At 42.5% G+C, this 144,179-nt stretch overlaps 2 protein-coding genes across 4 annotated transcripts; both read left to right on the forward strand.

Annotated features, from left to right (window-relative positions):
• Window positions 1-7,577: 7,577 nt before the first annotated feature.
• On the forward strand, window positions 7,578-30,012 carry LOC117504130 (probable G-protein coupled receptor 141). 2 transcript variants are annotated; one of them, XM_034163622.1, is made up of 2 exons: window positions 7,578-7,817; window positions 28,863-30,012. In XM_034163622.1, exon 2 carries the CDS (start codon window positions 28,872-28,874, stop codon window positions 29,802-29,804), a length of 933 nt encoding a protein of 310 aa, XP_034019513.1. In that variant the 5' UTR covers window positions 7,578-7,817; window positions 28,863-28,871; the 3' UTR covers window positions 29,805-30,012. The 2 variants fall into 2 exon arrangements, with proteins under 2 accessions (XP_034019513.1, XP_034019443.1); XM_034163552.1 differs by having other exon boundaries at window positions 7,578-7,746.
• A 5,780-nt stretch (window positions 30,013-35,792) lies between these two features.
• hnf4g (hepatocyte nuclear factor 4, gamma) lies at window positions 35,793-99,140 on the forward strand. Of its 2 annotated transcripts, none has more exons than XM_034163806.1 (11): window positions 35,793-35,901; window positions 71,977-72,142; window positions 75,824-75,918; window positions 79,656-79,762; window positions 79,882-80,031; window positions 85,899-85,986; window positions 86,261-86,413; window positions 94,153-94,202; window positions 95,225-95,411; window positions 98,649-98,768; window positions 98,962-99,140. In XM_034163806.1, the coding sequence occupies exons 1-11, from the start codon at window positions 35,871-35,873 to the stop codon at window positions 99,081-99,083; spliced, it is 1,269 nt and encodes a 422-aa protein (XP_034019697.1). In that variant the 5' UTR covers window positions 35,793-35,870; the 3' UTR covers window positions 99,084-99,140. The 2 variants fall into 2 exon arrangements, with proteins under 2 accessions (XP_034019697.1, XP_034019627.1); XM_034163736.1 differs by lacking the exon at window positions 35,793-35,901 and adding an exon at window positions 60,128-60,488.
• The last annotated feature ends 45,039 nt before the right edge of the window (window positions 99,141-144,179 follow it).

Here is a 144,179-nt window from a genome sequence, read left to right on the forward strand (position 1 = left end):
AAAGTCATTCTTTGTAGATTATATGTTATGGTGTGCAGAAGAACACAACATGTAGACAGAGTAACCGCACAGACGCAGCAGATGAAATTAAGTAATCATTTACTAAAGAGAAGTACAAAAAAAGAAAAAAACCGGGAGCATTCCACCACTTCAGGTCCAGGGGAGGGGAGTCAAAGGAAACACAAATGGATGGGAGGACAAAGAAGGAGCGAGTAACACGAGAATAATCCAGCAAAGAAAGAAGAACAGTGACAAACAAGCAACGGACGAGAGTCGACAGGCAAAGTGTTAAAGGAGAACTGCAACAGCACCAAAGTGAGTAAAAAAAACAGTCCACAAATGAAAGGGCTCAGGGCTGATGCAGAGCCTGTACACTCTGCACGCCACCATGTACGAGTAAATATACATACGTATGTCTAAACCATGTTTCGACAACAGAACCCGTCAAACATTAGGACACACTTCCCCATAAAATTTAATGGGTAAGTGTGTCCTAACGTTTGACAGGTTCTGTATGACTTCATCATATGACATCTGTGTCAAATCATTCATTATACCAATCAACCATAAATATGGTGCTGATTGATATTTACTTTAGATCATCCAGCTAGACTTCTTGGTTTCTTTTATATATATATATATATATATATATATATATATATATATATATATATATATAATGGTTTTCTGGGGCAGCTTTAAAAAAAACCTTTTGGCAAAACTACTCCAGAATCTAATAACCTCTACATATCTATATAACTAATATTACCACTAAATTTGATCCATCTGGACTTACTGGTTGTAAAGTTGTACCAAAAAAAAAAAAAAAACTCCAAACCATGTTTTCCTTGACCTTTGACCAAACTACTAAACTACTCCAAAATCGAATCTACTATATATCTAAGACTAAGTAATATTCTCACCCAGTTTGAAGGAAACCCGTATAGCTGTTTATGATTTGTCTTGTCCAGACACATGCCAGAGAAATCAACTCGCCGCTTCGCTGTTGTGCAGAATAATAACTACTTATGACCAGTGAATAGAAATTAAAGCAAAACTCAAAAAAAAAAAAAGTTTCAGAAGTAAAGGAAAACAGACTAAAACCATCAACAACATTCATCAGGAGATGACACATATCCCCCTGGTCCCCACAAATCAGTAATACAAAATGTCGGGGATCATCCAAGTACACGCTTAGGCTAAATATGAATGAAATTGGTCAACTGGTTCTTGAGATATTGCGCTAACAAAGGTGGCAATGTCAACATCTTGAATATCTCGCTGTGACCTTGAAATTGACCCCAAGGTCACCGTAATCGATTGGTGTCAGGGATCACCCAAGTACACGCTTAGGCTAAATATAAATGAAATTGGTCAAATGTTCTTGAGATATCGCGCTAACAATGGTGGCAATGACAACATCTTGAATATCTCGCTGTGACCTTGAAATTGACCCCAAGGTCACCGTAATCAACTGGTTTTGGGGATCACCTTTGGACACCCTCTTGTAAAAAAAAGGTTCAAGGGAGAGGAGTTGGAGGAAACACAAAGTGACATGATGACAATGAACTGCAAAAAGTGAGACAAATGGACAGTGAGACTGAAGCAAGCAATGTGAGAATAATCGGGCAAAGATAAAAGATTATTTTATTACAAGAAAACATATCCAGGTTTGAGTCTCCCTTCTGTCCTCTGGCTGAATGCAGTGAAAATTTTATGTCTTTAAATGTGTCTTTTCCACATGTTAAAATACCCAAAATACAGAGAGACTTTTCAATATGGTTCTTTCGGTTTCCCCCTTTTTGCTCAGGGTCGACACAGTTGATCCAACATGGATCTGCATTGTTGATTTGGCACAAGTTTTGTGCCAGAGGTCCTTCCTGATGCAACTCCACATTACATGGAGAATGGGCAGGGGTGGCCTTGAACCGGGAACCTTATATTCTGACAGCAACTACTTTAACCACTGACGCTGAATCAATCAATCAATTTTTTTATATAGCGCCAAATCACAACAAACAGTTGCCCCAAGGCGCTTTATATTGTAAGGCAAGGCCATACAATAATTATGTAAAACCCCAACGGTCAAAACGACCCCCTGTGAGCAAGCACTTGGCTACAGTGGGAAGGAAAAACTCCCTTTTAACAGGAAGAAACCTCCAGCAGAACCAGGCTCAGGGAGGGGCAGTCTTCTGCTGGGACTGGTTGGGGCTGAGGGAGAGAACCAGGAAAAAGACATGCTGTGGAGGGGAGCAGAGATCGATCACTAATGATTAAATGCAGAGTGGTGCATACAGAGCAAAAAGAGAAAGAAACAGTGCATCATGGGAACCCCCCAGCAGTCTACGTCTATAGCAGCATAACTAAGGGATGGTTCAGGGTCACCTGATCCAGCCCTAACTATAAGCTTTAGCAAAAAGGAAAGTTTTAAGCCTAATCTTAAAAGTAGAGAGGGTGTCTGTCTCCCTGATCTGAATTGGGAGCTGGTTCCACAGGAGAGGAGCCTGAAAGCTGAAGGCTCTGCCTCCCATTCTACTCTTACAAACCCTAGGAACTACAAGTAAGCCTGCAGTCTGAGAGCGAAGCGCTCTATTGGGGTGATATGGTACTACGAGGTCCCTAAGATAAGATGGGACCTGATTATTCAAAACCTTATAAGTAAGAAGAAGAATTTTAAATTCTATTCTAGAATTAACAGGAAGGCAATGAAGAGAGGCCAATATGGGTGAGATATGCTCTCTCCTTCTAGTCCCCGTCAGTACTCTAGCTGCAGCATTTTGAATTAACTGAAGGCTTTTTAGGGAACTTTTAGGACAACCTGATAATAATGAATTACAATAGTCCAGCCTAGAGGAAATAAATGCATGAATTAGTTTTTCAGCATCACTCTGAGACAAGACCTTTCTGATTTTAGAGATATTGCGTAAATGCAAAAAAGCAGTCCTACATATTTGTTTAATATGCGCTTTGAATGACATATCCTGATCAAAAATGACTCCAAGATTTCTCACAGTATTACTAGAGGTCAGGGTAATGCCATCCACAGTAAGGATCTGGTTAGACACCATGTTTCTAAGATTTGTGGGGCCAAGTACAATAACTTCAGTTTTATCTGAGTTTAAAAGCAGGAAATTAGAGGTCATCCATGTCTTTATGTCTGTAAGACAATCCTGCAGTTTAGCTAATTGGTGTGTGTCCTCTGGCTTCATGGATAGATAAAGCTGGGTATCATCTGCGTAACAATGAAAATTTAAGCAATACCGTCTAATAATACTGCCTAAGGGAAGCATGTATAAAGTGAATAAAATTGGTCCTAGCACAGAACCTTGTGGAACTCCATAATTAACTTTAGTCTGTGAAGAAGATTCCCCATTTACATGAACAAATTGTAATCTATTAGACAAATATGATTCAAACCACCACAGCGCAGTGCCTTTAATACCTATGGCATGCTCTAATCTCTGTAATAAAATTTTATGGTCAACAGTATCAAAAGCAGCACTGAGGTCTAACAGAACAAGCACAGAGATGAGTCCACTGTCCGAGGCCATAAGAAGATCATTTGTAACCTTCACTAATGCTGTTTCTGTACTATGATGAATTCTAAAACCTGACTGAAACTCTTCAAATAGACTATTCCTCTGCAGATGATCAGTTAGCTGTTTTACAACTACCCTTTCAAGAATTTTTGAGAGAAAAGGAAGGTTGGAGATTGGCTTATAATTAGCTAAGATAGCTGGGTCAAGTGATGGCTTTTTAAGTAATGGTTTAATTACTGCCACCTTAAAAGCCTGTGGTACATAGCCAACTTGGATTGGTTTGGATGAAGTAACTAATGAAAATAACTCAGACAGAACAATTGGAGAGAAAGAGTCTAACCAAATACAGGCATCACTGAAAGCAGCCAAAGATAACGATACGTCTTTGGGATGGTTATGAGTAATTTTTTCTCTAATAGTTAAAATTTTGTTAGCAAAGAAAGTCATGAAGTCATTACTAGTTAAAGTTAATGGAATACTCAGCTCAATAGAGCTCTGACTCTTTGTCAGCCTGGCTACAGTGCTGAAAAGAAACCTGGGGTTGTTCTTATTTTCTTCAATTAGTGATGAGTAGAAAGATGTCCTAGCTTTACGGAGGGCTTTTTTATAGAGCAACAGACTCTTTTTCCAGGCTAAGTGAAGATCTTCTAAATTAGTGAGACGCCATTTCCTCTCCAACTTACGGGTTATCTGCTTTAAGCTACGAGTTTGTGAGTTATACCACGGAGTCAGGCACTTCTGATTTAAAGCTCTCTTTTTTAGAGGAGCTACAGCATCCAAAGTTGTCTTCAATGAGGATGTAAAACTATTGACGAGATACTCTATCTCACTTACAGAGTTTAGGTAGCTACTCTGCACTGTGTTGGTATATGGCATTAGAGAACATAAAGAAGGAATCATATCCTTAAACCTAGTTACAGCGCTTTCTGAAAGACTTCTAGTGTAATGAAACTTATTCCCCACTGCTGGGTAGTCCATCAGAGTAAATGTAAATGTTATTAAGAAATGATCAGACAGAAGGGAGTTTTCAGGGAATACTGTTAAGTCTTCTATTTCCATACCATAAGTCAGAACAAGATCTAAGATATGATTAAAGTGGTGGGTGGACTCATTTACTTTTTGAGCAAAGCCAATAGAGTCTAATAATAGATTAAATGCAGTGTTGAGGCTGTCATTCTCAGCATCTGTGTGGATGTTAAAATCGCCCACTATAATTATCTTATCTGACCTAAGCACTAAGTCAGACAAAAGGTCTGAAAATTCACAGAGAAACTCACAGTAACAACCAGGTGGACGACAGATAATAACAAATAAAACTGGTTTTTGGGACTTCCAATTTGGATGGACAAGACTAAGAGTCAAGCTTTCAAATGAATTAAAGCTCTGTCTGGGTTTTTGATTAATTAATAAGCTGGAATGGAAGATTGCTGCTAATCCTCCGCTCCGGCCCGTGCTACGAGCATTCTGACAGTTAGTGTGACTCGGGGGTGTTGACTCATTTAAACTAACATATTCATCCTGCTGTAACCAGGTTTCTGTTAGGCAGAATAAATCAATATGTTGATCAATTATTATATCATTTACCAACAGGGACTTAGAAGAGAGAGACCTAATGTTTAATAGACCACATTTAACTGTTTTAGTCTGTGGTGCAGTTGAAGGTGCTATATTATTTTTTCTTTTGAATTTTTATGCTTAAATAGATTTTTGCTGGTTATTGGTAGTCTGGGAGCAGGCACCGTCTCTACGGGGATGGGGTAATGAGGGGATGGCAGGGGGAGAGAAGCTGCAGAGAGGTGTGTAAGACTACAACTCTGCTTCCTGGTCCCAACCCTGGATAGTCACGGTTTGGAGGATTTAAGAAAATTGGCCAGATTTCTAGAAATGAGAGCTGCTCCATCCAAAGTGGGATGGATGCCGTCTCTCCTAACAAGACCAGGTTTTCCCCAGAAGCTTTGCCAATTATCTATGAAGCCCACCTCATTTTTTGGACACCACTCAGACAGCCAGCAATTCAAGGAGAACATGCGGCTAAACATGTCACTCCCGGTCCGATTGGGGAGGGGCCCAGAGAAAACAACAGAGTCCGACATTGTTTTTGCAAAGTTACACACCGATTTAATGTTAATTTTAGTGACCTCCGATTGGCGTAACCGGGTGTCATTACTGCCGACGTGAATTACAATCTTACCAAATTTACGCTTAGCCTTAGCCAGCAGTTTCAAATTTCCTTCAATGTCGCCTGCTCTGGCCCCCGGAAGACAATTGACTATGGTTGCTGGTGTCGCTAACTTCACATTTCTCAAAACAGAGTCGCCAATAACCAGAGTTTGATCCTCAGCGGGTGTGTCGCCGAGTGGGGAAAAATGGTTAGAGATGTGAACGGGTTGGCGGTGTACACAGGGCTTCTGTTTAGAACTACGCTTCCTCCTCACAGTCACCCAGTCAGCCTGCTTTCCCGGCTGCTCGGGATCTGCCAGAGGGAAACTAACGGCGGCTAAGCTACCTTGGTCCGCACCGACTACAGGGGCCTGGCTAGCTGTAGAATTTTCCACGGTGCGGAGCCGAGTCTCCAATTCGCCCAGCCTGGCCTCCAAAGCTACGAATAAGCTACACTTATTACAAGTACCGTTACTGCTAAAGGAGGCAGAGGAATAACTAAACATTTCACACCCAGCGCAGAAAAGTGCAGGAGAGACAGGAGAAGCCGCCATGCTAAATCGGCTAAGAGCTAGTAGCTACGCTAAGCTAGCGGATTCCTAAAAACACGCAAAGTGAATAATGTGTAAATAATTTAGAGGTGATTCAGCAGAAGGAGTGCTTTAGTTAAGGCACGTAAAGATTACACTGGGAAACAAATCGTAATCTAGATAACTAGATCAATCTAACTGCGCAGATTAAACAGCTAACAGATACAGAAAAACACCGCTGTGCTCCGGAACAGGAAGTGATACAATACCGCAGTGAGAGCCAACCACCAGTAGAGGCAAGCAAAGGTGTAAAGATAACAAAATTAATTTTTCCAAATTCTAATGTAGTTTGCTCACAGCTCAGAACATCTCATTTGTGAAATGTTTTTTAATGTTGCCAGGAAATACTGTTTGTTACTTTGTACATCATAAGCACAACCATAAATTCAATCAAATGTGTGTGTGTGTGTGTGTGTGTGTGTGTGTGTGTGTGTGTGTGTGTGTGTGTGTGTGTGTGTGTGTGTGTGTGTGTGTGGTGTGTGTGTGTGTGTGTGTGTGTGTGTGTGTGTGTGTATATATATATATATATAGTAGAATTATAACACTTTTTGGCATCTTTGAGTCCACACGATTTGCAATCGGTATTCATGTTACAATTCCCACACAGTATGAGAATTTATATTTTTTGTCTAGATTCAACAATGAATTAATTTAAAATCATCTACAAAATTTTAATATTTCTATTTTAAAATTGTTCAAAAGCATCTCCAAATTCTCAGCACAGAAGAAACAAACATCTGCAAACACAAATATCTTGGTGAGTTGCATACAACAACTGCGCTCCTAACACTGGCCTTTATGTAACACCACATGTAATTTCCTGCACACTTGTACGTGTGTGTTTTTTCTATTTCTTATGTTTCCAGTTATCAGTGCAGCTTTGGTTAAAAAAAAACAAAACTTTGTAAGATTTCTCGCTTAAAAAGATAAAGTATTTTGGGTAACAGTCAATAGGAACATTGCAACATAGATTTACAACTGCAATCAAGCACCCAACACCTTTGTTCATTACCTTTTTTTTTCTTTCAGCTTGGCCCAGTTGGTCCACGTCACCACACTGGATTCAGCAGAGATCCACATGATGATTTGACACAAGGTTTAGGTCGGACCCACTCCCTGATGTAACTGTAGTTCTACATGGAAAAACAGCACCTGGGATTTGTGAGTGATTTTTTTTTTTATTCAATGTATCAACATTTCATTAAGGAATTCATTCTCTAGATTTTTAAAATATGTAATAGGTGAGGAGTTTCACAGTTTGGCTGCAGGCTGCAGATGTGTGGGGTCAGGAGGAGGAAGCAGTCAGCTCTGTGGTTTGACGTGCAGTACCTCCTTTTTCTCACACAATGCAAACGAGATGGCAGATGTGCGTAACGGACATTGCTCAATTTCTTTAACTTGAGAGAACTAACTGTGTTATTTCAAATGCTCACAAAACCCTGAGGCTTGGCGGCCAGGTAAATATTTACATCACTGCCTAAATTCTGCACACGAAGACTTGAAAGACAGTTTTTCCTTTGACTTTAAGGTATGTATGTCCTCTGTTTGGTTCTTTGCTTCTGATTTTTGCATTTACTGATGCATTTTTGGCTGCAGTATGTTTCTTTGTTATAATGATTACATGTCAGCAGAAGCAGTACAATTTTTCACTTGGTAAGAAAGATGCATCAAACTGTTTTATTTCTACACTGTTAAGTCATTTTAAACAAGAACAGGAAGGACACATAACTTGGCCAAGTGAAAGAGGAGGTCAGTCTGAATGATGAATGTTTCCTTACCAAAGTTTTGTGACATCATGAGGTGAGAATTCCTAAGAACAGTATAAGAGAGAGCAGAAATGACTCAGAATTTAAAGAAAATGAACATATCTGTCCATTAAAATCTGCTGGTGCCATGAATGAATGAATGAGTTGCATCAAGAAGGTCAGCTGGCCTAAATATGCAGCTCACAAATCTGATTTCTCTACTAGATAGTTAGATTCCATCTCTCTTTTTTTTTTTTTTTTACCATGGGTTAGATGGGAGGAGAAATGATGTAGTGGTTATCCTCCAGGGGTGATGATGAATGTCATCAGTACATATGCCATGCAATTTGGTGGTGAGAGGCAGAAAAAAATGATTTCTGTGGTGAGGTAGATGGGAGGAGAAATGGTACAGCAGTTATAATCAAAGATTGATGATGAATGTCATCAGTGCATATGCCATTCAGTTGGTGGTGAGAGAGAAGATTTCTGTGGTGAGGTAGATGAGGTGGTGGTGAGTGTCAAATCAAATATGCAGCTCACAAATCTGATTTCTATATCAAATATAGGTGTGGCAGGAGCATCTGAGGTTGGTTCCAACATTTCCAACCATTGCAGTGATGGATGTGTCCCAATTCAGAGGCTGCAACTTTCTCAGGACTGTGTCCCTTGAAACTTTTAAGGCCTTCAGACACAGAGGAGATGGTCTATCCCATGAAGCATTGTGGTATTATTTTATTAGCTTTCCCACCCTATTCCCGTCACCTAGCAACCTTGACAGCTGCAGGCAACAAGCTAATGTAGTGAGTGTAACTCATAGTTTAGTAATCATTTTTCAGTACTTTTTATACTTTACTTACAGACATTACTTATTTATAATTGTACATTTGCAAGTTGCCTGTGGGGATCCACGGGCACTTAAATTGGGTTAGGGTTTATAAAACAGGTAACTGACATTTTTCAAGGGTGATAATACATTATGCAAAGTTTCTATAATGATTTCAAGTGAAAGTGTAGGAAATTAAAATGGAATTTTTTTAATGAATAATTGTATTTATTATTTGCCACATTTAGTTGATGTCATGTTTTACATATGTCCTTTGTTCAGAGTTTGTCTGGTTACCAGTGACTGATTAATGGTGATATCAATGTCCATTGTTCACTGTTGTTACCCAATATCCCTAATTTCTCCAAAAATATTAGTCCCATCAACTTTCCATTTTGGCAACATACATCCTTGACCCAAAATACATAAACATACCAAACGTCTAATGTTAACTGTCCCCAGTTTCTCAGTTTCCCCAGTGATTGAAGTCATTCACATGCACACAAGCATACATGTACACAAAGGCCACTTGGCTTTTAATATAGATATGAAGATCAAAAGTGTCTTTTTGAGTGTGTGTGTGTTTTTTTTTAAATTTGATTAAAAAAAAATGGTTTTGCCCTGAATGAATGAATGAATGAACTCAGCCCACAGTTAGACAACAAAAAACTCATAACAAAGCAACTTTACAACAAAACAACTTTACAAAGATCCCGTGTGGCCATCATGATTCGGGATGAAATATAGAAGCTAGCATTAAACAGTCTCCATTAGTGTTCAATAAATGCTAGGCTGCAGTTGATCCAATTCAAGGTTTTACATAGGTTACACAACTCAAAAGCAAAGCTACACAAATTTTTTCCTCAAGCCTCCCCCCTTTGTAACAGATGTAAGACAGCATATTGTACCCTAGTGCAGCAATTCTGGCTATGCCCATTGCTTCAAGAATTCTGGAACTCTATTTTTAAATGGTACTCTTGTGCACTGAAAATGACTATCCACCCGGACCCAGAAACAGCTCTTCTTGGATATTCCAACACACTAGAAAACCTTGATAAAAACTTGCACACAGTAATACCTTACAGAATGGTTAATGCAAAGAGATGCATCTTACGATTGTGGAAATTAGACTCTCCACCTCAGTTTCATGCCTGGCTCATGGAATTTATGAGTATATTACATATTGAAAAGCTGATATATGAGTTGTCTGATGATGTCCAGAAATTTTACGATGTGTGGCGACCCATAATAGAATATATGAAACCATAGTTGACCCCTTAATATTGCACATTCACTTAAAATAAGGCTTATGTGGACATTGAAACACGGCTGCAATCTTTGTAACCTCACATCCCTTTTTTTTTCTCTCTTTCTTTCTTTCTTTTTCTGTGTTCTGTTTTTTGTTGATATTGTTCCAACTCCATTCACCCCTTAAATTTAAAACAAAATATTTTCACATATTTGTTACTTTTGTTTACAAGGCCATTCGCCAAAATGTTTGTAAGTCAAACAAGCTGTATTTGGAACGGCATTCTTTGTTATATTATAATACGCCTTGTAATCACAAAAAAGCCAATAAATATACTTAAAAAAAGATCCCGTGTGGCCAAAAGGGTGAGGGCAGAAGCAAAGCTTATAAATGTCCACCCCTTATACTAAAAATAAGAATTATATACACACATTTATACAAGCATGCAACTATAAACACAATTTTCAGACTACTACCAGACAAACACTGTCACACAACACACAATCGCAGAAGCAATAACAAAAACAATAAACCCAAGTCTTCAACTATAACAAGAAATTTTATAATTCTTGTAATGCCTCCTAAAGCCCACCAAAGTACCAAGTACTTTAATGTTGTCAGGACAGTTGTTCCAGGTGTTAACCCCTTTAACAGAGACACAATGACTCTTTTCAGTAGTTCGGATCTTCAATTTCTCAAAAAACAAAATTCCCATACCTCAATGCAGTAGGTCATATATGCAACGAACAATGAATGATATAAAAATGATATCAAATAGTAAATGAGTGTTGGGAAATTAAATCTCACGCTTTATGCAAAATTGCAATGGCTTTTGACATTTTAGATTTAACGAAATGAATATGCGTTTCCAGCACAGTTAATCATCAATAACAACACAAAGAAATTTTGTATCAGTTACAGTTTCAATTTCAATATCATTTAATGATAAATTTCTGCAGGAATTCCTGGACTTATTTCCAAATATGATACACTTTGTTTTACCATAGTGCAGGGATAATTTGTTTGAATCAAACCACTGTTTAAACTTCTGTAGCTCCATCTCCATCATGCCCAAGGTCTGTCCCAAGTGATCCCCACTACAAAACGCCGTTGTATCATCTGCAAACAAAATACAACTGATGGACTTGGAAACCGAAAATATGTCATTAATATATAGAAGAAACAACAACGGCCCCAGAACTGAACCCTGGGGAACCCCAGAAGTGATTTTCATGAACTCAGAATCTGTCTCACCAATATGTACACACTAATACCTATTGTTTAAATAACTAACCTTCCAATCACGTGCCAATCCCCTGATACCATACCTCTATAATTTGCCCAATAGCACAGTATGATCTATGGTATCAAATGCTCTCTGTAAATCAAAAAGACACCTACAGTATATTGCTTATTTTCAATTGCATTTGTAACCTGCTCAACAAAATCAATCACAGCCAGATGAAGTAGTGTGATTTTTTTCTGAAACCATATTGCTCTTCACTAAGTATGTGATGTTTATTTATGAAATCATTTAACCTCTTTAAAAATATATTTTCCAAAATTTTAGAAAATTGTGGCATGAGTAAGATTGGCCTGTAATTTGAAAAGACATGCTTATCACCAGTATTAAACAGCAGTTTCACTTTAGCTAATTTCATTCTGGAAGGAAATTTCAAGTCATTAGTCACAAGTTATAAATAAATATACATGAAAGGTTTAATACAATCAGCAATGTTTTTAATCAAAAACATATCAAAGTTAGTGCTGTCAGTTGATTTTTCCCTTGAGTTTACGAACAATGTCAATTACAGTGAGGAAAAGTATTTGAACACCCTGCGATTTTGCAAGTTCTCCCACTTAGAAATCTTGGAGGGGTCTAAAATTTTCATCTTAGGTGCACGTCCACTGTGAGAGACATAATCTAAAACAAAAATCCAGAAATCACAATGTATGATTTTTTTAAATAATTTATTTGTATGTTACTGCTGCAAATAAGTATTTGAACACCTGTGAAAATCAATGTTAATATTTGATACAGTAGACTTTGTTTGCAATTACAGAGGTCAAATGTTTCCTGTAGTTTTTCACCAGGTTTGCACACACTGCAGCAGGGATTTTGGTCCACTCCTCCATACAGATCTTCTCCAAATCTTTGGTTTGGAGTTTCAGCTCCCTCCAAAGATTTTCTATTGAGTTCAGGTCTGGAGACTGGCCAGGCTGCTCCAGGACCTTGAAATACTTCTTAAGGAGCCCCTCCTTAGTTGCCCTGGCTGTGTGTTTGGGGTCATTGTCATGCTGGAAGACATGACCCATCTTCAATGCTCTTACTGAGGGAAGGAGGTTGTTTGCCAAAATCTCGCAATACATGACCCCATCCATCCTCCCTGCAATAGGGTGCAGTCATTCTGTCCACTTTGCAGAAGAGCACCCCCAGAGTATGATGTTTCCACCCCCATGCTTCACAATTGGGATAGTTTTCTTGGGGTTGTTCTCATCCTCTAAACATGGTAAGTGGAGTTGATTCCAAAAAGCTCTATTCTGGTCTCATCTGACCACATGACCTTCTCCCATGCCTCCTCTGGATCATCCAGATGGTCACTGGTGAGCTTCAAACAGGCCTGGACATGTGCTGGCTTGAGCAGGGGGACCTTGCTGCCCTGCAGGATTTTAAACCATGACAGCATCATGTGTTACTAATGTAATCTTTGTGACTGTGGTCCCAGCTCTCTTCAGGTCATTGACCAGGTCCTCCTGTGTAGTTCTGAGCTTTCTCAGAATCATCCATACCCCACAAAGTGAGATCATGCATGGAATCCCAGACCGAGGGAGATTGACAGTCATCTTGTGTTTCTTCCACTTTCTAATAAATAATCATAACAGTTGTTGTCTTCTACCAAGCTGCTTGCCTGTTGTCCTGTAGTCCATCCTAGCCTTGTGCAGGTCTACAGTTTTGTCCCTGGTGTCCTTAGACAGCTCTTTGGTCTTGGCTATGGTGGACAGGTTGGAATGTGATTGATTGCGTGTGTGAAGAGGTGTCTTTTATACAGGTAACAAGTTCAAACAGGTGCAATTAAAACAGGTAAAGAGTGCAGAATAAGAGGGCTTCTTAAAGAAAAATTAACAGGTCTGTGTGAGCCAGAATTCTTGCTGGTTGGTAGGTGTTCAAATACTTATTTGCAGCAGTAACATACAAATAAATTTGTTGTGTGGGCCGCTGAAGAGGAGGTACTGCTGGCCCACCACCACCAGATGGCACCCTGCTTGGAGTGCGGGCTTCAAGCACGAGAGGGCGCCAGAGCCACTGGGAGTGACAGCTGTCGCTCTTCATCAGCACCAGCTGTCACTCATTCAACCCATCACCATCACCATAAAGGCCGGGCTGCAACTCCACCTCCTCGCCGAGAAATCATCTACCATACAGGTAATTCTCTGCTGAATCTAAACCGAACAATAGTCTGATCTCTTTTGCAGCCGTTTTCCTGTGACGGATTCCTTGTCTGCTGTGTTGGCGTTTGGTGTGGACTGCGACGGCTTCGCCTCCCACCCCACCCAGATAAGTGGTTGTCTCAGGAGCTGTCCAAGTGTGTTATCGGAGGTGGAGGTTCTCCCTCCTAACTGAACACAGACTGTGGGATTACTGAGTGTGCGTACTCACACTCATCAAACTGTTTCTGTTCTCTGCCAGCAGTACCGGGTCTGACTGCTGAAGACAGTGGCCACCTGGGGCGCAGGGCTTGGCGGCTCCGGTGTTCTTCAGATCCGTTGGTGGTGGAAGCTGTGTGGGTTCCGGCTCTTCTATCACCAGACGTCTTCTATCTTCGAGCCTGCCACACGCCACCTTGTGTATGATTGACATTCCGCAATATTGTTATTGTCTGTACTTCGTTGTGTGCTTCACAACATTAAATTGTTAGTTTTTGGCTTATCCATTGTCCGTTCATTAACGCCCCCTGTTGTGGGTCCGTGTCACGACACCTTCCCAACAAAATTATTTTAAAAAATCATACATTGCGATTTCCGGATTTTTTTTTAAGATTATGTCTCTCACAGTGGACATGCACCTAAGATGAAAATTTCAGACCCTTCCAACGATTTCTAAGTGGGAGAACTTGCAAAATCGCAGGGTGTTCAAATACTTATTTTCCTCACTGTATTTCATATTCATCAGTTTCTTTAATGACCTTTGACTCCTGAATTTTATAATTGTCTCATTGTAATCCAAAGAGCACACTCCAGAAGATACAACTGAATCAGCTAAACTTTTACCCACATTTACAAAATAATCATTAAATTGATCTGCTATAGCTTTATTTTCCTTAACATCCATACCAGTACTTGTGTAGAAAAGGGCAGGATGTTTTATTTTTTCTCCAATAAATTACTATAATACAGCCTTTTACAAGATCGCATGATGTTGGTTAACTTGTTTTTATACGTCTTGTATTTACTCTCAGCCTCAATTGTTTAAAAAATTTTTTACTTTTTTTTTTGCTTTTACAAAATTTTTGACTGTTTATATGCATTCAGCAGTCCCTTAGCGATCCAAGGTTTGTCAGTATTTTGCTTGTGACCAGCATTTAATACAATGGGCAAGTTTTATCATACAACTTGCAGATAATGGAAATAAATGATTCATATGACTGGTCAATGTCTTCAATATAGATGCCATGCGAGCCTTGGTGTGATAATGCTGTTCTAAGATTGGCCATAGATTCCTCAGGTATTTTTCTTTTGAAATTTGGAGTGTCAATATGATCAACTTTATCAACTAGAGAATTGTAAGCAACAAAAACCAGCAAGTGATCACTGATGTCACTAATAAGTAATCCACCCATTAAATTCAACAAAAACATTTGTCAATATGTTGTCAATAAGCATTGATATATTTGTCGTAATCCTGGTTATCGCTGGATATAATCCCATACAGAACAACGAATCTAAAAATTCCACTATTTGTGTATGGCCATATGGCTTTAGAAGATCTATGTTAAAATCTCCACAAACAAATAAAAGCTCATTGTTTTTATTGAGTTGTACAACCCCAATTCCAATGAAATTGGGACGTTGTGTAAAATGTAAATAAATACAGAATACAATGATTTGCAAATCCTCTTAAACCTATATTCAGTTGAATACACCACAAAGACAAAATATTTAATGTTCAAACTGATAGACTGACAATGGTTTTCTGAAGTGTAAACTTTTTTGTTTTTGTGCAAATATTTCCTCATTTTGAAATGCATGTCTGCAAAAACATTTAAAAAAAAGCTGGGACAGAGGACAGTCTAGTACCTGCACTCGTTTACTACAAAGCCATGCTGTTGTAACACGTGCAGAATGTGGCTTGACATTGTCTTGCTGAAATAAGCAGGGACATCCCTGAAAAAGACGCTTGCATGGCAGCATGTGTTGCTCCAAAATCTGGTTGGACCTTTCAGTATTGTTGGTGCCATCACAGATGTGTAAGTTGTCCATGCCATGGGCACTAACACACCCCCATACCATCACAGATGCTGGCTTTTGAACGTTGGGCTGGTAACAATCTGGATGGTCTTTTTCCTCTTTTGTCCGGAGGACAGGACATCCATGATTTCCAAAAACAATTTGAAATGTGGACTCATCAGACCACAGCGCAGTCTGTCCATTTCAAATGAGCTCAGGCCCAGAGAAGGCGGCGGTGTTTCTGGATGTTGTTGATGTTTGGCTTTCACTTTGCATGGTAGAGTTTTAACTTGCACTTGTAGATGTAGCGACAAACTGTGTTAACTGACAATGGTTTTCTGAAGTGTTCCTGATCCCACGCGATGAGATCCTTTACACAATGATGAAGGTTTTTAATGCACTGCCGCCTGAGGGGTCGAAGGTCACGGGCATTCAATGTTGGTTTTCGGCCTTGCCGCTTACGTGCAGAAAGTTCTCCAGATTCTCTAAATCTTCTGATTATATTATGGACAATAGATGATGGAATCCCTAAATTTCTTGCAACTGAACGTTGAGAAATGTTCTTAAACTGTTGGACTATTTTTTTTCATGCAGTTGTTCGCAAAGTGGTGATCCTTGTTGGGGAAGTGTAATGACACGGACCCACAACAGGAGGCGCAAATGAACGGTCAATAGATAGTCCAATAAATACAATTTATTGTGGCAAATGTGCACAACAGGTCGAATACTGCTTTTAGACAGTCAATTACAAAATACAACAGGTGACGTGTGGGCAGGCCCGAGGGTAGGAGACGCCTATCCAGAGAAGAGCCAGGGCCCACAAGGTTCCGCCGCCAACGAAGACCTGCAGTACACCGAAGCCACCAAGTCCCGAGTCCCCAGGTGGCCTCTACTTCAGCTGTCAGATCCGGTACTGCTGGCGGGAACAAAAACAGGTTAATGGTGGGTGTGTGGACACCCAGTAAGCAGTCAGCAACTCACAATGTTTATCCACTTGGAGGGAACACCTCCACCTCCAACTCTGGAACCAGATAACGGCAGAGCCTGAACTACTACTTAACGTAAGTGGAATGAGGAGTGAAGTTCGTCACTCCCCCACCGTCCACAAACCCAGCTCCAGCTGTAAGTAGAGTTCCAGGTACTCCTGCAAAAAGTTCAGAACAAACAAGGTATGTGCGTTCGGCACAGAAACAACGGCTGAGAGAATTACCTGAGTGGTAAACTGATATCTCGGCAGAGATGTGGTGTCTCCTCCAGGCTTTTATGGTGCAGTGATGATGATTACTGACAGCTGGTAGTCCTGGCTCCTGGGTGGTGACTGCGCCCTCTGGTGCCTGAAACCCGACTACAGGCAGGGCGCCCTCTGGCGTTGGCCAGCAGTACCTCCTCTTCGGGCGGCCCACATAACAGGACCCCCCCCCCCTCAACGGGCGCCTCCTGGCGCCCGACCTGGCTTGTCGGGGTGTCGCTGGTAGAACTCGGCCAGGAGGGCCGGGTCCAGGATGAAGCTCCTCTTCACCCAGGAGCGTTCTTCAGGTCCATAACCCTCCCAGTCCACCAGATATTGGAGACCCCGACCCCTCCGGCGAACATCCAGGAGCCTGTGGACAGTCCACGCAGGCTCGCCGTCGATGATGAGGGCAGGAGGCGGCGCAGGTCCAGAGGTGCAAAGGTCCGAGGTGTGGTATGGTTTGATCTTGGAGACATGAAAAACAGGATGGATCCGCAGTGAAGCCGGGAGTTTCAGCTTCACTGCGGCTGGACTGATGATTTTGGTGATCCGAAATGGTCCGATATATCTGTCCATCAGCTTTTGCGACTCCGTGTTGAGAGGAATGTTCTTTGTTGACAGCCAGACCTCCTGCCCGGGCTGATATTCCGGAGCCGGGTCATGTCGGCGGACTGAATGGCTCTTCGCACTCGTCCGGGCTTTCAGCAGGGCAGAGCGGGCTGTACGCCACACCCGACGGCCCCTCCTGAGGTGGGCCTGGACCGAGGGAACCCCGACCTCTCCCTCCACAGCCGGAAACAATGGGGGCTGGTACCCCAAACACGCTTCAAATGGGGAGAGGCCGGTTGCTGATGAAACTTGACTGTTATGAGCGTACTCGATCCAGGCCAGATGTTGACTCCAGGCCGTCAGGTGCGCGGAGGTCATACACCGCAGGGCCTGTTCCAGCTCTTGATTAGCCTGCTCTGCTTGTCCGTTGGTCTGTGGGTGGTACCCGGACGAAAGGCTCACGGTGGCCCCCAGTTCCCTGCAGAAACTCCTCCAGACCTGGGAGGAGAACTGAGGACCACGATCCGAGACGATGTTCGTAGGGATACCATGCAGACGTATGACGTGGTGGACCAGGAGGTCTGCAGTCTCCTGGGCCGACGGGAGCTTCGGGAGGGCCACAAAGTGGGCCGCCTTGGAGAACCGGTCCATTATCGTCAGGATGGTTGTCATACCCTGGGACGCAGGGAGACCCGTGACGAAGTCCAGGCTGATATGGGACCTGGGGCGATGAGGCACAGGCAGCGGCTGGAGGAGTCCCTTCTCCGGTTGGTGGACTGCCTTGCCCCTGGCACAGGTGGTACAGGCCCGGACATACTCCTGGACATCGGCTTCCAAAGACGCCCACCAGAACCGCTGCCGGACAACTGCCACGGTCCTCCGCACCCCTGGATGGCAGGTGAGCCTGGAACCATGGCAGAAGTCCAAAACTGCAGTCCTAGCGTCTGGTGGGACGTACAAACGGTTAGGTGGTCCACCGCCGGGGTCCGGGTGACGCGTCAGGGCCTCCCTGACAATGTTCTCCACGTCCCACGTCAGTGCGGCGACGATAGTGTACTCCAGGATGATGTTTTCTGGTGGATCCGACAGCTCCGCTCTGACTTCCTCTTCATGCACCCGGGACAGTGCGTCCGACCGCTGGTTCTTAGTCCCGGGGCGATAGGTGATCCTAAAGTCAAAACGGCCATAAAAAAGAGACCAACGGGCTTGTCTGGGGTTCAGACACTTAGCGGTCCGGATATACTCCAGGTTCCGATGGTCGGTGAAGACCATGAATGGAACCACAGCTCCCTCCAACAAGTGTCTCCACTCCTCCAGGGCCTCCTTCACCGCCAGGAGCTCCCGATTGCCGATGTCATAATTCCGCTCTGCTGGGGTCAACCTGCGGGAGAAATAGGCACAGGGGTGGTGTACCTTATCGGACTCCCCGCTCTGGGACAGCACAGCTCCTGTCCCTGAGTCAGAGGCATCTACTTCCACAACAAACTGGCGGTTAGGATCAGGCTGCACCAGAACTGGCGCAGTAGAGAACTGGCGCAGTAGAGAACTGGCGTTTCAACTCCCTAAACGCGGCTTCGCACCGATCCGACCAGGTGAAGGGAACTTTTGGGGAGGTCAGGGCTGTAAGGGGACCAACAACATGATTATAGCCCTTGATAAACCTCCGATAGAAATTAGCGAAGCCGAGGAACTGTTGCAGCTTCCTACGGCTTGCCGGTTGGGGCCAATCTCTCACCGCCGCTACCTTGGCCGGATCAGGGGCGACGGAGTTGGAGGAGATTATGAACCCCAGGAAGGACAAAGAAGTACGGTGGAACTCGCACTTCTCGCCCTTCACAAACAGCCGGTTCTCCAATAAGCGCTGCAGGACCTGATGTACATGCCTAACATGGGTCTCAGGATCCGGGGAGAAGATGAGGATATCGTCTAGGTATACGAAGATGAACCGATGCAGGAAGTCCCGCAAGACGTCATTTACTAATGCTTGGAACGTCGCGGGGGCGTTAGTGAGGCCGAACGGCATGACCAGGTACTCAAAGTGACCTAAGGGGGTGTTAAATGCCGTCTTCCATTCGTCTCCCTGCCGGATCCGAACCAGGTGATACGCATTCCTAAGATCCAATTTAGTGAATATTTTGGCTCCATGCAGGGGCGTGAACACTGAATTCAACAGCGGCAACAGGTATCGGTTGCGAACCGTGATCTCGTTCAGCCCTCTGTAATCAATGCATGGACGGAGTCCGCCGTCTTTCTTGCCCACAAAAAAGAAACCTGCACCCATCGGGGAGGTGGAGTTCCGGATCAACCCGGCAGCTAATGAGTCCCGGATGTAGGTCTCCATTGATTCTCGCTCGGGGCGTGAGAGGTTGTACAGTTTACTGGACGGATACTCAGCACCCGGGATTAAATCAATGGCACAATCGTACGGTCGATGCGGGGGTAGAGTGAGTGCCAGATCTTTGCTGAAAACGTCAGCAAGATCATGGTACTCAACAGGCACCGTCGTTAGATTGGGGGGGACTCGAACCTCCTCTTTAGCAGTCACACCGGGTGGAACCGAGGATCGTAAACACTCCCGGTGGCAAGTTTCGCTCCATTGAGCCACAACCCCAGACGGCCAATTGATCCGAGGATTTTGTTTACTAATCCATGGATAGCCCAAAATTACTCTGGAGGTAGAAGGTGTCACAAAAAACACAATCTCCTCCCTGTGATTCCCAGACACAATCAGTGTTAAGGGCTGTGTCTGGTGTGTGATTAGTGGAAGAAGGGTGCCATCTAGTGCCCGTACCCTCACTGGTGAAGGAAGAGCCACTAGAGGGAGCCGTACTTCTGTAGCCCATCTGCTATCAAGCAGATTCCCTTCCAACCCCGTGTCAATCAGTGCTGGGGCTTGAAGGGTTAAATCCCCACAGAGGATCACAACTGGGATTCGTGCGGATTCCCCCCCCCCCCCCCCCCGGCAGATCCCGAGCAGCCGGGAAAGCAGGCTGACTGGGTGACTGTGAGGAGGAAGCGTAGCCCTAAACAGAAGCCCCGTGTACACCGCCAACCCGTTCACATCTCTAACCGTTTTTCCCCACTCGACGACACACCTGCCGAGGATCAAACTCTGGTTATTGGCGACTCTGTTTTGAGAAATGTGAAGTTAGCGACACCAGCAACCATAGTCAATTGTCTTCCGGGGGCCAGAGCAGGCGACATTGAAGGAAATTTGAAACTGCTGGCTAAGGCTAAGCGTAAATTTGGTAAGATTGTAATTCACGTCGGCAGTAATGACACCCGGTTACGCCAATCGGAGGTCACTAAAATTAACATTAAATCGGTGTGTAACTTTGCAAAAACAATGTCGGACTCTGTAGTTTTCTCTGGGCCCCTCCCCAATCGGACCGGGAGTGACATGTTTAGCCGCATGTTCTCCTTGAATTGCTGGCTGTCTGAGTGGTGTCCAAAAAATGAGGTGGGCTTCATAGATAATTGGCAAAGCTTCTGGGGAAAACCTGGTCTTGTTAGGAGAGACGGCATCCATCCCACTTTGGATGGAGCAGCTCTCATTTCTAGAAATCTGGCCAATTTTCTTAAATCCTCCAAACCGTGACTATCCAGGGTTGGGACCAGGAAGCAGAGTTGTAGTCTTACACACCTCTCTGCAGCTTCTCTCCCCCTGCCATCCCCTCATTACCCCATCCCCGTAGAGACGGTGCCTGCTCCCAGACTACCAATAACCAGCAAAAATCTATTTAAGCATAAAAATTCAAAAAGAAAAAAATAATATAGCACCTTCAACTGCACCACAGACTAAAACAGTTAAATGTGGTCTATTAAACATTAGGTCTCTCTCTTCTAAGTCCCTGTTGGTAAATGATATAATAATTGATCAACATATTGATTTATTCTGCCTAACAGAAACCTGGTTACAGCAGGATGAATATGTTAGTTTAAATGAGTCAACACCCCCGAGTCACACTAACTGTCAGAATGCTCGTAGCACGGGCCGGGGCGGAGGATTAGCAGCAATCTTCCATTCCAGCTTATTAATTAATCAAAAACCCAGACAGAGCTTTAATTCATTTGAAAGCTTGTCTCTTAGTCTTGTCCATCCAAATTGGAAGTCCCAAAAACCAGTTTTATTTGTTATTATCTATCGTCCACCTGGTCGTTACTGTGAGTTTCTCTGTGAATTTTCAGACCTTTGTCTGACTTAGTGCTTAGCTCAGATAAGATAATTATAGTGGGCGATTTTAACATCCACACAGATGCTGAGAATGACAGCCTCAACACTGCATTTAATCTATTATTAGACTCTATTGGCTTTGCTCAAAAAGTAAATGAGTCCACCCACCACTTTAATCATATCTTAGATCTTGTTCTGACTTATGGTATGGAAATAGAAGACTTAACAGTATTCCCTGAAAACTCCCTTCTGTCTGATCATTTCTTAATAACATTTACATTTACTCTGATGGACTACCCAGCAGTAGGGAATAAGTTTCATTACACTAGAAGTCTTTCAGAAAGCGCTGTAACTAGGTTTAAGGATATGATTCCTTCTTTATGTTCTCTAATGCCATATAACAACACAGTGCAGAGTAGCTACCTAAACTCTGTAAGGGAGATAGAGTATCTCGTCAATAGTTTTACATCCTCATTGAAGACAACTTTGGATGCTGTAGCTCCTCTGAAAAAGAGAGCTTTAAATCAGAAGTGTCTGACTCCGTGGTATAACTCACAAACTCGTAGCTTAAAGCAGATAACCCGTAAGTTGGAGAGGAAATGGCGTCTCACTAATTTAGAAGATCTTCACTTAGCCTGGAAAAAGAGTCTGTTGCTCTATAAAAAAGCCCTCCGTAAAGCTAGGACATCTTTCTACTCATCACTAATTGAAGAAAATAAGAACAACCCCAGGCTTCTTTTCAGCACTGTAGCCAGGCTGACAAAGAGTCAGAGCTCTATTGAGCTGAGTATTCCATTAACTTTAACTAGTAATGACTTCATGACTTTCTTTGCTAACAAAATTTTAACTATTAGAGAAAAAATTACTCATAACCATCCCAAAGACGTATTGTTATCTTTGGCTGCTTTCAGTGATGCCGGTATTTGGTTAGACTCTTTCTCTCCGATTGTTCTGTCTGAGTTATTTTCATTAGTTACTTCATCCAAACCATCAACATGTTTATTAGACCCCATTCCTACCAGGCTGCTCAAGGAAGCCCTACCATTATTTAATGCTTCGATCTTAAATATGATCAATCTATCTTTGTTAGTTGGCTATGTACCACAGGCTTTTAAGGTGGCAGTAATTAAACCATTACTTAAAAAGCCATCACTTGACCCAGCTATCTTAGCTAATTATAGGCCAATCTCCAACCTTCCTTTTCTCTCAAAAATTTTTGAAAGGGTAGTTGTAAAACAGCTAACTGATCATCTGCAGAGGAATGGTCTATTTGAAGAGTTTCAGTCAGGTTTTAGAATTCATCATAGTACAGAAACAGCATTAGTGAAGGTTACAAATGATCTTCTTATGGCCTCGGACAGTGGACTCATCTCTGTGCTTGTTCTGTTAGACCTCAGTGCTGCTTTTGATACTGTTGACCATAAAATTTTATTACAGAGATTAGAGCATGCCATAGGTATTAAAGGCACTGCGCTGCGGTGGTTTGAATCATATTTGTCTAATAGATTACAATTTGTTCATGTAAATGGGGAATCTTCTTCACAGACTAAAGTTAATTATGGAGTTCCACAAGGTTCTGTGCTAGGACCAATTTTATTCACTTTATATATGCTTCCCTTAGGCAGTATTTTAGACGGTATTGCTTAAATTTTCATTGTTACGCAGATGATACCCAGCTTTATCTATCCATGAAGCCAGAGGACACACACCAATTAGCTAAACTGCAGGATTGTCTTACAGACATAAAGACATGGATGACCTCTAATTTCCTGCTTTTAAACTCAGATAAAACTGAAGTTATTGTACTTGGCCCCACAAATCTTAGAAACATGGTGTCTAACCAGATCCTTACTCTGGATGGCATTACCCTGACCTCTAGTAATACTGTGAGAAATCTTGGAGTCATTTTTGATCAGGATATGTCATTCAAAGCGCATATTAAACAAATATGTAGGACTGCTTTTTTGCATTTACGCAATATCTCTAAAATTACAAAGGTCTTGTCTCAGAGTGATGCTGAAAAACTAATTCATGCATTTATTTCCTCTAGGCTGGACTATTGTAATTCATTATTATCAGGTTGTCCTAAAAGTTCCCTAAAAAGCCTTCAGTTAATTCAAAATGCTGCAGCTAGAGTACTGACGGGGACTAGAAGGAGAGAGCATATCTCACCCATATTGGCCTCTCTTCATTGGCTTCCTGTTAATTCTAGAATAGAATTTAAAATTCTTCTTCTTACTTATAAGGTTTTGAATAATCAGGTCCCATCTTATCTTAGGGACCTCGTAGTACCATATCACCCCAATAGAGCGCTTCGCTCTCAGACTGCAGGCTTACTTGTAGTTCCTAGGGTTTGTAAGAGTAGAATGGGAGGCAGAGCCTTCAGCTTTCAGGCTCCTCTCCTGTGGAACCAGCTCCCAATTCAGATCAGGGAGACAGACACCCTCTCTACTTTTAAGATTAGGCTTAAAACTTTCCTTTTTGCTAAAGCTTATAGTTAGGGCTGGATCAGGTGACCCTGAACCATCCCTTAGTTATGCTGCTATAGACGTAGACTGCTGGGGGGTTCCCATGATGCACTGTTTCTTTCTCTTTTTGCTCTGTATGCACCACTCTGCATTTAATCATTAGTGATCGATCTCTGCTCCCCTCCACAGCATGTCTTTTTCCTGGTTCTCTCCCTCAGCCCCAACCAGTCCCAGTAGAAGACTGCCCCTCCCTGAGCCTGGTTCTGCTGGAGGTTTCTTCCTGTTAAAAGGGAGTTTTTCCTTCCCACTGTAGCCAAGTGCTTGCTCACAGGGGGTCGTTTTGACTGTTGGGGTTTTACATAATTATTGTATGGCCTTGCCTTACAATATAGAGCGCCTTGGGGCAACTGTTTGTTGTGATTTGGCGCTATATAAAAAAATTGATTGATTGATTGATTGATTTTTGTGTAGTACCCATGTGTGTGTTATGGCCCACCCTTAGCCCAGTTTCTAAGGGTGAGCGTTGGTGTTTGACCGCTTGGGGCATTGTTTCTGCAGATGCTTGTTAGAGCCGCAGAAAAAGCACTCTCCATGGGCCAGCCTCCTCTGTCTGTTGTCTAATTTTATTTTGGCCCTGCTCGTGTCCATAGCTTCGTCAGCAGGGGGAGCTGTTGTCACACGGAGCACTCGGGCTCTGGAGCGTGGGGAAGGCGGGGCTGCTTCGGAACGGGAAGGGAGAGGGGCGGCGCGTGCCCGGCCACGTCCTTCGTCTCGCTCCCGTCGACGTTCTTCCAATCGGTTGTCTAACCGTATAACCAGATCTATAAGCCCATCTAAATCCCGTGGCTCATCCTTAGCCACCAGATGCTCCTTCAGGACTGACGACAGTCCGTTTACGAAGGCGGCGCGGAGTGCAGCGGTATTCCAGCCGGACCTCGCAGCCGCTATGCGGAAGTCGACCGCATACTCAGCTGCACTCCGACGCCCCTGCCTCATTGACAGCAGCGTCGTAGAAGCAGTCTCGCCTCTGTTTGGGTGATCAAAGACTGTTCTGAACTCCCTCACAAACCCAGTATAAGAGGTAAGGAGCTGTGAATTCTGCTCCCAGAGCGCCGTAGCTCAGGCGCATGCCTCGCCTCGAAGCAAATTAATTACATAAGCCACTCTGCTGGCGTCCGACTCATACATCACGGGACGCTGTGAAAAGACGAGCGAACACTGCATTAAAAAGTCCGCGCACATCTCCACACAACCCCCATACGGCTCTGGGGGACTTATGTATGCTTCAGGGGATGGTGGGTGGGGTCGTTGAATGACCAGTGGAATGTCTATATTCGACACCGGGTCAGCAGGAGGAGGAGCTGCAGCAGTGCCCTGAGCGCGCGCTTCCACCTGCGCGGTGAGAGCCTCCATTCTACGATTGAGGATGACGTTCTGCTCGGTCATTAGATCCAACCGAGCAGTAAAGGCGGTGAGGATTTGCTGCAACTCACCAATCACGCCTCCTGCAGACGCCTGTGCACCCTGCTCTTCCATTGGCTGTTCAACTGGTGGTTGACGCCCCTCGGGATCCATGACGTTGGCCGAGATATCCTGTTGGGGAAGTGTAATGACACGGACCCACAACAGGGGGCGCAAATGAACAGTCAATAAATAGTCCAATAAATACAATTTATTGTGGCAAATGTGCACAACAGGTCGAATACTGCTTTTAGACAGTCAATTACAAAATACAACAGGTGACGTGTGGGCAGGCCCGAGGGTAGGAGACGCCTATCCAGAGAAGAGCCAGGGCCCACAAGGTTCCGCCGCCAACGAAGACCTGCAGTACACCGAAGCCACCAAGTCCCGAGTCCTCAGGTGGCCTCTACTTCAGCTGTCAGATCCGGTACTGCTGGCGGGAACAAAAACAGGTTAATGGTGGGTGTGTGGACAGCCAGTAAGCAGTCAGCAACTCACAATGTTTATCCACTTGGAGGGAACACCTCCACCTCCAACTCTGGAACCAGATAATGGCAGAGCCTGAACTACTACTTAACGTAAGTGGAATGAGGAGTGAAGTTCGTCACTCCCCCACCGTCCACAAACCCAGCTCCAGCTGTAAGTAGAGTTCCAGGTACTCCTGCAAAAAGTTCAGAACAAACAAGGTATGTGCGTTCGGCACAGAAACAACGGCTGAGAGAATTACCTGAGTGGTAAACTGATATCTCGGCAGAGATGTGGTGTCTCCTCCAGGCTTTTATGGTGCAGTGATGATGATTACTGACAGCTGGTAGTCCTGGCTCCTGGGTGGTGACTGCGCCCTCTGGTGCCTGAAACCTGACTACAGGCAGGGCGCCCTCTGGCGCTGGCCAGCAGTACCTCCTCTTCGGGCGGCCCACATAACAGATCCTCTCCCCATCTTTGCTTGTGAACGGCTGAGACCTTTGGGGATGCTCCTTTTATACCCAATCATGACACTCACCTGTTTCCAATTAGGTGTTTTTTGAGCTTTCATCAACTTTCCCAATCTTTTGTTGCCCCGTCCCAGTTTTCTGAAACATGTTGCAGGCATCCATTTCAAAATGAGCAAATATTTGCACAAAAACAATAAAGTTTATCAGTTTGAACATTAAATATCTTGTCTTTGTGGTGTATTCAATTGAATATAGGTTGAAGAGGATTTTCAAATCATTGTATTCTGTTTTTATTTACATTTTACACAACGTCCCAACTTCACTGGGATTGGAGTCGTACATTTCAGTCATTTTCTCCACAAAAAAGTTAACATTCGATCCGGGAACTCTGTAAAGACAACTTATAATGACATTTTTTAATTTTTTTGCATGATGTTGCCTTGGGGGCAACATCATGCAACTAACTTATGGGATTTTTTAGGCAGCAAAGGACACAGCTGTTGGAGGTGGGAGTGTAGAAAGACAGCATCGGATGATAATAGGGTGACTCTGGAGGTGAGGAAGATGAAGAGAGCATTTATCGATTCAAGGATGAGATGGAGCAAATTCAACTACTGCAGTAGTGGTCATGGGGAAAACTAAGAAGGTACTGCATGTGATGAGCAGCAATGAGGAAGTGCAGGTGGTCAGGATGAAAGAGGAAGATGCAAGGGAGAGGGTGAGATGGCGACAGATGGTCTGCTGAGGCAAGACCTGAAAGAAGAAAAGCTTAAATATAGTGGCAAGAAAAAGTATGTGAACTCTTGAACTATTACACATCCGAGTGTTAGAATGACATCAGTTCAGGCTTCAGGGTTGTCTGGGTGTCTTGGTGGCTTTCCTCACTTGTCTCCTTCTTGCACAGTCACTCAGTTTTTAAGAAGTGCCTCCTTCAGACAGATTTACCACACAGTATCATATTGTTTGTATTTCTTCACAACTGATGTAAATGAAGTCCAAGACATATTCACTGACGTGGAAATGTTCATGTGTCCATCCCCTGATGTGTCTGAAGAACACTGGCTGTAAAAGTAAGTGTTACCAAGGCACCCAGACAAATGCTGCTTGAAAGTTGCTGAACCCCTTGAGTTTGTACATGTTTTAAATTTATTAGGATTTCAAAAAATAAAACAAAAATTCTGGCTGTTTATATTGAAATTTCTAAAATGATGTCCTTTAAACTCACAGTGAAAAGTAATCTCTATATCATGAATAAAATAAAAATCTAAAATCCAAAATGATGGTGTGAATAAGTAAGTGTACTGTTTAATATAAACACACATACACCATCGCTTTTACATCCAGACAAGTCGTATGTCTTGTACCTTATTTACATCAGTTATGAAGAAATACAAACAGTGTGGTACTCTAAATCTGTGTGGAGCAGAAAGTTCTCAGAAACTAAGGGACTGTGCAAGAAGGAGACGAGTGAGGAAAGACACCAAGATAACCTTGGAGAAGTTATAGGCTTCTGTGGCTGCAACTGGAGAAGTTGTGCATAGTGCAATTTTTGCATTTCAACATATAACCAAACCTGGGTACTGTTATTGATGACAAACTCACTTTTGAGTCAAATTGTGAAGTGGTGTGTAAAAAAGGTCACCAGCGCTTGTTCTGTCTTAGAAAACTGGCATCCTTTCACATTGACAAATCTTTGTTAACAATGTTTTATCGTTGTTATATCGAATCTGTTTTATCTTTTTGTTTGGTGTCATGGTTTGGAAATTTGTCAGTTAAAAATAAAAACAGTCTGAATCAAATTGTAAAATGGGCGAGCAAAATCATTGGTGGAGAGACTCAGCTGTATCCAACCTCTCTGTACATGAGGCAGGTCCAGAGATTGGTTGAGGCAGTTCTAAAGGACGCCTCACATCCTCTTTTTGATCAGTTTGAACTGCTCCCTTCAGGACGGAGGTATAAAGTTCCTTTTTGTAGAACTAAGCGCTATAAGAGCACTTTTATTCCTGCTGCTATTAGTGTACTTAACAGACGACCTTGATTGTATATTTAATTAATTTATCCGCTTTTTTGCTTTGAGATGGCACACGCTCTGTGACTTTTGTTCTGGCGCCATGCTATTGGCCTGTACTTGCACTGCTTTATTGGTATTGTATTCTTATATTTTTTATATTGTATTTTTATATTTTTATTGTATTTTTATATTTTGAATTATATTTAGGGTATTTTTAATCGGTTTTTATGTGTTATGTGATTGTTATGAATGGTGTGACTCACTGCCAAAACAAATTTACCTTTTGGTACAAAGAAAGTAACCTTGAACCTTGGGGTATTTGTCTTTCTGGGAACAGTCTTAACTTTACTCAAATTCCCCAGAATTTGAAGAGCATTTCTGCTGAGGCTCCCTCATGTTTGTATACAGATGCTCAAGGGTACCTTAAAGTTACCCTTCAAATTGTGCAACCAGTTACTCACCTCTCTATGTCTCTGTTTAAGATTGCTTCCATGGCGACCCAGGGCACACCCCCCATGATGTCCAGCATCTTACCCATCACCAAAAATGCAGAGGCTCCAGATCGGTTCTCCACAGTTTTGGTCGCTGTCTACGCAGTGGTTCTGCTATGCGGTACCATCAGCCTGGCCCTGATGATCAACATCATCAGAGCCAACACCAGATCCATCACCTCCATCACTGTGCTCAACCTCATCTTTACTCACTTCCTCTTCCTGCTCACCGTGCCCTTCAGGATTTACTACTATGCCGCTCACCGCTGGGACCTGAACATCGGCTGGTGTAAAATCATCAGCAGCATGATCCACATCCACATGTACATGTCTTTTATATTCTACGTCATCATCCTGATCTCACGCCTGTTAACGTTCCACTACAAAGCCGAGCAGGTGGCAGTCTGCCGGAGGCTGCACACGCTGCTGATCAGCTCTCTGGTGTGGGTGCTGGTGCTTGTTATGGTTCCTTGGATCCTGTATTTTCACTACGGTAAACACATTGAGGAAGTCAACGCTGTGAACAACAACACCAATGGAACCACAGTTCCTCAAGTTTGCTTCAAGTTTGGAAAAAACATCACAAGCACAGCCATGGTGTTGAACTACATCATCAGCGTGATAATCGTCGTGGCGACCACCGTCCTGACAGTCCTCCAAGCCAGAGTGCTGCTGGTGGTCTACAGGAAACACGGTGACGGATGCATGTCGCAGCAGGATTTCTTAGCCCAGCTGAAGAGCCTGTGCTTCGCCCTCATCATGGTGGTCTGCTTCATTCCCTACCACATGTTCAGGCTGTATTACATAAGTCACCACGAACTGCAGGATGTCAACGAGGTCTTTCTCAGTCTGACCACTTTTACCTGTTTGGACATGCTCACTTTCCTCGGGAGGGGATCCTACTGTGTGTGCTTGAGAGGAACAGCTGCATGAAACCTCTGGTAAGACCTGTGCGATGATTGAGACAGCGCAAGACAAGGTGGAGTTTTCACACAACAGCAACAATTTCAAGAACAAGAAATCTATTCTGGAACTCTGGAATCATTTTGGTACTAAGCAATATACGAGGTCTGTGAGAAAAGAATCCGACCTTTTTATTTTATGCAAAAAATATATGGATTTGATTCATATGTTTTTACGTCAGCCAAGCTTGAACCTTCGTGCGCATGCGTGAGTTTTTCCACGCCTGTCGGTTGCGTCATTCACCTGTGGGCAGGCTTTGAGTGAGCACTGGTCCACCCCTCTCGTCGTTGTTTCATTGCGAGAAAATGGCGGAATGATTTGGGCTTTTTTTCCATCAGAATTTTTTCAGAAACTGTTAGAGACAGGCAGCTGGAAACCATTTGAAAAATTCATCTGGCTTTCGGTGAAAATTTTATGGGCTTCACAGAGAATAAGGAGTGTTACTACAGCTTTAAGGACTGCCCACAATGGTGCACCGCGCACCGCGCTCCGAGCCACCATCGAGAGGCAGAAACCACCACAGCATTTCTAAACGGATGGCTGTGTGGAGCTGGGACCGTCATGTGCAATTTCTGTGGTTATCACAAGAGCTCGACATCAGCCATTTTCCAGCAGATTTCACTTTTAACAAGAGATTTTGTCATGGAAAGCCGCACGGAGGCTTCCCGTGTCACGACCGATTCGATGATCGAGCGAGACAAAGGAACACCTCCGTTTCAGAGTGTTAAAGGACAAGTTGGGACAATCCCAGCTCTCCACAATTTCTCTTATACTCACTCGACTGGTAAGCACTGAAAGCCGAGATAGGCATGCCCCAACTTGTCCTTTAACACTCCTTTTCTCACAGACCCTGTACAGTAACTGCACTTGGTATTGTAGCGGGATGAAAGTCCCGGGTCCCAATTGAAAAGACGTTCCCACTAGCTTGGCTAACGGGGAGTTCCCCTTTGGCTGACCTGGCAGAGGAACGGTCTTTTGGTGCGAGCCGCGTGGGTTTGATCCCCCACCGTCGTCCCAGCCACTAAGGTCCTGCTGCTTCAATCTGGCGTCACGAACAGGATGTGTGTCACAGAGTATGCTAACATGCACCTGTGACTTCGGGACGAAGTCAAAAATGGTGGGGAGATGTGTAGCGGGATGAAAGTCCCGGGTCCCAATTGAAAAGATGTTCCTGCTAGCTTGGCTGACGGGGAGTTCCCCTTTGGCTGACCTGGTAGAGGAACGGTCTTTTGGTGCGAGCTGCGTGGGTTCGATCCCCCACCGTCGTCCCGGCCACGAAGGTCCTGCTGCTTCAGTATCTCTGTAAACCTCTTGATATCTCCAACCCAGATGACTGAGAACAGCCATTAACAGAACTTGTTGATAGCTTCATATCAAAGAAACTGGAAGAAGTTTAATTTTTTAAACTATTGCATAGCTCCTGAAACATTTTTGAGTCCATACTCTCTAATGGTACAGGATTAATCCTGAAAGACTGACTGCCCAGGAACCACCAGCAAAACGTTCCAAAGCATAACTGCAACAAGTGACCAGACAAGAAATTGCAAAGTGTGGACTGATGAGCCACAGGAATCATTCAAACTGCTCTGATGAACCAGGCACTTCCTAAATGTATCTCACCTGGAATTAGGTTTTCTGGTACTAGTGAGAATTGCAGGCTTAGTTCCTGCTTCTGATCCTTCACGCATGGAAAGACTTTGAGTGTTATGTAAATTAAAAGTAGTGACGCTTGGTTAAAAATAATCAACAAGGTACCAATAAAATAGCTATGCACTGCTTGGCATTTGGAAGAATAGACTTCTCATCTGTTATTCCCTCTGCGGGACAAAATATGTAATTATAACAAGTGCTTTTCTGCATTGTTTATTGTGTAAAATAAAAGTTTTCAAAAAATAATACTGATATGTCTGTGACAGGCTCATATCGGCTGATATAATCGACCAAACGATACATCGGTCGGGCTCCACTTCACACCTGCTAAACTCAAAGATTGAGCTCCTCCCATCTGGCTTGCCCCAAGAGCCCATCGGGACATTTTACAGGAAATCCTATGTTCAATGTGCCATACGGTAACTTAACAGAGAATGACGTTATCAGGGACTACATGGGTCTACAAATTTTTAGACATCTGCTTCAGAAAAGAGTACCATTTATTATGGATTTTGGCACGCTGAATTCAAATATGACAATAAAAATGGCTGATTCGCTACTATTTGTAAGATATTTAAATTTTGAATATTAGGGCACCGCAGTCTCGTTTGAACCCTGCGTGATATTGCAGGATTTGACCACTTATGGGGCCCCCGCTCCCGTTGCGAAATATATACATAGCATAACTTCACATGTAAAAATGGTGTACTGTTTTGTTTTTGGCTGCAATCACCAAAGCAGTAGCGAAAAGGTTTTTTTTTCGGTTCCCAGTGAAGAAGGGAAGATGAAGCGAGTGTTGTTGTTAACCTACACCCAACCTAACCACAGTAGCTGCGTTCTCTCGATTGCAAAACCGCCTCGACATGTTTGTGGTCCAGGTCATACAACCTCAATTCCAATGAAGTTGGGATGCTGTGTGAAATGTAAATAAAAACAGAATACAACACCACAAAGACAAGATATTTAATGTTCAAACTGATAGACTTTTTTGTTTTTGTGCAAATATTTGCTCATTTTGAAATGGATGCTTGCAACACATTTCAAAAAAGCTGGGACGGGGCAACAAAAGACTGGGAAAGTTGATGAATGCTCAAAGAACACCTGTTTCGAACATTCCACAGGTGAACAGGTTAAGTGGAAACAGGTGAGTGTCATGATTGGGCATAAAAGGAGCATCCCCAAAAGGCTTAGCTGTTCACAAGCAAAGATGGGGCGAGGATCACCACTTTGTGAACAACTGTATGAAAAAATAGTGCAACAGTTTAAGAACAATGTTTCTCAATGTTTAATTGCAAGGAATTTAGGGATTCCATCATCTACAGTCCATAATATAATCATAAGATTCAGAGAATCTGCAGAACTTTCTACACGTAAACGGCAAGGCCGAAAACCAGCATTGAATGCCCGTGACCTTCGATCCCTCAGGCGGCACTGCATTAAAAACCAACATCATTACTGCGTGGGCTCAGGAACACTTCAGAAAACCAATGTCAGTCGATCAGTTTGAACATTAAATATCTTGTCTTTGTGGTGTATTCAACTGAATATAATTTGAAGAGGATTTTGCAAATCATTGTATGCTGTTTTATTTACATTTTACACAACACCCCAACTTCATTGGAATAGGGGCCATCAACAAACCGCAACACATGTCCACTTTCCCGCCGCACTTTTTCTTTGCATTTTCACTTTGTTTGCGTGTAATTTGCCAAAAACCTCATAGAAAATGACGTGTTTTTCCTCCAGAAGTACAGAAATTACATGTGTCAAATTTTTACCCCTTTAGTGCCCGCCCTCAAACAAGACTGAGGTGCCCAATTAATTGTGTTGACGGCAGAGTTTTTATGATAAATCATAAACATAGAACTTTCATGTTTTTGTGATTATTTATATAATATTTCATCTGTTCTCTTTTTGTAACATTTAAAAGCAAAAGGATTATATATCAACACTTAGTAGCAGAGTAGTAGTATATCTTAAAAGCTCAAGCCAACCAACAATTTCAAACTTCTTTTTCATTTTCAGGTGCCCAAAAGTAGTCAGGTTTGACTATCTTTATTTCAGAAGCATTTTGCCCGTAGACCCGTGTTATTTGCTAAGGGTTTTTTTTTATATGTAAGATTTATCTCTAACATGATTTACAATAATCTGATACTGTACTGTTTATTTGCACTATTTTATGTTGTGTGTTGTATCTGCTGTATATGGTATTCTGTATACAGTAGTGTTCAGAATAATAGTAGTGCTATGTGACTAAAAAGATTAATCCAGGTTATGAGTATATTTCTTATTGTTACATGGGAAACAAGGTACCAGTCGTCAATTTTGTGGAACAAACAGGTGTGAATCAGGTGTCCCCTATTTAAGGATGAAGCCAGCACCTGTTGAACATGCTTTTCTCTTTGAAAGCCTGAGGAAAATGGGACGTTCAAGACATTGTTCAGAAGAACAGCGTAGTTTAATTAAAAAGTTGATTGGAGAGGGGAAAACTTATATGCAGGTGCAAAAAATTATAGGCTGTTCATCTACAATGATCTCCAATGCTTTAAAATAGACAAAAAAAACAGACGCGTGGAAGAAAACGGAAAACAACCATCAAAATGGATAGAAGAATAACCAGAATGGCAAAGGCTCACCCATTGATCAGCTCCAGGATGATCAAAGACAGTCTGGAGTTACCTGTAAGTGCTGTGACAGAAGACGCCTGTGTGAAGCTAATTTATTTGCAAGAATCCCCCGCAAAGTCCCTCTGTTAAAAAAAAGACGAGCAGAAGAGGTTGCAATTTGCCAAAGAACACATCAACTGGCCTAAAGAGAAATGGAGGAATATTTTGTGGACTGATGAGAGTAAAATTCTTTTTGAGCTGCAGACAGTTTGTGAGATGACCCCACAAACTCTGAATTCAAGCCACAGTTCACAGTGAAGACAGAGAAGCATGGTGGTGCAAGCATCATGATATGGGCATGTTTCTCCTACTATGGTGTATGGATCAGTTTGGATATGTCACAGTACTTGAAGAGGTCATGTTGCCTTATGCTGAAGAGGACAAGATCTTGAAATGGGTGTTTCAACAAGACAATGACCCCAAGCACACTAGTAAACCAGCAAAAACTTGGTTCCAAACCAACAAAATTAATGCCTCGCAGATGTAAAGAAATCATGACAAACTGTGGTTATACAACTAAATACTAGTTTAGTGATTCACAGGATTGCTAAAAGAGCAGTTTGAACATAATAGTTTTGAGTTTGTAGCGTCAACAGCAGATGCTAATATTATTGTGAACACCCCTTTTTCTACTTTTTTTTACTAATAGTCCAATTTCATAGCCTTAAGAGTGTGCATTTCATGAATGCTTGGTCTTGTTGGATTTGTGAGAATCTACTGAATCTACTGGTACCTTGTTTCCCATGTAACAATAAGAAATATACTCAAAACCTGGATTAATCTTTTTAGTCACATAGCACTACTATTATTCTGAACACTACTGTATGTTTTTTAATTGTGCAATATGTTATGGTCTATTATCTAGCTGGCTAGCGAGCTAAGCATTGTTAACTAGCTAGTGAACTAAATACTGCTAGCTACCTAGCTAGCTAGCAATATTTACTGCAGCACATGAATCATCACCAAATACGTATATTTTTAGTAAAAAATACATCAGGTAGAAAAATAAAGGTCTTGTTCATTGTGATGGATTATCGCTCCCACAAAGATGTGACAAATCAGCAAGTTGATTTTAAATGTGTACCGGAATGAAATGAACCTAATGGAAGAGAGGAACAGTGAATTCATTTATTTATTTAACTGCTCTGATCCAGTGTTATTGAAAAATGGTTTCCAGGAACCTTGTGTGTGATTGTTGAATTTAATGGATTGCAAATAAAATAGCTAAAATAGCTTTAGCCCACCTGTATTTAAATGTGTGCAATTCTGCCCTCTGCTGGTGTGTTGGAATGTATAGCTTTAGCTTCAGTTGTTTTTCATGACTGTGTACAAATAACATGAGACAAAATAAAAAACCCAAACATTTCACTGTATGTGTTCCCACTTATCATGAGTGTAAAAAGCTGAAGTGTTCCAAAGAGAAAAGTTGTTAGTTTTGTGAAACATTAGCTCAGAGCGCGGCGGTAGAGGCCCTGCTGGTGCACACAGCCGCTCAGCCTTTTCCTTTTGGTTTTTATGGTGCCGGGTTACTGTTTAACATCCCCACCCTGCTTTGAGTTTGTTTAGTAAATCGATCTAATGACAGGGCGATGGTGGCGCCATCCAACATGTCTCTCTCTGCACTCGAACACATTTAGAATTTTCACAGTGTCAGCGTGTTCTAAATTAATGTGGCACTGAGGCTCGTGCGGCACCGGAACACTGCGGCACACCTGGACACATGCACATCCCAGGCCCAGAGACAAACACAGGTAAGCCCGAGAGCACGCCGGGGCTCGAACTTGGAACCACACGGGCAGCTAGAATTTAAAAAAAATGTGTGTATTTGTGTTTTTCTTCTCTGAGGTATCAACTGGTTCAAAAGCAACATTAAATCATGTCTGGTTTTGTATCCAGCTGGACATGTTTGACCCACATGCATCTGTTGTGTTCAACAGACAAAACGTTGTGGCCTCTCTCTGGAGTGTTTTGTGGAAACTGATAAGATAAACTCACTTTGTCACGCACGCTGTACCGTGAAGATCAGGCGATTATAACGGCTTTCATATTTTGTACTTTTAGCTGTTAGAGCACCAGGAAAACTGGCACAAACAGTCAAACACACCAGACATTAAAACAACAAAAAAACACTTCCATCCGCAAACCTGAAAATAAAAAACCCAAAACAATATAATATAAACAATTAGGTTTTAGCCAAGCCCACAAAAATCATTTAGTTTTTGAGCTTTTTTAAAATTATTATCAACCTCCACCAATCAGGTTGTGATTCTGGCCATTTTGGTTGGTTTGCTAATCAAGAATGTTTAGATTTTGATTCAAATGATTTCCTTGAAACTTGCAAAAATGATGAATCTTATCAAGAAGTACATTAAAAAATAAACGTAAAACCCAAACAAAAATGGTCAGTTGTGGCGGGGTATAATGAAAATACTGTAAAATAAAACATTACACCACTGAGTTTGATATGTATGTGGTATTTTTTTCACATTTTTTTGGATATGTTTATAATACGTGAAATATTTGTAAAATAAACAGAAAAAAATCAGTTTTTTATTATTATTATTATTATGCAGTGTTCAGGAGGTGGAATCACTTTATTTATACAGTAAGAAGTGGCATATAGGCATATATATTTAGAGAGAGAGAGAGAGAGAGAGATTACTATTACAGTTCTCTACGTTCTCTAAGTTTCCTGAAAAAAATGTTTTCTTCATGTAGTGTTTTTGCATAACTTCTTAGCAGAGAAAATAAACTGGAGAAATGTGTTTCATGAGGGAATAAATAATTACACTAAAACTGACACATATAATGGATTCAGGTGGACCAGCGAATGTTGCCCGTTATAATTGAAATCCGTTATATGTATAAAACGGACAAAATCTGTTTTCTCTAAGTATGCTATGGAGTGGTACCTTAAAATCCTAAAGCTTGATTTATGCTGCTACAACTCCATAACTCCATGGCCATGCAATGACATCAACGTGCACATGACCCTTTTAAAGTTCTCTGTCACGTCTTTATACAATTTGCTGCAGGAACGGTGACTTTTTCTGGATTAATTTGTCCCTCAATGAGCAGTACAATTTCCCTCCATGAATCGTCAATCATTTGAGCGTCTTTTTCCGACTCCTTCTTGTAAAGTTGGTCATACGAGGTCTGTCAATAAAGTTACGGTCCTTTTTATTTTTTTCAAAAACTATATGGATTTCATTCATATGTTTTTACGTCAGACATGCTTGAACCCTCGTGCGCATGCGTGAGTTTTTCCACGCCTGTCGGTGACGTCATTCGCCTGTGAGCACTCCTTGTGGGAGGAGTCGTCCAGCCCCTCGTCGGAATTCCTTTGTCTGAGAAGTTGCTGAGAGACTGGCGCGTTGTTTGATCAAAATTTTTTCTAAACCTGTGAGACACATCGAAGTGGACACGGTTCGAAAAATTAAGCTGGTTTTCAGTGAAAATTTTAACGGCTGATGAGAGATTTTGAGGTGATACTGTTGCTTTAAGGACTTCCCACGGTGCGAGACATCGCGCAGCGCTCTCAGCCGCCGTCATCAGCCTGTTCAAGCTGAAAACCTCCACATTTCAGGCTCTATTGATCCAGGACGTCGTGAGAGAACAGAGAAGTTTCAGAAGAAGTCGGTTTCAGCATTTTATCCGGATATTCCACTGTTAAAGGAGATTTTTTTAATGAAAGACGTGCGGACGGGTCCGCGCGTCGGGACGCAGCCGCCGCGACGCTCCGCCACAGGAAAAACACCTCTGTTGAAAGCCTTAAGGACAAGTTGGAACATGTCCAGCTGTTAAACAATTTCTCATATACTCACTCCACTGAAAGCCATCAAAAGCCGCCTGGATTTTACAAATGGTTATCAACACGGAGGTGTTTTTCCTGTGCCGCCGCACCGCGTCGGCTGCGTCTCGACGCGCGGATCCGTCCACACGTCTTTCATTAAAAAAATCTCCTTTAACAGTGGAATATCCGGATAAAATGCTGAAACCGACTTCTTCTGAAACTTCTCTGTTCTCTCACGACGTCCTGGATCAATAGAGCCTGAAATGTGGAGGTTTTCAGCTTGAACAGGCTGACGACGGCGCCTGAGAGCGCTGCGCGACGTCTCGCACCGTGAAAAGTCCTTAAAGCGACAGAATCACCTCAAAATCTCTCATCAGCTGTTAAAATTTTCACTGAAAACCAGCTTAATTTTTCGAACCGTGTCCACTTTGATGTGTCTCACAGGTTTAGAAAAAATTTTGATCAAACAACGCGCCAGTCTCTCAGCAACTTCTCACACAAAGGAATTCCGATGAGGGGCTGGACGACTCCTCCCACAAGGAGTGCTCACAGGCGAATGACGTCACCGACAGGCGTGGAAAAACTCACGCATGCGCACGAGGGTTCAAGCATGTCTGACGTAAAAACATATGAATGAAATCCATATAGTTTTTGAAAAAATAAAAAGGACCGTTACTTTATTGACAGCCCTCGTATTTGCGGACTTTTGTGCCAAATGCATTTTATCCATGATCGAAATGTAATCGGCAGGCGCACTTCAAAAACTTTTAAAATATGACAGGAGAGGAAGGAGTGAAAACGTAAAAGTGACCAATCACAGCCCTGATGGTCTCAGTTGTTTAGCAGGTGCATGTCAGGCTCTGGGGAGGGTTCACAGCCACGCTGAGGGCTCTGATCTAAAGTGGTTTGGTTAATCACACCCAAGGATATGTGTGCAACAACAAGCAGCATTTGTTAATAATCACTGGCCTTGAATTAAGCCCTGCTTGCTTTAGGTGCCGGGTCTGAGCACGGTTTGAAAAAATAAACAGCCGGTGTGTTAATCAAGGAAATACAGTTGCCACTTTCCATGAATCGGCAAGTGTCAGTGCTGAACTTCATTTCATACCTCTGTTACTGGGCACGTCCAGACTGCTCTGTTCAGTATATGCAAGAGGTTTTTAATGAAAATGCACTGCAATCAGGCGGGGCGTTTTGTCCGATGTGAGAAAAAATCCATTTCACAAAATCTATATGGCGTTCATTATATGGAAACAATACAAAAGCATTGGGACATTTTCTTATGTCTGGTGAGTGTGAATATCCAGTTTATATGATGACGGTTTAGGCAAGTTTTACTGTAGTTATTCTTTGATGAATAATAATATTAATAATAATAGAATAATACATAACAATAAATATTCCAATTAGTGAGACAACAGAATTACACAGAATTCACTTCGTGAATAAATATTTTTGGGGGATATCAAATGATGCCCTTAACAAATACATCAGTCTAAATAAAAAAAAAAAATAACACCTATGGTATATATTTTAAAATCTTTTTAGTGTCACTGTTGTTTTTTCTCTCTTTTTTTGACAGTTTGGACAAACTAAGTAAAATTCATATGAAAGTGAAAAGAATTGTACAATTAAATATGCAGATATTAATGGAATTCATGATTTTCTTTTGATTTAAAGTGAAGACAGAGTTCTATCTTTTTAGAAGGTGGTTTAGAAAAAAGCCTGAGAACTGTTTGTCTCATACCTCATTTCCTGTCTGGCAGAAAATCTAGCCCTCCATATTGTGAAGTGAACTATTTAACTATAGTCCAGGTAACAGGAACTGGCGGTTTACTGGCGCACCAAGTCATCGAGGCAGCTGCTCGTCATCTACAACTAATAAAAAGTCAAATCTAAACACAGGTGACAGTGTTATGGCGGGTTCTCATACAGGCTGACCGTCCACGGGCAGCTTTATGGCCACAAAGAGCTTCTGGTTGCTAAGCAGCGAAATGTTTCTGTCACATGATGTTCCGTTTGGAAGGAGATGGTTTTTATAATTGATATTTTTATATTATTTTCACACTCAGGTGAACTGTGAAGTCAGTCGGCCTCCACGCTTTTGCAGAGCCAACATTTAGGTGCTCCAGCTGCAGGTTTCTGAGCTTAACAACTGCATACGTGTGACGGTTAATCAATCGGCCAAAGTACGTCATAAACCAAATACAGCAAATCAAGTGAAAAGTGCCTAAAATGCAGAAAAACACATTAAAGCTGCTCATCACGAAAGATCATCCTGAGGAAATGAGCCAAAAAACAGTAAAATAAAATCTGTTCTTACAAAATAAAATGAGTCCATAACAGGAAGAGTTGGTAAGATGAGCAATTCAAAAATCTTTTAAAAACCTGTTGAAAAAGTATGTGACAGGCTTGTTAAAATGCTGGTTTTCTATTTATGTTGGTTTCATCCGAAATGATTTTTGTACAATTTTTGCAAAATGTGAGACTAAACATGTTGAAAAAGGTCCATGCTGTCACCATTAAAAAAAAAAAAATTTACACTCGGCGCTTATGCTCGCGTACTCATTAAAACAGCTACTTTTTAAAAATATGTGAAAACAATTTTAAGAAATTTAAATATATTTTTGTCATTTATGCTGAAGACATAGTAAGTCCCTTCGGCTGCTCCCTTGTTTGCACTCGGGGTCGCCACAGCAAATCCAAGGTGGATCTGCATGTTGAATTGGCACAGGTTTTACGCCGGATGCCCTTCCTGACGCAATTCCACATTACATGGAGAAATGTGGCAGGGGTGCGATTTGAACCCGGAACCTTCTGCACTGAAACCAAGCGCATTAACCACACACACACACACACACACACACACACACACACACACACACACACACACACACACACACACACACACACACACACACACACACACACACACACACACACACACACACACACACACACACACACACACAGTTATGGCGTACCACTATGGCGTACAACAGTTGACACAAACCAGTTACGCGATGTGACAGTGTTAGTTGTTATTCTAATTTATTTTGAAAATTTGCTCATAAGCACTGATGTTCTACATTTCACTTATAACTTCACTAAAAACAAAGTGCATTATACCCACTTTTATTTAAAATTACAGCAAATGTGTTCTTTATATGGACATGTTCCTTGTTAAAAGGACTAATTAAAAACTGATTGACCAATTTTCATTACAACTGGTGACTAGGGTGTAATTTTGGGTAGGGACGCTAGGGTCACGTCCCTACCAATATTCAGCCCCCTACTGTGTAATCACGACCAATAAAACCGCTGTCCTCCATTATTATGGCACATAAAGGGTTAAATGTATGCCACTGCTCGAAGCCCCCCTCTTTAATGTAGATATCCTTGTCTGATTAGCAGTGATGCCAGTCTAATCTGACCACTTTTTTTAGTAACGAGTAATCTAACGCGTTAATCTTTCCAAATCAGTAATCAGATTAAAGTTACTTCTCCAAGTCACTGTGCGTTACTATTATTTTTGCATTGTGGGTCGATAGCAGCATTAAACTTGGTCCATGGGCAGGAGGTCGGGGTTCGACTGAACTGCCCACTTTAAGCGAGCTGTCAGCTTTTCATCCGCGCTTTTCTGCAACAGCTACAACTCGTCCTCACCTCTTAAAGCACAGTGACAACAGCACACCTGCACTGAGCTTTACAAAGAAATTTTTATGCTTTTTTTCTCCGAGCCGCTCCGTATCTGCTGCTAAAAACAGCTGATCCTCCACGACACGTCAACAACTAACACTATTTTCCACTCAAATGCATCTAAACTCTCTTTCTGAGGACGACATGATGTGAAAACACAATAAAACTTTCTGACCTGTAAATCTGGTCATGTTTTCTGCATAAATAAACGTTATCCATTCTTTGTGCTCAAACGCTAAAGCAGGGACGAATCCAGATGGAATGGGTGCATGGGGCAAGGATGTGCCCCCCCACAACACCCCTAGATTAAAGGTCCAGTTTTGAAGCCTTTTTTTTTACTACAACTACTAATACTACTTAAAATAATAATAATTTCGAAAAGTAAAATGTTTAGAGAGAATTTAAATGTTAGAAAAATGTTAGAATGAATTTAATAGTTACATTTATAAACAATGTAGGTTAGAAATTGCAAGTTTTACTGTTACAGTGCTGTCAACAGTTAAATATGAGGTCAAGAAAGAGGTTTTTATTTTACTTTTCATAAAACAAGTATTTATTTTCATTGAAGCCAAGAAAGGGTGACTATAAAGTGAGTTTTTGCAAAACAAGTATCATTGTCATGTTGAGTTGGCAGAGGGTTGTTGTCGGCAGCTGGGGAAAGTAACTAAAAAAGTAACTAGTAATCTAACTTAGTTACTTTTCCAATTGAGTAATCAGTAAAGTAACTAAGTTACTTTTTCAAAGAGGAATCAGTAATCAGTAATTGGACTACTTTTTCAAAGTAACTGTGGCAACACTGGTGATTAGCTACCCCTTTCTCACTAACTTTGTTGGTTATCCCACTTGTCACTCCAAACAGCACACTTCCCACAGTGGCCACGACCGCCCATCGACCCCCGTCCACCCCGCCCCTATCTCTTTCTCTTAAGCTAGACTTCGGTGATATTTGGTAATGGATGACGGCCCCACTCCCAAGAAACGAGATATTCGTTCATTCTTCACAGTCAGGAATGTAAGTGCAGGGTCTCTGTCAAGCTTTAAAAACTAAGCAAAATCCCTTTCATGAATGGAAACCCTTCTTAAAAGCATTAGGCTTCTTCTGCTCTTTAGGCACTAGGCAGGTTTTAGCATCGTGGCAGGACGCATCGTTAGAGCTAGGCTACTGCACAGTTTTTTTTCAATTTTCAATTTTATTTATATAGCGCCAAATCCCAACAAACAGTTGCCCCAAGGTGGCTTATATTGTAAGGCAAGGCCATAAAATAATTACGGAAAAACCCCCAACGGTCAAAACGACCCCCTGTGAGCAAGCACTTGGCAACAGTGGGAAGGAAAAACTCCCTTTTAACAGGAAGAAACCTCCAGCAGAATCAGGCTCAGGGAGGGGCAGTCTTCTGCTGGGACTGGTTGGGGCAGAGGGAGAGAACCAGGAAAAAGACATGCTGTGGAGGGGAGCAGAGATCAATCACTAATGATTAAATGCAGAGTGGTGCATACAGAGCAAAAAGAGAAAGAAACACTCAGTGCATCATGGGAACCCCCCAGCAGTCTAAGTCTATAGCAGCATAACTAAGGGATGGTTCAGGGTCACCTGATCCAGCCCTAACTATAAGCTTTAGCAAAAAGGAAAGTTTTAAGCCTAATCTTAAAAGTAGAGAGGGTGTCTGTTTCCCTGATCTGAATTGGGAGCTGGTTCCACAGGAGAGGAGCCTGAAAGCTGAAGGCTCTGCCTCCCATTCTACTCTTACAAACCCTAGGAACTACAAGTAAGCCTGCAGTCTGAGAACGAAGCGCTCTATTGGGGTGATATGGTACTATGAGGTCCCTAAGATAAGATGGGACCTGATTATTCAAAACCTTATAAGTAAGAAGAAGAATTTTAAATTCTATTCTAGAATTAACAGGAAGCCAATGAAGAGAGGCCAATATGGGTGAGATATGCTCTCTCCTTCTAGTCCCTGTTAGCACTCTAGCTGCAGCATTTTGAATTAACTGAAGGCGTTTCAGGGAACTTTTAGGACAACCTGATAATAATGAATTACAATAGTCCAGCCTAGAGGAAATAAATGCATGAATTAGTTTTTCAGCATCACTCTGAGACAAGACCTTTCTGATTTTAGAGATATTGCGCAAATGCAAAAAAGCAGTCCTACATATTTGTTTAATATGTGCATTGAATGACATATCCTGATCAAAAATGACTCCAAGATTTCTCACAGTATTACTAGAGGTCAGGGTAATGCCATCCAGAGTAAGGATCTGGTTAGACACCATGTTTCTAAGATTTGTGGGGCCAAGTGCAATAACTTCAGTTTTATCTGAGTTTAAAAGCAGGAAGTTAGAGGTCATCCATGTCTTTATGTCTGTAAGACAATCCTGCAGTTTAGCTAATTGGTGTGTGTCCTCTGGCTTCATGGATAGATAAAGCTGGGTATCATCTGCGTAACAATGAAAATTTAAGCAATGCCGTCTAATAATACTGCCTAAGGGAAACATGTATAAAGTGAATAAAATTGGTCCTTGCACAGAACCTTGTGGAACTCCATAATTAACCTTAGTCTGTGAAGAAGATTTCCCATTTACATGAACAAATTGTAATCTATTAGATAAATATGATTCAAACCACTGCAGTGCAGTGCCTTTAATACCTATGGCATGCTCTAATCTCTAATAAAATTTTATGGTCAACAGTATCAAAAGCAGCACTGAGGTCTAACAGAACAAGCACAGAGATGAGTCCACTGTCTGAGGCCATAAGAAGATCATTTGTAACCTTCACTAATGCTGTTTCTGTACTATGATGAATTCTAAAACCTGACTGAAACTCTTCAAATAGACCATTCCTCTGCAGATGATCAGTTAGCTGTTTTACAACTAAACTTTCAAGAATTTTTGAGAGAAAAGAAAGGTTGGAGATTGGCCTATAATTAGCTAAGATAGCTGGGTCAAGTGATGGCTTTTTAAGTAATGATTTAATTACTGCCACCTTAAAAGCCTGTGGTACATAGCCAACTAATAAAGATAGATTGATCATATTTAAGATCGAAGCATTAATTAATGGTAGGGCTTCCTTGAGCAGCCTGGTAGGAATGGGGTCTAATAGACATGTTGATGGTTTCGAGGAAGTAACTAATGAAAATAACTCAGACAGAACAATCAGAGAGAAAGAGTCTAATCAAATACCGGCATCACTGAAAGCAGCCAAAGATAACAATACGTCTTTGGGATGGTTATGAGTAATTTTTTCTCTAATAGTTAAAATTTTATTAGCAAAGAAAGTCATGAAGTCACTACTAGTTAAAGTTAAAGGAATACTCGGCTCAATAGAGCTCTGACTCTTTGTCAGCCTGGCTACAGTGCTGAAAAGAAACCTGGGGTTGTTCTTATTTTCTTCAATTAGTGATGAGTAGTAAGATGTCCTAGCTTTACGGAGGGCTTTTTTATAGAGCAACAGACTCTTTTTCCAGGCTAAGTGAAGATCTTATAAATTAGTGAGACGGCATTTCCTCTCCAACTTACGGGTTATCTGCTTTAAGCTGCGAGTTTGTGAGTTATACCACGGAGTCAGGCACTTCAGATTTAAAGCTCTCTTTTTCAGAGGAGCTACAGCATCCAAAGTTGTCTTCAATGAGGATGTAAAACTACTGACGAGATACTCTATCTCACTTACAGAGTTTAGGTAGCTACTCTGCACTGTGTTGGTATATGGCATTAGAGAACATAAAGAAGGAATCATATCCTTAAACCTAGTTACAGCGCTTTCTGAAAGACTTCTAGTGTAATGAAACTTATTCCCCACTGCTGGGTAGTCCATCAGAGTAAATGTAAATGTTATTAAGAAATGATCAGACAGAAGGGAGTTTTCAGGGAATACTGTTAAGTCTTCAATTTCCATACCATAAGTCAGAACAAGATCTAAGATATGATTAAAGTGGTGGGTGGACTCATTTACATTTTGAGCAAAGCCAATTGAGTCTAATCACAGATTAAATGCAGTGTTGAGGCTGTCATTCTCAGCATCTGTGTGGATGTTAAAATTTCCCACTATAATTATCTTATCTGAGCTAAGCACTAAGTCAGACAAAAGGTCTGAAAATTCACAGAGAAACTCACAGTAACGACCAGGTGGACGATAGATAATAACAAATAAAACTGGTTTTTGGGACTTCCAATTTGGATGGACAAGACTAAGAATCAAGCTTTCAAATGAATTAAAGCTCTGTCTGGGTTTTTGATTAACTAATAAGCTGGAATGGAAGATTGCTGCTAATCCTCCGCCTCGGCCCGTGCTACGAGCATTCTGGCAGTTAGTGTGACTCGGGGGTGTTGACTCATTTAAACTAACATATTCATCCTGCTGTAACCAGGTTTCTGTAAGGCAGAATAAATCAATATGTTGATCAATTATTATATCATTTACTAACAGGGACTTAGAAGAGAGAGACATAATGTTTAATAGACCACATTTAACTGTTTTAGTCTGTGGTGCAGTTGAAGGTGCTATATTATTTTTTCTTTTTGAATTTTTATGCTTAAATAGATTTTTACTGGTTATTGGTGGTCTGGGAGCAGGCACCATCTCTACGGGGATGGGGTAATGAGGGGATGGCAGGGGGAGAGAAGCTGCAGAGAGGTGTGTAAGACTACAACTCTGCTTCCTGGTCCCAACCCTGGATAGTCACGGTTTGGAGGATTTAAGAAAATTGACCAGATTTCTAGAAATGAGAGCTGCTCCATAAGTGGGATGGATGCCATCTCTCCTAACAAGACCAGGTTTTCCCCAGAAGCTTTGCCAATTATCTATGAAGCCCACCTCATTTTTTGAACACCACTCAGACAGCCAGCAATTCAAGGAGAACATGTGGCTAAACATGTCACTCCCGGTCCGATTGGGGAGGGGCCCAGACATTGTTTTTGCAAAGTTACACACCGATTCAATGTTAATTTTAGTGACCTCCGATTGGCGTAACCGCGTGTCATTACTGCCGACGTGAATTACAATCTTACCAAATTTACGCTTAGCCTTAGCCAGCAGTTTCAAATTTTCCTTCAATGGTCGCCTGCTCTGGCCCCCGGAAGACAATTGACTATGGTTGCTTGTGTCGCTAACTTCACATTTCTCAAAACAGAGTCGCCAATAACCAGAGTTTGATCCTCGGTGGGTGTGTCGCCGAGTGGGGAAAAACGGTTAGAAATGTAAACGGGTTGGCGGTGTACAGGGGGCTTCTGTTTAGAACTACGCTTCTTCCTCACAGTCACCCAGTCGGCCTGCTTTCCCGGCTGCTCGGGATCTGCTGGAAGGGAACTAACGGCGGCTAAGCTACCTTGGTCTGCACTGACTACAGGGGCCTGGCTAGCTGTAGAATTTTCCACGGTGCGGAGCCGAGTCTCCAATTCGCCCAGCCTGGCCTCCAAAGCTACGAATAAGCTACACTTATTACAAGTACCATTACTGCTAAAGGAGGCCGAGGAATAACTAAACATTTCACACCCAGAGCAGAAAAGTGCAGGAGAGACAGGAGAAGCCGCCATGCTAAACCGGCTAAGAGCTAATAGCTGCGCTAAACTAGCGGATTCCTAAAAACACACAAAGTGAATAATGTGTAAATAATTTAGAGGTGATTCAGCAGAGGGAGTGCTTTAGTTAAGGCACGTGAAGATTACACTGTGAAACAAATCATTATCTAGTTAACTAGATCAATCTAACTGTGCAGATTAAACAGCTAACAGATACAGCAAAACACAGCTGTGCTCCGGAACAGGAAGTGATACAATACCGCAGTGAGAGCCAACCACCAGTAGAGGCAAGCAAGAGGTGATGACATATATAAACGTCAGTTGCAGGGAACTTATTAAAAGACTGCGCGGGCGGACACAATAACAGACAAACAAATGGGAATCGATTCATTCATGAATAGGGATGGGTATCGAGAACTGGTTCCTTTCGGGTATCGTTAAGAAATGATTCGATCCACCGACATCAATAAGATTTTTGCTTAACGATTCTGTTATCGGTCCTTCAGAGTCGCCGTTATTTTGGGGGGTGTTTGTCAGGAAAATGATCATTTCTCTACATCAATTATGGACCCTGCAGCGGGTCCGTAATCAACTTTTCTGCAGCGCGGCTTTGCTTTGAACCTTGAACCAATCGAAGCAGTGGTTCGCAGATTGAAACAGTGCTTCGATTGCTTCGTTTATTCGCTTTAGCTTAATTTTCCCCCGCTAAAACCCCAAAGAACATACGTCTGTGAGTATTATTTACCTTTTTTATGTTAAACAGACCTGTTATGGTCTTCTGAAACAGATGATACTAGTAGGGTTGCCAACTCTCTGAAAAATAAATAAGGGACACCTCACCGCCAGGGCCGACCGGCCGACTGACCATTGCCTTCACCCTTCCCAGCGTCTGTGTGAAACGATTTTTAACCATTTGACTGACTTGACGAGCAGAGGTGGTGGCCAAGTGGTTAATGCGGTTGGTTTCAGTTCAGAAGGTTCCGGGTTCAAATCCCACCCCTGCCACATTTCTCCATGTGGAGTTGCGTCAGGAAGGGCATCCGGCGTAAAACTTGTGTAAACCTTGTGCCAATTCAACATGCAGACCCACCTTGGATTTGCTGTGGCGACCCCAAGTGCAAACAAGGGAGCAGCCGAAGGGACTTACCTACTGTTGACTTGACCCTGAATTTAGGTAGATGCATACATGCATTTGTTCTGATATGAACACGTGGAAAACAAATTATTATTTAGCAATTTATTTTAGTGCAAAATAAATTTTCAATCACAATTTCAATATGAGCATTCTGTCTTCTTTAAAAATAAATCTCTGTAGTGTTATTGCTTAACTTAAATTGTATAAGTAAGTCCCTTCGGCTGCTCCCTTGTTTGCACTCGGGGTCGCCACAGCAAATCCAAGGTGGATCTGCATGTTGATTTGGCACAGGTTTTATGCCGGATGCCCTTCCTGACGCAACTCCACATTACATGGAGAAATGTGGCAGGGGTGGGATTTGAACCCAGAACCTTCCGAACTAAAACCAAGCGCATTAACCACTTGGCCGCCACCCCTGCTCTTAACTTAAATTGTATAAATTAAAAAAAAAAAAAATTTAACAAAAAAAAAAACAATAGAAAATTTGCATCATCCAAAACAATGTAACAGTGCAAAACAATGTAACAGTGCACATTTACACATTTAGTGTATTAAAAAGTGCAAAAAATAAAGTCTGAAAAGTAAACAATACTGTTGTCGTGGACCTTTTCCACCCAGCCATTTTCCTTTTCTCATTCTCCCCTGTATTTTTGCATTCTTTTTTGTTTTGTTTTTTAGGAGGAGTAGTAACGACGTTACAGACATTGCTGTCCGTAGGCATATCTGCAGTGCCAGTGTCGGTGTCTGTATCGATATCAGCCATGCTGCTTTGTTATTGTCGTCCAGCGAACGTCGTCGGCTCATGACGTCGGTATCTTCTTGCGAGCAGATGTCCCTCGACCAATGAGATAAGAGTGATTCTGTATTGTCAACTTGTGTCTGTCAGCTCATTGGTGAAAAGCAGGAGAGAGGCTGGGATCAAATTTACCGTAAGTTTCCATATAAAGCGCCAGTCAATTCCATTGACATTTTACAGACTTTTTGATTCTCACAGAAATACGCGACAAACTGCGTCCCGTTTCAGGTCAATACGGAACGCACACTTTTATTTCCAAATAAGGGACGATTCCGTTTTTCAAGGGACGGTTGGCAACCCTAGATACTAGATGTATTTTATAACTTAAAAACGGAAGCGATGTTAAAAGTTAGCATTAAGCAGTTGCAGCTGTCATCACGTTCGGGTGCATTTGCTTTCAAATTGTAATATTTTTTAAATGTATTTTTGTTTATATATTATAATCTAATGATTATTATATACAACATATACTTATTATATACAGTTTTAGAGAAAGAGACAAAAAGAACCTGAATAGAAACACAACAGAAAATATAAAACCAACTAACAATGAACATACATAAATACATACATACATACATACAGAAATAAATAGTTTCCTGTGAACACCTAGTGACTCTTACGCCTCCATTTCATCCCTGTCTTATTTAAGTTTAATGACAGTTTGTTTCGGTCAAACCATATTTTCAATGTGTTAATTTCTTCAGTGATTTCCTCCAGAACTATCTGCCAAACTAGAAAACTGCTGCATCCTAGTAAGAGCAGAATACTACTGGAATGAATTTGAATAAGGAAAGTTGGGTTTTTTCTCACTAAATGGATGCTGCACTCACTGCAGTTTATTGTCTGGAATAGTCCCAGATTGTATTTCACAGCTTTTAGAATTCATTTTCGTGCAGGTGGTGTTGGGGTTAATTTTGGGTTTCATCTTTATTTGTTTTTCATCACTTTCATCCCTGAATATGTCAATCGTGAGTCACTTTTGTGCGGAATAAAGTTACTAACTGGGACTCCTGTCTTGTTGCGAGAAAGAAACGAGAATCGTCCTCCGTTCTGTTCACACAGCTCCAAACGCTGCACGGCTCTCTGCTGAGTCAAGTTAGAACGATAGAATCCAGTCTGAATTAATAACTTCAAAGCGGAACACCATTTTGTTTATTTTTATTTATGTCCAGAGATCAAGGATACAGTGACCAATTTCATATTTATTTACTTTAAGACTCAATGAAATACACAGAAAACCTGTAAAGCCTACTTTTAGTACAAAATTCACGAGGTATCGATAAGGAATTGGATCGATAAGCAGAATCAATAATGGCATCGATATCGATAAAATCTTATCAATACCCATCCCTATTCACGAACGTCACAACACTAGCAGATAGGGTCATTGTAATAGTAAGTAAGTCCCTTCGGCTGCTCCCTTGTTTGCACTCGGGGTCGCCACAGCAAATCCAAGGTGGATCTGCACGTTGAATTGGCACAGGTTTTACGCCGGATGCCCTTCCTGACGCAACTCCACATTACATGGAGAAATGTGGCAGGGGTGGGATTTGAACCCGGAAACTTCTGCACTGAAACCAAGCGCATTAACCACTTGGCCACCACCCCTGCTGAGAGTCATTGCAATACTTCGTGTTAAATATCCATCCTCAATGAATTCAATTTAAATGTATAGCTGGAGCAATGTTGGGTTAGTTGCTTTGCTCAAGGTCACTCCAGTCATGGATGGAGGTGTAAAGAGAGGTAAGGTTGGGATTTGAGCCTGCAACCCTGTGATTTAAAGACCAACTCCCTAACCATTGGATGGCTCGTTAACCTATAACATCTGCATGACATGAACTTATGATTGGTAATGCAAAAAAAAAAAAAAAAAAATCTTTGTCTTGGAGCACTTTTGTGTCCCCACCAATATCAAAATCAAAGTTACTCCCTTGACTGGTGAGGAACATGGTACTATTTTAGCTTTCCTTTTTTGGAAAGCTAAAATAGGACAGGAGGTGCATTAAAAACAGACATACTTTGTGCCCTTAAACACCCGAAGGACTGACAAAAAAAAAACAAAACAAAAAAAACCATTCTCAGGTCTCAGAGAAATGACCTGTCTCTTGCTTCAAATGGAAAGGAGATGTTGCTGTGCTTCTGTGCTGGTGCACTCCTGTTGTTGGTGTCTTTCCACCAGGAGAGGTTTAGTGCCCATTAAATGTTTACTCAGTTCATGGGTGTTTCTGTTCATCCAGGGCTTCGTTACATGTTTTGGTCTCGTTCTTGATCTCGTTCTTGGTCTCTCTCATCCCAACACTAATGTGTAACATGAAAAACAATGTTATTTATTTGTAAACAACATATTACAAACTGATTTTGCAGACTGTGACCCTTTTAACCCTTATTGAACATTTGAGAAAAGTAAACTTCAGACTACAGAGTGTTAACGAGGATATAATTAGATACGGTAATACATGTGAAATTACTCATACACAGGTTTACACACCACCACGCGCCAGACGTTTTTGGTCACTGTGACTGTAAGAGAGTGAATCGTCAGTGGACAAACCGGATGGGTCAGGAGGTCTCACTGCCTGGTTAAACTGTAATCTCTTTCTGCCTCTTTATCTCAACCTTAAAATGAACGCAGCCGTTAATACAACGTCACTGCAGATTAACAGCTCTCTGTTGTTAGGAAATCAGTGACACGCCAAATGTACGCACAATCCCTGTGTGTGTTCATGTAGTGGCAGAGGGCATCAAACCCATAATACACTGCCTTATCATTTACAACCTCCTCCAGCACAATCCACAAACTGAGTGGCTTTCAGCTCCACAGTAGGATTCAGTGCAATCAAACTCCTGGTCGACGGTGGGAGGGTTCAATGGTTTAACTGGTTTATGGCTGTAAATTAGACTTTATAACATTCCTGCACTGAATGAGAAGACATCTCACCAAGTCTTATCTTGTCCTTTTGATTTCCTTTTGCATTTTCTGCACACACATTTCTCAAGATGTCCCTGGTAGTGGCTCCAGCGTACCATATGGTGATGGAGGTGGTGAGGATGGACTCGATGATGGCAGTGTAAAACTGCACCATGATCCTTGCTGGCAGTTTGAATTACTTCAACTGCCGCAGGAAGTACATCCTCTGCTGGGCCTTCTTGACAACAGAAGTAATGGTGGACTCCCACCTGAGGTCCTGGGTTAGAGTGATTCCCAGGAAACGGAAGGTGTCCACTATGGTGATGGGGGTGTCTGCCAGGGTAATGAAGGGGAGAGGGGCTGTGTTCTTCCTAAAGTCCACAATAATCTCCACTGTCTTCTCAGTGTTCAGCACCAATTTGTTATAGCTGCACCAGGACACCAGTCGTTGGACCTCCAGCCTATAGGCGGACTCATCCCCATCAGAGATGAGTCTGATAAGGGTGGTGTCATCTGCAAACTTAATAAGCTTGACAGACTGGTGATCAGAGGTGCAGCAGTTGGTGTACAGGGAGAAAAGCAAAGGAGAGAGGGCACAGCCCTGAGGAGTACCGATACTGGTGGTCCGGGAGTCCGAGACATTCTTCCCCAGCCTCACATGCTGCTTCCTATCCTTCAGGAAGTTGGCAAGCCACCTGTAGGTAGAATGAGTCACGTTCATCTGGGAAAGCTTGTCTTGGAGAAGATCTGGGAGGATGGTATTGAAGGCAGAACTGAAGTCCACAAACATGATCCTCGTGTGGGTTCCCGGGGAGTCCAGATGCTGCCAAACGAAGTGCAAAGCCAGATTGATGGCGTCATCCACAGACCTATTGGCTCTGTAAGCAAAGTGCAAGGGGTCCAAGAGGCAGGCTGTGAGAGATCTGAGGTGGAACAGAACCAGATGCTCAAATGACTTCATGACTACAGAAGTCAATGCCTGTCTGTAGTCACTGAGTCCAGTGATCCTCGGTTTCTTGGGAACAGGAACAATGATGGAGGTTTTGAAACAGTCAGGCATGTGGCAAGCCTCCAGTAAGGAGTTGAATATGTCTGTAAACACTGGGGCAAGCTCATTAGCAATGTCTCAGAGTGGCAGGTAAGACACCATCTGGCCCAGGAGCTTTGCAAGCTTTTACGTTCCTACTGCTTTCGCACCTCATCTTCATAAATATGCAGAGCTGTGGGGGCGGGGAGAGAGGAGGGGGGCTCTGGGATGGAAGTCCTTGATATTGTAGGCTCCACTAAAGTGTAGTGGGTGAGGGGGGTGGGAGAGTGAATGTCCATGCTGGATGTGTTGCTGAGTATGTTGCTGGGACTGGAGGAGGTGTGAGGGCTGTTAAACTGGCCATCAAAACGACAATAGAACTCATTCAGTCTATTTGCAGATTTGCAGTTTGTAGGTCGTCTGTGAAGTGGGGGGTTTTAGGCTTGTAATTGGTAATCTGCCTAAAACGTTTCCACACCGAGGCTGCATCATTCTCTGAGATCTGCTGCTGGATGTTCTCTGAGTAGTGTGATCTAGCAGTGCCCACTTCCTTGCTAAACCTGTACTTGGCCTCTTTGTAGCAATCTTTGTCCTCACTTTTAAAAGCCTCCTTCTTACCTAACCACAGCCGTTTCAGTTTGGGAGTAAACCAGGGTTTGTCATTATAACTCACCCTGGTGCATGATGGTACGATGTTGTCCTCGCAGAAGTGGATATACGAGGTCACAGTGTCCGTATACTCATCCAAACTCTCACAAGCTCATGAAATAATCCCTCTCTCGCTGTCTGTCTTTAATCCTCCTCACGGATAAAACAACACCTGGTTTGTAGGAGGTGGTAAAATTAAAAAAATTTAAAGTTACAGGAAGCAGCATTGCAGTTTGCAGGTGCTGCACACACAGCCAGAGATGGCGGAAATTTTCCATCAACCTCTCAGTGAAAACAATGGACCATCTGGTTTACTGTCACATACAGCCAACATGTGAACGCAGTATAAGAAGATGGGGGTAAGAGCAATGTCATTCCTGTCTAGTCAATCATTTACTATGCACAAAATGAAAGAAGCCACCAAGACACCTATGACAATTCTAAATGATCTACTATAGTGGAGCAGATAACGTCAAATTTTCAGCAATATGAAATCCCACATGAAAATTCAAGCTAGCTGTCAAAATGACCTGAAAATTACTTTTTGCATAGAAATGCTCCTATCACAATGGATCTGTTTTACAGCAGCAAGATGGTGTCTATTTCAAGATGTTTGCAAAAGTGACCACAAAATCATTTCTTTCTCACAAAAACATTGTTTATTCAATTTCTGTGACCATGGTGTCCAATTGCAGGTTTTTAGGCATGCCGGATTTCATTTTTACCCAAGGCCATCAAATATGGCCATCGGGTATTGCGAAGACCTTGGTCCTGTCTGTCTGTCCTCAGCATAAGTCCAGTCCTATTACTGCCAGAGTCTTCAAATTCACAGGGAACATTCTTGGGACACAGACCTTGGACAAGATCATAGATGGCCACTTTGGCCTATTTTAAGAGGTTTAAAAGTGACATTCTGTTTCTTATTTTTATGCTATGAATCATGCAAATGTGTTTTTTTTTATTTTATTTTGAGGGGCGAGGGTGACAGCCAATCACAGTAGAGTGGCACCACGACATCAGTGGCTGGTCTCTCTGGCTCTATCAATCCGCTTTGTTTATGTGCAAATACACTGAGGTAAAAAAGTATTTAGTCACTCCCTGATTGTGCAAGTTCTCCTACTTAGAAAGATGAGTGAGGTCTGTAATTTTCAACATAGGTACACTTTCTTTCTTTCTTTAATATTTATTTAATTCATTTAAAAGAAAAACAGAAAAGCAGAAACAAAGCACTACAACACCAGAATGAAAAGGAGCAGAAAGAACAAGTCTTATAATTTCTGCCCCTTTTAACAATACAATCTTTCAATATCCAGCATCATAGTCAACATTATTTGCATTTCTTTAATTTGTCACATACCACTGACCCATTTCATAATTATGACCATTAATTGATTACATCTCTGACAGGTTACATTTTAAACTTAAGACACTCCAAACATTATTAACAGATTACCTTTTTTTTTTTTTTTACTTTCTTGCAGCCCACTGACTTATTTCATAGTTTCATACTTACTTAATACATCTAAATTAATACATATTTTTGAATAATTTAAGCAATCTTAATTCTTTAATTTCTTTATTAAGATTGTTCCATAATTTTACACCATTTACTGCAATACTCCTTTCCTTTACTTTGGTTCTAAATCTTGTTTTTTTAAAGACTTCTATTCCTTTCAATTTATAACTACTTACTCTTTTTTCAAACATATTTTGAATGTTTGTTGGTAAAGTATTTTTATTAACTTGGTACATTGTTTGTAATATTTTCAAATCGACTAAATCATGAAATTTAAGTACCCTATACTTAATAAACAATGGATTAGATGGATCTCTAAAACCACTGTTACTAATCACTTTTAAAGCTCTTTTCTGCAAAATAAATAAAGGTTGTATATAGGTTGTATATGTTGATCCCCAGATTTCTACACAATAAGTTAAATATGGGACAATCAATGAATTGTACAATGTTAATAAACCATAACTATTTAATGAATATTTTAGTTTATGCCAAACAGTAATGGCTTTCGCTATTTTTCCTTTTATGTAATTTATGTGTGACTTCCATGTAAGATCTTCATCAATCATGACTCCTAAAAATTTAGTTTCTTTTACCCTTTGTATATCCATTCCATCTATTTGTAATGACACATTTTTTCGCTCTATCATTAAACAATATAAAGTTTGTCTTATTAATATTTAGTGACAATCTGTTTATATCAAACCAATGTTTAACTTTTTCCAACTCTGTATTTATCACTTGTGCTACTTCCTGTATATCTGATCCAGAGTAAAACAGCGTTGTATCAGCAGCAAATAAAATGCTGCCAAGCACATTGGATACATTCACAAAATCATTGATATACAAAATAAACAGTTTGGGTCCAAGTACCGATCCTTGTGGTACTCCATAAATAATATTATATAATTCTGATTTGGTATTATTTATCTGAACAAACTGTTTTCTATTTTCTAAGTAGCTCTTTACCCACTGATGTGCAACACCTCTTATTCCATATTGTTGTAACTTGTGAAGCAATCTTGAGTGGTCTATAACATCAATATATATAATATATATACACACTCAACAAAAATATAAATGCAACACTTTGGTTTTGCTCCCATTTTATATGAGATGAACTCAAAGATCTAAAACTTTTTCCACATACACAATATCACCATTTCCCTCAAATATTGTTCACAAACCAGTCTAAATCTGTGATAGTGAGCACTTCTCCTTTGCTGAGATAATCCATCCCACCTCACAGGTGTGCCATATCAAGATGCTGATTAGACACCATGATTAGTGCACAGGTGTGCCTTAGACTGCCCACAATAAAAGGCCACTCTGAAAGGTGCAGTTTTATCACACAGCACAATGCCACAGATGTCGCAAGATTTGAGGGAGCGTGCAATTGGCATGCTGACAGCAGGAATGTCAACCAGAGCTGTTGCTCGTGTATTGAATGTTCATTTCTCTACCATAAGCCGTCTCCAAAGGCGTTTCAGAGAATTTGGCCGTACATCCAACCAGCCTCACAACCGCAGACCACGTGTAACCACACCAGCCCAGGACCTCCACATCCAGCATGTTCACTTCCAAGATCGTCTCAGACCAGCCACTCGGACAGCTGCTGAAACAATCGGTTTGCATAACCAAAGAATTTCTGCACAAACTGTCAGAAACCATCTCAGGGAAGCTCATCTGCATGCTCGTCGTCCTCATCGGGGTCTCGACCTGACTCCAGTTCGTTGTCGTAACCGACTTGAGTGGGCAAATGCTCACATTCGCTGGCTTTTGGCATGTTGGAGAGGTGTTCTCTTCACGGATGAATCCCAGTTCACACTGTTCAGGGCAGATGGCAGACAGCGTGTGTGGCGTCATGTGGGTGAGCGGTTTTCTGATGTCAATGTTGTGGATCGAGTGGCCTATGGTGGCGGTGGGGTTATGGTATGGGCAGGCGTCTGTTATGGACGAAGAACACAGGTGCATTTTATTGATGGCATTTTGAATGCACAGAGATACCGTGACGAGATCCTGAGGCCCATTGTTGTGCCATACATCCAAGAACATCACCATGTTGCAAGGATCTGTACACAATTCTTGGAAGCTGAAAATGTCCCAGTTCTTGCATGGCCGACATACTCACCGGACATGTCTCCCATTGAGCATGTGCTCTGGACCGGCGTATACGACAGTGTGTACCAGTTCCTGCCAATATCCAGCAACTTCGCACAGCCATTGAAGAGGAGTGGACCAACATTCCACAGGCCACAATTGACAACCTGATCAACTCTATGTGAAGGAGATGTGTTGCACTGCATGAGGCAAATGGTGGTCACACCAGATACTGACTGGTATCCCCCCCCAATAAAACAAAACTGCACCTTTCAGAGTGGCCTTTTATTGTGGGCAGTCTAAGGCACACCTGTGCACTAATCATGGTGTCTAATCAGCATCTTGATATGGCACACCTGTGAGGTGGGATGGATTATCTCAGCAAAGGAGAAGTGCTCACTATCACAGATTTAGACTGGTTTGTGAACAATATTTGAGGGAAATGGTGATATTGTGTATGTGGAAAAAGTTTTAGACCTTTGAGTTCATCTCATACAAAATGGGAGCAAAACCAAAAGTGTTGCGTTTATATTTTTGTTGAGTGTGTGTGTATATATATATATATATATATATATATATATATATATATACACACAGTGGGGAAAATACGTATTTGACCACCCTGCAATTTTGCAAGTTCTCCCACTTAGAAATCATGGAGGGGTCTGAAATTTTCATCTTAGGTGCATGTCCACTGTGAGAAACATAATCTAAAAAAAAAAAAAAATCTGGAAATCACAATGTATGATTTTTTTTAAATAATTTATTTGTATGTTACTGCTGCAAATAAGTATTCAAACACCTGTGAAAATCAATGTTAATATTTGGTACAGTAGCCTTTGTTTGCAATTACAGAGGTCAAACGTTTTCTGTAGTTTTTCAGCAAGTTTTCACACACTGCAGCAGGGATTTTGGTCCACTGCTCCATACAGATCTTCTCTAGATCTTTCAGGTTTGGAGTTTCAGGTTGTTTGCCAAAATCTCGCAATACATGACCCCATCCATCCTCCCTTCAATATGGTGCAGTCATCCTGTCCCCTTTGCAGAAGAGCACCCCCAGAGTATGATGTTTCCACCCCCATGCTTCACGGTTGGGATGGTTTTCTTGGGGTTGTTCTCATCCTCTAAACATGGTAAGAGGAGTTGATTCCAAAAAGCTTGATTCTGGTCTCATCTGACCACATGACCTTCTCCCATGCCTCCTCTGGATCATCCAGATGGTCACTGGTGAACTTCAAACGGGCCTGGACATGTGCTGGCTTGAGCAGGGGGACCTTGCTGCCCTGCAGGATTTTAAACCATGACAGCATCATGTGTTACTAATGTAATCTTTGTGACTGTGGTCCCAGCTCTCTTCAGGTCATTGACCAGGTCCTCCTGTGTAGTTCTGAGCTTTCTCAGAATCATCCTTACCCCACAAAGTGAGATCTTGCATGGAATCCCAGACTGAGGGAGATTGACAGTTTTGTCCCTGGTGTCCTTAGACAGCTCTTTGGTCTTGGATATGGTGGACAGGTTGGAGTGTGACTGATTGAGTGTATGAACAGGTGTCTTGTATACAGGTAACAAGTTCAAACAGGTGCAATTAATACAGGTAAAGAGTGCAGAATAAGAGGGCTTCTTAAAGAAAAATTAACAGGTCTGTGAGAGCCAGAATTCTTGCTGCAAATCCAAACAAAACGGTCACTCATGACTGAAAATGTGTCGTCTGATTCCCGGAATGACACCACTTCCCTCACACATTCAAAACTTAACAACTCTTTTTCCAGAATGTAAGAAGTCTCATCCCCTTCCACACACACACACCTTAACATCCTGACAGGCAACACAAGTGACGAAATTCATCCTTCATAGATTATATGTTATGGTGTGCAGAAGAACACAACATCTAGACAGAGTAACCGTGGGAGAACTTGCAAAACCGCAGGATATATATACAGTGAGGAAAATGAGTATTTGAACACCGTGCGGCTTTGCAAGTTCTCCCACTTAAAAATCATCGAGGGGTCTGAAATTTTCATCTTAGGTGCATGTCCACTGTGAGAGACATAATCTAAAAAACAAAACAAAAAAATCGCAATGTATGATTTTTTTAAACAATTTATTTGTATGTTACTATCTATCTATCTATCTATCTATCTATCTATATATATATATATATATATATATATATATATATATGAGATCTACTTTGCACTGGGATACCAATTAAACTACTGCTAATTCTAAAGAAGACCATGCTCATACTGTCGAGGATACTTTAACACTGAGTTATACTTCATGTTCCAACAACAATATGACACCCAGTGGCATAAATTGGCATTTGACCATGTTGACTGCAGATATTAAAAATAATAATATATTCAACATTAAACACCTCTTAACAGACCTACATGCAGTAGTTTCACGAGATGAACTCTTTCAAAACATGTGCTGCCTGAAAACTATGAATACTAAATGGAATAAACTTCACTCTAATTTGGCACATATGCTAAATAAAACGTAATAAATACCATAAATAGCAAAACGGAATTTGACATTATCATTTTAATCGATCAAATAGGTGCATTTCTATGCCTCCCAAATCATTTAATTTTATGAATAAAAGTGTTGGCATGGACTCTAGAAAACCGTGTTTATGGACGAGTTCGTGGAAGTTATCAGTGTTTGTGTCGTTATAGATTAGACTTTCAGAGGTGGGGGTGATCTTATTCCAACACAGATTAGATTAGAACAAATTGACAATCGTAAATATGTGTATCTGTAAGGACACTCCACCACTCTGGTTCAATGGTTGAAAAAAAAAAAAAAGAAATATCGCCTCCGATAAGTGTAAGAGAAACACAAGATAAGACCTGCGCAATAAGGTGAGACGCCTTTGGCAGAGCTCCGTCGCTCACCTTGTTCCTCAGCCAATCAGGATGACCTCCTGCAGCAGGGATCCCCCGCCCTGTCATGTCTAAGAATTAGCAGCAGAGATAAGGAGACAGAAGAAAAGAGAAAGAAAGGAGAAGACATAAAAGATTTTGGGGGGAAGTGGGTTTGTTCGTCCCGACTGAAACAGGAATGAAGTTTCCTCCTGTGGATCAGAGTAAATGTCTGTTAGATATGGAGGTGGCAAACTATTGTGAAGGTCTGGATCCTTTGTACAGCACGTTGGGCTTTGAGAACGCAGAGGTCATCTATGCAGGAGGAGGTAAGCATCAACGCAAATGATCTATTTACTGTTCGTTTATAGTCTACAAATCTCAGAAAAAAAACCAAAACAACTAGAGCACTGCACACGTAGACAGCAAACCTTCGCCAACACTATTTTCAAATTCCACAAAATTTTACCTTGGAAAAAATTTCCAAGGTCAAAGTCCTGTTAAAAGTGGCTTTTCATAAGCTAAATTAGATTTGATCAAATGTCAGGAGAATGAATTTAGTTCATGCAGATGAATCAAAGTTTTTTGTGGTGGTGTCAGGTTTTTTTTATTATTATTTTTCAGTTTCTGAATTCCTTTTTAGATCATTTTCACAGAACATTGGTTATCTCTGCTATGCACAATTTGTCATTGCTTTTTGGCACTTGGTTTCCGACTAACTGGAAGACAGGCATAAAATTGGATCCTTCATCCAATTTTGGCAGTGTAGGAAAATCCATAACAGAAAAATGAGAGTGATTGGGGCATGTTTGATTAAGATATAATGTAAAATATACATTAAATGGGGTTTCAATGGCCACAAAATCTGTAATCTGGATCAGATCCAGATCAAACTTTGTCAGTCAATAAATGATACCGTCCTACATAATGCTCACAAACATAAAAGAAATTTTATATTTAGACAGTTACGGATTTCTGAAAATATGTTCAATGATAAATATAGGGATTTTTCCAGTTTTACAAAAATTTTCCTGACTTTGACCTTTGACCTTGAAAATTTAATCAATCAATCAATCAATCAATTTTTTTATATAGCGCCAAATCACAACAAACAGTTGCCCCAAGGCGCTTTATATTGTAAGGCAAAAGCCATACAATAATTATGTAAAACCCCAACGGTCAAAATGACCCCCTGTGAGCAAGCACTTGGCTACAGTGGGAAGGAAAAACTCCCTTTTAACAGGAAGAAACCTCCAGCAGAACCAGGCTCAGGGAGGGGCAGTCTTCTGCTGGGACTGGTTGGGGCTGAGGGAGAGAACCAGGAAAAAGACATGCTGTGGAGGGGAGCAGAGATCGATCACTAATGATTAAATGCAGAGTGGTGCATACAGAGCAAAAAGAGAAAGAAACAGTGCATCATGGGAACCCCCCAGCAGTCTACGTCTATAGCAGCATAACTAAGGGATGGTTCAGGGTCACCCGATCCAGCCCCAACTATAAGCTTTAGCAAAAAGGAAAGTTTTAAGCCTAATCTTAAAAGTAGAGAGGGTGTCTGTCTCCCTGATCTGAATTGGGAGCTGGTTCCACAGGAGAGGAGCCTGAAAGCTGAAGGCTCTGCCTCCCATTCTACTCTTACAAACCCTAGGAACTACAAGTAAGCCTGCAGTCTGAGAGCGAAGCGCTCTATTGGGGTGATATGGTACTACGAGGTCCCTAAGATAAGATGGGACCTGATTATTCAAAACCTTATAAGTAAGAAGAAGAATTTTAAATTATATTCTAGAATTAACAGGAAGCCAATGAAGAGAGGCCAATATGGGTGAGATATGCTCTCTCCTTCTAGTCCCCGTCAGTTCTCTAGCTGCAGCATTTTGAATTAACTGAAGGCTTTTTAGGGAACTTTTAGGACAACCTGATAATAATGAATTACAATAGTCCAGCCTAGAGGAAATAAATGCATGAATTAGTTTTTCAGCATCACTCTGAGACAAGACCTTTCTGATTTTAGAGATATTGCGTAAATGCAAAAAAGCAGTCCTACATATTTGTTTAATATGCGCTTTGAATGACATATCCTGATCAAAAATGACTCCAAGATTTCTCACAGTATTACTAGAGGTCAGGGTAATGCCATCCAGAGTAAGGATCTGGTTAGACACCATGTTTCTAAGATTTGTGGGGCCAAGTACAATAACTTCAGTTTTATCTGAGTTTAAAAGCAGGAAATTAGAGGTCATCCATGTCTTTATGTCTGTAAGACAATCCTGCAGTTTAGCTAATTGGTGTGTGTCCTCTGGCTTCATGGATAGATAAAGCTGGGTATCATCTGCGTAACAATGAAAATTTAAGCAATACCGTCTAATAATACTGCCTAAGGGAAGCATGTATAAAGTGAATAAAATTGGTCCTAGCACAGAACCTTGTGAAACTCCATAATTAACTTTAGTCTGTGAAGAAGATTCCCCATGTACATGAACAAATTGTAATCTATTAGACAAATATGATTCAAACCACTGCAGCGCAGTGCCTTTAATACCTATGGCAGTTCAGTTCTTGCCTATCAGGATATGAGTCTTCAGTAAAAAATTGTCATGATGAGTTCCAGACTGACAAACAGACAAACAAACAGGGGCAAAAATGTAAAAATAGAGTCCTATCAATGAGCTCGTTAGATTCTGATGTAAAACAGGATCATCTTGTCAGTTGTGTCATTGCGCCCAGAACTGATTATCAACATAATTAACAACTATTTTTCTGTTAATGGACCGATTAATCCTTTAATATGTACAACCCCAAACATAATAATAATAATAGTAATAATAATAATAATGAGTTGCAACAGGGCCAATTTATTGTAAAGTTAAGGATTAAATCATCATTTTGACATTTATATTTTTCTTGAGACAAATTAGGATATGACCACATGAAGATTTCCAAGTCCTTTCATTGACATCAGTCATGAATAAATACATACAGTGAGGTACTGGGTGATAAATCTGTGTCAAGTTGGCATTTCTCAAAAACTGAGTGACCATGCTGGAAGGGAAGTGACAGAAGCAACCAAGACACCCAAATGAATTACAGGCTTCTAGGGATTTGAGTAGAGAAACTATGAATGGTGCAATATCTGCGTGTTGCATCTCCATCACAGCTTGGAGTGGAGGAGAGGAGGAGGACTGCAAAAACACAGCAGATCTGGACTCGGGGTATTCATGTGCCTTCTGGAAAACCTCAGGCAAACTTCAGGCTTTAGGTTCGTTTTCTTGCTCTTTTCTTATTTCCAATGTCACAGTCAAACCAAGAGCAAACTGAGATTCTTTTTCAGGACTGATGAACAACAATAACTTGTCAGTTTCCTCACTGTCAATGATTTTCCTTTATTCAAACAGAAACGTCTCAAATGTGTTAAATCTATTTCAGGGACATAATCGTCTTCATCACTGAATCTCCTCTCCACCGTTTATTGATTAACTCTCTAAGACCCACTGTTGCAGAATTACAATTTTTGTTATCCCCAAAAAACTTTTTGGGGTTTTTTTGGGGGGGGGGGGGGGGGGGGGGGGGCGTTAAACCATATTAACATACTCATTTGGTCCTATTGTTCAGCCTCAGAATGCTATTGGGCACTCAACAAAAATATAAACGCAACACTTTTGGTTTTGCTCCCATTTTGTATGAGATGAACTCAAAGATCTAAAACTTTTTCCACATACACAATATCACCATTTCCCTCAAATATTGTTCACAAACCAGTCTAAATCTGTGATAGTGAGCACTTCTCCTTTGCTGAGATAATCCATCCCACCTCACAGGTGTGCCATATCAAGATGCTGATTAGACACCATGATTAGTGCACAGGTGTGCCTTAGACTGCCCACAATAAAAGGCCACTCTGAAAGGTGCAGTTTTATCACACAGCACAATGCCACAGATGTCGCAAGATTTGAGGGAGCGTGCAATTGGCATTCTGACAGCAGGAATGTCAACCAGAGCTGTTGCTCGTGTATTGAATGTTCATTTCTCTACCATAAGCCGTCTCCAAAGGCGTTTCAGAGAATTTGGCAGTACATCCAACCAGCCTCACAACCGCAGACCACATGTAACCACACCAGCCCAGGACCTCCACATCCAGCATGTTCACCTTCAAGATCGTCTGAGACCAGGCACTCGGACAGCTGCTGAAACAATCGGTTTGCATAACCAAAGAATTTCTGCACAAACTGTCAGAAACCATCTCAGGGAAGCTCATCTGCATGCTCGTCGTCTTCATCGGGGTTTAAGGATATGATTCCTTCTTTATGTTCTCTAATGTCATATACCAACACAGAGCAGAGTAGCTACCTAAACTCTGTAAGGGAGCTAGAGTATCTCGTCAATAGTTTTACATCCTCATTGAAGACAACTTTGGATGCTGTAGCTCCTCTGAAAAAGAGAGCTTTAAATCAGAAGTGTCTGACTCCGTGGTATAACTCACAAACTCGTAGCTTAAAGCAGATAACCCGTAAGTTGGAGAGGAAATGGCGTCTCACTAATTTAGAAGATCTTCACTTAGCCTGGAAAAAGAGTTTGTTGCTCTATAAGAAAGCCCTCCGTGAAGCTAGGACATCTTTCTACTCATCACTAATTGAAGAAAATAAGAACAACCCCAGGTTCTTTTCAGCACTGTAGCCAGGCTGACAAAGAGTCAGAGCTCTATTGAGCTGAGTATTCCATTAACTTTAACTAGTGATGACTTCATGACTTTCTTTGCTAACAAAATTTTGACTATTAGAGAAAAAATTACTCATAACCATCCCAAAGATGTATCGTTATCTTTGGCTGCTTTCAGTGATGCCGGTATTTGGTTAGACTCTTTCTCTCCGATTGTTCTGTCTGAGTTATTTTCATTAGTTACTTCATCCAAACCATCACATGCTTATTAGACCCCATTCCTGCCAGGCTGCTCAAGGAAGTCCTACCATTATTTAATGCTTCAATCTTAAATATGATCAATCTATCTTTGTTAGTTGGTTATGTACCACAGGCCTTTAAGGTGGCAGTAATTAAACCATTACTTAAAAAGCCATCACTTGACCCAGCTATCTTAGCTAATTATAGGCCAATCTCCAACCTTCCTTTCTCTCAAAGATTCTTGAGAGGGTAGTTGTAAAACAGCTAACTGATCACCTGCAGAGGAATGGTCTATTTGAAGAGTTTCAGTCAGGTTTTAGAATTCATCATAGTACAGAAACAGCATTAGTGAAGGTTACAAATGATCTTCTTATGGCTTCGGACAGTGGACTTATCTCTGTGCTTGTTCTGTTGGACATCAGTGCTGCTTTTGATACTGTTGACGATAAAATTTTATTACAGAGATTAGAGCATGTCATAGGTATTAAAGGCACTGCGCTGCGGTGGTTTGAATCATATTTGTCTAATAGATTACAGTTTGTTCATGTAAATGGGGAATCTTCTTCACAGACTAAAGTTAATTGTGGAGTTCCACAAGGTTCTGTGCTAGGACCAATTTTATTCACTTTATACATGCTTCCCTTGGGCAGTATTATTAGACGGTATTGCTTAAATTTTCATTGTTACGCAGATGATACCCAGCTTTATCTATCCATGAAGCCAGAGGATACACACCAATTAGCTAAACTGCAGGATTGTCTTACAGACATAAGACATGGATGACCTCTAATTTCCTGCTTTTAAACTCAGATAAAACTGAAGTTATTGTACTTGGCCCCCACAAATCTTAGAAGCATGGTGTCTAACCAGATCGTTACTCTGGATGGCATTCCCTGATCTCTAGTAATACTGTGAGAAATCTTGGAGTTATTTTGATCAGGATATGTCATTCAAAGCGCATATTAAACAAATATGTAGGACTGCCTTTTTGCATTTACGCAATATCTCTAAAATCAGAAAGGTCTTGTCTCAGAGTGATGCTGAAAAACTAATTCATGCATTTATTTCCTCTAGGCTGGACTATTGTAATTCATTATTATCAGGTTGTCCTAAAAGTTCCCTAAAAAGCCTTCAGTTGGTTCAGAATGCTGCAGCTAGAGTACTGACAGGGACTAGCAGGAGAGAGCATATCTCATCCGTGTTGGCCTCTCTTCATTGGCTTCCTGTTAATTCTAGAATAGAATTTAAAATTCTTCTTCTTACTTATAAGGTTTTGAATAATCAGGTCCCATCCTATCTTAGGGACCTCGTAGTACCATATTACCCCATTAGAGCGCTTCGCTCTCAGACTGCGGGCTTACTTGTAGTTCCTAGGGTTTGTAAGAGTAGAATGGGAGGCAGAGCCTTCAGCTTTCAGGCTCCTCTCCTGTGGAACCAGCTCCCAATTCAGATCAGGGAGACAGATACCCTCTCTACTTTTAAGATTAGGCTTAAAACTTTCCTTTTCGCTAAGGCTTATAGTTAGGGCTGGATCGGGTGACCCTGGACCATCCCTTGGTTATGTTGCTTTAGACGTAGACTGTGGGGGGTTCCCATGATGCACTGTTTCTTTCTTTTTTTGCTCCGTATGCATCACTCTGCATTTAATCATTAGTGATCGATCTCTGCCCCCCTTCTCGGCATGTCTTTTTCCTGGCTCTTTCCCTCAGCCCCAACCAGTCTCAGCAGAAGACTGCCCCTCCCTGAGCCTGGTTCTGCTGGAGGTTTCTTCCTGTTAAAAGGGAGTTTTTCCTTCCCACTGTGGCCAAGTGCTTGCTCATAGGGGGTCGTTTTGACCGTTGGAGTTTTTCATGGTTATTGTATGGCCTTGCCTTGCAATATGGAGCGCCTTGGGGCAACTGTTTGTTGTGATTTGGCGCTATATAAGAAAAAAGTTGATTGATTGATTGATCGGGGTCTCGACCTGACTCTAGTTCGTCGTCATAACCGACTTGAGTGGGCAAATGCTCACATTCGTTGGCGTTTGGCACGTTGGAGAGGTGTTCTCTTCACGGATGAATCCCGGTTCACACTGTCCAGGGCAGATGGCAGACAGCATGTGTGGCGTCATGTGGGTGAGCGGGTTTCTGATGTCAATGTTGTGGATCGAGTGGCCCATGGTGGCGGTGGGGTTATGGTATGGGCAGGCGTCTGTTATGGACGAAGAACACAGGTGCATTTTATTGATGGCATTTTGAATGCACAGAGATACCGTGACGAGATCCTGAGGCCCATTGTTGTGCCATACATCCAAGAACATCACCTCATGTTGCAGCAGGATAATGCACGGCCCCATGTTGCAAGGATCTGTACACAATTCTTGGAAGCTGAAAATGTCCCAGTTCTTGCATGGCCGGCATACTCACCGGACATGTCACCCATTGAGCATGTTTGGGATGCTCTGGAGCGGCGTACAACAGCGTGTACCAGTTCCTGCCAATATCCAGGAACTTCGCACAGCCATTGAAGAGGAGTGGACCAACATTCCACAGGCCACAATTGACAACCTGATCAACTCTATGCGAAGGAGATGTGTTGCACTGCATGAGGCAAATGGTGGTCACACCAGATACTGACTGGTATCCCCCCCCAATAAAACAAAACTGCACCTTTCAGAGTGGCCTTTTATTGTGGACAGTCTAAGGCACACCTGTGCACTAATCATGGTGTCTAATCAGCATCTTGATATGGCACACCTGTGAGGTGGGATGGATTATCTCAGCAAAGGAGAAGTGCTCACTATCAGATTTAGACTGGTTTGTGAACAATATTTGAGGGAAATGGTGATATTGTGTATGTGGAAAAAGTTTTAGATCTTTGAGTTCATCTCATACAAAATGGGAGCAAAACCAAAAGTGTTGCGTTTATATTTTTGTTGAGTATATATAAGTCTTGCTCTAGGGTTCAGAAGTCACACAACCTCCAGATTTTTGAGACGCCATCATCCCCTCAATTCATTGGATTGGATTAATCTGTTTAAAGTAAGTAAAATGCTTTAAATATTTTTTTTGTGTGTGTGTGTTTGTTACAGTGTCTAGAACATGTCCATATGTAGTCATTGTTGAAAATGTGTCTTACATTTTATTTAGAGCTTGTTTTGTAATTGTTGCAATATCACAACGCTGGTGATTGTGATAGTCAACACAACCCAGTTTTGAGAGGAACGTCTTGAGAGGAACGTCAATATATATTTAAACTACACATGATTTACACACTCTAGCCTTATATTAGATTACATATTATTGTATTAGAAACTAGTGTGTAATGATATATTGCCATACATATATTTTTTCATTTACTTATGATTTTTAACCACCTTCAACACTCAATATTTTCCCCTTTTCACATAAAGCAGGACTTTCTAACAAAGTAATTCTGTTAGTCCACATCTGCCCCTTGTCTTGCTTCATGATAAGAATGTTCAGATCAATTCATAGTCAAAGCTGTGGGGGGTGCTTTGGGGCGTGTTTCCATTCTTCTGTAACAGGTGATGATGCTCAGGAATGTAAGGTGTTGTTGTAACCTGCACATCTATTAGTATGATAATCAGAGTTTACGATCATTCAGCTGTACACTGTTGTGTGACCAGTTATGTGAATGGGTTACTTTAGTGCAGTGTGTAAGCACTTCATATTGAAATCACTTTCCCCACCATCCCATCTTTTTATACAGTTTATCTAGAATCTGCAGGTGGTACCCCAAAGAGCACAATTCTGTGGATGAGATGATGATTCCTTTCAAGGGGAAGTTCTGCAGCATCAAGCAGTATATGCGAGGCACGCCACACCCATGGGGGTTCAAAGTGTGGGTGAGAGCTGGAATCTCTCGCATGATGCTTGACTTTGATGTTTACCAAAGAAGCGTGAACACTGGAGTACAAGTCAAATCTGAACTTGGATTGTCGGGTGATGTTGTGATGAAACTTGCCTCCACACTTCCAAAGGGTCACAACTACAAGGTCTACTTAGACAACTACTTCACCTCTGTTCCATTGGTAGTGAAGCTCCTTGAGCAAGGAATCCATTATGTGGGAACAGCCAGACAGGATCGCCTTCACACCTGCAACCTTGAAGATGAAAAGATCTTGAAGAAGAAGGGTAGAGGAAGCTTTGACTACAGAGTGGAGTGGAGGCGTGTCAGCCAAGACAGCCCCACAACATCCAGAGACTTAAGGTACTCAGGACGGATTTCATCCACCCCAGGAGCCTTGCCACTGAGGAGTTTTCTAACCACCTCGGTGACTTCGGCCTGGGTAAGGGATGAGTCTGCCTCTGAGTCCCCAGTCTCTGCTTCCTCTTCGGAAGATGTGATGATGGGATTGAGGAGATCCTCAAAGCACTCCTTCCACCGCCCGACAACATCCCCAGTCAGGGTCAACAGCTCCCCACCCGCACCGTAAACAGTGCTGGTGGAGAGCTGCTTCCGCCTCCTGAGGCGTCGGACAGTTTGCCAGAATCTCTTCGAGGCTGACCGATAGTCATCCTCCATAGCCTCCTCGAACTCCTCCCAGACCCGAGTTTTTGCCTCTGCAACTGCACGGGCTGCGGCGCGCTTGGCCTGCCGGTACCTGTCAGCTGCCTCCGGGGTCCCACCTACCAACAAAGATAAGTAGGACTCCTTTTTCAGCTTGACGGCATTCCTTACTTCCGGCATCCACCACCGGGTTCGGGGATTGCCGCCGCGACAGGCACCAGAGACCTTGTGACCACAGCTACGAGCGGTCGCATCAACAATGGAGGTGGAGAACATGGTCCATGTCTCCACGTCCCCCGGGATCTGGGAGAAGCTCTCCCGGTGGTGGGAGTTGAAGACCTTGCTGACAGAGGGTTCCGCCAGTCGTTCCCAGCAGACCCTCACGATACGTTTGGGCCTGCCAGGTCTGACCGGCTTCCTCCCCTCCCAGCGGATCCAACTCATCACCAGGTGGTGATCGGTCGACAGCTCTGCCCCTCTCTTCACTCGAGTGTCCGAGACACGTGGCCGAAGGTCAGATGATATGACTACAAAGTCGATCATCAACCTCCGGCTCAGGGTGTCCTGGTGCCACGTGCACTTTTGGACACCCTTGTGCTCGAACATGGTGTTCGTGATGGACAAACTGTGACTAGTACAGAAGTCACCACTCGGGTTCAGATTGGGGAGGCCGTGCTTACCAGTCACCCCCCTCCAGGTCTCACTGTTGCTGCCCACGTGGGCGTTGAAATCCCCCAGGAGAACAATGGAGTCCCCAGTCGGAGCGCTATCTAGTACCCCTCCCAGGGACTCCAAGAAGGTCGGGTACTCTGCACTGCCGCTCGGCCCATAGGCCGAGACAACAGTGAGAGACCTGTCCCTGACCTGAAGGCGTAGGGACGCGACCGTCTCATTCACTGGAGTGAACTCCAACACATGGCGACTGAGCTGGGGAGCAATAAGCAATGCGACCCCAGCTCTCCACCTCTCTCTGTGGGCAACGCCAGAAAAATGAAGCGTCCAGCCCCTCTCCAGGAGTTGGGTACCAGAGCCCAAGCTGTGCGTGGAGGTGAGCCCGACTATCTCTAGTCGGTATCTCTCAACCTCCCACACAAGCTCAGGCTCCTTCCCCCCCAGCGAGGTGACATTCCACGTCCCAACAACCAGGGGCTGTGAGCATGGACCGGGCCGCCGGGCCACCCGCCCTCGACCGCCACCCAATCCTTTCTGCACCCGACCCCCATGGCCCCCTCTGCAGGTGGTGAACCCACAGGAGGGCGGGCCCATGTCGCTCTTTCAGGCTGAGCCCGGCCGGGCCCCATGGGCACCAGGCGCTCACGCGTGAGCCCCAACCCCGGGCCTAGCTCCAGGGTGGGGCCCCGGCTCCGCCATACCGGGCGATGTCTCGGTCCTTGATTTTTTTACTGGTCATGGAGGTTCTGAACTGCCCTTCGTCTGACCTGTCACCTAGGACCTGTTTGCCTCTGGAGACCCTACAAGGGGCACAAAGCCCCCGACAACATAGCTCCTAGGATCATCCGGGTACGCAAACTCCCCCACCATGATAAGGTGGCAGCTAGAGGGGGAGTAGGCAATACTTGGGTTATAATAAAAACAATCTGTTTCATAATAAACAAGTGGCCCACCTCATTCCAGACGTCTGTGGCTGTGACTGGAGAAGTCATATTTTAGTCTGTTACATCATCTGCTCGACAGCTTCATGGTGGAGTAGTTCTTCAAAAGAAGATGTGAAATTTCAGCTGCAGATTTCCAGAAGGCACATGGAAGACTCGAGTCTACACTCTAAGAACTCAACAATGTTCAAATAGGAAACATTATATATAATTAATTGTGAGAATTTCCCTTTTCTCATTTAAATAACCAAATCTTGTAGGTCTGGTTCACATAACTAGATCAGACCTGGGAGCATGTGTGTGGAACCACTGTGTGTCCTGGATGGCAACCACTTGGGAAGATAACCGGTCTTCTTGAAAGTAACCATCTATCTGCTGCAAATAGGTGAAACTGGACGAGTCCTTGGACTGCTCCAGCTACTGGGTTCCTTAGCACTGCGTGTTGGATGGTGCACAGAGAAACAAGCCCCATGTCCAAAATGTCACCGCTGACCTTTCCCATGCAATACGGGTGAAAACTCCTCATCCGAGTCTTCCTAAGTAACCATTTGGCACAAAGTCATTCTGGTGGTACACGAGCATCCTACAAAGATTCAGTGACCGCCTGAGGTCACTGGTTAACATCCAAGTCTCACAACCGTACAGTAAGACTTGGACCTTTGTTCTCCTACAATAATATTGGCATTGCCAAACACAGTTTTGAAACATACCTTGAATGTGCCAGACTGAATCTATCGGTGTGTTTCTGTGTGTAGATGTGTGGGTTTTCACATGTGTGTGTTTTCACCTCTGTGTGTTTCAGACAACATGCCGACAGAGCCGAGCTTCCCCGGTCCAGATGGGGTCAGCAGTAACTGTGCAATCTGTGGAGACAAAGCCACAGGGAAACACTACGGCGCCGCCAGCTGTGACGGCTGCAAAGGCTTCTTCAGACGATCCATACGCAAGAGTCACATCTACACCTGCAGGTACACAAGGCTTGGTGAAAAGATTCAACAGGGCCTGGACGCCTACACAGCTCCAAAAAACAAGATAAACGGCTATGGTGAAAATGCATTTTTAGTTCAGACTACTTTCAAAACCTGTGGAGAACACGTTATGGTTTAGACTGCAACCTGCAAAAACCAATAACACCAGAGAAAAGACTGAGCATGCAGAATATAGACAACAGGTTTTGACCCAGTTTGTCCAACGTTATATGTACTGATCAGCAGCAACAAATGTGACTTTTAGTAAAGTCAGAAGCAGAAATGATGTACATCTTGCTTTAGTAGAAAGATCCAGCAAACTGGATAGTTTGTAGAAGTCAGCAGTGTGGAATTCATACATCTGTTACATACGAAACCTATATGGCTGATGCCAAGAGCCAGCTTTGGATGTGAGAGCCAGTGATGTAAAGTGAAGTGCAGGTATCTTAGGTGCCTGGGCTCATATCCACGAAGCAGCCTAAGGCTAAAAATAGGTCCTAGTGATATTATTCTAAGAAAAATCTTAGAATTCCTCAAATTCTCAGACATTTCTTAGAATTTCCCCTTGATGACAGTTGTCTGCAAAGCACCTTAGGCCTTAAGAGAGCTCCTAAGGTGCCAAACTGGTAAGAGGAGGGAGGAGGACTTTTAAGAAGACTAAGAGTGTCTTAAGCAGAGAAGATGGCGGATAGACAGAGAAGAAGCACAGATATATATATATTATATATATGTAGGATGACAGTGAGTCAACAACACGCTACCCGCTTGATCTACGTAATTATTTTATGTTAATTTACTGTCTTAATGTATTTATAAATTGTTTAGGTTCTTGTTATCATATACACACGGTTAATATGATGATGATTATTATTATAATTACTGTTTGTATTATTGTCATGTATGTATTTTTGTAATGTATTTACAATTATATCATGTACTCGCAATGAATGTAAATGGACTGCATTTATATAGCGCTTTTTCCAGCTACATCAGATGCTCAAAGTGCTTTACAATAATGCCTCACAGTCACCCCGATGTCAGGGTGCTGCCATACAAGGTGCTCACTGCACACCGGGGGCAACTAGGGGATTAAGGACCTTGCCCAAGGGTCCTTAGTGATTTTCCAGTCAGGCTGGGATTTGAACCAAGGATCTTCTGGTCTCAAGCCCAACAGCTTAACCACTAGACCATCACCTCCCCTATTATTAGTATTTGAACGTACTAAAAATTCACACATGCACACTTTTACTATATAGATATTCTGCATGTGAATGAGGTTCGTTCAAACATTTTCAAGCTGTGTAACAATTCATTCGGGTTTGCTGGGTTTCATCATCATAAAGTTATCCTCACAATTACACATCTTAATGCAGTTCAGCTTACTGTATATGATCGGTTGATTTCACTGTCCATTCATGACTAAGAAGGCAGAACACATTTGTTTTTTTTTCTCCTCCACTTTCCGTGACAACCAATCACAGCTCTTAGAGGACTGCATCATACCTAGCAATGGGGGTCAACCCCGCCTCGGTACATAGATAGGAGTTTCTGTCCCCTCCTTGCTCAGACAACTTCTGACTCACTCTTAGGCTAAGATTCCTTGCCAGGAAATTTTAGGCAAAGTTAGGAGCTCTTTGGGAGGAGTGTGAGTTGCTTCGCGGATATGGGCCCAAGTGTTTTTGGAGGATCCTTGGCTACCACTTGAGTGACTTTGTGTCAAATGGTTACATAGGCAGTATTACTTGCACTGTGAGGTGACACCAACTGTGGCATTTTAGATTAGATTAGAACTTTATTAATCCCTTAGCAAGACTCCCTCAGGAAAACTGAGGTTCCAGCAGCATTGTATAGCAGCACACAGGGTAAGAAGCACACAGAGCAAACAAAAGTAGACATAAAAAACTATTTCCAAAATGTAAATACAAATATAAATACCAGAAATACTGCTCGCTACTGGCTGCTACTGTTCCTCTCCTTCCCATCCTCTGTCTACCTGTTTTAACAAGACCTTAAAATCTACTGTAACAGCAGATTTTAAGGTCTTGTTATTAACCTGTGAAGTTGTTCATGGACTGGCGTCTTTTTATCTGGCTGATTTGGTGAAACCCTACGTGCCGGCCTGGGTTTTGAGGTCGCAGGATGCAGGACTTTTGCATGTTCCCAGGGTGAAGAAGAAGTCAGCAGTTTAAAGAGCTTTTTCTTATCGTGCACCCGCTCTGTGGAACAGCCTCCTTGCGACCGTGAGGCACTCAGGGTCCGTGGGCATTTTTAAGTTGAGACTTAAAACGTATTTTATTCTCTTTCTTATGAATAACTTTTATTTTTTATCTGTTTTATTCTTTTACTTGTGTTTTTAGTTGTGTATTGGAATTTTTTTTATTTACTCTGTGTGAGTCGCCTTGAGGCAACTCTTGTTGTGATTTGGCGCGTTATAAGCTGATTTAAATAAATTCCTGTTACTCCTCCTCCTCCCCCTGCAGCAGGGGTGGTGGCCAAGTGGTTAATGCGCTTGGTTTGTTCGGAAGGTTCTGGGTTCAAATCCCACCCCTGCCACATTTCTCCATGTAATGTGGAGTTGCGTCAGGAAGGGTATCCGGTGTAAAACCTGTGCCAAATCAACATGCAGATCCACCTTGGATTTGCTGTGGTGACCCCGAATGCAAACAAGGGAGCAGCCGAAGGGACTTACTCCTCCTCCCCCTGACTGAGGAGTTGTACAGTCTGAGGGACAAAAGAGTTTTTCAGTCTGTTGGTCCTGCACTTGGGAAGGAGGTGTGGCCATGTGGCGTGTTTCTCTGTGCATGATCCAGCAAGCAGGTGCCTCAGTGTTGAGGGACTCACCTGCACTGGTGAAGTCCAAAGGGATGGCCATGTTTCACCTGGCTCTGGCAAACACATGGTTACATTTAAGAAGTGGGGATGAACCGGGTGTCTTCCTGGTTGGTTACCATCCAGGACGTGGGGTGGTTCTATGGTGTGATGGATGCACCAGAGCATGCTCCCAGACTTGACTTTATCACTGTGAGTTTGAAGTAATTCCTATATTTGTTGGTGCCGCTGCTCTGTTCCTTTCTGGATTCTGTAGTATGACACAGACCAGAGTCTATGACTCCCCCTGAACAGGATTTCAGTCCATGGATGGAGTCCAAATGAGGCAGAACCAATCAAATATCAAACCTGCATATGGGATTCAGGTAGATTTTTACAAACTTGGTCAAAGGGATTGGCTGACTGGTTGAGTGTAGAGAGGAAACCATTAATTAGCCTCGTCGCTAAGCGGAAAGTGGCTGCTGTAACGGTCACATCGGTGTGTTTGCCTGTCTGCAATCAAACTGTGGATAAACTCAGTGTCCTCTCCTAGCACAGGTCATGTCAAGGTCAAATCAGAGGTCATCGTCTAAAATATATTAATGATCATATCTCCAGAACTCAGATATTGAAACGCTGCTTTTTGCAAACTTCTGCTGTCCTGAGTCTAACAAACATATCAGACCTCTGACATCAGTGATGTCATACAAAGTTGAAATGTTAACTACCGGCAGCAGGGAGCTGCAGTCACCTGGAGGCCTTGCTTTCTTGGCAACAGTGAGATGCTACTTGGAAGTTTTGCCTTCTGGCATTAAGTCATGCAATCACATGGGGTCATATAATGACATGTAATTTTCCATTTTGCTCACCCAGGTTCAGCAGACAGTGCATCGTGGACAAAGACAAGAGGAACCAGTGCCGTTTCTGCAGACTCACCAAATGTTTCAGAGCTGGCATGAAAAAAGAAGGTAGGGGGAAAAAAAACACCTAGAAATGAAAGAAAACATTTTAATTTGTTGCTTTACTTCCTGCAAAATGGGAACTTTTCTTGCATGCGTTAAAATTTTTACCTGTAGACATGATAGAAAACAGGAAAATACGCATCATTTAACTACAGACTGTACTAAAGTTTGGGGCATATTACAAATACACGTCCTTCAAATTGGCAGCATTGAAGAAAATGGTGAAATTCAAAAGTGACATCAAGATGGCTCAAATTGGCCCGGCCATAAAAATAAGTGATTAGTGTGCATCCATTTATGAGAGGTGTAACCTTGGCACAGAGTTTTATGACGCCTAATCACGCGTTATTCATGCATGTTGTTCTGGATTGCGACTGGTTAACGTTTGACTCCTTTTTCAGTTGCCACCCTGTACAGTTATTCTGTTCTAAAGATTAACTACCCAACTATCTGTTCTCACCATCTGTACGCAGGACTTCATAAACCAAACAAAAACTACGACATTGATCAGGTTTTCTGTTTGGTATAATGAGGCTGGAATGTTACAGGTGTACGTATACGTCTTCGCAGTACGTCTCTTGGTTCTCTCTTGTAAATGCACACTTGTTTTAACCCCTTTGCACAACTGCAAAAAAAACAAAAAAAAAAAACAGTTTTGCATATCAGAGAAATCCAGTTTAAAACCAACTGCTGCAAATAAAATACACAAGTATTAATGAGCTCAAACCATGTTTTTATGAAACTTACATTGTACAGTGATACGCAACAATATGCACTGGTCATGATATTATTGAAGTGAATCAGGTGTAGATAAAGATACAGGATGTAAACACAGAAAGAGTGTATGAAACAAGATTCCTTGGAGTGATGGTAGATAAAAAAAATATGCTGGAAACCGCACATTAAGTACATCCACCCTAAATTATCAAGTAGTATTGCAGTTATGGCAAAAGCAAAGCACTTCTTGGATAATAAATCACTTCATGTTCTGTATTGTTCACTGATTTTACCTTATCTAACTTACTGTTCAGATGTCTAAGGAAACACTTATAAGAGTTCTCTATATTCAGTCTTTATACTGCAAAAAAGAGCCATTTGAATTGTTGACAATGTTGGATTTTAGGATTGTAGTAATGCATTATTTTGAGCATCTAAAATACTAAAACTCTATGACATTACTGAATTGCAAACAGCACTGTTTATGTATAAAGTCAGTAATAATTTGTTACCTACAAACTTAGTGACTGACAGTGTTTAATGATAGAGTCGTTGGGGGGGGGGGGGGGGGGGGGGGGGTATAGTTTGGAGGGAACAGTGAATTTTAAGACCCACAGTGAAAACATTTTCTGTATCAAGCAGTGGAGTTAAACTTTGGAATGGTCTGAATGGGGAACTTAGACAATGTTCAAACATCATCCAGTTTAAAAACAAATACAAGCTGATTATTTTTGATAGGTACAGGGAGGAGGGGGCTTAAATCTCACTGGTATGTCGATTAAGATTTACAACTAATTATACAGTACAACACAATATGTGTCTACAGTATATGTAAGTAAGGTATTGTATGAAATTGAGAATGTACATACATATGTATTGTATGTATATGTGTTTATGTATATATGCAGTAAGTGTGTATGTATATGTAGGCATATGTGTTTGGGAAGTTGCTTTATTTGTTCATATTTTGCATTTATAATTATTACATCCGCCAAAGATGTAATAAATTCATCTGCGTTTATTTATTTATTTATTTGTCTGTCAGTCTGTTAGCGGGTTTATGTCAAAACTACTGCACGGATTTTAACAAAATTTTCACCACAGATAAATGTTAGGCCGTGGAAGAATCCAATAAATGTTGGAGGTAATCCAGATCCAGATTCTGGATCAAGATTTCACTTTATATAGACTTTGAAGGATTACATCAAAAGTACTTCACGGATTCTGACCAAAGTTGCACCACAGATAGATGTTAGGGCACGGAAGACTCAGCTGCATTTTAGAGGTGATCTGGATCTGAATTGGCTGACGTCAGAATGTCTTTTTGAACATTTAAAACAGAAGGAGGAGTAGGACTCCATAAATATTTCTGCTTCTTCCTGCTCCTTCTCGAGCATATTTCCTTTCTTTTTTGTTTTTTAATCAGTACTATGTGTTGTTTTTGGTGCTTTAGTTTTCTTGTCTGTTCCGTTCGAGATAAAAAAAATAAAATGATCAGGATTAATTACCGCGCACCACGGCTGTGGAAATGTCAGGCAGCTGAAGCTGAAATCAATAGAAGATATTTGTGCAGATTTTCTTGTGAATATTTATTGCCTCATTGACCAAATTGATCTGTTCATCACATGGTGAGCTGCACTGAAATCAGTTCCTTCCCACTACAATTTCTGCAAACGACAAGAATTAAACAACAAACGGGGGTTCGGGGGTTTTGACTGATTTTCTTGTTGAGCATCTGTTTTGTATGAAGTATGGGGCGTATATATTCAACATCATTTTTTGTCCTAGTTCATGATGAATCTTTGATTTACAAAGCACCAAATCACAAGTCACTCCAAGGCACTACATAAGAGCAAACGCCTTGGTGATGGTGAGAAAACAAAAAAAGTCCCTCAGGAATTTTTTTTGGTTTTGTCTGGCCTTGTTATGTAGGAACAAACCTTAAGCAGTTCAGTTTGGTGACCATCTGCTTTGACCACACTAACAAATAAAAAAAGCACAAACACAGAACTGTCAGAACATACAGTGATACAAATATTGGAGCTGAGCAACCAGAAATAATCCAATTATCACAATAAATGAGTTGAAAGTCCAACCAGGAGGTGAAGACCAGAGTCCCAACCTCACCAGTCAAACAAGTGACATCAGATCAGCCAACAAAATTAGGACAGTTCCAACCCCAACCCAAAACCCCCACAAAGAGCTCCACAACCCACTGCCAAGTATTTGAGTTCAAAAGGTCTGATGCTGACTGGGAGAGGGGTCATGTTGTGCAAAATGTTCTGGTAACCCCTTTTTACAGCAAATTCTGAAAATGAGTCCCACATTTCAACCTTCAGAATTTTTTTTTTCTGTTCTTATTTCCCATGTTTTAAAATTCATTGTGGTACTTTGTTTCTTTGATCTTTGTTCCCATTAGTTTGGCCTAAGCAAATGGTCACCCCTCTGAGTCTGGTCTGCTTGAGGTTTCTTCCTCAAAAAAAATCAGAGGGAGTTTTTCCTGATGGCTGCTGCCGAAGTTCTTGCTTGGGGAGTTGGTAAGTTAGATCAACTCTCCTTTGTGAAGAGAAAAGATATGTGAGAGATTGTGAGAATCACAGAAGGGGTGTGGCCAGAAGCAGCTCCTTTTATTTAAAGCAACAGGCATGGAAATGTTTCCTTCAAGCGTGTGTTTTTAATGTGTACGTCAGCTCAGTCTAGGAGGTATTATTTTGCTACAATCATTTGTTTTAGAAGTTGTGTTACTTTGTGTTACACATATGACTCATTTTAGCATTGCTAGCAGCAAGGCTAGCGTAATTTGCCGAATAATTGCAACCATTGTGTTTTTCCCCCTTTCACTGGCTCTGTATGCTACAGTTTAAAAAACCACAGCCATAATTTAATCTAATCCCAAATCTTGGACCTAAAAATTTGGGAAATGGTTTTATGGCACCAAATGGGTAGTGAGAACTATTTCCCCCCCTCTTTTCTCCACCATATGATGAATATTTCACAAGTCAACCGTGTCCGTCTGCTAACTGCAGCTGTACAAAACGAGAGAGACCGGATCAGCTCCAGAAGGAATATCTCCGACAACCAAGACCTGCCACCAATCACAATTCTGGCCCAAGCAGAATCGCTGTCCCAACAGGTGACAATCTCATGTCTTAGTTCCTACACATGACTGAGTTTGTATTCTCCACTGGTACTATGAGTCACCATGTCATCTGTGCAACACAATTATTGATTCTGAAATCCATCCTCCCTCAGATTAACATCCCGCCTGGAATAACAGAACTGTCGGATCAGAAATCGGCCACCGTTGGGGATGTGTGCGATTCCATGAGACAACAGTTACTGGTGTTGGTGGAATGGGCCAAATACATACCTACTTTTGGAGAACTGCCACTGGATGACCAGGTACACAAACGACACGATTGCTAATCTCATTTCACAGACAGATTTTTTTTTCTCATTTTATTCCACCTTTCCCAGCTTGGTTGAGTGGTTTTTAGCCCAGAATGGACTGCATACCGTGGAGTTTTATGAAGACCTATTTCAAGCCTAAATTTTACTTCTAGCAACATGAAGTAATTTTCCCTGGAATTATTAGATTTCCATGCACAGAGTGCGCATGTGCCATTTAACGCTGAGACACTGACGTGGTGGGCTGGCAGCATTAGCATATACAGCCATGCATTAGCAAATGTGGTCATGCTCATGGAAACAGACTGGAATGGACGTCATGTAACTAGCGGCATGCCACACGGTGGCCATTACTAAGGGTGGAGAGAGCGCCTTGAGCCTGTTAAACAGAAGCGAAATGAGGGGAAAAAAGGCAGCCAGAGCTTCACCATCAACTGCACCAACTACAAAAACAAATTCTTGAATACTAAAATTAACTGTACAAGAGCCTTAATGTAATTATGTAAAATAAATGTCTATTTTAGTCATTATGTCACAGTTTAATGTCGATATACTGAGACTATAACTCAACGCCATAAGTTCTTTGCATGAAGCTGTGTTCACATGCATACAAATACGGAAACAAAAATGTTTAAATATATTTATGTATATATAGTTGCCTTGGGAGACCCTACAGGGAGCACAAAGTCCCCGACAAATAGCTCCTAGGATCATCCAGGTACGCAAACTCCCCCACCACGATAAGGTGGCAGCTAGAGGGGGAGGGATAGGCCTAGGTGACAGGTCAGACTAAGGGCAGTTCAGAACCTCCATGACCAGTAAAAGATCAAGGACCAAGACGTCGCCCGTATGGCGGAGCCGGGGTCCCACCCTGGAGCCAGGCCTGGGGTTGGAGTTCGCGCGCGGGCGCCTGGTGGTCGGGCCTTAGCCCATGGGGCCCGGCCGGGCTCAGCCCGAAAGAGTGACGTGGGCCCGCTCTCCTGTGGGTTCACCACCTGCAGAGGGAGCCATGGGGGTCGGGTGCAGAGAGGATTGGGTGGCGGTTGAGGGCGGGTGGCCCGGCAGCCCGGTCCATGCTCACAGCCCCTGGCTGTTGGGACGTGGAATGTCACCTCGCTAGGGGGGAAGGAACCTGAGCTTGTGCGGGAGGTTGAGAGATACCGACTAGAGATAGTCGGGCTCACCTCCACGCACAGCTTGAGCTCTGGTACCCAACTCCTGGAGAGGGGCTGGGTGCTTCATTTTTCTGCCGTCGCCCACGGGGAGAGGCAGAGAGCTGGGGTCGCATTGCTTATTGCTCCCCAGCTCAGTCGCCAAGTGTTGGAGTTCACTCCGGTGAACGAGAGGGTCGCGTCCCTACGCCTTCAGGTCAGGGACAGGTCTCTCACCGTTGTCTCGGCCTACGGGCCAAGCAGCAGTGCAGAGTACCCGACCTTCCTCAAGTCCCTGGGAGGGGTACTAAATAGCGCTCCAACTGGGGACTCCATTGTTCTCCTGGGGGATTTCAACGCCCACGTGGGCGGTGACAGTGAGACCTGGATGGGGGTGATCGGGAAACACGGCCTCCCCGATCTGAACCTGAGTGGTGTTCAGTTGTTGGACTTCTGTGCTAGTCACAGTTTGTCCATCACGAACACCATGTTTGAGCACAAGGGTGTCCATAAGTGCACGTGGCGCCAGGACACCCTGAGCCGGAGGTCGATGATCGACTTTGTAGTCGTATCATCTGACCTTCAGCCATGTGTCTCGGACACTCGAGTGAAGAGAGGGGCAGAGCTGTCGACTGATCACCACCTGGTGCTGAGTTGGATCCGCTGGGAGGGTAGGAAGCCGGTCAGACCTGGCAGGCCCAAACGTATTGTGAGGGTCTGCTGGGAACGACTGGCGGAACCCTCTGTCAGCGAAGTCTTCAACTCCCACCTCCGGGAGAGCTTCTCCCAGATCCTGGGGGAGGTTGGAGAAATGGAGTCCGAGTGGACCATGTTCTCCACCTCCATTGTCGATGCGGCTGCTCGTAGCTGTGGTTGCAAGGTCTCTGGTGCCTGTCGCGGCGGCAATCCCCGAACCCGGTGGTGGACACCGGAAGTAAGGGATGCCATCAAGCTGAAGAAGGAGTCCTACTTATCTTTGTTGGTAGGTGGGACCCCAGAGGCAGCTGACAGGTACCGGCAGGCCAAGTGTGCCACAGCCTGATGGTCGATGGTCGAACCTCGGATTCAGGAGGAGCAGTGTGGTTTTCGTCCTGGTCGCTGCACACTGGACCAGCTCTACACGCTCCATCGGGTGCTCGAGGGTTCATGGGAGTTTGCCCAACCAGTCCACATGTGTTTTGTGGATCTGGAGAAGGCGTTCGACCGTGTCCCTCGGGGCACCCTGTGGGGAGTGCTCCGGGAGTACGGGGTCCGGGGTCCTTTGTTAAGGGCTATCCGGTCCCTGTACGACTGCAGCAGGAGCTTGGTTCGCATTGCCGGTAGTAAGTCAAACCTGTTTCCAGTGCACGCTGGCCTCTGCCAGGGCTGCCGTTTGTCACCGGTTCTGTTCATTATTTTTATGGACAGAATTTCTAGGCGCAGCCAGGGTGTAGAGGGGGTCTGGTTTGGGAACCACAGAATCTCGTCTCTGCTGTTTGTGGACGATGTGGTTCTGTTGGCTTCATCAAATCAGGACCTTCAGCGTGCACTGGGGCGGTTTGCAGCCGAGTGTGAAGTGACCGGGATGAAAATCAGCACCTCCAAATCCGAGGCCATTGTTCTCGACCGGAAAAAGGTGCTTTGCCCTCTACAGGTCGGTGGAGTGTCCTTGCCTCAAATGGAGGAGTTTAAGTATCTTGGGGTCTTGTTCACGAGTAAGGGACGGATGGAGCGTGAGATCGATAGACAGATCGGTGCAGCGTCTGCAGTGATGCGGTCGCTGTATCGGACCGTCGTGGTGAAGAGAGAGCTGAGTAGGGGGGCAAAGCTCTCAATTTACCGATCGATCTACATTCCGATCCTCACCTATGGTCATGAGATTTGGCTCATGACCGAAAGAACGAGATCGCGAGTACAAGCGGCCGAGATGAGTTTCCTCCGCAGGGTGGCTGGGCGCTCCCTTAGAGATAGGGTGAGGAGCTCGGTCACTCGGGAGGAGCTCGGAGTCGAGCCGCTGCTCCTCCACGTCGAAAGGAGTCAGTTGAGGTGGCTCGGGCATCTTTTCCGGATGCCCCCTGGATGCCTCGCTGGAGAGGTGTTCCGGGCACGTCCCACTGGGAGGAGGCCCGGGGGAAGACCCAGGACACGCTGGAGGGACTACATCTCTCGGCTGGCTTGGGAACACCTTGGGGTTCCCCCAGAGGAGCTGGGGGAGGTGTGTGTGGATCGGGAGGTCTGGGCGGCTTTGCTTGAGCTGCTGCCCCCGCGACCCGACTCCGGATAAAGCGGAAGAAAATGGATGGATGGATACTTGCAGTTGTTGTTTAATATATGTACATGGTGGTCACAGGCGGCATTTAAATTTTAACAGTGTGGTTGGAGGGGATGGAGGAGGTACGTTTTACCCTGAGGGTCAAAAGTCATAAATTCTGAATGGCTTTATATCTACTTGTATTAAAATGTTAGTAAAAATCATATATATGTTGTTGTCATTAAAAGACTAGCAGTAATATTACAGTGGAAAATGCAGCAAGGTAAATGAGCACAATGGCAAGGCATACTTCAGATTTATATTTTAATACATAAGGATTTTTTATCCAGGCATGTATGGGTTCAGCAGAGCTTTTAATCAGCTTGAATACAACTTACAAGGCTTCATTTATAAAAATCCATCGACAATTATAATGACAGGAAAAAAACCATCACAGTAAATGAACAGAATGGCATATTTTCCCCAAATTTCCACACTTTACATAAAACATTTTTTTTCTACCTAGACATGTATGGGTTCATTAGAAAGAGCAATTAAAGGGCTTTAAAACAATCCTACTTTTATTAAAATCTGTTAAATAGCGACAATAGAGAGAAAAGCAGCACAGTTCGTCATAATTTCCCCAAATTTCTGCATTTTACATAAAGGTTTTTTTTCCACCCACACATGCATAGATTCATTGGAAAGAGCTTTCAAATGGCTTTAAAACAAGCCTACATTTATTAAAATCCGTTAAGAAATAGTGACGCTAGTGCAAAAAAAGCGGTCAGTTTATTATTGACGATCTGCACATCTCCACCCTTAGTAATGCGCCTTCCTGTCCTGAGCGACGCTAATAGATTAAGGTGCATACGTCCATTCCAGGTCTATAGTTCCATGGTCATGCTAATCATGAGTAATGCTTACGTTGCGTTCTATTACATGTCAGAAATCGTCAGAGTTGGTATTTCTATTTGGTATACATGTCTGAGTTGGTATTTCTGAAGTCCAATCGAAATGTGTTCTGGTGCATCTCAGGAAAACACGGATGTCTGCAATGGAACATCCAAGCACCTTTTTGTGATATTTTCATTTGCCATCAACCCAATCTCACGCCATTTCATGATGGCATCACAAAAACTAAATTAATCTATTAGTTTGTGATACAGTCACGAAAAGCGCCACATTTTTGTGAGGGGAGCAAAAAAAAATCATATTGTGACGGTATCAGGAAATGTGGGATGACGCGGGGGAGTTGTGGGGGTCATGGTTAGGAGAAGGGGTAGGATTAGAAATAGTAAAAAAACAAAAAAAAAATGCGTCACGAGCATGAAAAAAGTGTGAGACTGGGCAGCTGCCATCTTGGGAGGGGGTTCTCACCTTTGGGACCAACTGCCACACTGACACCAAACAACACCAAAATCCACAAACTCCAGTCAGTACCTGTCAGATGCATTTACTGTATAAAACTTGCCATCAATCACTACAGACATTTAAAGATTAACGACAAGTTAATTCTGCTTAACGCTCACCGTGTGATCTTGCCTGATTTTCCGACTTTCAATTCCAGCATGAATGGCTGTTCCATTGCACTTTTCAGAGCCCCCCCACCGAATTCCAAGTACACTGGAATGCAGCGTGTCAGTGTTAACCATGACTAGCATATGCAGTCGTGTTAACTGCTGCTAACACTGATCGACAGTGTTAATCGCACTTAGCTTACCCCATATATTTACTCTAACTGCTACCACGTGGCCATAATTTCACAAGCGCCACTAGCTTACCTTATGGCAAGCTAAAAGTGGATGCTCTCATTTTGGCCGAACAACTAACCAGTTTCTGGGTATTCTGTGTTAGTACGCGTCCACGGCCGACGTGCTCCATGAATTCCTGCGCAAAAGTAGTTCCCAGACCTGCAATGACAGTGCGTTTTCATGGGTAACAAAAACATCAGAAGCACTGTATATATGGCACAAGAACTTGTGTATCTCATGTGTTTTTACGCCTAAATGATCGTGAGTCAATACTCACGCTCATCCAGCAGCATCTTCTCATGTCTGCAAATTCAGCGTGGGTCAGGCGAAAGTAGTCCGGCAAGCTATCCCACAATACCAAAATAGTAGAGATGTCGCTCCGATGAGAGCGGCACGCTGAACGGGGTGCCATATGGCCACATAAGATGCTGACTGCAGTTTTTGTTTTCTGTATGACAATCCGTCAACTCAAACACGGCGCATCAATGCAAAGATGTCCAGTATGAATCGCCGGATGCTACAAAGCTGGAAATCTTGGATCGCTGTTCCTGTATAGTATTTTGTGACTCTGGGGATGTTTAATACATGGAACACAAACTATTTTCAGTGTGATGTCATCTTAAACTAAAAGTACTTGGAGGTGATTTCGTGTCCACCCTAAAAAAAACCCACAGTGCAGCTCAAACATGCCGTCTGTTACTGGACTGTGTTCTACTTTCTTTCCAGGTGAGTTTGCTCAGGGCTCATGCAGGTGAACAACTCTTACTCGGGGTCGCCAAGAGGTCAATGCCGTTCAAGGACTTCCTGCTTTTAGGTAAGAACAACGTGTTATTTAAATGCAATCAGGTGGTTCAGCGGTGAAGCGTAAAGACTGATCAAATGTTGTGTTAGCTGAGAATGATTAACTCAAAGTTTCGGTTTCTTTGTGACTTCAGAAGTGTCTCTTGAAAAAGGCACTTGTCATTATTTGGACACTTAACAGCATGAAGATTTACCTGCTCGCACTCTAAAGGCTACAAAAGCCATCGCAGAAATGTCAATGGTAGCCCCACCCAGCCGTGGCTGAGCAGCACTGTGTGTGTCTGCAGGTAACAGCTGTGTGATCCACAGGAACAGTCCGGAACCAGAGATCTGCAGGGTCGCGAACCGTGTGCTGGACGAGCTGGTTCAGCCCTTTCAGGACATTCAAATAGACGACAATGAGTACGCAGCTCTCAAGGCTATAGTCTTCTTTGACCCAGGTAAGAACTACAGTGTGGTCCTCCACCTGTTATTAGCTCCGCCCACAGACAGAGGGCAGTCCTTAGATATCTGACTTTCCTCCATCAGATCTTTGTGATGTCATCAGGCTTATAGAAAGAGATGCTCATGCATGCTCATCCCGTTTTTGAACCAAAGACTATACAAAATTTTACCAGAATTTGTCAACAAATTTTTTGAGTTTCAGCATCATGATAATCAATCACAAACTTGTGGGGGGAATTAAAATTGGAGGGGGCTACAGGAACGACACATTTCTACACATAACAAATGCGTGGCACATAACATCGTGGAATTCTCAGCATGCCACATGTGATTTCTGCCAAAATTCAAAATGGTTCCACCAAAATGTTTCTGTGAAGGCTCTCAGTTGTCCAGGTGGTTTCCATAGTAGAGAAGCTTGAATCTTCAACTGGACTGGGTTGCTTGACGCGAGGATGCTTCAAATTGCAGAAGCTTCCTCAGCTAAAATTCTTGCTCTGGTAGTCTGACTTCTGTCTTGACCCTTGTAGAGAAGAACAAACAGAAGCCACAAAAGCTGGAGTTTTAAACCTAACCAGACCCCTCCTACAGAGAGGCAGACTGCTATTGGCTAGTGACTAAACAATTGCATTAATTAGCACCCATTGTGCTCTAGTTAGCACCCTCCTAATGACCGGGTAGCTGTCCCTCCTAACGATGGGACTGACGGCTCTCCTGATGACGTGAATGACTCATTACTATGAACAAAGGACTGAAACTGCTTTGATCTGAGTACCCCATTGTAAACAGGGGACAAAGCGTGTCTCAGACCCCCTCCTCGGTTAATTCTGGGTTTCAACTGTTTCACATAGAATGCCTCCTTGACCCCTCTCTCAAACCATTTCTTCTCTCTGGCTAAGATTTTAACTTTCTTGTCCTCAAATGTGTGGTTAGTGTCTTTAAGGTGGAGATGAACTGCAGACTGAGGTCCACTGATGCCCTCTCTGCGGTCCCTAGTTACAAACAAAACAATGTAGTGTATTCTATCAGATGTCAGGAAAAATGTAACGAACACTACATAGGTGAGACTAAGCAGCCGTTACACAAAAGTGTCAGGAACTCGGGGTGATGTGGCACCAAAGGTTGTGGGACCCAAATGCAAAACCTCACAGACAATGGAATTGAAATTGAAAGGCTTTATCCGTCAAAAAATGAGCTTGGATTCGGTACACAGTTAGGCAGTCATGGATGCAGAGGTACAGACAGTTGGCAGGCCAGGGCGTCGTCAAAAAGGCAGGCTCAGGTCTAACACAAGCAGACAAAGTACGTGGGCAGCAGCAAGACGAGGTCACAAAACAGAGATGGGTCAGTACACGGCAAAACAAGGCAGAGCTATGAAAAGGCTGGTACAAGGACTGAAAATCGACAAACTGGCGGGGCTTGAGTGAAGGCAGAGAGGTGTGTTGGAAGAACCAGGAAGAGGGCGTGGCAAACAGAAGAAACAGAAAAGTTCAGGTGGGCATGACTTAGTGCAAAAATACTGAACAGCAAAAACCAAAAGGTAATTCTGATGAAGAAAAAACAGAAATAACAAAATGCAGAGACAAGTGCAATGAGACAGAGATGAAAGAAAACAGAAAAAAAAAAAAACAACTAAACATCATGACATGCAAACGGAAAGAAATTACCCCAAAAACTAGTACATGTTAAAGTGGACAGACCAGCCAGAATATAAAAGAAAACAAAACCAATGAAAACATGAACATGGCAGGAATGCAAATACAGATGTACAGAACAAGAAAGCAAAGATCAATGAAAAAGTCATAACAGAAAGCACATCAAGGGCAGGACCATGACAGCACCCCTCCCCCATGGGCCCACACCGGGGGCCCACAAACCTCCCCAAGAACACAACAAGAACCAAGGCACAAACCGACCACAGGAGAGGGGATGGGGGAACGGTTGGAGGACACAGACAACAGAGTGAATGGGCCAGAACCCAAGGGAACCGCCTACAAAAAGGGCAGCATCAACTGGGTGGCCAAAACACCATGGAGGGACAAAAAGCCCTGCAGGAGGGTGACAAAGCAAAAAACAAGGAACAAACAGGCAGTCAGGCAAACAAACAAGCATGGAGTCCGGGGGACGACGGCGAAGCCCATGACGATGAGCAGGAGGCTCAGGAGGTCGGCCAGAAGGGAGACAGGGCCTCGTGACAGAGGGAGCAAGTGGACCTGGGTCAGGTGCATGACCCAAACCCTGGCGAGCAAAAGGGCAGGAGGGAAGGGCTAACATTACCCCAGAACGAAGGAACCAGAGACCAAACATAGTACCGGGCCCCCAGAATAGGGAAGGCTGCGAATTAATGCCCAAACCCCATATTACCATGCAAGGAAGTCCAAAAAACAGGGAGATTGACAGACAAACAGCCAAATCTGGGGGCCTACGCCTGATAATACTGACACTGAACATAAACAAAAATGCCACAGTAAGAGGATTAACGAACCCAGCAAATGAATTAGATACAGCATAATAGTGAATAAACCACCGAGATAAAAAGCTATGGGAGCCACTGACATACATGATGTTATCAAAAGAGTTTGAGGAAGCAAAAAACTGCTTAGCTGAAGCGTGCAAAAAGTAAAAAAACTGACACAAAAGATTAGGGAGGTGAACAGGAACCAACCACTCCAGAATGGACCAGGGGGGTATCTTGATTGAGCCCAAATACGGAGCACCAACCAGTTCCCAACAAAAAAGCAAACAATGAAAGGACCAGACCAACAGGATCTCTCAAACACATATCAAAAGACATGGTTGCTATTAGCTTAGCACCGTAACAATACAAGAGCAATACATTGTGGAAAAAGGTTCTATGCAAACCTGCCACAAGACGAAAACTGCAGAAAAACCACCAAAAAAGCATGTTCAAAAAAGAAAATAAAAAACTCACAGTTCTGTAGATCATAATCCCCAAGGGCACCCTTGAGGGTGGCGTTGATTGGTTCAGATGTAGTGTGGAGGTCATGGATATGTCTGTGCCTTCAATAGTCGTGCACGCTGTGGCTAGACGTAGAAACGTTGCCGAAGACTTTGGATATGAATACGTAAGTGATGTCTCATGCGGGGTGTGACAGGCTGAAGGCTCGAGTGGTGTGACCTTCTGTAGTTCAGTCGCAGCTTCGTGGGACAGGAGATGCTCTGATGAGTCTGAACGTGGGCGCACAGCAGAAACACATGCTGCTGGGTTCTGGGATGTCGTGCTCGCCGTGGAAGGCTCCTGTTGCATGCGCAGTGCTGGGAGCAGTGGTGTACTCGGAGAAGAGTGGATGACAGCGACCTCAGGAGGCGGGCATGGAGGAATTAGGTCGGCGGGCACGAGCGCTGCTGAGGACTGGAAGGAATTGCACGCTGTGGATGACTGCTGACACGGGCGTGCCTCGGTGAGTTGTAACGGCTTCAATGTTTCAGTTGGTTCACGATCAGTGGACTTTGTGAGGCACTCAGGTTGCATGACTTCTCCTGGTGACTCTGCAAGCAAAGTTGGAGACGAGAGCGCTTCTGCTCCCGTCAAAGAGACAACCACAGACGTTCCTTCCCCTGCTGGCAGCACAGGGAACGTGAGTGGGCCTGCTTCCTCCTGCGGCGTGCACTTGGCAGACAGGACGCGGGGTATGCAAGGTTCCACGGGATCCGGTGGCATGCATGTTGAGTCATTTCGGAGCTTTCGTGGCATCAGAACAGGGATCTGACGAGGAGTGACTTGTGGTGATGCCACACTCGGCTGCGGGACCGAACCTCTTGGCTGGCACTTCTCAGCCGGCTTCAGTGTTAAGCGCCAAGGTGCAGGTGTGGGTAGCTGAGGAGGTGGGACGGATGAGGGTGTGGCAGTCTCTTGGTCACACAGAGACAGTGAAGGAAGCGTCGTGACTGGTGTCGATGCTGATTGCTGGTAGCGGACCGGTGCGTCAGACGGAGGCAGCGTGACTGCAGCGTTGGACAGCGTAATAGATTGGGGTGTGTCCGAGCAGGACTCTAGAATGTCGGCTTCAAACAGAAACGTCATTGGGTCATCAATGTAGGTGGGGATCCGACCTTGCATAAACAGAGACTTGATGTTGGCGAGTTCTGGATAAGATGACATGATTCCCGGCTTATCCTGTAGGATGCGGTCTAATGCCGAAAAAATCCGTTGTCGTTCCTGCCGACCTGTGCTGTCCAGATATTCATAAAATAAGTCCTGAATCTTAAAGAACACAGTGGCCGTGTCCTGTAGTGCTAAGTGCTCTGACTCAGACTCCTCTTCCTTATCACCATCAATCCAGTCAGATTCGTCGTCTTCTGACGGTAGGTAGGCCTCTGGGTGTTTCATCCAATTGGGCCGCTTTTGTTCACAAAAAACATTGTCAAGGTGTAGAAGCTCCGGAAAATAGTCAAACAGCCAAGGATGTAGATTCACCAGGTTCCAGGCTTGGTCTAAATAATCACACTTCTCTTCTGGAGCATAACAGTCTCGAAAGCAGACAAAAAAAAAAAAGATCAGAAAAAATCCTCTTTATCACCTCTAAATCTGGGAGAGCAGCAACAGAGTCCAAGGCAGGAGTGGAACTTGCAGGCTTCATGTTCTGGCCAGTTTGAATTGGCAGACCGGGCGGGGGCCCGTCTACTATGGTGGCTGTGTCCTGTAGATATGACCCTTCTGTCTCTGATGTGTAGTCATCATCCAGGTCGGTCCACTCAGACTCGCTGTCAAGGAGCTGGTGTGTGGGTGGCAAGTGCGTTTCTGGCTGGTAAATCCAGGCTGGGAGGCTTCCTGCCACAAACAAGTTGTCCAGATCTTCTAATTCTGGAAAAAGATCGTACAGCCAGGAGTTCTCCTCCACCAGGTTCCAAGCTTTGTCCAAAAAGTCAAATTTTTTCTTCGGGGTGTAACAGGAGTGAAAACAGTTAAAGAAAAAAATTTACCTCAGAAAAAATGTCCTTGATGAGGGCCATGTCCAGGTCCTTGGCAGAGAGAGAGTTGTCAGACATGACTGGGAGTGAGCTTGCTGAGTCCCATTTATGGCCAGTTCGTCGGTCAGGAACTCGGGGTGATGTGGCACCAAAGGTTGTGGGACCCAAATGCAAAAACTCACAGACAATGGAATTGAAATTGAAAGGCTTTATCAGTCAAAAAATGAGCTTGGATTTGGTACACAGTTAGGCAGTCATGGATGCAGAGGTACAGATAGTCGGCAGGCCAGGGCGTCGTCAAAAAGGCAGGCTCAGGTCTTTAACACAAGCAGACAAAGTACGTGGGCAGCAGCAAGACGAGGTCACAAAACAGAGCTGGGTCAGTACACGGCAAAACAAGGCAGAGCTATGAGAAGGCTGGTACGAGGACTGTGAAAATCAATGAACTGGCGGTGAAGGCAGAGAGTTTAAATAACCAAAGTGGAAATGAGGAAAGTGAGAACAGGTGTGTTGGAAGAACCAGGAAGAGGGCGTGGCAAACAGAAGAAACAGAAAAGTTCAGGTGGGCGTGACTTAGTGCAAAAATACTGAACAGCAAAAACCAAAAGGTAATTCTGATGAAGAAATAACAGAAATAACAAAATGTAGAGACAAGTGCAATGAGACAGAGATGAAAGAAAACAGAAAAAAACAACTAAACATCATGACATGCAAACGGAAAGAAATGACCCCAAAAACTAGTACATGTTAAAGTGGACAGACCAGCCAGAATATAAAAGACTAAGACAAAACTAGAACGGAACTGACCATGGCTAGAGTATAAAAACTAACAAGAACAAAATGGCAAACAAACCCACAGACGACAGAATAACAGATAATGCCTAAAATGACTAAACAGAAGACTAAGTGATAAACTGAAAACAAAAGCAGACAAAAGTAAACTTCACAGAAAAGGGACTAAAGCATAATACAAGAAATTAAATAAACAGAACAAAACCAAGACTGAAGTGAAAACTTAAGGTAACAATTAATGAAAACAATGTGGCAAAACAGCTACTAAGACAAAACTACACAATACATGAATGATGAACAGAAAACAAAACCAATGAAAACATGAACATGGCAGGAATGCAAATACAGATGTACAGAACAAGAAAGCAAAGATCAATGAAAAAGTCATAACAGAAAGCACATCAAGGGCAGGACCATGACAAAAAGGCTGTACCAGCACCGCAGATTGAAGCGAAATGTCCTCACGTCAAGCAACCCAGTCCAGTCGAAGATTCAAGCTTCTCTACTATGTTCCACCGAAATATAAACAATTTTTCATTGTTCAAGGTTTTTTTGTGGGGGGGGGGGGGGGTTGCAAAATCTCTCACAAAGTAGTAGCACAACAATGTATTAATCACCGTGGCAGAGTGGAAATGTCTTGTACCTGTAGCCATGCCCACTGGGGATGCAACTCTTATAGCTACATTCAATAAAGTTCCAATAAAGTGACATAAATAGGAATATCACTGACAGTGTATGTCCTTCAGTGTATGACCTTAAAACTCAAGAACCGTAAAATTCTTAAAATTGGAATTTTTATACATTAATACTGTTATGTCAAAGCTCTATGTGCCAAAAAAAACAAAAAAAACAACAACCATATGTTCCAGACATTTATAAATGCCATTTCTACTGAATTTGGGTTTCAAGTAGGAAATGTACCAGAAGTGCTAAAATGCTAACACTGGCTGCTAGATGGTGACAAAAGCTGTTCAAATGTGCATCAAGGTCTCATTTGTTTATCCATTTGAGATGTTGAATTTTGGCAAAAATAAGATGGGCTGACAGCCAAAAATCAACTTACAGTTGTGTCTCTTGTCCTTATGGGCAACTTACTTGTAATTATTAACTACATCATAATTCTTGTAAATTACACTATGTAACACAATTTTTGTTCCTGGCTTCTAAGTGTTATATTTCAACTGCTTATGTCTAAAGTCTATGGAAAAATGACTACATTCAGCACAAACTTTGATTTTATTTTTTTTCTTACGTTCTAGAAAGTTCTAAACGTTTCTTGAAATTTCTAGAAAATTCTGGACAGTTCTAGCAGTTAAAGAATATTCTAGAAGACTACTCAGTAGTAGTGAAGGCGAATCGTGAATATTCTTGAAAACAGACAAATTTCAAAATATCATTGTCCTGATCACAGAAGCAAGGTTTCTGTGGAATAACAGATATTTTCTATTTATTTAAGGCATAACAGGTGTTATTTGTATCTCCCCCCAAAATTCTGCAGTTTCTATTCCAGACCACCCCATTATGTTTCATGAAACATTATTATTCATTAGCATTTCAGTGATTCCGCAAACCAACAAACCAGTGAAGGTGGAAATACATCCTCAATGTCCAGACAGTAAAAACCTGATTAACAGAACAGAAAGTAAAAAATAAAGTGGAAAAAAAATGATTTAGAAAGATAAAAAGTTTCCCCCAGTTCCAATAGAAAGAAAATAATTTTTTAATGATATTGCTCGCCTTTTCAGGCAAATCCTTCTTTTCCCCAATCGATCTTGTGCACCTGGTTGTATTTCCTGTCAATCCCTCAAAGTGACCACAGTCTGCTGCCTGTTTTCTCTCCCAACTAAATCTCATTTTATCGTGCCCCAGTTTGACGGTAATCATTCCATCAATTTCATTCAAATCCTCAATTCCATCCTTGATCCTTCTGTTTTTCTCCTCTTCCTGCTGCCTGTCAATCCGTCCCTTCCTCTCTCTCTCTCCCACTTCCATGTCTCGTCTCCCCAATCTGCAGATGCAAAGTCTTTGCGGGACCCATCAAAGATCAAGGCCATGCGCCTGCAGGTGGGTAAAGCATTTAATCCCAATTCTGTATGATATCTTATTGAGAAAGTCATATTCTAATATCTGTGTAACACTGTTATATAATTTAATGCATCCAAACCTCATTGTGCCTTTTATTACTACATCCGCCAAGGATGCAATAAAATCATCAGCGTTTATTTATTTATTTGTCTGTATGTCTGTTAGCAAGATTACCTCAAAACTACTGCATGGATTTTGACAAGATTTTCACCACATATAGATATTAGGCCGTGGAAGACTTTTTGGAAATTTTGGAAGTGATCCAGATCCGGATCCTCGATCAAGTTTCACTTTATGTAGGCTTTGAAGGATTACATCAAAACTACTTCACGGTTTCTCACCATAGTTGCTATTATTCCCGCCATCTTGGATTGTAAAAATGGAGGCTTAAAATGGGAGGTGTTTTTTTCTTCCAATATCTGCTTCTTGATGACACAGGATCTTGTTTGTCCAGTGGCTAAATACACATTTTCAAGGCCAAGGAATGCATTGGTGCCAGTTACAAAAATGTATATGGACCCATCCATGTTCAAAAATCCAAGAAGATCACCCATATGCCCACATGTACATTTTTGTAATCAGCACCATTGTATTCTGTGGCCATAAAAATGTGTGTTTAGCCACTGGAATCAAGATCCTGTGTAATCTAAAAGCAGATATTGGAAAAAAAAAAACTATTTTAAGTCTCCATTTTTACCCATCCAAGATGGCCACAATGGTGGTTTCTGGAAAAAAATAATCACCCATTTTATGATTAGCTGTTGTATGCACTTTACAAAAACCTATAGTTGTACTCATCTCCACAAATTTCCAACTAAAAAATTACATCACAAACCAAACTGTTACAGCTGAATGACTGTTGCCAGCAGCTGCAGTCTGTAGATGACTATTTAAAAACTTAACCCTTACAGGTTCTGACACGTGGTAACCATCATAAGTAATCTTCTCTGCACCTGTTAAGCAATTCTAAAGCTTGGCTGTGTTTGTGTCCACATGTGCAGGTGCAAATGAATCTGGAAGACTACATTAATGACCGTCAGTACGACTCCAGGGGCCGTTTTGGAGAGTTGTTACTGCTGCTCCCCACTTTGCAGAGCATCACCTGGCAGATGATTGAACAGCTCCAGTTCATTAAGCTCTGTGGCCTGACCAAGATAGACAACCTGCTGCACGAGATGCTGCTTGGAGGTGAGCTGGCGCCTGATCTGCTTACAGTACGCGGCATTTATCTCAAAGCGGGAAATCTGAATTTATAGTCAGAAAAGTCAAAGAAGGTGCCTCCTAAATCTGGAATCCCAACTGAGAAGCTTGGACCCAAAGATGTGCTTCACTACGCCCGTTCACAGTACTTTAAAATAAATAAAATAATAAATAAAATTAAAGCTCTATTTGTTACAATTTAAGCAAAATCTGAGTTAAATTGAACCTCAATAGCAGGACAGCCAGGACACAAGGGATGAGTTCCAAAAATACAAGGTGCTTTAATATCCACAGGTGAGGAAATACAACACAAGCTGGTGCAGGGAAGTTACAACAAAAATACAGAATCCAACACGACTCAAGGTGGAGGAATGTTGGTAGGTGTGAATTAACCAAAGACAGCTGACAAAAAACAGTGCAATAACTAAACAGGGTACTTACAACAACACTACACATTGAGAGATCAAGATCAGGAATTAACAGGTAACACTAGCGAAAGGTAAATGGTAAATGGACTGCATTTATATAGTGCTTTTCCATCTGCATCAGAAGCTCAAAGCACTTTATAATGATGCCTCACATTCACCCATTCACACAAATATGCTCACACACCGATGTGTGCGAGTGTGGAGCCCAGGAGGAACTATGGATTAAGGACCTTTCTCAAGGGCCCTTCATGATTTTCCAGCCTGGCTGGGTTTTGAACTGAGGATCCTCTGCTCTGAAGCCCAACACTTAACCACTAAACCATCACCTCCCTAATATAAGGCAATATAAGGCAACTGACCCACAAAGGAAAGACAAAGGAGAGTGGCTTAAATGCAGAACAACAAATGAGTAACAGGTGCAGGAAAGGTAAAAACAGAAATGCTGAGACACGGGAGGAAATAAGAAATACCAAGAAATAAAAGACAAAACATACATCCCAAGGTGAGTAGAAATACAACCTGATCAATAAATATGAAACAAAAACATAAGATACACAAAATGCCAAAAACAAACGTAGACTAAACCCTAAATCAGCAACTAAACAAACACGCAGAGAGCCACAAGAACCACAAATGGAACATAGCACCATGGGGGTGGGAAAAAAAATCAACATGACAATAATAAATGTACAATGTAAATGTGGAACATCTTGCAAATAACAAACATACTGCACACAGCGGCATACCAAGACCCTGACTGTGGGTGTGACCGAACAGACACCTAACACAGACAGTGAGAGACACTGATGACAACTCACTGACACATCACCAGGGCAGGGGGAGTGACCAAAGAGCACCACACACATGAACGACAAAGACACAACTGAGAGCGCGCACACACACACACACACACACACACACACACACACACACACACACACACACACACACACACACACACACACACACACACACACACAGGACCCACAAGAATGACACACACACACACACACACACACACACACACACACACACGCACACACACACACGCACACACACACACACACACACACACACACACACACACACACACACACACACACACACACACACACACACACACACACACACACACACACACACACACACGTAGAACCAAAAGGGGGCGAAACAACAAACCAAAACACATTCAGACAAAGACGAATTCAAAACACAAAAGACACAAACAGGGGCAGCGGAGCGCACACACAACACTATCCCCCCTGGTTTCTGTAAAGGAGTTCACAAACACACAGGTTTGGTTAAATGTATCAGCTAACAGCATCTATAGTTGTTCAAAAGGTGAAAACATTAGAAATGTTAACCTCACCTACATGGCGAGCTAGCTCAGCGAGCTCACACGGTTTAATGTCATTTATTTTAGGTCTTTGGAAGTAACATGGAAGTAACACACAACACTGACTTCAATTATAGTTTGAGAAAATATCAGCTTCCGTGGCGGCATTAACGCTTAACTGAAAATAATGTGACTTCCCAGTTCAGGTGAAGGCAGCAGTTTAAACATGACGGAGGAAAAAGTGGGCGAATTTCAGCAAGAGTAAATCTGGCAACAGGCAAGATCAAGGTGTCAACAAATGTGAACCAAAAACAAACAACAAAAAAAGCATTCTCAGCAGAACTTTCTTATACAAGTATATGTGAAGGTTTAAAGCCAAAAAGAAATATTGAATAATTCAGCGTTGTCCACATTTATATTAGGCAGGACTAAAATAAACTACTGCGAATATAAGAAGACGACTGGATCAACAAGTGAACATATTTAATGGTACAAACATAACAAATATATTCTGGGCAGAACCACAGTCAGCAAATATAAAATATATGTAAATAAAGTGATCTCTTAAAAATGAAAATGCCTTTCATTTCCTACCAAATACTAAAAAAAAAACTTAAGAAAGAAAATAATGTGAGTTGGGGACGACAGAAACAGCTGTTTTTGTTGTTTTGAGCAAGAACGTGAAATGACACTTTCAAAAAATACATTGTGCTATTCAAATATTTTTGACGTGATATATTTAGAAATGTGAATGTGTAAGTCAAAGTGAGGCAGAAGTAACTGAGAAAAGACTGAAAACTGAAGAACATGAACACAGGTGGGAGCATTTTGGGTAAATCTGAGAATTAATTATATTTATGCACATTTTTAAAGAATCAAATCTTGTATAATCTTTGGACATTTTGAAGAGTTCAGATGGAGAAAAATGCAGTTGAAAATGGAGATTTAAAGGAAACCCTATGCGGAAATGCACAGACTTTCATCAATAACATGAAAACAGTTTGTTCAAATTCTTTCATATTTTGCACACTGATGGTCCCCTTGACAGCCAAGTACATGTTGGCGTCAACTAAAAATTTATGGTTTTGGAGATACTGGGTTTTGCATCTGAACTCTTCTTTTCTTGTGTACCAGATTCTATCTAATTTAAGGAGTTTCTCACCATTATAAACCAGTTCTACCACCTGTTTACAGATGTTAGCAGTAAAACCAGTTTTAGAACATGTACAAAGCAGGTTATGCTGGTCCATAACTGCTTTAAAACATCTATACCTGCAGTATAAATTCAAACCTGCCAATTTGGAAACTTTAAGGTGTTAAAATCAGACCAGCTAAAATTTTGCAGGTTTAAAGGGGTTGGATCATTTATTTATTCAGTGCCACATATAATAAAACCATTTTGATCAATCAGGTGTTTTAAAACATCTGTTCTTATGATTGGTGGCTGTGTTACTTATCCAGGCCTTAATTCAGATCCGGCCCACCTGCACCACCCGGCCCACACCCAGCTGGCCCAGGACCCTGTGACTGGACACACATTCGTCATCAGCACCATGCCGGTGTCACACTTGCCACGGATCGGTGAGACACACAGAGATCACACACAAACCCCTCACATTCAGCTACAACAGCACTCTGCTGATATTACGCCACCTAATGGTCAAGTGAGATTGGTGCAAAACATGGATGCAGCCACAGATGTGAAATCTTTAATCTGTTTATCAAAAACATTTTATTTTCCTGGGAGTTTAACTGCCCCCGTCTCTTCCTGCAGCCTCTCCAGACACGCCCATCCCATCACCGACACAGGGACCACCCCCTGAGATGTACAAACACTTTGCACAGCCTGTTTGTCCTGCAGCCAGCCCCTCCCCATCTGCACACACCGACCCCTGACGTCTTCCTGTATGCTGCCAGAAGACTAAAAGTCGATAAAATCCACTTTATGACATCGCAGTCGCCCCTCAACAGGCCGCAAAAATGCTCCCATTTCGCCGAGTTGTGAACCCGCTGGTTGGATTTTTGTTTAAACTAACAGATGCACAATAATTTATTGGACATTAAATGCTGCATGTAGCACCTTGAAAATGTCAAACATTCAGCTGTGTATCCTTAAAAGAAAAAGTGGACAAAGAGTCTTTGCAAACAGTTAATAATGAAATACAACAACTTTTTGAAGGAGGCCACAGAAAATATACAACATACAAAATCGTGCGTGCACGTACAGGCCGTGCTGTCACTGCAGCCGTTCATTAACGTGTTTCATTGTTTCAACACCAGAGGGGGAAACTGAGTGGAACGTTTGAAAACATTTAGTGAGGGCCCAGTTAGCACAGGTTCCGGAATGGCAATGGAAAGGTTTCAAAAAGTTTGGGAAAAGCGTTTCAAGTATGCCGCCACTAATTTGCAGTACAGATGAAACATTTTAGTATCATCCCCAGCCACACATTCTAACCATTCTTTAATTCCTCTTTTCCTTTCCTGTTCTGCTGTGTATTTCATCCTGTATTTGTTCACTTCGTGTGCATAATGTTTCTCCCAATGGTTGCTATCTTAATTTATTAGCAAACACTGATGCGAAGGCGATGCCAGCGGGCAGAGCGCACCAACAAGCACACAACATGCCGACCGAACAGCCCCCCTAAAAATTGCTCCCCCCTACATTCACTGCGCGTGCATCAAAGTAAAAACCCTTAAATCATTCTAAGGTCAGTTTTAAACAGAAACAAGGCAGTTTTAAGCAGAAACGAGGCGATAATCTGTGATTCACCACTGATGCTCTGAGATGACACATGCGTTGGGAAGACAGGGGGGAGCCGATTTTTAGGAGGGCAAACTACATGACGGCTCAATCACAGCTGTTTGTGATGCTCTATTTTCTAGCCAACATCCGCTAATGATCCTGCAGGTGGCAGATATAGTATCTATGTGATATTTAATAGACAAAACAAAGTTGCTTTTTTGGTGAGTTTCTAAATAATACAATTTACTATTTTAGCGTTATTGCTTACACAAACAAAGGACTAATTCACTAACCCACTAACTCGCACATCTACATTTTTGCCGTTCAAGCCGTGTGCTGCCCCCTCCCTCTTATTCCTAAAATTATGCATCAAACGAACATGACTGCACTGTAACACTCTACATTTTTGCAGCCAGATAAATCCAGATTTCCAGCACAGTATCAACTCCCTTAATTATGTCATGTGAATAAAATTCAATGTGGCAGAAAATGAATCCAAATCAAATGACAAAGGTATTAAATTATTAAATTAATCACATTTAAGTTTCAAACATGCTCAGTCCTGCACTGTGTTTGTATAGTTTGTTCATATTAACGACAGATAATGTGTAAATATAAAAGCCTATTATGGTTCATTAAGTAGAGTTGTCCAGAGCTCACAACAAGACAAATATATGGTAAATAATATATACTTGTGAGACGCTTCGTACAAACTGTAAAAATGTGTTTGAATTTAGCTAAAAAAAAACATGTTTTAAATAAACATGCAAAATAAAAGCAGAGATTTTTTTAAAACCAGCATTTTGTTTTTCAAGGATAGAAATAACCAGAATTTAACATTGGACTGAGGCAGTTTGTGAACATAGCATATAATATTTATAAATGATTTACAAAAAAAAAAAAAAAAAGAATTTTCTGTATTTTGTTAAACTGGTAATTCTTGGGCATGGGGTGGTGGCCAAACGGTTAAGCATGCTCATTTCCAGGGCCGAAGGTTCCCAGTTCAAGACCCTGTAATATAGAGTTGTATTAGGAAGGGCTTCTGGCATAAAACTTGTGCCAAATCATGTGGATCCACCTTGCATCTGCTATAGCAACCCCTAGTGAAACAAGGGAGAAGCCAGAGGAACGTTAATTAAACTGGTAATGACAATTTTGATTTTTTTAATTCCTTTTTTCTTGCTAATAAAAGTTTATGTAAACTTCTAAAATTGTACAATTAAAATGTAAATGTAAATAATTTATAAGTGTTTTATTTGACTTCATCTTGTGAACATATTTTTAATTTCATAAAAATCCTCCAACAGGATAACAACAGTAATACAATACAGCACCGTGGCGCCCTCTTATGGTCAAGAGCGAAACACCAAGGGCATGTTTTGTACCTACTTTGAAGGCCAAAAACCAAAAAGAAAGAATCATATCATTTGCACATAATTATCTTGCAGGAACAAGCTCATTAGTATCCCAAACACATTATCATTATTATTATTATTGTAAAAGTTGTAATAGTACCACTTGTCCACACCGAGACACCGGGGTAATGCATCAATTAGGGATTGCCTGTTGGGTTAAAATATGGAGGGCAGGTTGTGTGCCTCATAGTCGCTACAGTAACCATGAAGACTCAACAGGAACCCTGAACATGAGACGGCTACCGGGCTGTGGTGAAAAAAGAAGTCTGCAGTGCCAGATCAGTTGGAGGAGCTGATGGCTTGTAATCCATCGGCTGTGAAGGTGGATGAAGGCTGCAGCAGGTCCTCAGACCCTGATTGTCTGGGATTTTCCAACCATCGACCAGGCTGAGGATCTGTTAAGGACTCTGTGTTTGTGTGCAGTGACATTCTCACTTTCAGGGGTCTCTAAATCAACCCTAGATGTAGAATGCCATCATTCCCATCCAGGGATTGACCAAGAGACCATCTTCTTTGCCACAGAGGGACTGCCACGACCAGTAGTAGTAGTAATAATAAATATAATGCAATGCTAAAATACCCTCGCCGTGCAAACATTATCTTCCTTATAATCTGCAGTTGTTTAATTGGTATCCCAGTAAGAAGTATTATATACTCGTATATATACAGTGAGGAAAATAAGTATTTGAACACCCTGCAGTTTTGCAAGTTGTCCAACTTAGAAATGATGGAGGGGTCTGAAATTTTCATCTTAGGTGCATGTCCACTGTGAGAGACATAATCTAAAAAAAAAAAATAAATCAGGAAATCACAATGTATGATTTAAAAAAATTTTATTTGTATGTTACTGCTGCAAATAAGTATTTGAACACCTACCAACCAGCAAGAATTCTGGCTCACACAGACCTGTTAATTTTTCTTTAAGAAGCCCTCTTATTCTGGACTACAGGACAACAGGCAAGCAGCTTGGTAGAAGACAACAACTGTTATAATTATTTATTAGAAAGTGGAAGAAACACAAGATGACTGTCAATCTACCTCGGTCTGGGATTCCATGCAAGATCTCACTTTGTGGGGTAAGGATGATTCTGAGAAAGCTCAGAACTACACAGGAGGACCTGGTCAATGACCTGAAGAGAGCTGGGACCACAGTCACAAAGATTACATTAGTAACACATGATGCTGTCATGGTTTAAAATCCTGCAGGGCAGCAAGGTCCCCCTGTTCAAGCCAGCACATGTCCAGGCCCGTTTGAAGTTCACCAGTGACCATCTGGATGATCCAGAGGAGGCATGGGAGAAGGTCATGTGGTCAGATGAGACCAGAATAGAGCTTTTTGGAATCAACTCCACTTACCATGTTTCGAGGATGAGAACAACCCCAAGAAAACCTTCCCAACCATGAAGCATGGGGGTGGAAACATCATACTCTGGGGGTGCTCTTCTGCAAAGGGGACAGGACGACTGCACCGTACTGAAGGGAGGATGGATGGGGTCATGTATTGTGAGATTTTGGCAAACAACCTCCTTCCCTCGGTAAGAGCATTGAAGATGGGTCATGGCTGGGTCTTCCAGCATAACAATGACCCCAAACACACAGCCAGGGCAACTAAGGAGGGGCTCCGTAAGAAGCATTTCAAGGTCCTGGAGTGGCCTGGCCAGTCTCCAGACCTGAACTCAATAGAAAATCTTTGGAGGGAGCTGAAACTCCAAACCTGAAAGATCTAGAGAAGATCTGTATGGAGGAGTGGACCAAAATCCCTGCTGCCGTGTGTGAAAACCTGGTGAAAAACTACAGGAAATGTTTGACCTCTGTAATTGCAAACAAAGGCTACTGTACCAAATATTAACATTGATTTTCACAGGTGTTCAAATACTTATTTGCAGCAGTAACATACAAATAAATTATTAAAAAATCATACATTGTGATTTCTGGAATTTTTATTTTTTTTTAGATTATGTCTGTCACAGTGGACATGCACCTAAGATGAAAATTTTAGACCCCTCCATTTCTTCTAAGCGAGAGAACTTGTGGGAGAACTATATATATATATATATATATATATATATATATATATATATATATATATATATATATATACGAGATCTGTCCATAAAGTATAGGTCCTTTTAATTTTTTTCAAAAACTATATGGTTTTCATTCATATGTTTTAACGTCAGACATGCCTGAACTCTCGTGCGCATGCGTGAGTTTTTCCACACCTGTCGGTGACGTCATTCGCCTGTGAGCACTCCTTGTGGGAGGAGTCGTCCAGCCCCTCGTCGGAATTCCTTTGTCTGAGAAGTTGCTGAGAGACTGGCGCTTTGTTTGATCAAACTTTTTTCTAAACCTGTGAGACACATCGAAGTGGACACGGTTCGAAAAATTAAGCTGGTTTTCAGTGAAAATTTTAACGTCTGATGAGAGATTTTGAGGTGATACTGTCGCTTTAAGGACTTCCCACGGTGCGAGACGTCGCGCAGCGCTCTCAGGCGCCATCATCAGCCTGTTTCAAGCTGAAAACCTCCACATTTCAGGCTCTATTGATCCAGGACGTCGTGAGAGAACAGAGAAGTTTCAGAAGAAGTCGGTTTCAGCATTTTATCCGGATATTCCACTGTTAAAGGAGATTTTTTTAATGAAAGACGTGCGGGCGGATTGCAGCGTCGGCTCGCAGCCGCCGCGACGCTCCGCCACAGGAAAAACACCTCTGTTGGAAGCCTTAAGGACAAGTTGGAACATGTCCAGCTGTTAAACAATTTCTCATATACTCACTCCACTGAAAGCCATCAAAAGCCGCCTGGATTTTACAAATGGTTATCAACACGGAGGTGTTTTTTGGATGATCCTGTGCCGCCGCACCGCGCCGGCTGCATCCCGACGCGCGGACCCGTCCGCACGTCTTTCATTAAAAAAATCTCCTTTAACAGTGGAATATCCGGATAAAATGCTGAAACCGACTTCTTCTGAAACGTCTCTGTTCTCTCATGACGTCCTGGATCAATAGAGCCTGAAATGTGGAGGTTTTCAGCTTGAAACAGGCTGATGATGGCGCCTGAGAGCGCTGCGCGATGTCTCGCACCGTGGGAAGTCCTTAAAGCGACAGTATCACCTCAAAATCTCTCATCAGCCGTTAAAATTTTCACTGAAAACCAGCTTAATTTTTCGAACCGTGTCCACTTCGATGTGTCTCACAGGTTTAGAAAAAATTTTGATCAAACAAAGCGCCAGTCTCTCAGCAACGTCTCAGACAAAGGAATTCCGACGAGGGGCTGGACGACTCCTCCCACAAGGAGTGCTCACAGGCGAATGACGTCACCGACAGGCTTGGAAAAACTCACGCATGCGCACGAGGGTTCAAGCATGTCTGACGTAAAAACATATGAATGAAATCCATATAGTTTTTGAAAATAATAAAAAGGACCTATACTTTATGGACAGACCTCGTGTATATATATATATATATATATATATATATATATATATATATATATATATATATATATATATATACGAGGTCTGTGATAAAAGTAACGGACATTATTATTTTTTTCAAAAACCATATGGATTTGAATCATGTGTGATTACATCAGACATGCTTGAACCCTCATGGGCATGCGAGAGTTTTTTCACGCCTGTCGGTTACGTCATTCGCCTGTGGGCAGTCTTTGAGTGAGGAGTGGCCCACCCTCTCCTCGTTTTTTCATTGTTTAGGAATGGCTCAGAGACTGCTGCTTTGTTTGATAAAATTTTTTTCAAAAACTGTAAGGCACAACTGAGTGGACACCATTCGATAAATTCAGCTGGTTTTCGGTAAAAATTTTAACGGCTGATGACAGATTTTGGTCTGGTACTGTCGCTTTAAGGACGGCCCACGGCGCCTGACGGCGATCTGCGCTTCAAGGCGGCAGCGTCTCGCCGTTTCAAGTTGAAAACTTTCACATTTCAGGCTCTGTTGACTCAGTAAGTCGTCAGAGAACAGAGAACTTTCAGAAGACGTCAGCGTGAGGAGTTTATTCGGACATTCCATTGTTAACGGACATTTTGTAATGAAAGAACGTGCGGGCAGAGTCGCATGTCGGGCCGGACCCGACCGCGGGGGGTCGCGACAGGAAAAACACCTCCGCTGGAAACCTTAACGGGAAAGTTGGAACATGCCCAAGCTGTTAAACAATTTCTCAGTTACTCACTTGTTGAAAGCCATCAAAAGCTGCCTGAATTTTACAAATGGTTTTCAACACGGAGGTGTTTTTCCTGTCGCGGCGCACACAGATTCGCCGAGTCGTCATGGAAACGACGGCGAATTTGCGTGCACGTCTTTCATTACAAAATGTCTTTAAACAGTGGAATGTCCACATAAAGTCCTCATGCCGGCCTGTTCTGAATCTTCTCTGTTCTCTCACGACGTCCTGGGTGAATTAAGCCTTAAATTAGAATGTTTTCAGGTCGAAACAGGCCGACGTCGGCGCCTGGAAACGCTGCGCGGCGTCCCGCTCCATGGGAAGTCCTTACAGCGACAGAAACACCCCATAATCTCTCATCAGCCGTTAAACTTTTCACCGAAAACCAGCTTAATTTCTCGAATAGTGTCCACTCGGATATTCCTCACAGGTCCAGAAAAAATATTGATAAAGCAACGCGCGCCGTCCGCAGCGGCTATTCAGACAAAGAGATTCCGACGGGCGGGGTGGAGCACTCCTCACTCAAGGCCTGCCCACAGGCGAATGAAGTCACCAACGCGTGAAAAAACTCATGCATGCGCACGAGGGTTCAAGCTTGTCTGACGTAAAAACATATGAATCAAATCCATTTATTTTTTGAAAAAAATAAAAAGGACCGCTTTTTTCATCACAGACCTCGTATATATACACACACACATGCATTTATTGTTCTTTACATTAATTATTACTTAAAATTTGTACATGTTCAATAAAGCCCCTCTATCGATCTTTCTATCATAAACTGTATTTACATTTATGAGCTTTTGACAAGGGCGGAGCTTAGCTTTGAGTTAGCGGAAGTTAGAGTACACGCTTCTGTCCGCAAAATGTCTTGTGAATCACTCTAGAGGCGTTATCAGGTTACAAAAACAGCATTTTCAGTTTTAGAGGTATTTATTTCTCGCTGGCTTTTACATAATATATGACAAAGAGAATATATTTACACACAAATGAAATGGTTTGCAGCTAGCCTGTGACATCACCATGCTAATGTCTTGTAAATCCGTTCAGAGGTGTTATTAGGGTACAAAAACACAGTTTTCAGTTTAGTTCAGTGTTTATTTTTCGCTAGCCTTGGCAGAATACGAGGTCTATTAGAAAAGAAACCGACAGTTTTATTTTTTTAAAAAACTATATGGATTTGAATCACGTGTGATTACATCAGCCAAGCTTGAACCCTCGTGGGCATGCGTGAGTTTTTTCACGCCTGTCGGTGACGTCATTCGCCTGTGAGCACATCTTGTGGAAGGAGTGGTCCAGTGCCCTCGTCGGATTTTCATTGTCTGAGAAGTTGCTGAGAGACTGGTGCTGTGCTTGATCAAAATTTTTTCAAAAACTGTGAGGCACATCCGAGTGGACACCATTCGAGAAATTCAGCTGGTTTTCTGTTAAAATTTTAACGGCTGATGAGAGATTTTGGATTGTTTCTATTGCTGTAAGAACTTCCCACGGAGCGGGACGTCTCGCAGGAAAAACACCTCCGTGTTGATAACCATTTGTAAAATCCAGGCGGCTTTTTGTGGTTTTCAGTTGAGTGAGTATCTGAGAAATTGTTTAACAGCAGGGCATGTTCCAACTTGTCCTTAAGGTTTCCAACGGAGGTGTTTTTCCTGTGGCGTGCGCGCCGCGCCGGCTGCGAGCCGACGCACCAATCCGTCCGCACGTCTTTCATTAAAAAATCTCCTTTAACAGTGGAATGTCCAGATAAACTGCTGATTCCGACCTCTTCTGAAAGTTCTCTGTTCTGTCACGACATCCTGGGTCAACAGAGGCTTAAATTTGGAGGTTTTCAGCTTGAAACAGGATGACGACGTCGCCTCGGAGCGCTGCGCGACGTCCCGCTCCGTATGAAGTCCTTACAGCGATAGAAACAATCCAAAATCTCTCATCAGCCGTTAAAATTTTCACAGAAAACCAGCTGAATTCCTCGAATGGTGTCCACTCGGATGTGCCTCACAGTTTTTGAAAAAATTTTGATCAAGCACAGCGCCAGTCTCTCAGCAACTTCTCAGACAAAGGAATTCCGACGAGGGGCCTGGACCACTAAGTCCACAAGGCGTGCTCACAGGCAAATGACGTCCCCGACAGGCGTGAAAAAACTCTCGCATGCCCACAAGGGTTCAAGCTTGGCTGATGTAATCACACGTGATTCAAATCCATATGGTTTTTAAAAAAAATACGTTTCTAACAGACCTTGTATATGAGAAATATGGAAGTAAATCTGTGCCATCAGAGTTTGAATTTGAATTTTTAAGGTTTAATTTTTTAGCATCAAAATAAAAGTTTGAAGTTGAAAAAAATCAACCTCAAAAATTCAACCTAAAAAAGTTTCAACCTAAAAAAAATTCAATTTAAAAAAATTCAGCCTCAAAAATTCAACCTAAAAAAATTTCAACCTCAAAAATTTAACCTAAAAAAATCAACCTCAAAAATTCAACCTAAAAAAAAAAAAAAAAAAAAAAAAAAATCCATCTCAAAAAATAGAAAAGCAGGGAGAAGCAATTAAAATCTGTCCCAATCGTCCAACGTTCAGCCAATCATGTTTTGCTCCATTGGTCATGTGACACCGAGACCAAATTGAAAGAAGAAGAAGAAGAAGATGTGATACATTGCTGAATGTTGGACGAATTGAGACAGGGCTCGATTACTTCTCCCCGCTTTTCTGTTTTTGAGGTTGAATTTTTTTAGGTTGAATTTTTTTTAGGTTGAATTTTGTTTAGATTGAATTTTTTTTTAGGTTGAAGTTTCTGAGGCTGAATATGTTGATATTAAACAAATTCAACCTTAGAAACTCAGCTTCACACTCTGATTTTGATACCAAAAAAAAAAAAAAAATTCAACCTTAAAAATTCAAATTCAAACTCTGATGGCACAGATTTACTTCCATAGAGAAACATGTTTTTTAGAGAGACTTGCCACTGACATCACGGTGCTTCTGTACTCTGATTGGCTGTCACTTCCGCCACTCAAAAAAAAAAAAAGGAACAGACTGAAACAGAAAGTGACTTTCTAACATCTTAAAATGCCTCTTAAAATAGGTCAAGGTTAGCCATCTATGAACTTGTTCGAGGTCTGTGTCCCAAGAATGTTCCCTGAGAATTTGAACACTGGCAGTAATAGAACTGGACTTATGCTGAGCACAGACAGACAGACGGACAGACACAAAGTCTTTGCAATATCCAATGGCCATATTTGATGGTAATAATACCAACAATCCTATTATAATAATAACTGGGGGTCTTTAAGGAGCTCCAAAACCATTTTTATGTTTGACTGTATTTTAAGCAGGGCAGCATAGTGACTTAGTGGTTAGCACTGTTGCCTCACAGCAAAAAGGTCACAGCATCGATTCCCACCTGTGACTTTTCTGCATGTTCTCCCTGTGTTTGTGTGGGTTCTCTCCAGGTGCTCCGGCTTCCTCCCACATCCAAAGACATGCAGGTTAGGTGGATTGGAAACTTTAAATTGTCCGTAGGTGTGTGTGTGTGTGTGTGTGTGTGTGTGTGTGTGTGTGTGTGTGTGTGTGTGTGTGTGTGTGTGTGTGTGTGTGTGTGTGTGAATGTGTTTGTTTGTCTGTATGTGGCCCTGCGACAGACTGGGGTCCTGTCCTAGGATGTACCCCGCCTCACACCCTATAACTGCTGGGATGACCCTTAACTGGAGTAAGCGTTTGAAGATGAGTGAGTGAGTGAGTGTGTATTTTAAGCAGCAGCTACAATTATGCATCAATACAGACACTTGATGGTAAATTTCCAGAGACATATTGCACTTTGTTTTCTCTCGGTGCAGTCATACCGCGGGCGTCTTGTCCATCACTTTCCTTGTGGAAGTCATCACACTGCTGCACGCTTCCACTGCTCGGGAACATTGGTCATGCAGGATTACGTGCAGGCTGCAGAGCCCATGCTGCTGGATCTAAAATAACAGAGTGTCCGAGAAAACGCATTTCGTGCAGCCAGACGACAGTGTAAAAATTTAAAGTGGGCTGATTGTGTGCAGTGGATGAGAGCGAGGATGAAGCTGCGAGCTGGAGACAAACACTCAACTTATTTATGTCTGCAGTGATGATGCTGTCTAGAATCAACACGGTCAAATCCTCCTATCAACTCCATAATGGAGCAGCTCGCCGGCGTGGGTCCAAACAACACGGCGGGAGGAAGCGTATATACTGTCCCGTGTTTTATTTACAATCCGTACGTGTGCGTTCACTCCCGTCTGTGTTTTTTTTTTTTTTCAACCCAAGGAGCTTTAATCAAAGGCCCGGAGTGAGATGTGGGGGCCCCCGTCTCTCTTTTTCCTGATAAAACTCTACGTTAGCATGCCGGTCACATATCTCATCTGAGACGCACCGCTCTCCTCCCCACGCTGACAGCACGCCATTACACTCCACCACGCCGCTCCACCTGAGGAGGAGGAATGGTGGGAGGAGGAGACGGAGGAGCAGGGATGGACAGGAATATCAATAATGGAGATACATAATATATTTTAAAATTTTCCGTAATTTAAAATTATTATAAAATGTTGGGAGGCATCACCATGACAACTGAATCTTTATGATGTTAAGACACTTCACTGCCGTGGCTCCTCCCTGGTGGTGGGAAGAGGGTACTGAAAATACCACGTGTTTATCTGCTCACTTTTATAACTTTGAAAACATTTTTTTTTTTTTAATTAATTAATACATTTTAGGACATCAAGGTCACTCAGTCCTCCTCTGGGATCACAGAGATCCAGAACCAGATCTGGATTCAGAATTTTGAAAATAATTCCTCCACACTGCCACTGTCCACAGGGCTCAGTTCTGACCTGAGATCAGTTCGATCCAGACGGAGATTCTTCAAGTGTTTTATTTCTTTATTTTTATATTCTGGATTTTACATTTTTGCTTTTCCTGTCAGTTTGAAAGATTCACATCAGGTAGAGTCTGACCATATCACCATGAGCCAGATCTGGATGGACACGTTCCAGACCAAAACATTTTCACTCTCCTCCAGCAATGTCTGTCATCACAGCAGGGAGCATTCAGCTAGGTCTGGGTTTATGGTTAAGGATCAGAGTTTACCTGCATGTCACCTATTGATGTTCGGTCACGACAAGGGTTTGGCATCAGAATGTGATGACTTGGATGTGAGAACGAGATCTGGGTCTAGATCCTGATTATAAAGGATTTTTTGTTTTTATTCCTGACCATTTCCGACATTTTGGTCTCCTTCTCTATGGAGGCCAAAGTGGCTATAAAAATGTGACTCAGACTACATCATCTTATTAGCTCCTTTTAGATCTTGGACCAGACTTGTATTTTTAGGATTTCCCCAATCTTTACTAAAGGGACCTCCAAGAGCAGGGCTGGTGATCTCCAGGAGTAGGGATGGTGATCTCCAGGAGCAGGGATGGTGATCTCCAGGAGCAGGGTTGGTGATCTTCAGGATCAGTACTGGTGATCTCCAGGATCAGTACTGTGGTCTCCAAGAGCAGGGCTGGTGATCTCCAGAAGCAGGGATGGTGATCTCCAGAAGCAGGGATGGTGACCTCCAGGATCAGTACTGGTGATCTCCAGGAGCAGGGATGTTGATCTCCAGGATCAGTACTGTGGTCTCCAAGAGCAGGGCTGGTGATCTCCAGCAGCAGGGATGGTCATCTCCAGCAGCAGGGATGGCGATCTCCAGGATCAGTACTGTGGTCTCCAAGAGCAGGCCTGGTGATCTCCAGCAGCAGGGATGGTGATCTCCAGCAGCAGGGATGGTGATCTCCAGGATCAGTACTATGGTCTCCAAGAGCAGGTGATGGTGACCTCTGCTGTGGAGTGTTCTTGTGGCTTAGATATCCTCTGGGATCAGTTAGTTCCATATTTGAACCCAGATTATGTTCAATGCTAAAAGGATTCTTTAGCATTAAAAATTTCCCCTCGCATCATCACCACTAGATGGCAGTATAAGCCTGTGTTTTCGCATAGTCCTTTAATTGCTGACATACATTCTTCTGTCATTTTCAGTCCAAATTTTAAAATAAAAGTAGACATTAAATGTAACATAACCTCCAACTCATATTTTGATGTATGAGTTATAATTTTATGTCATGTGTGCATTAACATTTTTTTTCCACAGTAAAATTAAGGAGCCTGCTCACATCATTAATGTGAAACTGTGATTTAGAAATTATTGTTTCACTATTTCTCAAATATGTTATATAATTTCCAAAGATACTTTGGGTAAAACAGAATTTAAATATTTATTTAATTACTTCAATCTTAAAAACAGGAAGACGTATTGCAGATTTTAGAGCTGCAGAAAGCACAAAGGCACATGGAGGAATATTGGCACAGTCTGAAATGAACGGCATGTGTCAGTGATCCGAGATTAGAGATGGAGATTGCAGACTATCATTTCTCACCAGTGCATTTACCCATAATTCCCCTCTGTCTCCAACATATCCGATGATTCCTCCTCCAGGAGACAAGGTGAGGGAGAATGAATCTCTGCCACTGACTGTGGAATGAATTTAAAAGCTCTCCTGAGTGATTTTCTGTGTCTGCGTCCTCTGACTGTACGTACGTGTGAGCGTGCTGCATGCATGTGCGCCTTCTGATTATTCTGCAGCATGGCTGAAGAAAAACACGGTGACAGCTTCATTTCTAAACCCGAGTTCACATAAATGAGGGATTAAAGCAAGCAGGTGGGTTCAGACTCACCTCGGCCTTCAGTGATGCATTTCCCTCCTTCAGATTTCGGTGTATTTCTGTGTTCATTACCTGAACCTGGGAAGAGCACATCAGGAATGGTCCTGTGTGTTTGAGGTTTAAAGATTTTTATTTATTTTTGCAACAACACAACAACTAGCTAAAACATGATGGCAAAGAGCATAAAATATTGTAATTTTTTTTTAAATAATCACATTTTTAATTTAAATTTAAGCACAAATAAAATATTTTAGATACACATCAGTTGCAGTGGACCCACTGCATGTGACCTCTGACCTCTAAATGTGTAATGTGTTCCGATTGTTAGATCAGAAATAATGAAAGTGGGCATTAGTGCACACAATATCTCAATTTTTTTTTCAACCTATATAGGGGAAAAAATGACATGCATAGTACATAAAAAAATGAAAGGCTTCAGAGGGTTTGTGCCCGCTCTGCACACTGAGATATAAGTTTATATTATGAATATTTACTGTCAGCAATACATGTAGTAAGCTCTGAGGAACCTCACATACAGTAGACATCAACCTGAGTCATATTCACACCATGTTTGATGAAAATGTGTCCAGACAATTTTTTATTATTATTATTATTATTATTATTATTTTGATCACACGCAGACACTCACACACAGGAGCGATTATTACAAAACCCTGCTCACGTGGCAGGTTATGGGGTAAAAAGTGCTGTAATGTATCACTAAATCATCAGAAAATGGTATAAGAGGACCATGTAGCTTGAGTTTTTCAAAGGATACGGCCGTAAAGATGCAAAAAAAAAAAAAACAGCTCCAAGAGTGAACCTGTCTGTCAATGTTTGTTTGGACCCAGGGGTAAAATCCAGGTAGGGAGGGTGTAACTGTGGCTCAGTCAGATCGCATGTGCCAGTTCAGGGGTTTGGGGGAGTGTTACAGGGTTACATGGTGTCTGTAACACACTATCCCCCCACCACCACAACTCATGATCAAAACAATACACTTAAAATGTTTGAAAACACCTTTTCTAATCACTTTATGTGAGATCCGGTGGCCATGATAATTCTAATCTCTCTTGTGATATTACCCACTCGTCTCTCCTCACTGAACCAAAGTGCAAAAAACAGCAGCGCCAAATACAGGCAGCAAGCTACAGTTTGTGATCCCACCCAGACCTGCTAAAGGTAGTAAAGAGTCAGTCACCGCTGGTACAAACGCCTGAGATGTTGGTGGTCAGCCTTCGAGGGTGCCATCCGACACAGGCTGTGATGATGTTCTCCATACGAGTGCTGATATCTCAGTGAATTAGCATCATCGCGTGGTCTGTAAGTTACTCTGTGCCCACGCTGTAGTTTACACAAGGTAGCAAAGTTTCCTCAACTCAGGCCTTCTATAAGATCCACAAGAGCAGCTTTCAGACACACATTCATACAGTGCCAAATGACAACATGAGCCACCCCAAGGTGCTATACATGAGTAAGGATTACACCTTACCATCACCTGAGCAAAAACACTGGCAACAGTGGTCAGGAAAAACCATCAGGTGTTATTTTGTTTTCTTTTTTTCTTAAGGTTATAAAAAGAAACTTCCAGCAGACCAGACTCCGTGGGGTGACCATCTGCTCTGGTCATTCTAACAAATAAAACAACAAAACAAAAATACAACAAGGAACTGTCGAACATGCAGATGCAGAAATGTTGCAGTTAAGTAACCATACCCACATTTCTGTGGACAAAGATCAAGGAGAATATTCTTTACTATTTGGAGATATGAGATAAGGTCATTTTCATGCATGCATGGTGATATGTCTGGTTGAACAAGTAGGCACATACGTGTCATGTATCCTTCGCCGGTAATTTGTACCATAGTATTCAATTGGCTTTATGTTGGTTTGGTCACTTTGGAGATTAATAGATACAGAAATTAATAGATACAGTTGCTCTCATAAGTTTACATAACCTGGCAGAATTTTTGTTTGTTTGGCCATTTTTCAGAGAACATGAATGATAACACAAAAACCTTTATTTCAGGCATGGTTAGTGGTTGTGTGAAGCTATTTATTGTTAAACAATTGTGTTTACTCTTTTTAAATCATAATGACACGGAAACTACCCAAATGACCCTGATCAGTTCTTAATATCGTGTGTTGCCTCCTTTAACATCAATGACAGCTTTTCTGGTAGTAGTGGATGAGGCTCTTTATTTTCTCTAATGGTAAATTTGCCCATTCTTCTTGGCAAAAAGCCTCCAGTTCCTGTAAATTCCTGGGCTGTCTTGCATGAACTGTACATTTGAGATCTCCCGATATTGAAGTCAACTGAGATGGCCAGAAATGGCCAAAAGGTTCAGTTTTGGTCTCATCACTCCAAATGACTTTGTCCTCTGTGCTGTTTGGTGTATTGTAAGCAGGATACTTTGTGGCATTTGTGTAGTAATGGCTTTCTTCTAGCGACTTGACCATGCAGCCCATTTTTCTTCAAGTCCCTCCTTATTGTGCATCCTGAAACAGCCACACCATTTTTTTTTCCCAGAGAGTCCTTTATTTCAGTTGAAGTTATTTGTGGGTTTTTCTTTGCATCCCAAACAATTTTCCTGGCAGTTCTTGCTGAGATTTTTGTTGGTCTACCTGACCGCGGTTTAGTTCCAACAGAATCCCTCATTTTCCACTTCTAAATTATTGTTTTAACACTGCTGATTGCCATTCTAAGTCCCTTGTATATATATATTTACATCCCTTTTCTGTTTTATATAGTTGATTACTTTTTCTTTGACAATTGTTTTGCTTTCCCTATGACTCAGAAATGTCAGTATAGCACTGGATGAAAGATGCAAGGGTCTGTTAGGAGCCCAGAAACTCACTGACCTTTTGTACACACACACTGATTACAAGCAAACGGATCCCAGGTGAGGATGGTTAGGTTTTGTAGCAATTCAAAACCGTTTGTGTCAACTTGTGTGTATGTTAACAGGCCAAAATCACCAGGGTATGTAAACTTTTGATCAGGGTCATTTGGGTAGTTTCTGTTGTCATTATGACTTAAAAAGAGTAAACACAGTTGTTTGACAATAAATGGCTTCGCACAACCACTGACCATGAGTGAAAAAAGTTTTTGCGTTATCACTGATATTCTCTGACAAAATAGCCCCCCCTCCCAAAATAAATAAATAAATAAAAATTCTACCAGGGTATGTAAACTTTTGAGCACATCTGTATTTACTGAAGCTTGGTCTATGTGTTCTGATACTGTATTTGGAATTATAAACAACCACATATTGCTGACCTACAGCATACTTGCTACCACATTGACATTTGGGTAAATTGTACACTGTCAGTTCTGCTTTCAAAATTTGAAGCTAGAATATTTATAATTCATGTTGGCCAAACATATCCCACAAAAATATAGAGTCAAACTCATAAATCTTTGGATTTGAGTCCAGATCTGTGCTCTTGGATAATGCAGTTCATCTGCATCGTCACAGTCCGCCCAGCTGTGACTGGGGACCAGCCAGGTGCCCCTAGTGGGTCTTTGTGAAACCCAGTCATGCTCATATTTGAACACGAGTATATAGTTCCAGTTCAATCTTAGCGAAAATCACATCAATTTTGTTCAAGTTATCATGGACGCAAGAATCAATATCCTGTTCAGTAAAGTAGTTTGTCCTTATAGGCTCTTAGAGACGCCCATTCATGCTCAAATTTGACCTTGTTTGAGATTGATTCATTTAGGATGTCCAGTTCAAAATGGGTGAAAATAAGATCTGAAAACATAACCGACTGGTTTAACTGATTTTTGTGTTGAGATGACCCTTGGTTCAGGAAAGTGGTGACAACATCCACCTTCTGACAGTCTGGTGGACGTGGGTGGAGAAATGTGCACCATTTACCGCCGGCTGTCTGTACTTTTAGCTCATTTTGAATAATGCTGATGATGATGGTGATGATGATGGGGCCAAAGAAATGAAGGGTTGGGGTCTGATGTGCCTGTTTGGGAGGGATGTTAGCAGAATAAAAAGGGGCGGACCTCTCCGGTTGGCTGCTGAGGTGCAGACTTGTTAGAATAAAGGAATATAAAGAAGACAGGAGACAGAAGCGATGACAGGGTGGATGATGAGTGGTGCAGTAATGAAAACAGTCTCGTGTACCCCGAGATTACACGGGGAATGAGATTGGTAAAAGAGGGAGCGAGCGAATGGGGAACACTGCAGAGAGAAAATACAAAATGGGGAGCAAGGAGAATGAGGGGGAGTTAAAGAATGGAGAATCATTTACGATGAACCATGGTGAGAGTCAGCTGGAACAAACGTGTGAACGGAGAAAACGGAAGAAGTATTACAAATCAGGACCAAGCAGCCGCACTCTGAATGATAAGTGTCTCACGCGCTGCGGGTTATGGGAAGTTCACGCAAACAAATGACTCCCATTTGCCAGAGGCAAGGGACACAATTGAGAAAGAAGGGACAAGAGAGAGAAAGAGGAGAGTGAGAGTGGGGGTGGGGGTGAGGGGGTGGGTGGTACCGACTCCTGGAGCTGTGATTTCACAAAACTCCATCTGCATTGTGGAGACACTTACCTTTTTACCCCTCCAATATTTTGCTGCACAAACTATAAAGCGCCTCCACTCCAAAGGACATTAGGAACGCAGCAGTAAAGCGCCATACAAACCTGCGCTGCCTTAAATTATACAACCTGCACATGTTGGTCAATAGCACTAAATGTATTGCAAATTGTAGTGTGCAGGTGGGTTAAGTTCTGCATTGAAAGAGCCAATACTCAACTGGAACAAGGTATGTGAATATTTTCCCTTATTTATACAAAAAAGCAGGATGGAATCAAAAATTGTGAATGTAAGACTGATAGGCAGAAGGGGGCAGTGTGGGCACCAATGGCAGCATCTTTCTGGACACTCATGGTGGCGACGATTTTTTGTTTCCCAAACCTCTCCCATTGTCAAAAACCTTTGGGGAGTATCCAAAATAATCCAATCACAGATGCAAGCTGGTAGCTGGATACACCTTTAGATGCAGGAGGGAGGAGTTCCAGCATCTGCAAGGTGCTCCCAGTTGTTCCTTCATGGTGAACAGAATTGGGTGAGGGCCTGAATGAGATGGGACCTTGGTGCCTCAGCCTGAAGGCATTCAAGGCCAATCAAACTTGGGGGAGATCCCAAGGGAGACTTGTAACATGTTGGGGGATTAAGTATCCCATTTGACTTGGAAATGCCAACTGGGATCCCACAGGAAGCACTGGACAGTGTGGACATGTAGAGGGATGTGTGAGCTACCTTACGGAGACCACTACCGGGTACATTAAGTGGTGGAATGGATGAATGGGTTCAAACAATCTCTCAACAAGTTCAATATACATACATATGGGTAATGACCGAGTATAGAATGGTAAATGGTAAATGGACTGCATTTATATAGCACGTTTCCATCTGCATCAGATGCTCAAAGCCCTTTACAACAGTGCCTCACATTTACTCCAATGTGAGAGTGCTGCTATACAAGGTACTCACTACACACCGGGACCAACTAGGGGATTACGGACCTTGCCCAAGGGCCCTTAGTGATTTTCTGGTCAGGCTGGGATTTGAACCAAGGGTCCTCTGGTCTCAAGCCCAACGCTTTAACCACTATATCATCACCTCCCCTAGAAAGTTCTTGAAAGCCTGGTTCTTGGTCTGATTGCAAACACTAACTCCTCATTCAGTTAGTTAGTTAGTAGAGTATGAGTTTATTAATATGTGAGGTCCTGTAACTCTATATTTTATAATATATATACAAGGTCTGTGAGAAAACTATCCGACCTTTTTATTTTTTTCAAAAACTATATGGATTTGAATCATGAGTGCTTGCATCAGACAAGCTTGAACCTTCGTGCTCATGCGTGAGTTTTTTCATGCCTGTTGGTTGGGTCATTCGCCTGTGGGCAGGCTTTGAGTGAGCACTAGTCCACCCCCCTCATTGGATTTTTATTGTCAGTGAAATGGCTGAGAGGCTGCCGCTTTGCTCCATGAATTTTTTTTCAGAAACTGTTAGAGACAGCCAGTTGGAAACCATTCAAAAGATTCAGATGGATTTCAGTGAAGATTCTGTCGGTATCACATGGATTAAGGACCATTAAAACTGGATTAAAAATGGCCCACGGCGGCGGAGGGCGCACAGCGCCCCGAGCGGCCATCGACAGGCTGGAATGAGCAGATCACTTCCAAATTTAAGGCTCTGTTGATGCAGGACGTCGTGTGACTAGCAGAGAAGTTTCAGAAGAGGTCGGGATCAGCACTTTATCGGCACATTCCACTGTTAAAGGAGATTTTGTAATGAAAGACGTGCGGAGGATTTCGCGCGTCGGCACGGAGCCGCTCATTGCGCGCAACAAAAAAAAAAACACCTCTGTGTTGGAAACCATTCAGAAGATTCAGACGGCTTTTGATGGCTTTTCAGTCGAGTGAGTATCCGAGAAATTGTTTAACAGCTGGGCATGTTCCAACTTGTCCTGTGAGACTTCCAACATGGAGGTGTTGTTTGTCCAGCGGCTGTGAGCCATTTGGAAGATTCAGATGGCTTTCTGTGGCTTTTCAGTCGTGTGACCATCTGAGAAATTGTGGAAGAGGTGGGCATCATTTTTCGGAGTCCAGCATTGCTGTGAGACTTCAACACGAAGATGCTTTTGCGCCGCCATCAGCTTTGGCATGAATTTCACTCTTTTCATGGCCAAATCTTCTGTCAGAGTGGAATGTGCCAAAAAAGTGATGATGTCCACCTCTTCCGCAATTTCTCGGATAGTTACACTATGGTCCCTCATCACCACAGTATTCACTTTGGAAATGATCTGGTCATTTCAGCATGTTGATGGCCGACCGGAGCGTGGCTCACTCTCCACCGCTGTGCGGACATCTTTAAACCGGTTGTACAGCTCCTTAATCTGTGTGATGCCCATAGGATCGTCACCGAAAGCCATCTGAGTCTTCCAAATGGTTTCCACCTGGCTGTTGCCCAGTTTCTGGCAAAATTTGATGCAGTAGCGCTGCTCCAGTCGTTCCGCCATTTTCCTTGCAATGAAAATTCGACAAGAGCACTACACACGTCCTCACACAAAGGCTGCTTGCCAGCAAATGACGCAATCGACATGCGTGAAAAAGTTCACGCATGCACACGAAGGTTCAAGGTTGGCTCATGCAAGCACACGTGATTCAAATCCATCAGGTTTTTGCAAAAAATAAAAAGGTCGGATACTTTTGTAACAGACCTCATTTATATGGATTCTAATGGGCCTGTACACATTGAAGATTTAGCCAGTGTATGTCGACGTATGAAAAATTTGGCAAATATGCTGGCGTACGTCGAATAAGTTTTGGGTAAGTTTTGTATAAGTTAACAGCACTATGACGGACGTTAATGAGGTTGTAAAAAAATATTGTGCATGCATAGTATTTTCAACCTGTGCCAGTGCATGGCTCATAAGTCTCGCATATTGGGACTTGGGAAGGCTTTGGACTCCGATAAGGGCGGTAGCATCGCTTCCATTCTCCCTTATCTCTGCTCTCTGCTTTAACCTTCAAGTCCCTACTTCCCCAGATTGTGAATTCGTCAAATTATTTTGGATACTGGATCCATTGGACTACTATTGGATTTACCATGGAATTGATCAGCTGGTCTCTGAACGTTATTGACACCATTTTTTCGACAAGAAGGTCAGGACCGGGGGATCCTACCTGCCCAGATGGAACGTATCCTGCGGGCTATGTTCTCGACTCCTGGGGGTCTTGGCGTGTTGCATGCTTGGCGCCTTTCTCCGTTGAGGATGTCGAGGATTTATTCATTTTTGGTCTTATGGTAGCAGGGCTGGTACTTTCTGTCTTATGTGCTGCCCTGATCTACCGGAAAATTGGCAAGACGGCGGCATCAAGAACTACGGCCCCTTGCTTGTCCGTCATGATTAACGAGGTTGGCAAGGCAGTGCATTCTTAGACTGCGATGACTCTTGAACTCAGACGCAAATTGGATGACATCTTGGAGCAGATGCATGCCTTGTAGAAGAAGATGAAGATTTCAAAGGCCGGGAAATATTCTTAATTCATAATTGGGAATATTCTTAATTCATAATTGGGATTTAGTTGTTCTAGTGAAGCTGTAAAAAGTGTTTTTCACTGCCCAAACCACAACACTACAGGCTTATCAAGCCTGAAGGACAAATTGCCCGACTGTTTTCCTCCAGAGGAATGTCTTCAGGCCTTGGTGATCATTTGGCTCTTTTCTTATCTCAACTCACAAAGACAATAAACTGTTTTCATAGGACTGAAGCATGCTCCACTCCCTCCCCCCACCCCCTCCTACCTCCCATCACACATCCCCCACTCCAGCTTCTGCTCACTTTCCCCTTCTGCAGCGGAGGCACGGTTTTAGCTGCTGCTGGTCCCCGTTCCTCCCCCCAAGCTGATGGTGGCGTATCTCAGGGTTGCTGCGTGACCGTCACCCACTTGCCTCAATTCGGATAACGGACTTCTTCAAATTTAGTGCACATAAACAATGTCAAATGTGTATGTGCTATCTTTAATTCTGATGTGTGCCATTATTACGGTAAACAAGTAATAATTGTGGACTAATTGCTGTCTGAGGTAACTGCAGTGTAAACATAATTTCTCCACTGTGAGATAAATAAAGTATATCTCATATGTGGGCCATAAGTTGTAGATAAGTTATGCGATTGTTGTAAGTTACATGTTACTTATAAGTTATTCATAAGCCAAAAGATGTGGAAATAATGTCTAATGTACCCAAAACGTATTTGTAACCTATGAGTAATGTGCTTTGAACGTATGTGTAACCAACATCAAACTTATCTCCAACTCATATTGGCACAGGTTGACATATTTGACATGTTCCAGATGACCACAGAACCTACATGCGCCAGCATATGCTGGATAAATCATCAAGGTGTGACAGGCCCATCGCAACTATTTATATCAGGCTTTCCTAGGAATCAAAGCACAAAATAAACTCCAGTAATAAAATACTAAATGTTAACAATCAAAGTACACAACAACAGCGCACAAAAATCTCAAATTACAAAGCTGTTAAAACAGGAAAAAGGTGTGACTTATATTCAGGTGTGACTTATATATGTATTTTCCTCTTCAAGAGGTACTTCTTAAGACTTACATGCTAGAAAACATGGTAGTTTTAGTTTTCAGCTTCTCAAGCACTCCAATCAGGGAATCAATTGATTGCACAAAGATCACAGCATCGTCCACAAAGTCAAAGTCAGTGAGTCTCTCCATAATTGCCAAAGGGACTCCAGTCACTGGACTTCAGGAAATGACCCAATACCCAAATCAATGTGATAAACACAACATAAGGCAAAACACATCCCCCATGAAAACCAGAGCTCACTGCGAGGAAGTCAGAGGCTCTGCATGTGGCAGGTTTTTGTCATTTTTGTTTCAAGAAAATACAAAATAAGACAATTTAAAAAGATGATAAAACATTTCTGCACTTGAGGAAATCATCATTTGAACTCCGAAAATGTTGGGGGAAAACAAGAATAATTCCAAAAATTAGGACAGTTTTTTTTCTTCTTCATACTGAATACATGGCCATATTTAATATAATGAGTTATATAATTTAAAACGATTATCATTGTTGTGTGGGCCGCCAGAAGAGGAGGTACTGCTGGCCCACCACCAGAGGGCGCCCTGCCTGAAGTGCGGGCTTCAGGCACGAGAGGGCGCTGCCGCCACGGACACAGCCGGGGGTGATGGGCGTAGATGGGTGACAGCTGTCACTCATTATCTCATGACAGCTGTCACCCATCTACGCTTCAACATACTACTCCATAAAACCCGGACGTCATCTCCACCTCATTGCCGAGATATCATGTACCTGTGAAGGTAATTTCTCTGCTGACTTAAAACTAAATAATAGTCTGAACTCTTTTGCAGCCATTTTCCTGTGGTGTGCCTTATCTGCTGGGTTGGCGTTTGGTGTGAACAGCGACGGCTTCGCTTCACACCCAAACCAGATAAGTGGTTTAACAGGAGCTGCACGAGTGTGTGATTAGAGGTGGAGGTGACTTTCCACCTTCTGACTGTTTTTGTTACTGGGTGTGCACACACCCACATCTCACTGTTTGTGCTCCTCACCAGCAGTACCAGATCCAACAGTCGGGGACGGTGATCACCTGGGAATTCGGGACTTGGCGGCTCCAGTATTCACCAGGTTCGGTGGCGGCGGAAATCGTGTGGTTCCGGCTCTTCTCAGGACAGACGTCTTCTATCCTCGAGCCTGCCCACATGTCACCTTTGTGTATTGACTGCTATCATATTCTGAGATTGTCTGTATAGTCGTTGTGCACATTCACAACATTAAATTGTTACCTTTTGGCTCAACTATTGACCGTTCATTTGCGCCCCCTGTTGTGGGTCCGTGTCACTACACTTTCCCCAACAATCATAACAAGACAATTTTCCATGCATACAGCAATCATGGATTTGGCTAGTCAGTTGTTTTTGATTAAACTCTGAAATTACAATGCAATGCCAATTCCTTTCTATTTTGGAACAATGTCGGACTCTGTAGTTTTCTCTGGGCCCCTCCCCAATCGGACCGGGAGTAACATGTTTAGCCGCATGTTCTCCTTGAATTGCTGGCTGTCTGAGTGGTGTCCAGAAAATGAGGTGGGCTTCATAGATAATTGGCAAAGCTTCTGGGGAAAACCTGGTCTTGTTAGGAGAGACGGCATCCATCCCACTTTGGATGGAGCAGCTCTCTTTTCTAGAAATCTGGCCAATTTTATTAAACCCTCCAAACCGTGACTATCCAGGGTTGGGACCAGGAAGCAGAGTTGTAGTCTTACACACCTCTCTGCAGCTTCTCTCCCCCTGCCATCCCCTCATTACCCCATCCCCGTAGAGACGGTGCCTGCTCCCAGACCACCAATAACTAGTAAAAAAAATCTATTTAAGCATAAAAATTCAAAAAGAAAAAATAATATAGCACCTTCAACTGCACCACAGACTAAAACAGTTAAATGTGGTCTATTAAACATTAGGTCTCTCTCTTCTAAGTCCCTGTTAGTAAATGATATAAGAATTGATCAACATATTGATTTATTCTGCCTTACAGAAACCTGGTTACAGCAGGATGAATATGTTAGTTTAAATGAGTCAACACCCCCGAGTCACACTAACTGCCAGAACGCTCGTAGCACGGGCCGGGGCGGAGGATTAGCAGCAATCTTCCACTCCAGCTTATTAATTAATCCAAAACCCAGACAGAGCTTTAATTCATTTGAAAGCTTGACTCTTAGTCTTGTCCATCCAAACTGGAAGTCCCAAAAACCAGTTTTATTTGTTATTATCTATCGTCCACCTGGTCGTTACTGTGAGTTTCTTTGTGATTTTTCAGACCTTTTGTCTGACTTAGTGCTTAGCTCAGATAAGATAATTATAGTGGGCAATTTTAACATCCACACAGATGCTGAGAATGACAGCCTCAACACTGCATTTAGTCTATTATTAGACTCAATTGGCTTTGCTCAAAATGTAAATGAGTCCACCCACCACTTTAATCATATCTTAGATCTTGTTCTGACTTATGGTATGGAAATTGAAGACTTAACAGTATTCCCTGAAAACTCCCTTTTGTCTGATCATTTCTTAATAACATTTACATTTAGTTTAATGGACTACCCAGCAGTGGGGAATAAGTTTCATTACACTAGAAGTCTTTCAGAAAGCGCTGTAACTAGGTTTAAGGATATGATTCCTTCTTTATGTTCTCTAATGCCATATACAAACACAGTGCAGAGTAGCTACCTAAACTCTGTAAGTGAGATAGAGTAGAGAGCTTTAAATCAGAAACTCCGTGGTATAACTCACAAACTCACAGCTTAAAGCATATAACTTGTAAATTGGAGAGGAAATGGTGTCTCACTAATTTAGAAGATCTTCACTTAGCCTGGAAAAAGAGTCTGTTGCTCTATAAAAAAAGCCCTCCGTAAAGCTAGGATATCTTACTACTCATCACTAATTGAAGAAAATAAGAACAACCCCAGGTTTCTTTTCAGCACTGTAGCCAGGCTGACAAAGAGTCAGAGCTCTATTGAGCCAAGTATTCCTTTAACTTTAACTAGTAATGACTTCATGACTTTCTTTGCTAATAAAATTTTAACTGTTAGAGAAAAAATTACTCATAACCATCCCAAAGACGTATTGTTATCTTTGGCTGCTTTCAGTGATGCCGGTATTTGGTTAGACTCTTTCTCTCCGATTGTTCTGTCTGATTTATTTTCATTAGTTACTTCCTCCAAACCATCAACATGTCTATTAGACCCCATTCCTACCAGGCTGCTCAAGGAAGCCCTACCATTAATTAATGCTTCGATCTTAAATATGATCAATCTATCTTTATTAGTTGGCTATGTACCACAGGCTTTTAAGGTGGCAGTAATTAAACCATTACTTAAAAAGCCATCACTTGACCCAGCTATCTTAGCTAATTATAAGCCAATCTCCAACCTTCCTTTTTTCTCAAAAATTCTTGAAAGGGTAGCTGTAAAACAGCTAACTGATCATCTGCAGAGGAATGGTCTATTTGAAGAGTTTCAGTCAGGTTTTAGAATTCATCATAGTACAGAAACAGCATTAGTGAAGGTTACAAATGATCTTCTTATGGCCTCAGACAGTGGACTCATCTCTGTGCTTGTTCTGTTAGACCTCAGTGCTGCTTTTGATACTGTTGACCATAAAATTTTATTACAGAGATTAGAGCATGCCATAGGTATTAAAGGCACTGCACTGCGGTGGTTTGAATCATATTTATCTAATAGATTACAATTTGTTCATGTAAATGGGGAATCTTCTTCACAGACTAAGGTTAATTATGGAGTTCCACAAGGTTCTGTGCTAGGACCAATTTTATTCACTTTATACATGTTTCCCTTAGGCAGTATTATTAGACAGCATTGCTTAAATTTTCATTGTTACGTAGATGATACCCAGCTTTATCTATCCATGAAGCCAGAGGACACACACCAATTAGCTAAACTGCAGGATTGTCTTACAGACATAAAGACATGGACTACCACTAATTTCCTGCTTTTAAACTCAGATAAAACTGAAGTTATTGTACTTGGCCCCACAAATCTTAGAAACATGGTGTCTAACCAGATCCTTACTCTGGATGGCATTACCCTGACCTCTAGTAATACTGTGAGAAATCTTGGAGTCATTTTTGATCAGGATATGTCATTCAATGCGCATATTAAACAAATATGTAGGACTGCTTTTTGGCATTTGCGCAATATCTCTAAAATTAGAAAGGTCTTGTCTCAGAGTGATGCTGAAAAACTAATTCATGCATTTATTTCCTCTAGGCTGGACTATTGTAATTCATTATTATCAGGTTGTCCTAAAAGTTCCCTGAAAAGCCTTCAGTTAATTCAAAATGCTGCAGCTAGATTACTGACAGGGACTAGAAGGAGAGAGCATATCTCACCCATATTGGCCTCTCTTCATTGGCTTCCTGTTAATTCTAGAATAGAATTTAAAATTCTTCTTCTTACTTATAAGGTTTTGAATAATCAGGTCCCATCTTATCTTAGGGACCTCTTAGTACCATATCACCCCAATAGAGCACTTCGCTCTCAGACTGCAGGCTTACTTGTAGTTCCTAGGGTTTGTAAGAGTAGAATGGGAGGCAGAGCCTTCAGCTTTCAGGCTCCTCTCCTGTGGAACCAGCTCCCAATTCGGATCAGGGAGACAGACACCCTCTCTACTTTTAAGATTAGGCTTAAAACTTTCCTTTTTGCTAAAGCTTATAGTTAGGGCTGGATCAGGTGACCCTGAACCATCCCTTAGTTATGCTGCTATAGACTTAGACTGCTGGGGGGTTCCCATGATGCACTGTTTCTTTCTCTTTTTGCTCTGTATGCACCACTCTGCATTTAATCATTAGTGATTGATCTCTGCTCCCCTCCACAGCATGTCTTTTTCCTGGTTCTCTCCCTCAGCCCCAACCAGTCCCAGCAGAAGACTGCCCCTCCCTGAGCCTAGTTCTGCTGGAGGTTTCTTCCTGTTAAAAGGGAGTTTTTCCTTCCCACTATCGCCAAGTGCTTGCTCACAGGGGGTCGTTTTGACCGTTGGGGTTTTTTCCGTAATTATTGTATGGCTTTGCCTTACAATATAAAGGGCCTTGGGGCAACTGTTTGTTGTGATTTGACGCTATATAAATAAAATTGATTTGATTTGATTTGATTTGGAGCAGAGTGATTTCATTAACCAGAGTGGGCAGTGATCGTGCACAGCAGTGTGCAGTGGCTTTGCACGGTGGAGCAGAGGAATTTCAATTTAATTCAATTTATTTTCATTTATATAGCGCCAAATCACAACAAAGTTGCCTCAAGGCGCTTCACACAAGTGAGGTCTTACCAACCCCCAGAACAAGAACACAGGCAACAGTGGTAAGAAAAAACTCCCTCTGATAATTTGAGGAAGAAACCTCAAGCAGACCAGATTCAAAGGGGTGACCCTCTGCTTGGGCTATGGTACTGACATGATTTACAAAACAAATACAGGAAATTTTGAGAGTCCATGCTGGTGCACAGGATGGGAGGCTTCTGGATGGAGCTGTACCTCAAACAGAGAGGGAAAAAAAAAAAAAAAAAAACAGAATCAGGCATCAGAAAGACAACAAATACAGTGTAATTTGTCAGCATTAAGCAACAAGAAGAACAGAAGAAATACTAAGGTGATCGCCGGCCACTAACCCTAAGCTTCACTAAAAGACCCAGATTTTAGATAAAGTTTAGGCCGCGGCCCGCTCTCTTTGCTAATAAATGAATTTAAAAGGGTAAAAAGCATAGCAACATGCTATGCCAGTATTCTAGTCATACAAAAGGACAAATAAGTGCGTCTTAAGTCTGGACTTGAAAGTCTCTACAGAATCTGACTGTTTTATTGAAGTAGGGAGATCATTCCACAAAGTGTTAAATAGTGTTAAACATCTGGGTTTAACACACTATTTAACACATTTATTTGGGTGTTATTCATAGTCTCTGAAAATGGCAGAAAAAAAAAAATTCTGTCAGGGTATGTAATGTTTGGAGCACAACTGTACCTTGAGATGCACAGTGGCTCCATGCTGTGAGGTGCACAGCTCCACTTATCACTGTCAAAAGCACCATGGCCTTATACAGTGAGGAAAATAAGTATTTGAACACCCTGTGATTTTGCAAGTTCTCCCACTTAGAAATCATGGAGGGGTCTGAAATTTTCATCTTAGGTGCATGTCCACTGTGAGAGACATAATCTAAAAAAAAAAAAAAATTACAATGAAATTACAATGTATGATTTTTAAAAATAATTTATTTGTATGTTACTGCTGCAAATAAGTATTTGAACACCTGTGAAAATCAATGTTAATATTTGGTACAGTAGCGTTTGTTTGCAATTACAGAGGTCAAACATTTCCTGTAGTTTTTCACCAGGTTTGCACAGATCTTCTCTAGATCAGCCAGGTTACTGGGCTGTCGCTGAGAAACACAGAGTTTGAGCACCCTCCAAAGATTTTCTATTGGGTTTAGGTCTGGAGACTGGCTAGGCCACTCCAGAACCTTGATATGCTTCTTACGGAGCCACTCCTTGGTTATCCTGGCTGTGTGCTTCGGGTCATTGTCATGTTGGAAGACCCATCCATGACCCATCTTCAATGCTCTAATTGAGGGAAGGAGGTTGTTCCCCAAAATCTCGCAATACATGACCCCGGTCATCCTCTCCTTAATACAGTGCAGTCGTCCTGTCCCATGTGCAGAAAAACAACCCCAAAGCATGATGCTTCCACCTCCATGCTTCACAGTAGGGAAGGTGTTTTTGGGATGGTACTCAGCATTCTTCTTCTTCCAAACATGGCAAGTGGAATTAAGACCAAAAAGTTCTATTTTGGTCTCATCTGACCACATAACTTTCTCCCATGACTCCTCTGGATCATCCAAATGGTCATGGGCAAACTTAAGACGGGCCTGGACATGTGCTGATTTAAGCAGGGGAACCTTCTGTGCCATGCATGATTTTAACCATGACGCCTTAGTGTATTACCCACAGTAACCTTGGAAACTGTTGTGGGCTGGGGTGTTTGGCTGGCTTGGTTTTTGTTTTCTGTTTTTCCCACCAGGTGGTATGCATTCAGGACTGAGTGGCTGAGCATCAGGACCTCACCCTGAACACCTGAGGCTTGTTATCACGTGCAGGTCATCAGGACTCACAGCTGTGGTGTATTTTGTCTTAATCAGAGATTGCTGCATTTAAACCTTGAATGCACAGCGTGTGATTGCCAGAGACTCGACCTTGTGAGCAGACGTGTGAGATCGACGTCAGGAGAACAATCTCACCATCACGGACGCAGAGACCGCTCCAGGTTTGACGCCACAGTCTGTGAAGGAGGATTAGGTGAGGTCTCACGCTCTTCAGCACACTTCCTGAGGTAATTTGGTTTTGGTGACTTTTATGAAGTAATGACAGTGGATTAGGTGTCCCTCACACCTTGTGTTATTGAGCTGTCACGTTATGCTAATTGTCTAATCAGCTTCTGCTGCAGTGGAGATTTGAACTGAGTTGTTCCGTGCCTGCAGGGTGAGAAGCTGATGTATAGCTTTAAGCCAGGAAGTGTTTGCTGATTGCGTGCACCTTTGAGTTGTGTCTCTCTGTGTGGAGTTGGACTCACCTCATGTTTTCTTTCTTCACAGACTCGGTTTGTCGCGGCCACCTGCGGGGTGTCGGCGGGGTCCCTGGATCCGAACTGCTGTGGCTCCGGACCGTTTGCGCTGTTAAGAGCGCGTCGTGTTTCCACCTCACCAGACCGCGGACGTTTTAGTTGTTTAGCACGTCACTCTGTTATGTTTATTAAATTCTGTTATCTTTTGAACCGTGCTCTGCTTATTTTATGCTGGGTCCTTCAAACGCTGGGTCGGTGCTCCGACCGCGTCCGAAACATAACAGGAAACGGTGGTGCCAGCTCTCTTCAGGTCATTGACCAGCACCTCCCGTGCAGTTCTGGGCTGATTCCTCACCTTTCTTAGGATCATTGATACACCACGAGGTGGGATCTTGCATGGAGCCCCAGTCTGAGGGAGATTGACAGTCATGTTTAGCTTCTTCCATTTTCTAATAATTGCTCCAACAGTTGATCTTTTTTCATCAAGCTGCTTGGCAATTGCCCCGTAGCCCTTTCCAGCCTTGTGGAAGTCTACAATTTTGTCTCTGGCGTCTTTGGACAGCTCTTTGGTCTTAGCCATGTTAGTACTTGGAGTCTTACTGATTGTGTGGGGTGGACAGGTGTCTTTATGCAGCTAACAACCTCAAATAGGTGCTTCTAATTTGGAATAATAAGTGGAGTGGAGGTGGACTTTTTAGAGGCGGACTAACAGGTCTTTGAGGGCCAGAATTTCTGCTGATTGGCAGGTGTTGAAATACTTATTTGCAGCAGTAACATACAAATAAATTATTAAAAAAAAAAAATCATACATTGTGATTTTCGGATGGGTTTTTTTTAGATTATGTCTCTCACAGTGAACATGCACCTAAGATGAAAATTTCAGACCCCTCCATGATTTCTAAGTGGGAGAACTTGCAAAATCGCAGGGTGTTCAAATACTTATTTTCCTCACTGTATGTGTTATGCTTGAATAAGTATTTTTGAAAGAAAACTCAAATTTTGGTCAATAGGGCTTCGATCTGAAAGTCTGTAAAATCAGGAAGCTCTGCTATCATGCTAAAAGGAACATTAGAGATATATAGTTTTTAGAAAAATATAGTTAGCATCCCCCCCACCCCCGGGGGTAGCTATGACCCCTCCTTGCCCGCACACTAGGACTGTGCTTCCAGCAGATAGCGCTGAACTGTACCGAGAATTACTGAGTCCTGCTGGTACAAGTGTTTGGTCTTCAAAGTACACAATGCTGAAAAACGAGTAGAAATAATTCATTCTCAAAGTTGCAGGATTAACATTTTTTTCATGCAATCCTCATACCAATCAAAAAGTGTCAATAAGTAAATGAAGTTTAATCGTGAAAAAAAGGCGAGGAAGGCTTTAAATGTGGCCGAGGAGAATCAGTAGAATTAGACGCTTTATCTCCACTTCCCAAGACTGCTGGGTCTCGAGTTTGAATTGTATCATCAGAAACAAACCAAGTGTAAATAATTTGCCTTTCACAGCCGAGGCAAGGCGTTTCATTTCCAAAACAGCCTCGGATCTAATTATTTTACCTCGAAATTAGAACCGAGCTCGCCCTAAAAGGTACAAAGGAATTCACTGTAAGCGTGTAATTAATTTTATATTACTATTTACCTTTACGTCAGTTAATTATGATCTCTGTAGACGTGTACACTATGCACGGAGACAGTGATGCTTAGAAAAGAAAAAAAAAGAAAGAAAGTGAATTTGACACACATGGCTTCCTGTCCTAATCAAGGGCTTTCTCGGCTGCTATCTGAAAGACACACATGACTCTTTCAGCGGGATGCTGACATGCTGTGGATGTGTGTGACGAGACGACGAGTGCACGTGTGCTTGCAGGAGCTCACCAACCGGCAGTGGAGTGGTAAAGGATATTAGGCTGCAATTGCAAAAAGATTGCAAAAAGTGACAGCCTTAATAGAGAAAGATTACAGTGTGAAACATCACTTTGATTTGAGCTGCATTCATTTTCCTCACAGGCAGCCTGTTCTGGACAGCGGCGCAGTATGAGAATGGATGCACTGATCTCCGAGTGTGTGTGTGTGGAAATGCAAATGTATGAAAGCACGTGTGTGTGTGTGTGTGTTTTTGTGTGCCTGAGAACAGCAGAGGGCGATGCAAAAGTCCTTATAACAATTGATTTTGACAGACATGCTTAATGTACCCGTCAGCGTTTCAAATAATTTGTTTTCTTTGTGCATATTTAGTCAGAAAATATCATTTCACAAAATATAATCCATCCTCTAATCCATGTGGATTACAAACATTCAACAGTAAATAATATAATCGGTGTGGTTTTGGACAATAATTGTGAGCTTTACCTGGAGAGGAACATCCAATTCTAATATTATGGTGCAGAAAAGATTGAGAAGACGCTGGATGATTCCATGGTCATTTTTTCAACTTCCGTTTTCATTTTTCCAACTTCCGTTTTGTTTTGTTTGTTTCTGCAAGCATTTTTCTAGTTGCTGATGTTTTCTTGAGTTGCAGTGCATTTGGCCTCTTAAGGCCACCGTACATAAGGGTCATATTAAGGCGTTCTTCCAGCGGAGGGTCTCAAGCCAAACCTGCCTTTGACCAGACTGCAGAGCTCAACCGGTTTTACTCTCCAAACTATTTCCCCACATTATGCAGTTGAATAAAATGCTGCCAATTGTCAAAAATAAATAAACAAATAAAAATGCCTCACCAACATCTGTAAACCCTCTGAGCCATTTTCAGGTTAACAATGTGTAAATGCACTTTTGAATGAAACCTGAAGCAGCAGGTGAAATGTTCACAGCAGTGTGCGAACCGTCTTGCGTCATGAGAACTTACACACTGTTGCAAATGTTTTTGATGGTAGTTGAGGTTCCTCCAAAATCTTTACGGCAATGTGCAGATTTATTCAATGGTGTCTCATTTTCATGATATTTTTTTTCCTTCAGCATCCAGGCAAGTCGGGAATTTCACCGTTTTCACCATTAAAAGTCTATACCCCCCCCCCCCCAAAAAAAATTCTAAATTTCAAAGTTCTTCAAGGAGGAATTGTGAATAGTGCTTAGAGGAATCAAACAAAACCATCAGAATTCAAATCTATCAGAAACTGAAGGATAAACATTTGGGGTGAATTCCCCAGTTTTCACCCCGCACAAAGGTGCAAATGTTCCCTAAAATTTAAACTTTCAAAATTCTGAACTGTGTATAGATAAAACAAACAAAACCATCAGAATCAAAAACCATCAAGAACTGATGGAGAAGAAGCAGTGGACAGACAACGCCATGACATCAGCTTATCTGAACGCTGGTCCGGATGAGCTAAAAACTGAATTGGCTCAGATGAAGACGTTTCTTTAGCTCACACTGGCCACGTGTTGTTGGGTTAAGGTTAGGGTTAGGGTCCATACATGGATGTTGCTTCACAAGATATGGCAGTAACACTAACGGACCATCTACAGCTGATGTTACTCCTGGCTGACTTTCACGCTGTTTGTCACTGTCATATTGGGTCAAGCTGCAGCTTAAATCACCTTGGTTGATTTTCCCAGCCAGCCTTGTTAGGTGCCAAGTCCTCCCGAGCACCCCTTTTTTTTTATTCCTGGAGCCCATGTTTAGCTTGTAGCGGTGTGGGGCAGGACCATCACAGGTCCATAGAACTGTCTGTGAAACTGGTGTACACTCCATCTTTAACTCTCATTATCTTGGGGTCATATCTTCAGTGTCTGTTGAGGAATACTGGATGCTAAGCTGTGCCAAATGTACAGGAGGATGCCTCAAGCTGAAAGCAAGGTGACCAAAGGCAGCCTAGAGGGCAGCTGAGCTCCTTAGAATTTTAAACACGTTCAAAACTGTCATGTGCTTTACCTTCTTTTCTGACTTGTGCCAATCTGCTGAGCAGCATGTCTACGTCCCTTTGAAATGGATGCATCAACTTGTACAAAACACGGACATGAGCAAGAACTGCATAACAATCTGTGTCTAAACATAATTTTTATATGCACTTCACAATGTTAACCTTTTCATTAATCTCTGAAACCACAAGAAGCTGTGAACATTTACTGGGAAACTTCATACAACCAATTAATGCTGCTAAATGTCAGTCTTCATACAACCAATAGAGGGCACCATGTCAATATCAAAATCTACAATATGAAATTTAAATTTTCTTATGTCTATAAATTGGGAGTGCCCACTTTCTAAAAGGTTCTATTCTAATGCAGGTCATGGGACAGATGGTTACTGAGAGACCATGTCAAGTCTGGGAGCACGCGCTAGATCCACAATGCCACAGAACTGCCTTGGGTCCTGGATGGCAACCACCCAGGCAGACAACTGATCCATTTTCGATCCATTCGACAGTGACATGCACGTCTCTGGGTCCTCAGCCTTTGAGACTAAGAGACCAAATATGAAAAAACAAAATCCACCAAACTGGTGATGAGGGACCGATCAATGATCTAAAAAGAAAACAAAACACAAATAAAACTGTGTTTCTGTCTTTAAAAAAATTGCCACACAGGTGCTTTAGTGTTGAGGATCCCATCAGCTGGAAAAAAACACCATTGGGAAGAGGTGGGTATTGACCGGTTTTCTGCCCTCAGGACCCAAGGTGTGTTCTGGAGTGTGGTGGATGTGGTGACACAAAGCACCAAGGCACTAAAAATGGACTGCATTTTCCATATAAATCTCAAAGTGCTTTATGCTGCAATTTTCAGCATAGGTGCAGAAAAATGTATAGAATCACAAATTAAAAGCCCCAGAAAATCTCCCTTGTGTGCATGTTTTTTTTTCTCCAAAATCCAAGATGGCGTCCAAAATGGCTGAACATATGGTTAACATATCTTGTGGAAAGGTTAGGAACCTAATTTAAATGTCTAAATATATGTTTTAGGGCATGAAAAACTCTTTACCATGATTAATTGTACGACATTAATTTGTAGTGAAGTAATGTCAAGGTGAAGAGAGAGTACAACTTAGTGTGTGGAGTGTGTCATTGGAATTTATCCTCAATGGCCATGTTTCTGACATATGACAAGTTTATTTAAAAGTATATATATTAAAAAATAATGTATTTGCAAGCATTTGGATTCAAATATGGACATCATTGTGTAAGTTCTGACATTTACAAAAGTTGAAACTTCTACACAGTAAAATCGCCAGTGTTAAATTAACTCTGCCAGTGTACATATAGTCCCACTCAGACCAGAGGAGGATCATATATACACTGTCAGTGTTAGTTTTACACTGGTGAATACAGTGGTGGGCACAGATAACCAAAAAATTAACTTCGATAAAAGATAATCAGATAACTGAAAAGTTATCTTTGATAAAGATAAACCGATGAACCACCCAAAAATGTATCGGAAGTTACAGCTAACCGATAAATTCCAGTATTGTCTCTGGTACATTTACAACTGCTAACAAGCTGAATTTGAGTTTAAACACCACACAAAAGACCCAAACAATGAGTCAGCACTTCTATGTTTGAACATGCTGCCCCCTTCTGGAAGCTACACAGCTATTTTTTGGACACCACTCAGACAGCCAGCAATTCAAGGAGAACATGCGGCTAAACATGTCACTCCCGGTCCGATTGGGGAGGGGCCCAGAGAAAACAACAGAGTCCGACATTGTTTTTGCAAAGTTACACACCGATTTAATGTTAATTTTAGTGACCTCCGATTGGCGTAACCGAGTGTCATTACTGCCGACGTGAATTACAATCTTACCAAATTTACGCTTAGCCTTAGCCAGCAATTTCAAATGTCCTTCGATGTCGCCTGCTTTTCCACGGTGCGGAGCCGAGTCTCCAATTCGCCCAGCCTGGCCTCCAAAGCTACGAATAAGCTGCACTTATTACAAGTACCGTTACTGCTAAAGGAGGCCGAGGAATAACTAAACATTTCACACCCAGAGCAGAAAAGTGCGGGTGAGACAGGAGAAGCCGCCATGCTAAATCGGCTAAAAGCTAGTAGCTACGCAACCTAGCGGATTCCTAAAAACACACAAAGTGAATAATGTGTAAATAATTTAAAGGTGATTCAGCAGAAGGAGTGCCCCAATCAAGGCACCAAACAGGCCATGAAGCAGCACAGGCAACGCACGACAACAGTGAACGCACGACAACGGTGCTAAAATAAAATAAAAATCAACTAAACACGCTGTGGAGCAGCACAGATAACGCACGACAACAGTGCTAAAAGAGAAAAAAAAAAAAATAAAATAAAATAAAAAAAAAAAAAAAAAAAAAACGAAAGCGTTAGCAAGCTGGTTAGCTTGCCAACGCTGATGAAAGTTAGCTGATAAAAGTGCTCCATCGCGATGTTTCGACCGTTAGAGGTCTTCCTTAGGCGTTGGAGCACAGTAAAAAAGTAAAAAAAAAAAAAGTAAAAAGGTAAAAAAGTAAAAAGTCTTGAAAAAGACTGTTAATTCAAGTCCAAAGCAGCAGGTAGCAGTCTCTGTGTAAACAGTCCCAACAGAGAGCCAAAATTCTGATGCCAACACGTCAGCCTAACAGCATACAACAGCCAATACGACATGCAGGTTAGATGGACTGGACACTTTAGAATTGTCCAGGTCTCCCTTGCAAAAAAGGTCTCCATGGAGCAGCTCTCATTTCTAGAAATCTGGCCAATTTTCTTGGATCCTCCAAACTGTGACTGTCCAGCGTTGGGACCAGGAGGCAGAGCTGTGGTCTTACACACCTCTCTGCAGCTTCTCTCCCCCTGCCATCCCCTCATTACCCCATCCCCGTAGAGACGGTGCCTGCTCCCAGACCACCAATAACCAGCAAAAATCTATTTAAGCATAAAAATTCAAAAAGAAAAAATAATATAGCACCTTCAACTGCACCACAGACTAAAACAGTTAAATGTGGTCTATTAAACATTAGGTCTCTCTCTTCTAAGTCCCTGTTGGTAAATGATATAATAATGGATCAACATATTGATTTATTCTGCCTTACAGAAACCTGGTTACAGCAGGACGAATATGTTAGTTTAAATGAGTCAACACCCCCGAGTCACACTAACTGTCAGAATGCTCGTAGCACGGGCCGTGGCGGAGGATTAGCAGCAATCTTCCATTCCAGCTTATTAATTAATCAAAAACCTAGACAGAGCTTTAATTCATTTGAAAGCTTGTCTCTTAGTCTTGTCCATCCAAATTGGAAGTCCCAAAAACCAGTTTTATTTGTTATTATCTATCGTCCACCTGGTCGTTACTGTGAGTTTCTCTGTGAATTTTCAGACCTTTTGTCTGACTTAGTGCTTAGCTCAGATAAGATAATTATAGTGGGCGATTTTAACATCCACACAGATGCTGAGAATAACAGCCTCAACACTGCATTTAATCTATTATTAGACTCTATCGGCTTTGCTCAAAAAGTAAATGAGTCCACCCACCACTTTAATCATATCTTAGATCTTGTTCTGACTTATGGTATGGAAATAGAAGACTTAACAGTATTCCCTGAAAACTCCCTTCTGTCTGATCATTTTTTAATAACATTTACATTTACCCTGATGGACTACCCTGCAGTGGGGAATAAGTTTCATTACACTAGAAGTCTTTCAGAAAGCGCTGTAACTAGGTTTAAGGATATGATTCCTTCGTTATGTTCTCTAATGTCATATACCAACACAGAGCAGAGTAGCTACCTAAACTCTGTAAGGGAGTTAGAGTATCTCGTCAATAGTTTTACATCCTCTTTGAAGACAACTTTGGATGCTGTAGCTCCTCTGAAAAAGAGAGCTTTAAATCAGAAGTGTCTGACTCCGTGGTATAACTCACAAACTCGTAGCTTAAAGCAGATAACCCGTAAGTTGGAGAGGAAATGGCATCTCACTAATTTAGAAGATCTTCACTTAGCCTGGAAAAAGAGTTTGTTGCTCTATAAAAAAGCCCTCCGTAAAGCTAGGACATCTTTCTACTCATCACTAATTGAAGAAAATAAGAATAACCTCAGGTTTCTTTTCAGCACTGTAGCTAAGCTGACAAAGAGTCAGAGCTCTATTGAGCTGAGTATTCCATTAACTTTAACTAGTAATGACTTCATGACTTTCTTTGCTAACAAAATTTTGACTATTAGAGAAAAAATTACTCATAACCATCCCAAAGATGTATCGTTATCTTTGGCTGCTTTCAGTGATGCCGGTATTTGGTTAGACTCTTTCTCTCCGGTTGTTCTGTCTGAGTTATTTTCATTGGTTGCTTCGTCCAAACCATCGGCATGTTTATTGGACCCCATTCCTGCCAGGCTGCTCAAGGAAGTCCTACCATTATTTAATGCTTCAATCTTAAATATGATCAATCTATCTTTGTTAGTTGGTTATGTATCACAGGCCTTTAAGGTGGCAGTAATTAAACCATTACTTAAAAAGCCATCACTTGACCCAGCTATCTTAGCTAATTATAGGCCAATTTCCAACCTTCCTTTTCTCTCAAAGATTCTTGAGAGGGTAGTTGTAAAACAGCTAACTGATCACCTGCAGAGGAATGGTCTATTTGAAGAGTTTCAGTCAGGTTTTAGAATTCATCATAGTACAGAAACAGCATTAGTGTTGTGTGTTGGGGGGGGCGTGGCTGGATGTTTTGGTGTTCTTTTCTTTTCTTTGCTCTCCAGGTGGCATGAGGGCTGATTTGTCTGTGAAGAAGGTGCTGGCTGAAGAGTCTTCACCCTCATCAACATCATGGAAAGCACCTGTGCTTGGTGCTCACGTGCAACCTGGACGACTTGCAGCTGAAGCAGATAATTGGATGGCATTCTGCATTTAAGTCATGTGTGATTCAAGCAGAACGGCCGGGAACTTCTGTTATGTGTCGACGCGGATTGAGGAGCGAACCTGCGTCAGACAGGACCCAGCGCTAAAAATAACCAGAAAGCGGTTCCAAACAAAAACTATTTATTATACACCTGTGTTTAAAAGTGTAAAAACATAAAAAACAACGTCCCTCTGGTGGAGTGATCCGCGGCTCGCTCTCCAGCGCCCGCAAGGATTAAAGCCGGCGCTCCTGGACTTCCTACCACCGCCAAACACCCCCCAGGTGGACACGACAAACTGATTCTCTGTGAAGCAAAGAGACGGTGAGGTAAGTCAACAGATACAACTATATCTTCCAATAAACACACGCTGCCAGCAACACACTCAGGTCAGTGTCCTTTTTTTTTACTTTATGCAAATGAGCAGCTTCTCACAACAAGTGGAGGATCACTTATCCTTCACGCCACAGCAGTGAGAAGCAAACTGCGCAATTCTCTTTACAATTCCAGTATACTGTGTAACAAAACACCAAGTTACTATCAACAAGTAACTAAACACTTAATTACCTTTCGTGTGTGCTGACAGCATGTGTCCTCACCCCTCCCTGCTTCACGGGCTCGTATGTGACAAATTTGCTCCGAGGTGACGCCTTAGCTTGGGTCACAGCATTGTGGAGTAACAACTCGCCATTGTTAGGGTCCTTTAAGGATTTCTCCCGGGAGTTCCGACTGGTTTTTGACCATTCGGTGAAAACGAATACCGTTGCTCAACAGTTGCTGAATCTCAGGCAGGGGAGGCGGAGTGCGGCGGAGTATTCCGTGGACTTCCGGATTTTTTCTGCTCAATCAGGTTGGAATGCCGCAGCATTACGGGGCGTGTTTGTAGACGGGTTAAATGAGTCATTAAAAGACGAGCTGGCGGTCCGTGATGAGCCAAACGATTTAGACGAGCTAATATCGTTGGTGATTCGTCTAGATGATCGGATGAAGGAGCGTGGACGCGAGAGAGGACGCCCATCAGAGCGTTTGTTTTTGTCTCGGGGCTTTCCCCGACACAAAGCTGGGCCGCCTCTTCTTCGCCCCACTGAGGCTCCTCCGACGGGACCTCCGGCTCCTCCTATTGACAAGCCCATGCAGCTCGGACGAGTCGAGATTCCTGTATTGCCCCGACACGTAAGCGTCAAGAGAAATAACGGTGACGTAACTCCAAGTGTTCTTGGACAGGCAACAGAACCCACATAACAAAAATAAAAAAAATAAAAATAAAAAAAATTTCTAGCACACGTAAATGTTTGGTTTCTTTAATCAGGGGTTATACTTGTTTGGGGAGGTAGGGGCGTATCTGGTGGAGTGATAGGCGGTCAGAAGCCCGCCTGGGCTCACTTACCTGTCAATTGTGTATGTGTTTTTAGGTATTTTCTGTTTGGGTTGTTGGGTCGTTTTGTTTTGTTGTTTTTATTTCTCTACATTCCTAACCCCAACCTCACTTGCCCTTAGACCGCTTGTCTTGTGGGTTGTGGGGTGGTGCAGGTTGGTCACGCTGAGCATTCTCAGAAGACCTCTGCACCTAGGGGGGGGGGTGCTAGAGGCGTTCTTTTTGGTTTGGTTAGGGCCCGGTTCCACTCCAGCCTCGGTGAGCCTTTGGACCGATTGTCATGGGTGTTGCCGGGGTGTGGTGCAGCGGAGACATGCCTCAGTCGGAGGGGTGGGCCGATCTGTTGCTGTTTGCCATTTCGGTAGTTCCACCCCTCCCGAGTGGCTGGGGTATGGTCGAGTTGGGGCACCGGACGTATTTCCGGTTCTCCGCTGCGCTTTGGGGTTGGAGCTGGGTTAGTTTTTACCTGTTCCCTTCTCCGGCTTACTATTTTGAGCCAAAATAGAGCCGCCAAAGGGCTCTGGGAGGGACCTGGGGTCTTTCGGGGTGCCGGGGAGGGCAACGGGGTTTATGGTCGTTTTATATCCCCCCGGGGTTGTTTTTGGTTGTCCTCCGGGGGTTGGTTTTTGGTTTTATTTTGTTTCCTTCCGGGTTCCGCCTCCAGGGTTGATGGGACGGTCCTCTGGGGGGGGAATTGGCTTGGGACCGGCCGGCCAAGTGTGACCGGATCTGGGGTTCCGGGGTTGTGGGGAGGGTGCCTCCTGGGGTTGATGATACGGTCCCCTGGGGGGCACCGTTTCACTCCATGTATATCTGGGGACCTTTGTGGGATCACGGTTTTGGCTGTTCCTCCTGGAACTGGCAATGAAGGCCTTCTGAGGGGGGGTTGGGCTCTGCAGGTCATTCTGGGGGGGTTGTTTGTTATTTTTCTTTTATGCATCTACGTTTGTACTGTGTTGTGGGACTGTGTTGGGTTTTTGTGTTTTGGAGTTTTTCTTTTCCTCCCGGGGTTTGATGGGACGGTCCCCTGGGGAGGTTTTGGGTGGGTTTTATGTTTTTTTTGTGTGAGTGGACTTGTTCTGGGGAATGTTTTGGGGCTTTTGTTGATTCCAGCCGGCCTTCCAGCTGCGGTGCCTGTCTTGCCGTCTGCTTCCTGACGTGGACCCCGGAGGGAGGGGCTGTTCTCGGGCCTGGTCTGTTCGGTCGCCGGGAGGCTTCCCGTTGATGGGGGGGTACTGTTGTGTGTTGGGGGGGGCGTGGCTGGATGTTTTGGTGTTCTTTTCTTTGCTCTCCAGGTGGCATGAGGGCTGATTTGTCTGTGAAGAAGGTGCTGGCTGAAGAGTCTTCACCCTCATCAACATCATGGAAAGCACCTGTGCTTGGTGCTCACGTGCAACCTGGACGACTTGCAGCTGAAGCAGATAATTGGATGGCGTTCTGCATTTAAGTCATGTGTGATTCAAGCAGAACTGCCGGGAACTCGACCTTGTGACGTTCGTTTGTGAGACGCTGAGGACCGCGCCTGGGTTTGACACATCGAGCCCGTGAAGCAGGGAGGGGTGAGGACACATGCTGTCAGCACACACGAAAGGTAATTAAGTGTTTAGGTACTTGTTGATAGTAACTTGGTGTTTTGTTACACAGTATACTGGAATTGTAAAGACAATTGCGCAGTTTGCTTCTCACTGCTGTGGCGTGAAGGATAAGTGTTCCTCCACTTGTTGTAAGAAGCTGCTCATTTGCATAAAGTAAAAAAAAAGGACACTGACCTGAGTGTGTTGCTGGCAGCGTGTGTTTATTGGAAGATATAGTTGTATCTGTTGACTTACCTCACCGTCTCTTTGCTTCACAGAGAATCAGTTTGTCGTGTCCACCTGGGGGGTGTTTGGCGGTGGTAGGAAGTCCAGGAGCGCCGGCTTTAATCCTTGCGGGCGCTGGAGAGCGAGCCACGGATCACTCCACCAGAGGGACGTTGTTTTTTATGTTTTTACACTTTTAAACACAGGTGTATAATAAATAGTTTTTGTTTGGAACCGCTTTCTGGTTATTTTTAGCGCTGGGTCCTGTCTGACGCAGGTTCGCTCCTCAATCCGCGTCGACACATAACAATTAGTGAAGGTTACAAATGATCTTCTTATGGCTTCGGACAGTGGACTTATCTCTGTGCTTGTTCTGTTGGACCTCAGTGCTGCTTTTGATACTGTTGACCATAAAATTTTATTACAGAGATTAGAGCATGTCATAGGTATTAAAGGCACTGCGCTGCGGTGGTTTGAATAATATTTGTCTAATAGATTACAGTTTGTTCATGTAAATGGGGAATCTTCTTCACAGACTAAAGTTAATTATGGAGTTCCACAAGGTTCTGTGCTAGGACCAATTTTATTCACTTTGTACATGCTTCCCTTAGGCAGTATTATTAGACGGTATTGCTTAAATTTTCATTGTTACGCAGATGATACCCAGCTTTATCTATCCATGAAGCCAGAGGATACACAACAATTAGCTAAACTGCAGGATTGTCTTACAGACATAAAGACATGGATGACCTCTAATTTCCTGCTTTTAAACTCAGATAAAACTGAAGTTATTGTACTTGGCCCCACAAATCTTAGAAGCATGGTGTCTAACCAGATTGTTACTCTGGATGGCATTTCCCTGATCTCTAGTAATACTGTGAGAAATCTTGGAGTCATTTTTGATCAGGATTTGTCATTCAAAGCACATATTAAACAAATATGTAGGACTGCCTTTTTGCATTTACGCAATATCTCTAAAATCAGAAAGGTCTTGTCTCAGAGTGATGCTGAAAAACTAATTCATGCATTTATTTCCTCTAGGCTGGACTATTGTAATTCATTATTATCAGGTTGTCCTAAAAGTTCCCTAAAAAGCCTTCAGTTGGTTCAGAATGCTGCAGCTAGAGTACTGACGGGGACTAGCAGGAGACAGCATATCTCACCCGTGTTGGCCTCGCTTCATTGGCTTCCTGTTAATTCTAGAATAGAATTTAAAATTCTTCTTCTTACTTATAAGGTTTTGAATAATCAGGTCCCATCTTATCTTAGGGACCTCGTAGTACCATATTACCCCATTAGAGCGCTTCGCTCTCAGACTGCGGGCTTACTTGTAGTTCCTAGGGTTTGTAAGAGTAGAATGGGAGGCAGAGCCTTCAGCTTTCAGGCTCCTCTCCTGTGGAACCAGCTCCCAATTCAGATCAGGGAGACAGATACCCTCTCTACTTTTAAGATTAGGCTTAAAACTTTCCTTTTCGCTAAGGCTTATAGTTAGGGCTGGATCGGGTGACCCTGGACCATCCCTTGGTTATGCTGGTTTAGACGTAGATTGTGGGGGGGGTTCCCATGATGCACTGTTTCTTTCTCTTTTTGCTCCGTATGCATCACTCTGCATTTAATCATTAGTGATCGATCTCTGCCCCCCTTCACGGCATGTCTTTTTCCTGTTTTTTTCCCTCAGCCCCAACCAGTCTCAGCAGAAGACTGCCCCTCCCTGAGCCTGGTTCTGCTGGAGGTTTCTTCCTGTTAAAAGGGAGTTTTTCCTTCCCACTGTTGCCAAGTGCTTGCTCATAGGGGGTCGTTTTGACCGTTGGGGTTTTTTATAATCATTGTATGGCCTTGCCTTACAATATGGAGCGCCTTGGGGCAACTGTTTGTTGTGATTTGACGCTATATAAGAAAAAAAGTTGATTGATTGATTGATCTTTTAATGTTGAATAATGCACTAATTCTGAGGTTTGTAACAAACACAGACAGATCGCAAAGGATTCTGGGTAAACGTGCCTCTGCTAAACACTGATTGGTTCAGTCATTCATTATGTAAACCAACATGTTAATGTGACGTGTGTCGTGTGTTGGTGTTTACAGATAAATGTGCTTTTGTAAAATATTCCATTTTTTATTTGTAAAAACAGGCATTTTTATGGAGCCCTGGAAGTGTCATCGCAAAATGTTTTACATGTGGAGAGAATGTGCGCACGTTTTATTATATTGTGCTGTGCGCACGTTTTATGATGTGTGCACATTTTATGATGTTGTAAAACGTGCACTCAATATTGTGTTGACACATAAATTTTGGCTTTACACTGTGCGAGTTTAGGCCCTTTTTCAGATGATTTTTCATTCCTGCGAGAATCTTTTGGACCGGGTTTCAGGTTAATCGCACGTAATGCATCGTGTAGTGTACATGGAGTAACAAGCTCCATTCAACATCTCACAACCACCTCCTGATCGCCGATCATATAGTCAAATGAAAATCAAACCTGTTTGATATTATTCTGGTCGGCCGTCATGAGGGTATCCTGCTCCTGAAGAGCTACAAGCATCCAACCGCTCGCACTGTGCATGTGCAGACACGGCAGAGCTGTCTTGTAATGTTTTTTGCTGTTGTTGTTGTTTTGTTTTTAAACTTAATTTGTAAAAAAAAAGAAGAAAAAAAAAGCCATTTGCAAAGCCAAAAAGTTGATTTGACATCCATCTGATATAACAGGGGTCAAAATAAATAGAACACTGCCATCCACTGGTGCCCAAATGCTTAGTACTTAGGGCGAATACTGCCATGAACACTACTGGCCAGTAGATGGCAGTAGAGGCCTGAAAAACTTGCCAAAACAAAATCCCAGATAATCCGTGTCTGCTACATTTAAGATGCATGGAATTTAACAAAGGCACATACAACAACGTCTATCAACTCAGACAATATAGAGAATATATTCATGAGAGTTTTAGGCACTAGAGTTTAATGCCGCTGTCCGCTATTGGTGCACAACAAAAAGCACGTCCGTGTTGGAAACCATTCGGAAGATTCAGATGGCTTTCGGTGGCTTTTCAGTTGAGTGAGTATCCGAGAAATTGTGTAACAGCTGGGCATGTCACAACTTGTCCTGTGAGACTTCCAACATGGACGTGCTTTTTGCTGTGCGCCATTGCGGCTCCGTGCCGATGTGCGAATTCCTCCGCACGTCTTTCATTACAAAATCTCCTGTAACAATGGAATCTGCCGCAAAAGTGCTGATGTACACCTCTTCCACAATTTCTCTGGTAGTCAGACGACGTCCCGGATCAACACAGCCTTCACTT

This window comes from Thalassophryne amazonica, chromosome 1 (assembly GCF_902500255.1).
Source record: "Thalassophryne amazonica chromosome 1, fThaAma1.1, whole genome shotgun sequence".
NCBI classification, from domain to species: Eukaryota; Metazoa; Chordata; class Actinopteri; order Batrachoidiformes; family Batrachoididae; genus Thalassophryne; species Thalassophryne amazonica.

Coding starts and splice junctions, on each gene's coding strand:
- LOC117504130 (XM_034163622.1), top strand. CDS start 28,872: ATGGCGACCCAGGGCACACCCCCCATGATGTCCAGCATCTTACCCATC.
- hnf4g (XM_034163736.1), top strand. CDS start 60,359: ATGAAGTTTCCTCCTGTGGATCAGAGTAAATGTCTGTTAGATATGGAG. Junction 75,919..79,655: donor AGCTGGCATGAAAAAAGAAG/GTAGGGGGAAAA, acceptor TGCTAACTGCAG/CTGTACAAAACGAGAGAGAC. Junction 85,987..86,260: donor CAAGGACTTCCTGCTTTTAG/GTAAGAACAACG, acceptor GTGTGTCTGCAG/GTAACAGCTGTGTGATCCAC.